Raw genomic sequence first — 144179 nt, forward strand, 5'->3', positions numbered from 1 at the left:
ATGTGTAACGAGCATGTGTAGTGAGCATGTGTAACGAGCATGTGTAACGAGCGTGTGTAGTGAGCGTGTGTAACGAGCGTGTGTAGTGAGCATGTGTAACGAGCATGTGTAGTGAGCATGTGTAACGAGCATGTGTAACGAGCATGTGTAGTGAGCATGTGTAACGAGCATGTGTAACGAGCATGTGTAATGAGCATGTGTAGTGAGCATGTGTAACGAGCATGTGTAATGAGCGTGTGTAGTGAGCGTGTATAACGAGCGTGTGTAGTGAGCGTGTGTAGTGAGCGTGTGTAGTGAGCATGTGTAACGAGCATGTGTAATGAGCATGTGTAGTGAGCGTGTGTAACGAGCATGTGTAGTGAGCATGTGTAACGAGCATGTGTAACGAGCATGTGTAATGAGCATGTATAACGAGTGTGTGTAGTGAGCGTGTGTAGTGAGCGTGTGTAGTGAGCATGTGTAGTGAGCATGTGTAGTGAGCATGTGTAACGAGCATGTGTAGTGAGCATGTGTAGTGAGTGTGTGTAATGAGCATGTGTAATGAGCGTGTGTAATGAGCATGTGTAACGAGCATGTGTAACGAGCATGTGTAACGAGCGTGTGTAGTGAGCATGTGTAACGAGCATGTGTAATGAGCATGTGTAGTGAGCGTGTATAACGAGCGTGTGTAGTGAGCGTGTGTAGTGAGCGTGTGTAGTGAGCATGTGTAACGAGCATGTGTAACGAGCATGTGTAGTGAGCGTGTGTAACGAGCATGTGTAGTGAGCATGTGTAACGAGCATGTGTAACGAGCATGTGTAATGAGCATGTATAACGAGCGTGTGTAGTGAGCGTGTGTAGTGAGCGTGTGTAGTGAGCATGTGTAGTGAGCATGTGTAGTGAGCATGTGTAACGAGCATGTGTAGTGAGCGTGTGTAGTGAGTGTGTGTAATGAGCATGTGTAATGAGCGTGTGTAATGAGCATGTGTAGTGAGCATGTGTAGTGAGCATGTGTAACGAGCATGTGTAATGAGCATGTGTAATGAGCGTGTGTAATGAGCGTGTGTAATCTGGGGTTCACTGTTTCGGACGTTCAAACTGTGGCGTATCACCATATCATATAGATCATATTTATAGACACACACATATGACACACAGCTCCTCAGCAGATGGTTGTATTTTCAGGAAGGTTTCTCAACCTAATGAGTCATCTCTGGTTGTGTGTGTGTGTGTGTGTGTGTGTGTGTGTGTGTTTTATATATCTTCCAAAGCAAATCTTCAGGAAATTAGACGTGGCATTAATTAGAGGTGGCATTAAATTTAAGAGTGAAGGAGAAAACCAAGATGTCCCGATTAGTGCATAACTCAGCAGGAAAAGTTCACTTCATTACATTTAAAAATAAAAAATAAAAAAATGAATAAAGGTACAGTGTATGGGGGGGGGTTGGGATATTAAACGGAGCCAAATTCCACTCGCTGTTTGTTTCGTCGTCCCTCATCAGTGACCCGAGCGCATCTCGTCTCATCCCATATACGGCGATTACGCAGTATAATAACAGTGCAGACCTGACAATGCAAAACTAAGTACTAATTTAGCTTCGTTTCTACTATCACATGTATATTTCACATGATAAATGTGGAATGAATAGCAAAATAATCAACGATGGTGTGGAAGGATATATGACAGTCATTTGCTAGCTGTTTTTCCTTCATTAAAGAATGAACCCTTTATAGTTTTATCCATTTATAGTTACATGTTAAGCTAGTTCATGTTATTGCTTATGCTAGAGCAGTGATAAAACATTTGTTCCGTCACCAGTCGATCTTTTTATTTTTCTCTCTTTTTAGGTTAATGCCAGCTTGCCATGTTACCTCAAAGTGTAAACTTTCCAGCGACAAAGCGCTCACACTGGAGACTCCTTCCATAAATGATCTATAAACATCTCCTCACAGAAAAGTTCACCATGATCAACGATGATATGTTTTTAATTCGTTAAATAACATGACTTTTTTTAAAATCCGTTCCCTGTATACGTCGCTTAGGGAATGTAGCGCGACCGTGTGCACTGTAAAAAACAAAACGGAGAGAACGAGGCAAAATGATCCGTCAGTAGGCTTGAATAAGTCGTATATATTTGTTATATAATAATCTCATAACGGGAAATATTACATAACATTTCCTTTATTCGAGATATGGTTCTTGCAGTTCTGGGAATGTTTTAATGATGAACGTTAATGCAACTGAAGTCGAAACCTCGTTCTCTGTGAGCCTCAATGTGCAAAGTCCTCATGTATGACATAAAAAGGTCAAAATTGAATCTTTCATGAGGTGGCGAACACTGTCGCCTTTCTTTAAAAGTTAAAAAACGACGTGCCGGGGTGTTGAAAAAAAAAAAAAACCCCATCTCAGAGTCAGGACTAGTCGCCATGGGAACGTGTGAAAATGTCCTCTGGGCTCAGAGACGACTGAGTGCAGGTGATCTGAAGATTAATACTCGCTGAGACTGACGCTTAACTACGCGCTCGGGGATTTATCACCTCGAACCTGCCAGGTGAATTGGACGCGAAGACATTAGTGCAGCGGCGTTTTAAATAATAGATTAAAGAATAAAACAAAGCCACCGGCTCTTTCGCGACGCGTGTGTCGGGTTAGACGTGAACGTCTGTGGACAAGCTTTTATTTCGAGCTCGATCAAAGCGGCTTTCGATCCGGCTGTTGATTCTCTTTGTATTCTCGCCAGCACCACAGCTCTGTCGAACTCGCGCTTCTGATTGGTCGAGTCGTTTTCTATAGCGCCGCTGCAAATCACAGGTTTATATTAACGCGCTCGGTCTAATACTCGGCGGACACGCCAGAACGAAGGACGAGCCACGCGAACAGATTAGAAAACGTGTATAATCGTCGACGTTTTCTGTTTATTTAACCTGTATGGAAGGAGTCTCCATTGTTAGTGCTGTGTAACAGTGAAGCTGTCACTGTACGCTTTCGCAACAGGTTCAAGACAGAGGAGTTTACCGGTAGTGCTACCACCACCATTCTTCAAATCAAAGGACCATTACAAAGTAAAGTATACAAACTGATACAAATGTAACAATGAACACTAGAATAATAACTTCAGGTTATTGTCTCCGCCCAGTTCTTCATGTTCTCCTCATAGCCTGTTCGGTTTTCTTACTTCCTGTTTACCATTAAGGCATGCTTGCTATATAAAGAGGCCTAAGATGAAGGCGGGTTGCGTTCTGAAACCCAGATTTACAAACTGCGTCAGCGTTCTCACAGCGCACGACGGCATGATGGTGAACATTATCGCTCTCCGTATCTGTCACTGAGAGCCAACTGCAATCCATCAGCATTTTCATTTCCCGCCATGTTTTCTTAAGCACGTACCACGGAATAAATCTCAGAGGTGCGCCGTTATAAACAGAACATTCATGTTGTTATTAAATTATAATTTATCACTCCGGCTATAGAGGGCTTCGAGGCCAATCAATCAATTCCGTGTCCCGCAGAACTGCTGTGGACTCGAATATTAATCACGCTCATGCTCCGGTGTAATTCAGCCGTCACTGATCCCTCTTATAAGCTTGTTTGTTTTCATTAAGATCTACCATGTGTCTGTCTGTCTCGCGCTCGCTCTCGCTCGCCCGCTGTTCTGCACAGGGTTAATGCGAGCTTTAACCAACTGGGACGGCACATTAATCTCACTTAGCCTAAAGCAGAAAATATTCCTTCACTGAATTCAGACAGTTGAAGAAAGTTTCCCCAAGGTCAACATTTCATCAGCTGGAGTTAATGGCTATCTGCGAGTCGCGTCATATCGGCCTCAGAAGTACACGCCGCGAGAATAAATAAAAGGATATATTTCTGACGGTTTAGCGTTCGAGCACATGCATGCTTTCGGGTTTGTTCGGTTTGAAGACAGTGTTCAAAACGCTATAAGAATGAATCATAGATTTAGACCTGCAAAGCAAACAGTAGATGTTTGGGTCTCTGAGCACATCCAGCGCTGTGCCACCCCGTCACACGTGCCGTATTATTATAATATCATGATGGCCAAAAAAAAAAAAGATTATAATACATGTTTATTACTGACACCTGCTTTCGGTCGGCACGTGTAATCATGCTCGAAAGGCTGCTTTCTGACATTTTATTTATTTTTTAATTTTTTTAAGAACCAATCCTGGCCAGAAAACCTTTTGTGCTGATATAAAAAGCAAAAAAGACACAAACAAAAAAATGTCTCACTCGACATGCAGACTAAAAACGTAACAGAGACGGAGAGTTATCTCTCTACGGTTCTTACCTGGTTTCCCACTGAAGCTAAGCAGGCTTTATGCTGGAAATGGTGTTAGTGAGGCCAGCAGGGGGCGCTCACCCTGTGGTCTGTGTGGGGTCTAATCCCCCAGCATAGTGATGGGGACACTATACTGTAACGTCACGGATGAGACGTTAAACCGAGGTCCTGACTCTCTGTGGTCGTTAAAAATCCCAGGACACTTCTCGTAAAAGAGTAGGGGTATAACCCCGGCGTCCTGACGAAATTCCCCCGTTGGCCCTTCTCTATCACGACCCCCTAATAATCTCTCATCTCTGAATTGGCTCCATCCCTCCGTCCTCTCTAATGTGTCCACTGATATCTGGTGTGTGGTGGGCGTTCTGGCGCACTATGGCTGCCGTCACATCATCCAGGTGGATGTGTATTATTAATGACATCTGTTCCTTTTGGTCTGATTATGTCAAGGCCTAGGTTCATCCACATTTGTCCACTTCAGATATCTTGTTAAACACAGCAAAGCTGAGCAAAGTGCTGAACAGAGTAAGAAAAAGTTCAATAGAAAACAAAATAAGAACCAAATCGAGACAGACAATAGACAATAGTGAAAATTCCATTAAAACCCCTGGGAGAAGAGATACGCTTTCAGCCTCTTTTTGAAAATGATGACAGAAGGCGAAAGGCGGATATCCAGTGGCGATTGATTCCATAAACGAGGGGCGGAGACTGAAAAAGATCTATCGCCCTTAGTTTTTAAACGGGACCGAGGGACATACAAAAGAAACCTATCAGAAGATGTTAAAAATCCGCTAGATGAATGTGGTGTAAGAAGATGTTTGAGGAGCTTGATCATTAAGAGTTTTAAAGATAAACAACAGAATCTTAAACTGGATCCTAAAATGACCCGGGAGCCGACGGAGCGATGCTAAACTTGGGGTGACATGATCATATATATATATATATATATACACAGTATCTCACAAAAGTGAGTACACCCCTCACGTGTTTGTAAATATTTGATTATATCTTTTCATGTGACAGCACTGAAGAAATGACACTTTGCTACAATGTGAAGTAGTGAGTGTACAGCTTGTGTAACAGTGTAAATTTGCCGTCTCCTCAAAATAACTCAACACACAGCCATTAATGTCTAAACCGCTGGCAACAAAAGTGAGTACACCCCTAAGTGAAAATGTCCAAATCGGGCATGGTTGAGCAAATTTACACTGTTATACAAGCTGTACACTCACTCCTTTACATTGTAGCAAAGTGTCATTTCTTCAGTGCCGTCACATGAAAAGATATCATCAAATATTTACAAACATGTGAGGGGTGTACTCACTTTTGTGAGATACTGTATATATACACATTTGATTAAGGTATGAAAATCCTCCATTTGCCTCTCATATGGGCATATGGCTTCATAAATAACAATAATATTAGATAATAGATAATACATCCACTATTCATTAGAATATGAATCGACTCATGGAAAAGGTATTAAAGTAAAATATCGGTGAAAACTGTGTGCACCTGCCATCTTATCTTACTTTGTGAGTATCTACCGCTTGTACTGTAGGAGCATGGAATCGAATGCTCGGTTTGTTTATTTATTTATTTGAATGTTTATCTAACCCGGTTCCAACACCGCTTTCTTATTTATAGTCCAGACGCCAGCCAACCGAAGCGTTTTAACTCCCACAAACTCAAGTGTAAGCATTCCGACGCACTGTGTGTACCTTCTGGAGCGTCCTCAAAGCATCAGGAATGTGCTGTTAGTAAAAACCAGCTAAGACATCGTTAAAAAATAAATAAATGAATGAATGAATAAATAAATAAATCAATCAATCAATCAATCAATGACGACAGCCACTCAGTATCTCAGTCAGAACTCGGAATGATAACTGATGACTGTTGCTCTATCTATTTCGTAAAGACATTCTTTAAATAAACCGTAACCAGATGTTTTCATTTTAAGTCATTCGTGCAGTTTTTAGTTAACATTTGCATACATTTACCTTTTGGGTTTTGAACGAACCCTAACCATAACCCTAACCCCTAACCTCTAACCCTAAACCCTAACCCCTAACCCCTTACCCTAACCCTATGTTTCCTCTCCATTAATGTTATAAGTACTACTTATAAAAGCAGCACTTGCTTCATGCCTGAATAATTGTTGTATTTTTTTCGACTTTGGTGGCACAAACACAGGAATATTACCGCACAAGTACACTCTGATTAGCGCACGCCTGCCAGATTAAACCATGATAATGTGTGCTTTGTTCTCCGTGGCTTATTCAATGACGTGACGTCTGCGAGTTTGAGTCGGGTGCGCCTGTTTCATAAACGCACATCTTCTTACGTCCTTTCACCTTCTTTTCTAACTCAGCACGTATGCAGCTAATGAACGGAACAACGCTAAGGAAGATAGACATGTGTTGCATTAGCTTCATTAAGCAGGTAGTTATAATACCTCCATGACTGCATGACTTTGGTTTTTATGAGGACGCAGCAAGTGAGTCGTGGCTGCCAAATTATAGGAACGTTTTTCACGAGTAATAAGCTCAAGACCTTTCTGTACATTATACTTGCTAGGGTGCATTTCTAACATATATAATGTGTATGAAATCCCAAACATTTTATATAACATGTATAGCGTAATCAGTTTTAAGATATGACTAATATCAAATATTCTAGTGTAAAAATAAAATAAAAAAATATGTATATAATGTATATCTTTTTTTTTTTTTTTTTAAATCTAACGGTTAAAAAATAGAAAGTGAAAAATATACCAAAATAACTTTACAAATCGAAATGATATAAAATATCTAGAATATTCTAGTGTAAATATAAAACATTCACGGTGGGGGAAATAAGTATTCGACGCGTCAACGTTTTTTTTTTTTCTCAGTAAATATATTTCCCATGAGGTTATCCATATGAAATTTTCACCAGACATCGGTACTGACTCAAGAAATCCAGAACTATGAAGAATTCACAACATTAAAGTCCGTAAATAAAGTTGTGTGTAATAAAGTGGAATGACACGGGAAAAAAGTACTGAACACGCTAAGAAAAATCAGTTCTCCAAGGCAAGGTAAGGCAAGGAACCAGCTGAAATCCGTAAGTAATTATGCCCTCTATCTGTGCAAATTAATATCAGCTGGGTTAGTACATTGATGGTTTATAAAAAAGGCTTTTCGTTACCAAGGTGTCACAAGAAACATCTCATGATGGGTAAAAGCAAAGAGCTCTCCCAAGACCTTCACAGCATTATTGTTGTGAAACATATTGATGTGATCGGATACAGACGTATTTCAAAACTTATGAATCTTCCAGTAAGCACCATTGGGGACATTATCAACAAGTGGAAGCAACATCACTCCGTCATCAACCGGCCACGCATAGGAGCTCCTCGCAAGATTTCTGACCAGGGAGTCAGAAGAATAGTCAGAAGAGTAGCCCAAGAGCCAAGGACCACTCGGAAAGAGCTCCAGAAACACTTGGAGGCAGCAGGTGCCATCGTCACAGAGAAAACAATAGGTAATGCACTCCACTGCTCACGCTCACACCATAAGACTCCATTACTAAAGAAAAGGCATGTCGAAGCTTGTTTAAAGTTTGCTACAACTCATTTGGACAAGTCTATGGTACTGTCCAAATGATGGAAATACTGGGAGAGTGTAGTCTGGACAGACGAGAGCAAAATACTACACACCATGTTTGGAGAAGAAATGGCACTGCACATCACCCTTAAAACACTACACCAACAGTGAAGTGTGGAGGTGAAGCATCATGGTGTGGGGCTGTTTTACATCACATGGTACTGGAAGACTTCATATAATTGAAGGAACGATGAATGGAGCCCTTCACCGGGAGATTCTTGAGAAGAATCCGCCGCCATCCACCAGGATGATGAAGATGAGACGTGGGTCGAACTTCCAGCAGGACAACGATCCAAAGCATACAGCAAAGGAAACTCTCCATTGGTTTCAGAGAAAAAATCAAGGAGTTAGAATGGCCCAGTCAATCGCCTGACTCGAATCCGATTGAACAAGATTTAAAGACAAAATGTTTAGAAGAACGGGCCAAAATCCCACCTGAATACCTCGGCCCATTCATTTCTTCATACAGGAAGTGTCTTGAAGCGGTCATTACAAACAAAGGTTTCTCCACTGAGTATTAAATACATTTCAGTTAACGTCTTCAATCCTTTTTTCCCCGTGTCGTTCCACTTTATTACACGTAACGTCATTTATAGATTTTAATGTTTGGATTTCTTTATATTTCCGGATTTCTTGAGTTAATACCTGGTGAAAAGTCTGGTGAAAATTTTATGTGAATAACCGCATTGGAAATGTATTCACTGAAAAAAATGTTGACGCGTCCAATACTTATTTCCCCTACTGTACAATAGATGTAAAAAGCCAAACAATATAACATATCTATAATATTCATCTATAAATATAATAATAAAAATCAAATTCTGGTATGTTTTAAAAAGATAAAAAGACATATAATAAATACATTTTAAATACAAATAACATAAAATATATCAAACAACGAATCTTTTTTTTTTTCCCCCCCACATTAAACTATGTTTGATAAAGTCTTTATTAATGATCCATTTTGGTCAATGGGGATCTTTAAGGCCAAACATCATCTCCATACCTAAAGAATTCTTTCAGTATTAGACTGCAACGTGGATTTGTTCTACGAGAAAGAGAAAAGACTGTGTAGTCAGAGGAAGTGCCAATAACTCTCTCCCTATTCATAAAGCTCCCTAGAGCGTAGTGCACTTCATTTAAGGGACTGTGAAAATGGCTAATAATGATGTGCATGAGCGAATCTTAATCCTTATTTCATTCCTCTGCGCAGTGGCACCACGCAGACCCGCAGATGAGTGTAATCGCAAATTAGATAGTGAGACTGATAGTCTCGTGTCGGCTCCGTCCTGAATGTTAGCCTGCGATAGAACAGTTATTAGAAATCATTCGAACATGACTGTTGAGGAAGCTTAAAAGAACGTCGGAGTCGACTGAAAAATAAAATGTTTTTTAGAATATTGTTTAACGTACGTTGACGTAGCGTATAAATAGCTTGAAAGCTAATCATATCACATCCACCGAAGACACTTCGCCTCCAAGCCTCCAGAGGGCACACTACCACGTATTTTTAAACAACTTTTTGTTCATCCCTTCCTGTTTTCAGTTTCTCCCTTGATTAATCCTTCTATATAAGTTCGGTGGTTTATCCACTTAGTTGTGGTTATTGTTATTCTTAATATACATAGTTTATGTACGCGATATATCCAAAAGTTTGTGGACCCCTGACCATTGCACCCGTATCTGCTTGTTGAACATCCCAGTCCAGATGTATTCCAGATGTATGCTGTTATAATAAGCTCCACTCTTCTGGGAAGGCTTTCCACTGGCTTTTGGGGATTTGTCCTCATTCAACTACAAGAGCATTAGCGAGGTTGAGGTCAGGCGTTGACGTTGGGCGAGGAGGCTCCAGTTCAAGTTCATCCCAAAGGTGTTCAGCAGGGTTGAGGTCAGGGTTCTGCGCAGGACACTCGAGTTCTTCCATTCCAACCTCAAGTCTTCATGGAGCTCGCTTTGTGTACAGGGGCGTCGTCATGCTGGAACAGGTTTGGGCCTCTTAGTTCCAGTGAAGGGAAATTGTAACGCTACAGCATACAAAGACATTCTACACAATTGTGAGCTTCTAACTGTGTGGTAGGGAAGAACCATACTGTATATAGGCGTGATGGCCAGGTGTCAACAAACCTTTGGCCATATAGTGTATAAATCTTGCCATGACTTTGTCTTAATTTGTCTTTAATTATGAAATGCCCGTATTTGCATCCACCCTCGAACTGTTACAAGTCGCCAAAATTAGCCTCACTTAATTGTCTTGCTAGCTAGCTAATATTACTCTCCTGTGTAGAGTTCCAGCGCTTGTAGCTTTGTTAACTTGCCTGCCTCAGACTTTGGGATCCACTGCACTCGTATGGCTCCGTTAATGGATGGAGGTCGGACACGGGGATCTGTACAGTAAATAAACCCGATGAAATGTTGACTGAGTGCTAATGAACAAACAACTGAGCCTCAAGGCAAACATCAACAACCGTTGCTGATAATACAGCAAACTTTATGAAGCGTTATATTTTTGCAATCTGCACGTTTAAGAAAGTAATAAAACACTTGTGTCATGCTGTTATACTGTACAACCTACAGGGGTGTGTGATGAAGTGGAGTTACTGTTACAGCAAGTGCTTCCATTCCTCTTATACCACGACAATTTGTCAGTAATTGAATTTTGTATTATTAAAGAAGGATGCGTTGTGCTTTTTATTCAAATTTTTATCCGAGATGTTAAGACAAAATGCACATCTTCTGTTACTGAGGAACCGTAACACAAAAAACCGGGAAGCTGTTACAAAGTGCTGACACTAGAGACTCCTTCCGTAAATGGTCTCCTCACAGAAATCTATACTGTATCAACGATTATACACCAGTCAGCCGTACCATTAAAACCGCTGAGAGGTGACGTGAATAACGTTGATCATCTCCTTACAATGGCACCTATGAAGGGGTGGGATATATTTATTAGGCAGCACGTGAACAGTCAGTTCTTGAAGCTGATGTGTTGGAAGCAGGAAAAATGGGCAAGGGTTAGGATCTGAGCTTTAACAAGGGCAATATTGTGATGGCTAGACGACCGGGTCGGAGCATCTCCAGAACGGCAGGTCTTGTGGGGTGTTCCCGGTATGCAGCGGATAGTACCTAACAAAAGTGGTCCAAGGAAGGACTACTGGTGAACGTGCAACAGGGTCATGGGCACCCAAGGCTTAATGACAAAGAGTTCAAGGTGTTGACCCGATCCAATCGATCTGTTGGATGTGCTGTACAAACAGGTCCGATCCACTAAGGCCCGATCTCACAACTCACAGGACTTAAAGGGATCTGCTGCTAACGTCTTGGTTCCGGATACCACAGCACACCTTCAGAGGTCTTGTGGAGTCCACGCCTCGACGGGGCCGAGCTGTATTGATGGCACAAGTGCGACCTACACGATATTAGGCAGGTGGTTTTAATGTTATGGCTGAACAGTCTACATTTCCTTTGTTAAATAACAACGCTTCTTAAACCTGTTTATTATTAGTGTTAGATAATGGAGATCGGCTGCATCGACGACAAGTTCCTGTCAGTTAGGTGTCACTATAGAAACCATACGCAGCGTATCAGAAGGATAATATAAACCTGCAATTTATCACTGGTGCTATCGACGGAGATTCTGTTACAGAAAATCAATCAACACCTTCTAAACAAACAGAATAATAAAAAAAATTTTCAAGAAAAAAAAATGAAGCAAAAATTTCAATTGAACTCGAGCTACTCTGGAAACTTGAATCACAGTATAAAAAAAAAAAAAACACCAACAACAACAACAACAACATTGTGCTTTTAAGAAAAATATATGTATTTTTTGTTCTGTTAAGAATGTCTGTTGACAAAGGCTTACTGTGTGGAGGTTTGGAATAATAATAATAATAATAAAAAAAAAAAAGTATAAAGACTATAAAAATATAAAAAATATTGATGTTGGGTTTTTATGACTGAACCGATGGAGTTCACTAGATTGTCTTGTTTTTGGCTCCGAAATTGACTCCAGTAATAGCATCTTCTCTTCCTCTGTCACTTTTAATCTGTAAACTTCTCCCATAAAATGTGATGAATGTTTTTTTTGTTGTTGTTGTTTTTTTTTTTGTTGTTTTTTTTTTGCATGACTGCCACCCTTACACAATATAACGTGTTTCCTGGCATCTGTTAAATGAATACAAAGCATCTATTTTGCTGTGTGAAGACCTTTCAGAGCTAATGTAAGCTCTCAGTATGACTAACTCTATAACACGCCAAAATAACAAGCAGTCTTGTAGGAACGCGTCGTGAGTAAGCACTCAAGCTTTGAGACGTTCATTAAAACGACTAGTGTCGAAAGTAAATAAATAAATAAATCAATACATGCATTACCTAGATACGAAGTCCAGCAGTTAGGAAAGTATGTGAGGCTTTGTGTTTGCAGTTTAAACCAAACTTCGGTATAAAATGTAGTACAGTAAGTAAAAGTCAAAAGTCTGGAGAGCTATATATATATAAAAATGGCTACCCAGTGTTTCTTTCAGGAAACAGAAAAGCTGCACTTGCTGTTAGCCAGCTCTTTTCTTCAAACCGCACAACGAGTTACAGTTCTGTCAATCTCTCTCACTCTTCACCTCCATCTTCCTCTCTCCTTCTGTCGAGGCACACATGAGTTTTATGGAGAAGGCAGTGACCCTGACCCTTTCTACTCTCCGGACCTGCCTGATCCATCCCGATGCCCTACCACTGGATGGCGCTCTCATCAACTGGAAGCTACAGCCTAGAGATCGCTGAGGACGGTACCGCTTGAAGTACCATGGAAATGGTTTTGGACGTCAATTCCACATGGACGTTCTCGCTGTGGTACTGGAACTACGGTTGCTGCGATGGCCTTGGGACTGCAATTACCACGTGCAGTTTTACACTCAAGTCTCCTTTAGTGATCAGTGGACTAGTTCAACAAAACAGACTTCATATTAAAACCATAATGAACTTCCCTTTACTCTCACACTATCCGTCGGGACCCAGATGAGTACGGGTTCCCTTCCCTTTCCTTACTATACTTATTATCATTAGTATGACTTATTAGTATTATTAATTTAGGATATATATTCTTCACTTGCGTATTGTTAAAACTAAATACAGTTTACAATTTGTACGATTTTCATTTAGACGTTCAAAGTACTGGCTATAAATCTCGTAGGTCTCCTCTTCAATCGTGTAGACAATGACTGCATGCTATACGTAAGGAATAATCGGCTCTCTAATAACGCACACCCCGAGGTGGAAAGGTCATCACATGTCAGGCGTGCATTATTTTCTAATAATTCAACAGTCTGTTATTCCGCTCATACCACGGTTCCCACGCCTCAAGACGATTCAGACGTTTTTATTTCTAGACATTCGCCAGGTTGCTGTCCTTAAAACGCTCGTGTGTGTGTGTGTGGAACTAATTTATTACGCATCCCCATCTCAAGCCTCCTGCTAATTCCAAAAAGTCATTATAGAGCAAGTAACGGAGGCCTGAAACACTGATATGCAGTTATTAGAGAGAGAGAGAGAGAGAGAGAGAGTTCACAGGGGCTTTTTTTTCCATTTCATGCTGATAATTTAAAAAACAACGAATAAATAAATAAATAAATATTGATACTTGTTCACCGGCTTATCATCCGCTCTCTCTCTCTCTCTCTCTCTTTCTCTCTCTCTCTCTTCAATAACTGCATATCAATGGCTCAAGCCTCCGCTTCGCCTCGTGGCCACATTACCACCTTGCATAATTTTTTCCCGCGTAATTCAACGGCCCGTCGTCAATCATTCCGTACATATTTTATGGAAAAATCGAAATTTTCTGTCATGTTGTTTGTTGTTAGATCAGTTCAGTTAACTCGGCAAACTGATATGCAACTGCAACGCATTCCAGACCTGACTGCAACTACTTTAGCTGTGCATTTACTGAGAAAATAATTGCACACCTCACTGTCAGCCAATCAGAATCGAGAATTCAACAGCGCTGTGGTATAAATATTTATATTATATAATATATTTATATTTATGGCATTTTATCAGACGCACTTATCCAGAGTGACTTACAGGGCATTTATCTCATTTACACAAGTGAGAAGTTGAGGGTTAAGGGCTTTGCTCAAGGGATTTGAACTCACAATCTTCTGATCAGTAGTCCAAGATGTTTGTATGGATGTCCAATCACTTCAGTTTAGCATCCAATCAACTTGATTTAAAAAAAAAAAAAAAAACCCTCAAGAATCCTGGCAATTCATCATCTGAGGCGACCTTGTCGTGCTACACAATGTAGTTAACACTATAGCTATCTGTGTGTGTGTGTGTGTGTGTGTGTGTGTGTGTGTGTGTGTGAGTGAAGATGCATGGATAATCCAGTTTACTGCAGTGTTGAACTTGAGGATGAGCGCCTCAGTAAAATGTTTCAATACGCTGGAGTGAGCAAAGACTCGTATAAAATCAGCCCTGATGAAAAGAAAAGAAAAAAAAAAAACAACAGAAACCGTCATAGAATTTGTAATGGTTTTAATGGTTATAATGGGAATTCAATTGCTTTTATTGGTGGCATGTTATGTCTAGTGGATACCATGAAGGACCTACATCCTTAATATGTCATCCATAATACTACATAATGGAAACCATTGGGTAATGATTTTAATGGTTAACAGCTGATGGTTTGTAATGGTATTTGTATTGGAAACCATTCGAATTTCTGTGCTGGTTTCTATTGTTTTGGGGTCATTTTTCCAGTAGGGAGGCATGAACTCAATGTCATTTGAATAAGCGTGTTGAGGTAAGTTTTGCTAAGCCTTTAACTACAGTTCCTTCACTAATGCCAGGTTAGACTAGCATTCATTTCAGTAGCTATAACAAATCGGTTCGGCTTCACATCGACGACAAAGTCTAGCTAATGGTTCATTTTGGTTATTTACATGACATAGCAGCTTAGTAAGATGTTAGCACGTATCTATACTTTCACTTAAGTATAATTTCTCAGTACTTTTTACACAACTGGCATTTACTTCTCGATAAGTCATTTTTGAAATAAAAAAAAAATGTTTACTACTTCCATTTTTGTATTTCATTTGCATTTCTCTCAGAAACCTCTAATGGCGTGTTACGGAGGTCTCAGCGAAGCATGCTGAAAGAAATTTGCCTAAATAGACACCAAAATTAAGGGGTGTGTCACTGTGTAATCACTTTACCCATCTGTATCTAATAGGCTGCGTGAATCTACAGTCAGGGCTAGAACGAAATCAGCCGCAGCCTTCGAATTCATGTGTAGAACCATTCATCCTGGTGGGTAGTAGTGTTCTTGGTTCTACAAAAGTTTTATGTTGTTTTTTTTTAAATTAGCTAACAAACATTGTCAAATAGGATTAAATGCATGCCACGAATGGAACCTTATTAACCTCTGGATGGAGCTCTCATCAACTGGAGGCTACAGCATGGAGATTGCTGAGGATTTTACCACTTGAAGTACCATGGAAATGGTTTTGGACGTCAATTCCACATGGACGTTCTCGCTGTGGTTGCTGCGATGGCCTTGGGACTGCAATTACCGCATACAGTTTTACACTCAAGTCTCCTTTAGTGATCAGTGGATTTGGTTCAGCAAAACAGACTTCATATTAAAACCATAATGAACTTTCCTTTACTCTCACACTATCCGTCGTGACCCAGATGAGGACGGGTTCCCTTCTGAGTCCGGTTCCTCTCAAGGTTTCTTCCTCGTATCATCTTAGGGAGTTTTTCCTCGCCACCGTCACCACCGTCTCGCTCAATAGGGATAAATCCACACGCTTAAAATCTCCATCCTGTGTTTATATGTTTCTGTAAAGCTGCTTTGAGACAACGTCCGTTGTTAAAAGCGCTGTACAAATAAAATCGAAATGAATTGAATTTTTTTATTTCTTTTCTTTTTTTTTTTCGCAAAGCAGTCACACGCATACACTTGCAGGGGCACCGATGAAGCAAAGCATAAATGAGTCGTAGGAGTGCTGCCGCTGAATAAATAAGTAAGAATTATACCATACGGATCGTTATTAAAGCCTGTAAGTGTGGCCTCACGTACAGATATCACGGTTAATCTTTTATCCAGCTCGATAATCTTAAAATTCATGTTCCGTCGGTGAACACGGGGGACGGAAATAGCAGGAGAACACGAGGGCCATTAAGTGTTAGAGCTGTTCACGTAGTGTGTGACAGACGCTGAAGCTGTTTGAAGTGTTAATGAAGCCAGGAAGAGAGCTGACTGCTAACAAAAGCCTGAACTGAACCTGGAGCTGGCTTTTAAACGGAGTCTTAAGTGCGTATAATCGTTGGCTTTATTTGCTCTGTAGTTGTTGACTCTTCTATGAATGCTGAGAAGTAATTTAGGGAGTTGATTGGTGTGTCTCGTTGGGTTCAGAAAGCACAAAGGGAAGGAGGGTTAAGCCTGGTGTGTAGCAGTTCGGTGTCGTAGTATTTTATCAGAAGATGATCATAAGATAAGATGTCACACAGGGAAAATTTTTCGTGGTCCTGGAGAAACGACATTTCACGCCCATGTATACAAGCTGTATAGAGGAATGACAATAAAAACCCACTTGACTTGAGATGTTTGACCAGAGCGAAACTGGTTTGGTAAATATAAATACGATCTGCGAAAACGTTGACGTAACTTGTAAGTGTATGAAAGATCCAGGCTGGCAGTTTTAGAAGAGCAGAACGTTTCTCTGGACATGTCAGAACAGGTTTTAGGTTCTCTAGATGTCCTGAGAACGTTCCGGCAACGATGGTGGTTTCATTTTAGTGCACGATTATCCGTGTACTGTTATTGTAACGTGTTACCCGTTATATTCTAACTTTCTTTTCAGACAATCAAATACATCTACGGATTGTCCGATCGCGTTTTCTGTTAGCGGATACAAAAAACAACGCACGATTTTATTTCAACTCACATCGTTACCGCTTCAAAGCTCACGCATTTTCAGCTTAGCTTCATTTCACTATGAAGAATTCTTTTAAGGATCCAGACTCAACCAGTAAGAACCCATCCTCCTCTGCTTGACCCTGGACAGTGTTGTCATTGACTAATATTTTCAGATTATTTCTACCCATCATACCGTATATACGGTACCGTGCAAAAGTCTTAGACACCCTTTTTTTTTTTTTTTTTTTTTTTAGTTCGAACTTTTAGACTTCCACATTATCGAATCAGTACAAAAAAAAAACAACATTTTAGATTTCCAAACATTAGCACAAAATGAAATGTTACAGAAAAATGTTTATATGCCGGTTAAGAAAGCTGAGTATTAAGTAGTATGAGACACTTTCCAGACAAAGATCATAACGAAGGCTGCTGGATTTCGCTGCAGAAATAAGAAGCGAGTGCGACGGTCAAAGTCTCCAGAAGAACCGTGTCTGGTTCGGCAAGATGCTCAATAACACTCACAGCTCATTTCTTAAAAAACTGCACTAATTCTACCTGAGACTACTATTTTTTTTTTTTTACAGCAAATGATCGTCACACCAAATATTGCCTCTCTTTCATTCATTACTGTTTACTCCTCTTTATAGTATTTTTTTAAACGGAGAAACATTTAATTTCATTCTTTTTGAAGGTATCTTTGCTCTACAGCATTTCTTTGCATGTGCCTAAGATTTTAAGACTCTAAGTCCTGATTCTCAAAGTGGATTTTAAATTTGGTTAGAGTGGTGTCAATATATATATAATATATATATAATATATTTACTACTTCTTACAGTTATTAGCATTTAGGACTGGTCATCCAAACCTCAGTAATTCAATAACCAGTCGTCTATAAATAATGTTATATAACAGCTAATCTAGTGTTCAGGCTATATAATAACTCCTGTTGTGTAATCATTTTCATATAATACATTCTTTAGATGGAATTCAGGAATAAAAGCCGCACGTTGCCAATGACTAGACAAAATGCTAGCGTAATAAGCCTAATATGTGAACAGTTGAATTATCTGTGATGCGAATGATCGTTATTAATAGCTCATAAGTCATTATATTAATTCGTTAAAAGTATCAGTAAACAAGATGCTAATACATAACGATTAGCATTGCTAATTGCTATTCATATAGGATGTATCTGCTTCATTATTTCCTGATGTGCTAAGGATTAGAACGGGCGTTAATTTATCATTATGAAAGCATTAGTTGAATTAAGTATGCATATAAAGTAATAAAACAAGCATAAATGTTTAACATTCATCTACACTGAGGGAGTCAGTGTTGTTGTTGTTGTTGTTGTTGTTGTTGTTGTTGTTTGGGTCGTTGTTGTTTTTTTTAAAGAGTTAAAGAGACACATTGAGATAACTCAAGCAGGAAATCCAGCGGTTCTGATCAACATTTCGTCACGCTTCACAATTTTGACATTTTACTTCCGCAGAATTTCGTTTCTTTCGTCGAGTGACTCACTTGATTTTTCTCCCTGGGCTCGTGTGCGTCTGCAGTGATGGATTTAAGGACGGCGACAAGGAAGTCGCACTATTTAAGAGAAAAGTCCTAATCCACAGTAAATTGTTTCTTGAGGCAAGGACACAGAACAAAATTAATTACACAGTGGCTGAACAGAGGGAAGTGGAATGCACTGGAGAGACACGCTTTCCAAAACCTTCCACATGTTCGTTTAAAGAGCGCCAGGAATGCCAATCACGTCTAATCACTCTGAAGAGAAATCAATAGACAATGTGCACGGCTAAGTGTCTCGGAGGGGAACCGGACTGTCGTGTCAGGTTGGCTCGCTGCTTTGCTGTTGAGCGTTCGGGAGAAACTGTCTTCGTTGCAGAGAGCCACGGATGGAACAGTGTGCGGGCCAAATGACTACTTAACCCTCGCTGGCTGGACTGGGACTGCGGCCAGAGCTCTTCAGAGGGGCAGTGTTCATCTGTGTGCAGAGGAGAGCCAGGTGACCTCTCATAGCCCTCATACACAGCTGCCTTCTCAATGAAGAAGCCTTTTGTCCCCATTCTCACTCATAAGTGTTCCTCCTGCTGTTGCCAGTAATAAGAACCACTTTTTGTGCTTCCATTTTCTTCTGCCTGCAGGGTTGGAAGCTGATTCATGAGGCCTGGAAGCCCATCTGTCCATTGGTACCAATGTTCTACTAAACATACATCTGTGTCGATTAAATTCTTCATGCTATTAGAATACTGCTTAAAATGAGGGAAAAAAGGCATGTAGAAATCCTTAATATGAGGGAAAGAGGCATGTAGAAATGCTTAAAATGAGGAAAAGAGGCATGTACGCTTTCCGTTCCGATCCGGGTCAAGTGCGAATTTTATAACTCTCAGCTTATTTAAGAAACTGTTTGTTCATTTCCTTGCAATGTTGGGGTTTTTGCTTTGTTTTGTTTTGTTTTTTTACCGTTTGCAATTCTTGAGCATTATTTCCTGACATGTCTTCTCGCCTTTGATCACTTGCTTTCCCATGTTTTGAACTCTATATTGCTCCGTTTTCCCCATCATTTGACCTTTTTTCCTGTTTGACTAAGATACCGCCTATGGGTTTGGTTTGCTAGTAAAGATTTAACTCACACTTACATCCACCTGACCCTCCAGGGTTGGGGGTTTGAATCCCTCCTCTGCCGTGTGTGTGCGGAGTTGGCATGTACAACCCATGCTTCAGGGGTTTCCTCCGGGGGTACTCCAGATTCCTCCCTCCGTCCAAAGACTCTTCTGGAGCACTGTCACTAGAGACTCCTGTCAAAAAAGGTACAGTAAATGAACGTCTCCTTACAGAAAACTTTACCCTATCAGTGATTACACATATTACTGCAAGAGCTGCTGTTCTAAAAGTTTGTGTACCACTCATCAGTCATTGACCTCCATCTTCTTGCTGCCAATACAAATTCAAGATCGACTCTAATGAACGATAGCGTTGTTATGCCAGAGCTCGATGCTCCATCTCAGCTCGGTTGTTCTGCTCCACTGTTGTCTAGCACATTGTAATTCCGGGCGTCATACAGGGGAACCCCAAGAGCTGCCAAATCGGTGCTAAGGTCAGAAACCAGGCACCATCCGGACAGCAAAGGAAGCAAAAACAAGCAACTCCCTCCCAGCTAGTGAGAGAGAAACGGACACTAAAGAAGAGACAGCTTAAAAATCAAACCAAACAGACTAAAGATTTGAGCATTGGAAAAGCAAAAGACGTCTTTTTCTTTTTCACAGACTTTGTATGGAGAAAATAAAAGTATTTCACTCACGCATATGACGTCCGGACATCATCCACTCCAGGATTGTACTTTCCCTTCTTCTACTGTTCTCCACTTGCAACATATCTTACAATCAAATAGAAATCAAACTAGAAATGGTTCTCTGTACATCAAAGACGTATTTCCCCACCATCTGGCAGAAATTTATTACATTTAATTCCAATTATTTGATATAAAATAAGATCTTGGTGACTGTAGAGTATTATTTTTAACCTAGCTCAATCTGGCAACCTCGTCTTTAACTGTCCTGTCCTCTCTCTTCTTCCTCCACTGAAAATGTTCCGTTTGATTGATTGTTTAAACAGTAAATAGCTCTGAACATCTACTCTTGGTTTTAACCTTCACCTGGTCCACCTGTGAAGTCTGCATTTGTTGTTAAAATGGTTAAACCAACAGGAAGATCAGAGAGCTGTCTATGGGAGAAATGCAAGCCATTGTGTAGCTGAGACATATTGCACAAACATTATAACATGATTTGTTATCAAACAAGATCTTGGTGACTGTAGAATATATATATATATATGTTTTTCTAAGCCTATATTTTCAATCTAGCAACCTGGTCTTGAACTGTCCTATCCTTCACTTCCTCCACTAAGAATGTTCATAGTGTGAGCATGAGGCAGAGAACATTCCTACCCATACGGTTTTTTATTAGAGCTTGCTGAAGTTCACAATTTTGACCACTAGGTGCAATAATAACAGTAATAACAGATGTGCAGCATCTAGAAAGGCCTATATCGGTCATTGGCTTATATCTGTCAAATAACAACATTTTATTTTTTCAATTGTTGGTCACTGAAAAGAGGCAATTAGTATTTTAGCAGGATGGACTTTGTGAACTTTATTATTTGATGAACAGCTGATATAAATGCTAAGGCTTCACAACACCTTCCCCTACGGGCGAGTTGCCACTGTTCACGGCAGAAAAGATGAGCCCCCACGGTGTATCGTGTATTCTAGCTACTGGATTACACCTCCCACTATCACCACCACCCACAATCTCTCTCTCTCGCTCTCTCTCTCTCTCTCTCTCTCTCTCTCTCTATCTCTATCTTTCTCTCTGCCTTTTCTTCCTCCTGTATGTACATAAAACTCAACTTGCCATGTTTGTCCAAGTGTTTGCGTTCACACTACGCCTCAGTACGTTACCGCACCACTACATATAATAAGTTTTCACACTCAGGATGACGCATTAAGTTTGTACTGCTGAGCTTCTCTTTCATGAATTCTTGTACTTCTATCACAGTGAGAAGAAAAGCACACCAAAAATGGACATTAGACACCTTAGGGCTGGGATTCGCAGCTTTTACACCAGAAAACTTTGAGACTTTGGAATTACGTTGAAGATTCTATGTCACTTTTTTTTTTTTTTTTTTGATACATGACACTGGATTTATATGAATATTTACACCACAAATTATCTGAAAAAATACTTTTTGAGGATCAAAACCATTTAACAATCGCACAATTGTCATGCTGTACTGGCTTTAATAAAATAGTGAAAATATTTCATTGTCATGTTACCAAAAAACAAACACAAAGGGCAAAAATCTCTATCCTGAAGACTTGAATAAAACATAATAACATGCTTTTAATCAGTTTATTATAAGCCTTTGATTATATGGAGCTGCTATATAGTGTAAGCCCCTGTGAATGGGCTGGTACTATAGAAACAATAAAAAAAAGCATAGATTCATTTGACCAAAAAATAAATAAATAAATAAATAAAAATCAGAAATGAAGCATATTATTTATATGAGTGCAATAATATTCTGGCTATATATGTATATTGGAGGCGGAGTTTGTTTACTCAAAAATTTTCCACTCACAGGACCCATTTTTACTAAAATTGCCTTTTATATTTATAGTATAATGTTATAATAATATACTATAATATTATACTATATTATATATTATAATATTATAAATTCTTAATATCTTTGATAATGGGGAGGTTGTGGTTTCCACCCCCATAACATTTTTTAGAAAACCACGCACCCCCTGGTTATGCATCACAGACCCCTGGGTGGTACCTCTTTGTGATATTGATGTTGTTTTATTTCAGCATGTGTGGACTGAAATGCTTATTAAAATGAAAGTGTAACTACCGTGTGTGATGCACCTCTCATGCGTGCTCAAGAAAAAATGCTTAGGAAGCGCGTGGGAAGTGGTAGGTCAGTGGTTAAGATGTTGGACTTGATGTTGGTCGGATTCGGGACCGGAAGGTTGGGAGTTCAAATCCCAGCACTGCCGAGCTGCCACTGCTTGGCTCTTGAGCAAGACCCGTAACCTTCAATTGCTCGGTTGTATAAAAAAATGAGATAATTGTAAGTCGCTCTGGATAAGGATGCCGTAAATGCATCCGATGGGGCTCCTGAGTGGTGCAACAGAATTCGCCATATCAGCCAGAGGTCGTGTATTTGAATAACGGTGATGCCACAGCTATCGGAGCCCAGGGGAGGACAGGGTGGTATACTCGCTCTCCTCTATCAATATTAATGTTCATCTGTGAGTGGAAGTGGGCGGATAGCATTTTCCTCTGAGTGTGTTAAGTCGCCCCCTGATGTTGTTTAAAAAAAATGCAGTTGGAGGAAGTACGTGATAGCTGTGGTAGCTGTGTGATAGGGTGGTAAGGAAGAGCTGCCTGATAGGTGGGAATTGACTACATTAGGGAGAAAATTGGAGAAGATCCAAAAAAAAAAAAGAAGAAGAAGAAAGAAATGTATCTGGTGTGAACTTTAGGAAGCACTTCATCCTGGTCGTGGTCACCATTAACTCCAAGACAGAAGACAGAAGTGCACCACACACACACTCTTTACACCAAGAGGTGACTCAAGACTACCTAGTCCACCTACTGGTGGAGGAAACCCACATGGACCCCAAAAATCATGACCAACACAATACCAAAACACTATTCATGCCACTCATTTATTCTCCTTTTCACTCCACCAGCCCTGAACTGTTTGTAGTCTATAGCTAAGTGTTAAAATGTTGTCGTGATTGTGTATTATTACAAAAATGATTAAACGTGCCAATACTTCCTACCAGCCACTCGCTCTAATCTCAGGCAGAAGCCTAATAGAAGTGACGACTGCACGGCTGGACCGAATCTTCCCCTTAATCCACCTGAGCCGGCGTCCTGCCGTGTGACATTTCAAAAATAACAAAGAATCATCAGAACATGTCTCGGGCCCAGCGATATACACCGTGCGGCGATTTATTAACTCCGGAGTGCTCTCCAAAGCTGCAAATTTTGCAGTGTGGTCGCGGTGAAAGCACGCGGTCCGGGGTACGATCCTGATGCGTGCAACGTTACAAGAGAGCGTGAAAGCTAGTTAAAAAGAGCTCTCCATCTTCTTAGCGACACGTATCGACCTGCTCTATCCCACCCACGGACGCCATCAAAGAGCCGTGCTTCAAACGGAGATGAGAGGGATTTAAATAAATAAAAAAAAAGGGGGACACACCACTTATTATAACTCTCACAAGCCTGTTATCAAGCCTCAGTGCCTCGGCCACATGAACGACGGGCTCAGAGTTATTTTACATAGTGTTAGACTCAGCAGTGGAACAGAAGCAGGATTACTGTCAGATTAAATTAAAATATCATTAAAACACTCATTATGCAACCACTGAGACTGATTTTCTCCAAATGTTCCATCCTAAAAATGATCAGCAGAGCGCTCGCTTTGTGGTTAATGTATATGCCCAGGCACCTGAGGAAGTTCGGCGCACCGTCTCGCATTTCATTTCCACGAATCTGTTTCACACGGTCAGGAACGACACGCTCGGTGTTCAACGTTCAATAAAACGTCGTGCAAAATAACGTGATTGTCCCAACCGTGACCGTTCACGACAGTTAACTTCAACATACCGTGTTCTCGATGTTACAGGCTACAACATAACCTACGCCTACATTATAAGATAAGAAATAAAGCACTAATAAGCTGATAATGTTGACAAAACAAAATGCTCTGTTCACTACTTACTGTATACGCACACTTAACACTTATTAGTGATGAATTATCATAGCGCAAATCCTTGATCCTGATTGGTCCGACGGTGTTAACGTCCTTTCGAGAACAGCTACACATACGAAGTGTAATCTAAGACTAATATTAAACATGTTGTTAGTTAACAAAGAAAAAAAAAAAAACGCGTGTGATCGTCGATGTGGGAACGTTTGATTCGTTTTTGTTTAAGGTTTATTTAACACTCATGGAAGGAGTCTCCGGTGTCAGTTTTCAAACATCTTCGGACAGAAGAGTTCACGCTTCATGGTTTCAAGCTGCATTTTCAGTCTTAATTCAGTAACATCAAGAAAAAGTGAAGGATCGCCTGTTTATCGCTGCTATAACGTAAGCGATAACAGGAACGATCTAGTTTCACAGATGTTCCACGACGTTTAATGTAACTATAAATGGAAAAAAGTTGAATGTGTCATTCTATTCGATTCGATTCAGTTCAGTTTCATTTGTGTAGCGCTTTTAACAACGGACATTGTCTCAAAGCAGCTTTACAGAAACATGTAAACACAGGATGGAGATTTTAAGTGTGTGAATTTATCTCTATTGAGCGAGACGGTGGTGACGGTGGCGAGGAAAAAACTCCCTGAGATGATACGAGGAGGAAACCTTGAGAGGAACCGGACTCAGAAGGGAACCCGTCCTCATCTGGGGAACGGCGGATAGTGTGAGAGTAAAAGAACGTTCATTATGGTTTTTATATGAAGTCTGTTTGTTGAACTAATCCAGAATTCGTTCTATAATAAGGTGATCAACGGAAAATTGATCAGTGATGTAACATTAGCTCCGATTCATCACACCACCCAGTGGTTGATTATTTCCCTATAACAGCATGACACGGAGTGTCGTATTCCTTACATGTATATATGTGATATACCGTGTATTGTTATTAATGAATATTGTGTTCCGGGGTAATCAAAAGTTTGTGAATTGAACAAATTACTATGGGGAAAAAAACCCAAAAAAAACAGCAGCACCGATCAACATATGAAAGTAGTTGTCATGCCGTGACGTGCGTTTATGTAAATTATTTAGCCAGGGACTAGCTGTTCTATGCACGTGAATTCAAGTTGGCATTTTGCACATTAACAGACAGATCTATCCCCGGGTGTCTGTGTGTTTTTGGAGTGTCTTTGGGGGGAGGGACGGACTCGAACAGATGAGCTCGTGACAGATCTGAAGCAGTCGTATCCTGCAGGGCTGAAGGCAGTCGGTGATTGAGTGAGCTCAGCGTCCTCCGTGAGTCTGATTTCTCCTGACAGATTACAGGAGATGGGCTGCATCTCTACACTCCTCCTGGCACGGCGAGGAGACTCTGTAGGGGAAACGGCGGCGCATTACTCGAGCTCAGCTGGAGCCGCTCCCCCAAGTCGCACCACAATTCTCGCCCAGTCACTTCTCGCCACAGGGATCGTCCTGCATGTGCGGTTATGTTCGCTGACATCTGTCAGCATGTGGAGCACAGCTTGGCGCTGTGCCACGTGGGCCACAGCTATCACTGTCAGTGAGACAGACGGCTGTTGGCAAAGAGGAGGGAGTGATGAGAAGGGCAAAACAACAGCACACACATACACAAACAGCGTGTACGTCACACTCTCTCACTCTCTGGGAATATAGTGAGTGACTTGTGCCTTTAGAAACATTGTTTATGGGAGCTAGGTGCACAGGAAGTGCATTTTACTGAGAATTTTTAACACTGTTTAGCAATGTTGAATTCTCTATTCTGATCGGTCAGAATATGGCATTTGACAGACGCCCTTATCCAGAGTGATTTACATTTTTATCTGAGCAGATGACGGTTAAGGGCCTTGCTCAAGGGCCCAACAGTGGCAGGTCGGTAGTGCTGATTAATTGAACTCACGACCTTCCAATCAGGAGTCCACTGTTTTAACCACTGAGCTACCACTGTCCAAAAGTCATCGTTCTTAGCAGAGGATGGTTTCGATCCATCGATCTCCGGGTTATGGGCCGAGCACACTTCCGCTGCACCACCCTGCTAACCACACACCCCACATGGGACTCGAACCCCTGGCTTAGGAGACCAGTGCCTTATCCATTAAGCCACTAATAACTTTACATTAATATATAATGATCTAGTGTTCTATAATTCAACTAGTGTTGAATTAACACCCAGCGTGTTCATTAGTGTCCAATGGACTTATATAAACTCTATAGGGTGTACATTCAATACCGGGGATTTTGCTGTGAACTGACACGGGGACTTGTATGTCGGGAACACCATCATGTAGACAGATGTTTTTTGTTTTTTTCTTTTTAAACGTGCAATGGTTGATATGCTGAAGATGATGTTTATTTAGCATTTTTGGAAGGAGTCTCCAGCGTCAGGACTGTAATGTTACGTTTTCCAATAGAGGAAAGTCTTCAGGACAGAGTAGTTGTTTATTTACCATCCAAAAACATGAATTTCAAAGGAGATATTGTTGTTAACATCACAGCATTAGTGGTGCTGGATTTAATACAGCCCCTCGCTCGAGCTTGAATTCAATTCAGAATTTTGCACAATCGGAGACAGAGACCATTCGGTTTTTATTAAAATGTGATCATTTCAGTCTTAAATCCTCGCTGTGTGCATAACTCGGCTCTGAATACGGCCCTATGTTATTAGAGAGTTGCTAACACGTTGTTTCTGGAAACGTATGTAAACTAACAATGTTGCAGCAATGTTGCCGGAGCGTTTAGAAACGTTCTCGGAACATCTCAGAAACCTGGCAGGTTGAAGGTTCTTAAAAGTTCTTCAAATCATATAAAATGTTCTCTTATCCTGATTGCTAACCTTTCGCCATTAATCATTTAGGCAATATCAGTATTGACGTATAAGCTACTTGCACGTGCGGGTTGTTTAATGATTTTTTTTTTTTTTTTTTTCCGAAATGTTGAAGAAATGAGAAAGGAAGTCCCAGGACAGAGCAGTGCCTAAACTATATCTCATCTGGAATCTGATTGCAGGTGGGGAAACTTCAGTCCAATCTAGATTAGTTCAGCATGAGTTGGCCAGAAGCTTGGCAGAAATATAATCGGCAGGAAACAGTGCGAGTCATGCTTTTCCTCAGGCGGACCGGGGAAGATTGAGAAACATTGAAGTGGGGATCGATGAGCTTCCGGGGACATTGATGTCGTTCCCTTCGGAGAAATCCATCAGCCTCTGACACTTCATCTCAGTGCAGTAGAGTGAAGACAAACTCAGTGGCTGTTTTAATTTCAGCCAGATTGGAGGGTGAAATTGATCCTGCATTGTTCAGAAGGCTAGCATGTCCGATTATACTTGGAGAGAAGTGCGCTAGTTTACTTTGGATACACTAGTACGCCTAGGTATACTTGGAGTAATGTATAGTTGTTTACATATAGCAGTGTATCTATGTATTTCTGGATGAAATATATGTAAATATACTTTATATATACTAGCATGCCTAAGTATAATGTTTAGAATAATGTTCTAGTTTAGACAGCAGTATGTCTAAGTATATTTAGAGTGAAGTTCACTACTTTAGATATACTAGCATAACAAAGTATACTTAAAATAAGCTGCATTAGTTTAGCTTATACTGATATGTCTAAGTATACATGGAGAACGGTTCACTAGTTTAGATACCCTAGCATGTCTAAATATATTACAGTAAAGTTCACTGGTTTAGATAAAGCAGTAAATCTAATTATATAATTGGAGTAAATTTCAGTAGGTTATGTATACTAGCATGCCTAAGTATACTTGAAGTAAAGTTTACTAGATTATATATAGCAGCATGACTATGTACACTTGAAGTAAAGATTACTTGTTTGACTATACTAGCAGGTTAAAGTATAATTGTAAAATTTACTAGTGTATATATATATATCAGTATGTCTATGTACACTTAAAGTAAAGATCACTAGTTTGAATATACTAGCAGATTAAAGTATACTTGGAGTAAAATTAGCTAGTGTAGATATAGCAGCATGTCTATGTACACTTGGAGTAAAGTTTACTAGTTTGACTATATTAGCAGGTTAAAGTATAACTGTAAAATTTACTAGTGTATATATAGCAGTAGGTCTATGTACACTTAAAGTAAAGTTTACTAGATTATATATAGCAGTATGTCTGTGTACACTTGAAGTAAAGTTTACTAGTTTGACTATAAAAACAGGTTAAAATATACTTTGAGTAATGTTTACTAGTGTAGATATAGCAGTATGTCTATGTACACTTGGAGTAAAGTTTACTAGTTTGACTATGCTAGCAAGCTAAAGTATACTTGGAGTACAATTTGCTACATTAGCTATAGCAGTAGGTCTATGTACACTTGAAGTAAAGTTGACTAGTTTAGATAGAGCAGTAGGTCTATGTACACTTGAAGTAAAGATTACTAGTTTAGATAGAGCAGTAGGTCTATGTACACTTGAAGTAAAGTTGACTAGTTTAGATAGAGCAGTAGGTCTATGTACACTTGAAGTAAAGTTGACTAGTTTAGATAGAGCAGTAGGTCTATGTACACTTGAAGTAAAGTTGACTAGTTTAGATAGAGCAGTAGGTCTATGTACACTTGAAGTAAAGTTGACTAGTTTAGATAGAGCAGTAGGTCTATGTACACTTGAAGTAAAGTTGACTAGTTTAGATAGAGCAGTAGGTCTATGTACACTTGAAGTAAAGTTGACTAGTTTAGATAGAGCAGTAGGTCTATGTACACTTGAAGTAAAGTTGACTAGTTTAGATAGAGCAGTAGGTCTATGTACACTTGAAGTAAAGTTGACTAGTTTAGATAGAGCAGTAGGTCTATGTACACTTGAAGTAAAGATTACTAGTTTGACTATACTAGCAGGTTAAAGTATAATTGTAAAATTTACTAGTTTGATTATGCTAGCAAGTGAAAGTATACTTGAAGTAAAATTAGCTAGTTTAGATATAGCAGTACGTCTATATACACTTGCAGTAAAGTTCACCAGTTCAGATAAAGGAGAATGTTCAAATATATGTAGATAGAGTAAAGTTCACTAATTTAGCTATACTAGCATGCCTAAGTATACTTGGAGTAAAATTCTTTAGCTTACATTTGATTTACATTTCTAAGTATGCTATGTACCAAGTACACTGTTTTTTTTTTTTTATGTGTACAAATTTAATCCAGTATTATACAATGTGCACAAAATGGGGGTTTACCAGCATTTAAAATAATGATTGCTTGGTTTCATTTCTGCCACACCGTATGAGGAAATCGATCCCACATTATTTTGACAGTTAACAAATAAGCAATTCTTTATTTGCGAGGTACGTCCATTGTAAACGTTGTGAGTACTTCACAGTGAGAAGTAGGCGTGTGCTGGGACATGAAGAGGCATTGTGGGATTTTGAGAGAAGAGTGATGTTGCACTACATGAAGATCAATAACCTCGGCAGACTGTCAGCTATAAATCCCTCCAGATTACTCCTAGTGAGATGTGAAATATGGAGCAGTCCAGAGAGAGGTGTTAAGCTACGAGGTGTTAAGAACTGGAGGAGGTGCTAAGTGTCCTGGCCAGTGTGTCTCCCACATGAGCAAAACAAAACATTTTGGCAACAAAATCCAGCACTGTAATGGGATTTGAGTGCGATCTGCAGTATCTTAGTATCTCTGGTGTATATCTGTCTGGCTGCTCTCTATCTCTCTATTATTGTTGTAATCATCCAAGTATTAACAAGAATCACATTAACGGATTCTAACAATAAATTCGAAGCAATGGGATTATGTGTCAATTTTCTACCAGGCAATCTGTCCATTCTAAAGTCTACAGAAACAAGGCCTCACCATGAAATATTATATTATTATATTATATAATAATATATATAATAAAATATCCATCCATCCATCTTCTATACCGCTTACTCCTTTTCAGGGTCACGGGGGAAACTGGAGACTATCCCAGGGAGCATCGGGCACAAGGCGGGGTACACCCTGGACAGGGTGCCAATCCATCACAGGGCACAATCACACACACACTCACACTTCCATTCATACACTACGGACACTTTAGACACGCCAATCAGCCTACCATGCATGTCTTTGGACTGGGGGAGGAAACCGGAGTACCCGGAGGAAACCCCCGCAGCACGGGGAGAACATGCAAACTCCATAATAAAATATATAACATTAATATAAATATTATATTATATAAACATTCCGCAGCAGAGCTTTGTTTCTATCGAGTTCATTTAAGCCTGTTGCTCTTTATAACACTGACCTGCTTCTGTTTTTAACACTGTTGCAGCCGTATGGAAATGTACATTACAAGTTTCTCCAAATGTACTACAGATATACTAATGTATACGTTTGACAGCCAATCTCATTTCTCATTTTATTTGGATACACTAAAATACCTAACTATCTTAGACTAAAGCTCACTAGTTTACATGCTATATTATCATCTCTAAGTACACTTGCAGTTCATTTGTCCTTAAAAAAAAATACTTGTAGGTCTAAGTGCTAGAGAAGTATGCTAGTTTATTTTGATATATTACTTGATACATTAGCATTCTTAACTCTACACGGAAAGACCTACACTAGTTTGCTGTTAAGTTGCTAGCAGGTCTAAGTATATTTGTAGCAAGGTTCACTAGTTTAGCTATACAAGCATGGGTTAATATACTTTACTAAACTTTTCTAGTTTACATATACTAGCATGTCTAAGCACACTTGGAGAGAAGTATGTTTGTTTACTTTTGAAGTACAGTACTGGTATGTCTCAGTATACTGACCAGTGTATACTAGCATGTCTAAGTATAGAGGTGCATCTCCAAAAATTTGATTGTGTGTACTGAACCAGACGGAGAGATTAAAGGCTCAGGAAACCTTTGCAGGTGTTTGGAGTTAATTCGCTGATTAGAGCTCTTCTCAGGTCGACATTTCTGTATTATAAATTCTTTATTCGAATATTTTGAGATACTGGATGTTTCATTTCCGTGAGGGGTAAGCCGTAATCATCGAGATTAAAAAAAAAAAAAAGGCTTGAAATATTTCACTTTATGTGTAATGAATCTAGGATATATGAAAGTTCCACTTTTTGAAGTAAATTATGGGAAAAAAAAATTAACTCCCACAATATTCAAATTACCCTGAAGGAAGGATAAGCGGTATAGAAGATGGATGGAATATTCAAATTTTTTGAGATGCAACGTCACGATTCAAAGGTAGATACGGAAGCAAGCGCAGATCTTCAAACAGTTTAATAAACAAACAACAAAATAAAGACACTAAGACAACTAGGCAAAATACTGCGACTAAGGCTAAACATAAACTATGAAACAAAACACGGTACAGGGACACAGATCAAAGCAGACAATACGTAAGACGAGGAAGCGGTACAAACAGTGGCTATATATAGGAGTGCTCGTTAAACAGAAACGTGATACAGGTGCAGGTGGTCAAGCGACAATGATGTAGTATGGTGCAGTGGCTGCTGGGAAATGAAGTCCAGAGCTACGTCCTTGATATATGACATGCACCTGTACTTGGAGTGTGGCATGTTTACGTATACATGTGGAGAAGTACACTAATATACTTTTGATATATTACGTTTGCATGCGTACTTGTAGTTCACTACTTTCTATATATACATACTTATACATCATACTACAATATTATACACATATATATATATATATATATATACATATATATACTTGATATACTAACAGCTACGTAATTCCACGCCATTTAAAATGCAGTAACCCATACATTAGGGATTTGAGCAGCCTGGTTCTCAGTCATATTACACTAAAAACTTGAGATTAAACTGTTTCTGTTTTACCAGCACACTAAGCACTCTTAAAATAAACCCACTAAGCAGGACTCTTTTTTGGAATTTGTCCATATATGGAGCTGTTCTGTTATGAGGCCAACGCATCTGAATGTAGGAGCCCGTACATGGACTTTACTCGGAACAAAACCTAACTAAATCTCCTGCTCAAACGATTGCATCAGCATTAAGAATTGAAGCACTAAAGCTAGAGCTCACATAAGAAAGGTTCACTAGTTTAGATAGCCTAGCATGTCTAAATATATTAGAGTAAAGTTAACGGGTTTAGATAAAGCAGTAAGAATAATGATGTAATTGGAGCTAATTTCAGTAGGTTATGTATACTAGCATGCCTAAGTATACTTCAAGTAAAGTTGACTGGTTGAGATATAGCAGCATGACTATGTACACTTGAATAACGACCGCCTTAAGTACATGCTGGTACATGTTTGTTAGTTAATTGATTCATTACCACATAGGGGTTAATATTATTATAATACTACTATATTTATTTTTAAGTGTCATATTGATTATGGATAATGAAAGTGTAATATCGATATGTATAAATAAAAATCCCAATTGAAATACGTTTCTCAATTTCTAAAACGAACCACTTTAAACTTTAAAGCAGCGTAGCACTCGACGGTAGTCCTTTTCTATGTTCTCTGGTGATTCCCAAACCCCCCCACCCATTTTTCTTCATATATAATTATCCTGATTATTCTGTGTATTGCATCCCAGTACGTCGCGTGAGTAGGTGAGGGAAGTCGTCGGTTGCTTTGTTACAAAAGATAATTGCAACTATTAAGCGAGGCTGAAAAACAACGGCGCTGTGCTTTTTCACTTCATATTATTTCACAATGAATGGATTTGTTTGACACATTAATTCGGCTGCGTTCTATCGTGGTGTCGACAAATACTCCGTAAACGCCATGAGAATCCAATTCACAGCGTTTAGCTGAGCTTTTTGGTTTCCTGACTTGTTTTGTTCTTGTGCTTCTGAAAGGTCCTGATCTAGTGAATTGTGCATTTCTTTGCCGTCCCCATTGAGCGCTTTGGACGAATGACTCCATTACTTCATTCTTCTGGTCTGAAAAGGTGTGAAATAGAACAAATCTGTGAGCTTGTCCTTGGGTAAACCCTGAAAATTAGAAAGCCTTATCAGAATGAAGGTTAATATTCCACGGAGGGAGCCGAGCTGATTAGTCGGTATGAGCACGAGCCATATCAAATAATGATGAGTGATTCGCAAATGACTCAATCTTTTAAGTGAACTGGATGAACCAATCTGTGATTACAAAAGAGTCGACATTTTTGATTTACACACTAAGTCAACTGATGAAGTTTAAATCTGTTTGTTTGGGGGTTTTGTTTTAAATGAAATAATCAAATAATGTGAGTCGTATATTATGTCCGATACTAATTTCGGCACTCTTAAAAGTAGGTTTGACTATTACTAAAATAAAATGCTGAATATTTGAAGAGGGGTTTTTTTTCTTCTTCTTCTTCTTCTTCTTCTTCATTCATTCATAGTTAAGAGTCTGATTCCTCAGACATTTTCCTCAGCACTGTCGTCTATGTCTCGTTCATTATGCACCAAAAATCTACATACTGATTTCTGTCAATACAAATAAAACGGATTGATTTAAATATTTAAAGATGCCGTGTGTAATATTTAGTGTCCTCTGCTGCCTGAGAGGTGAATCATAATTGCGACGCAAGCAAGCCACTTTCCCAGTCGCTCAGCTCCTCATTAGGGGTGGAATTCATTTGTAAACAGAAGCCTGAAATTCAAAAGATCTATTAAATGATTTTTGTTTGTTTGTTTGTTTGTTTGTTTGTTTAAGCACTACAAATTAGAGCTCTAAACATAAATCAAGTAGGACGGAGTCTAAGTATTAAACAAGAATATATTATATAAGCCAGTATTTTGTTAACAGAGCATGCACTAACGTTTATTTTTTTTACACAAGATATTTTATCCTTATCAACTTTTTAGCATTTTCAGTTATTATACTGAAAACTTCACAACAAAGTTTGCCCAGTTTCAAAGTTCATGTAGTTACTGTGTAAGTTGCTTAATGTTCGAGCAAAATGCAGGAAATCGTATAATGCCTAGGTCACGGTTTCTAAAAACCAATTCTACTTAGCTTATCTAGCTAATCTAACATGCTAATTTGCAATACCTACTTATCCACGAATTTTACAAGGTACATTACAAAACCTAACTATCTAGCTCCTCTTGAACCCTAAGAAAGAATAACCTTTGTGGGTTGTTGTTGTTGTTGTTGTTGTTGTAATAAGTCAGCAGTGTGAAACAGAATGGTGCCAAATTTGAAAAAAAAGAATGCTAGGCAACAGGGAACTTTCTGGGAACCTTCATGAACAGAATCTTCACTATCGCCTAGAGTGTTATTGTCAGATTTATTACTGAGACACCTGAGCTTGCGTCTTGCTGCAAACAATCCCAATGCGGGACTCAGTGTTAGTAAGTCTGAGGACCGTGCATACGGAACACTGTCAGTTCACCTCATGACAAAGACATGAGTCGCTCTCTGACCGAGTGTACGAGTTGTACTGACAGCTACAGACAAGGAAAACTACGCTCTGCCCCTGTACCTGCACCTGAGAATGATCATTTTATTTTTCTGTTGCCATGACACCCGTCCGGAGAGCTTTCCGCACCCCACTCCCCCTCATTGAGGAACACTAGCTAATTTAATGAGTTATTTTTCGAAACTTAAGGAACTGTTTGCTTCCATCTTAATTGAACTCAACATACTTCTGTAGAGTTTATGGCGAATTTTAAAGGCAGATATTTCATTTTCATGTGTGAGGCACGATCTCTTATCCTGTCTGAATGGGTAACTCAAGCGAAAGTAACATTTAGTAACTAAGAATAATTGGGGGGGTCGGGTTAAAATAACATTCGGGTTTCGATTTTGTATTTTAGGATTAAAATACTTCCAAAACAGTACTAACATACAGTAACAAAGTAGAGTTAATCAAGTATTTTCCAGCCCTTTACATGTATATATACTGTATATACATGACTGACACACCTTCGTTGCGAAGTCTTGCCAACCAGCTAGTAGTTTCTGTACATGCTAAGCCTTGATATTTCTCATATTGCTGTTCTGTGCTGTTGGATTATTGTGTTTTGGATTATTCTTTGGATTGGTTTGTTCAGTGAAAATTTGTGTTTTGGCCTCTGAACTTTGGATTCCTGTACAAAACTGTCACTGCTCTATTTTAATTTAATTCTCTCTCTCTCTCTTTTTTTTTGAATGGAATGAGAGGAGCTGAAGCAAACCAAACCAAACAACACCTTTTGTCCATCCATCCATCCATCCATCTCGTATACCGCTTATCCTTCCTTCAGGGTCATGGGGAACCTGGAGCCTATCCCAGGGAGCGTCGGGCACAAGGCAGGGTACACCCTGGACAGGGTGCCAATCCATCGCAGGGCACAATCACACACCCATTCATACACTACGGACACTTTGGACATGCTAATCAGCCTACCATGCATGTCTTTGGACTGGGGGAGGAAACCGGAGTACCCGGAGGAAACCCCCGCAGCACGGGGAGAACACGCAAACTCCGCACACACAGGGCCACGGTGGGAATCGATCCCCCAACACTGGAGGTGTGAGGCGAACGTGCTAACCACTAAGCCACCGTGCGCCCCAACACCTTTTGTAAATGTTTTTATTATAACTGGAACACTTTGGACAGTCAACATAAAACTTTCTGCGTTCTGAGTACAACGGACTGCAACGCTGTTGCCCCATTACTACCTCACAAAGACAGCGAAAATACACAGGGCTGTGATCTTGTGCTTTATTTCTTGCACCAAAATATGAGACTAAATGATTCTCCATCACATTTTTCTCCCCACAAGGTTAAACTGATGAAAGTCGTACCTCCATGTCTACCTTTGGAGACGGCGGGTGTTACAATCCACAGTTTGGGTAAATGTTTATTCCATGCTTCAGTGCGTATCAGCTCAATATCTTTAATTGAACTAATCAAGCATTCCACACAAAACCAACAAACCCAGAGGAAATCAGCACTGATGAATAAAGATGAGGGGAAACGTCAGGTGGGCTGTGAAGCCAGAGTGCGGGGATTGTATTGACGATGTGCCATTTGACATTGAGATCTAAGATTTGACAGGCAGTGTGCTTTATTTACTCCCTTTTTAATCCTCCGAATCAAAGTGCAATCTGCAATGTGTTAAATAAGCAGTCGCATTTCAGCACACAGAAATCTGCTATCCATCAGCGTTAAACCTGTTTAACCAAGCGGAATATAGGTTCTATGATCTTAGGGGGGGGAAATCCATAGCTATCCAAAAAACCCTTAAAGAGCATTAAAGAGTGTTGGTTTTCCAATAACAACCCAATGATGTGACCAAGCAGAGTTAATTTTCCCACCCTTAAGTTGATTAGTTTCCAATAACAAAGCATTCGGAAATGTATTATAAGCAATTTTTTTACATGACCCGTTGTATTTTTTATCCATTTATAGTTTAATGTTTAAAGCGCACCTACGATGGTTTTAAAACGTCTCTAATTTTGTTTTAAAGGTCTCATACGATAGATTTACGTGCATTCGAGGTCAAAAAACACTTTAACGTGCTCATAATTTAAATTGCAGCGTTACCTTTTTTCCCCCCAGTGTCACAAACGACTCGTTAAATGATCCGTTCTAAAGGATTCGTTCTAAACTCCTTTCAGAGAGCATACTCTGCTCTGATTGGTCAGATGTCCCAATCTGTTGTGATTGGTCTACCCCTGTCAGCGAGCAGCCGATGAAGACCAGAGGCGGGGCTTTTTATTACAAACCTACGTAGGTTAGTACAGGAAGTAAAGTCTGGAATCACTAACGAATCGTTTCAGCTGTTCCGAATCGATTCCTTCTTTTAGGAGTCGATAACTCTGTTGGTCGTGCGCTTTGATTTGTGAAACTTTGCGAGACTTTTTACATTCACAAACAGCTCTAACACACTTTAATGTTGTCTGCAAAACAAGTTAGTTCATGTTATCATTGACATTATAGTAGCCATAGACAGGCATTTCCCTCATTAAACTCTCTTAAGGTTAAGTAAAGTTAAGATTCGAGGAAAAAAAAAGGGGGGGGGGCTAGGGGGGCATTTTGTCATGTTACCAAGAAACCTGAAAGCATAAACTCCTCTGTCCTGGAGACTTTCCCATGGTGGAAAACTTCTCAGACTCCTTCCAGAAATGTTAAATAAACATCTCCTTATAGTAAACTTCCCCAGATCAACAAGTGCATGTTTTTCTTGCATTCTTATTATTAGCTTTAGATTACTGTGAAATCCTGAAGTCGTACCATATTAGAATGAGTGCATTTACAGCCGGGAACTACTGTCAGAGCTGCTTTTATAGAAGATTGATCAACGCATTCTGACCAATCAGGTTTGAGAATTCAACCGCACTGCGGACTAGATTTGTGTGGAAAAAGGCTGTGACAGTTGAGGTCGCCTAACGCACAAGCGCAACTGTATTCGAAAAGATTTTCTTGTCAGATGCTCGGCGTAAAAATGCATTTGATTTAAATTCCAGAACGTTCAGCTCGACATCTAAGAAACACATGGATTCTTTCATCTTGATGGCCTTCGTGCTCACTTTCGTAGGTTGCTCGTCACGGAGTACATTTCCGTCCCATCCCAAGTTCCACTTTCCCTCGGTCATATTTTCCGACGACGTTCTTTGTGAATATGACGGCGGGTCACTTTGTCAGCTTGATACCCGGTCATTGCTGTGGAGATGGAAAGCTCCAGGAGCCTGTTGCTTTTTCTGTCCGTCACTTGTCTGATTCAGTTCTGCGCTGTCGCGTTCAACTTCACTCCTCGTTCTCTCCCGAGCCCGGGCACGTCTCAGTGCACAAAAACATGCTGCAGCAGACACTCACAGGAGATTTGTTTATTCCTACTTGCTGCTCTTCGCCTCTCTTTTTCTCCCTCTATTGCCTTTTCCAGCACACTCGGTCGGCTCTGTCGGTCTCAGACGGATTGCCGGATTTGAAAGGGCTTTATAAACTGTTGCGCATCCGTCTGCAAGTCTGCGTTCAAGTGTTCAATTTAAATCTGTGTAGAAAGTGAATGAAGAGAAGACAAGCGTGCCACATAATGAATAAAACTCGTACATGCTGTTATAGAAAAAGAATCAACAATGGGGTGGTGTGACATGGCTAGACATGTTTTATTCCTTTTATACTACAGCAATTTGTTTATTAAAGAATGTCGCATTATACTTTTTTTTTTTTTATCCATTTATACCCTACATGGCCAAAAGTTGTTGGACGCCTGACCAACATACCCATATGTGCTTGTTGAACATCCCATTCCAGATTAATTCAATTCACTTCAATTCTATTTTATTTGTATGGCGTTTTCAACAATGTCTCAGAGAAGCTTTATAGAAACATATAAACACAGGATAGAGATTTTAAGCGTGTGGATTTATCTCTGTTGAGCGAGCCGGTGGTGACGGTGGCGAGGAAAAACTCCCTAAGATGATACGAGGAAGAAACATTGAGAGGGACCGGACTCAGAAGGGAACCCGTCCTCATCTGGGTCACAACGGGTAGTGCGAAAGTAAAGGAAAGTTCATTATGGTTTTAATATGAAGTCTGTTTTCTCGAACTAGTCCACTGATCACTAAAGGAGACTTGAGTGCAAAATCGTATGTGGTAATCGCAGTCCTAAGGCCATCGCAGCAACCGTAGCTCCAGTACCACAGCGCAATTTTTCATGAGAAATTGAGGTCCAAAACCATTTCCATGGTACTTCAAGCGGTACCGTCCTCGGCAATCCTCAGGCTGCACTGCTTGGGGTCGTCCTCAGTAGCAGAATGTAACCTCCATTTGATGAGAGCTCCAACCAGAGATAGGGCATCAGGATGGATCAGGCAGGTCCGGAGAGCAGAAAGGGTCAGGGTCACTGGCATCTCCATATCAGTCCTTCTTTACTATTATAGTAACCTCCACTCTTCTGGAAAGACTTTCCATGAGATTTTGAGGCATGGCTGTGTCCATTCAGCCACAACAGCATTAGTGAGTTCATGGAAAGTTCAAGTTCATTCCAAAGATGTTCAATGGGGTTGACGTCAGGGCTCTGTTCAGGACGCTCGAGTTCTTCCACTCCGACCTCGCCAAACCATGTCTTCATGGAGCTCACACTGTGCACAGGAACATTGTCATAACAGGGTTGGGTTTCTTAGTTCCAGCGAAGGGAAATTGTAAAGCTACATCATACAAAGGCATTCTATACAATTGTGCTTCCAACTTTGGTTGTATAGTTTGCCACTGTTCATTTAATTATGGGTTGCGTTATGATTTGGACGTTATTTGAACAAAATCTGCCCCGTCCTTCTTTTCTTTTCTACTTGGAATTTGAAGTTGATCAGTATTTCAGAGCTCACCTCAATACTGCACAGATGTCTTCAGAACATAAAAAGGCAATGTAATCTCAGCATGCTAGGGACGTCCTTGTGATCAATAGCGCTCAAGTAATTGGTTTTTGCAGATGGAGTCCACTTCTGGACAGAGCCTTTGGAATGACTTCTACATGGACTTTATTGTAGCAGTGAATTGATTCACTTATTTCAGAGTTGCTGTTAAGAAAAGTTTAAGGGATAGTATATTGTTTGTTTGTTTGTTTGGAAACACTAAAACAGGTCACTTCATTGGCTAAAAATCTCCAGGAAGGTTCTGGTTTGTTATCGAGGACAATAGACTTATGGTACTTTTTAGGGAACTGTATTGACTATTGAATAAATACGAACTTTTTTTTTTTTCTCAGAGCTTTTGTAGCAAAAACAAATTTTCGCTCTAATGAATACGAGTAGAATTGGACAAATCTCTAGAACAATCTATAGATAAGTACAACATTGCATTGAGGTTAGTCTGGTAGTAATATAAACAGCCTGCTAGGCATTATTTCATGATAAACTGGTACTCAGGAAAACTTTCATTTTGAATTTTGTTAAATTATCAACTCTGATTGGTTCATTTTGTTAAACAGCAGCTCTGACAGTCTGTTGACACTAACTCATAGGTCGTGTTGTGGATGCTATATACAGTATAAACAAAAATAAAATGTGTGCAAATGTTGATCATGTAAAGTTCCTACATGGTGATGTTTATTTAACGTTTATGAAAGTGTCACTGGTGTGTAAAGCTGTTCGTTTTTCAACGGTTGAAAGTTTTCAGGACAGACGACTTTGTGGTTTCTTGGTAACATTTTTTTTGGCCCAAACCTGTTCCAACATGACACAAAGCGAGCTCTATGAAGACATGGTTTGCCAAGGTTGGAGCAGAAGATCTCCAGTGTCCAGCACAGAGCCCCTGACGTCAACCCCACCGAACACCTTCGGGATGAACCGGAACCCCGACTGCACCACAGACCTCCTCAACGTCCCAACATCAGCGCCTGACCTCAACCTCACTAACGCTCTAGTGGCTGAATGAACACAAATCCCCACAGCCACGCTCCGAAATCTAGTGGAAAGCCTTCCCAGAAGAGTGGAGCTTATTATAACAGCAAAGAGGGAATAAATCTGGAGTGGGACGTTCAACACGTTATGCTTTCAAATGTTTTCAGTTCAGTAATCTTTCGTGTTCAATGATTGTCTAACGTTTGCGATGCGTAAACATTACCAAACCAAGTGCTGTTTATTTTCTATAAGTAAGATCTTCGAGTTTTCATTTTCTTCATGTTCCTAGGTTTCTTCTTCTGGCTTGGCTTCAGACGGTAAAATTCGTTCTTATCAAATCACAGCAGCCTTTGACACCACTGTTCCTGTATCCCATCTCTCGATCTGTTCAAGAGTTAAAAATATGATTTTCTTCATGGTTATAGTTATTCATCTACACTGCCTGTCAAATGTTTTTACACACGTGGAGTTTCTTGTGTTTTATTACCGCTTCATTATTAGTATTGCGACAGATCAAACGAAATGATCCATCCATCCATCCATCTTCTATACCGCTTTATCCTTTTCAGGGTCACGGGGAACCTGGAGCCTATCCCAGGGAGCATCGGGCACAAGGTGGGGTACACCCTGGACAGGGTGCCAATCCATCGCAGGGAACAATCACATAGACACTCACACACCCATTCATACACTACGGACACTTTGGACACGCCAATCAACCTACCATGCATGTCTTTGGACTGGGGGAGGAAACCGGAGTACCCGGAGGAAACCCCCGCAGCACGGGGAGAACATGCAAACTCTGCACACACAGGGCCACGGTGGGAATCGATCCCCCGACCCTGGAGGTGTGAGGCGAACGTGCTAAAGATAAAGAATAGCAATTAATATAGAAACCGAAATCTTTTTGGAACTTATTAACATCTAAATGTGTGCTTTATCAAATCCAGCACACTTGGACGGTAAAGCCGTTAAGCCAATAGATAAAAGATGGTTCCAATTAAAAGTCATGTCTAACATTTCTCACTTCACTAAATATTTAATAATAAGCATTTCTGCATTCACTTAGTAGTAGTAGTAGTAGTAGCGGTATAAGAAGTAGTAATAGTTGATGCAGTACAGTAGGAGTAGTAGTACAGTAATGGATATAGATGTAGAAATACCTTTAAAAATGCTTGTTTTTGTTTGTTTGTTTTTTTAAATCTTTATTTACATGTAGCTGCAATTTGTGGTTAAATTCATATGTGTGAAGTATTCTATGTATTTGTACTATTTTACATATTCTCTTTATTGTTTAACCTTTTGACCTTTCGTTTAAAAAAAAAATCACAAAAATACTCTGCTCTCATGGATATCAAACAATTGCAAACAAAACACAGGTTTATCAAAAAATATATATATATATATATATATATATATATATATATATATATATCTTTGTTAAATATAGGTGTGCAACAATTATTGGCACCCCTATGAATTCGTATGAGAAAAATATATTTGAAGTATATTCCCATTGATTATTTAAAATAAATATTTAGTACACCTGGGTGACTAGGAACAGGAAAATGTTCAATCAGTAAACATAGTTTTTCCTACAAAAGATGTAATGTTACAGAAAAACCTACCCGCTGATTTCCTTATAAAGCTGCATATAGTGTCACACTAAATATCAAATGCTGACGTTGTTTAGTTTATTACTGTTAACTGCACTTTATGGTATTTTTATGTGGAAACATGTCATTTTATTACTATTAAAGACATCGTTGCTTTATAGCATTACTTTGTATGTGACTTTTGCACATTATATATATATATATATATAATCACTGTATTTTAATCCCCATTAATAAAATACTGATTGTATTGGAGATGCACCAGCACCCAGTTCTCATTTTAATTTGTTAAACTAACCTACCTGTCATGGAGAGGATGAACTTCATGCACCTGCTCTCATTAGCACCCACTCTGTGTGACACACTCACACACACACACACACACACACACACACACACACACACACACACACATGCCATCAGGTTCTTGAGTAGGTGCTGCTGCAGCTGCACAATCAGTACTATTCACAAGTTCATCGCTTTGGCAGATCTGAAAACAGCCCGTGGAAGCTTGACAATTTCGTAAAAAAAAATACGTGCAAATTCAGTTTTTTGGAAAATATTCTTTGCGACCTGTCTAATATAAATCATATAAATCATCCGTGCAGCATGGTCTGGTATATAAATCCATGCCGAGGCATCGAGTGCCTGTGGGAAAGTCTCTGGGGGGAAAATGAAATGTGATGCGGGCCACAGATTGCGGTTGTTTTCCACCAGCACAGGTAGCTTTATTTGTATTTACAGCAGCAGAAGAGTGTGTAGGGACCCATTAGGTTGGAGTGCATGACCATGGCTCTCTGTCTCCAGGCGTGCCGAGTCTGCCATCAGTCCCGCCGCTGAGGAAAAGCAGCCTGGGCTTTATTTATATGCTTAATGTGTTTACATACAGACCGGTGACAAATTATTCAGATGTCAGGCCACAACGAGCCACTAGAACATCCTTGGTGTCTATTCTACAACTCTCTAGAACTGTACTGGAGAGAGAAACACTGAAAACACGGAAAGATATTCCCTCGCTTGGGGTTTTGACCACGTGCTAAACTGTTTTATGAGCGCTCAGTCCAAAATCTGCTGAGATGTTGCGAGTGTGAAGGACATAGTAGCATGGATCATGATTTACATCATTTTCATCCTCATCAAAGTGTTCAGTGATAGCTGTGGATAAGGGCGGAGTCATCCTGGAAGAGACCACGCCCATCAGGAAAGAAATGTTCCATTATAGGATGAAGATGATCAGTCAGAAGAGCTATGGATTGATTCGTGGTGATAAAGAATGCATGTGAATGATTAACTGTGTGCGTGTTCTGGTTAATATGCATATAAACAAATCCATAGTTCAAATAATAATATAAAAAAATAGCATACTACTACTACTACTAATAATAATAATAATAATTACATTTTGATATATATATATGTATACCATGTAATATAAAATGAATCTATTCCGGAAAGGTCACACAGCACCTATCACGCTGATGATCAGTTTAACAGCTCCTGACAGAACCTCGGCAGCAGTCGTCTTGTAAACGCTGTAATAGCTTGTTGCACGTGACAGACAGCGATCTCTCCATCGTCTCCTTCTTCAGCAGCTCTGATGAAGCGGAACCCAGAGGAACACTATTGTGAGAACAGAGTCTTTAACTACCCTGCCTGATTCTCCTGTCTCCTGCTGACCTACAGCTTCATGAAGCAGCGCTCGTCCTTCTGAGGAATTACTACAGCCGACACGTTAATGCAGCGGTGGGCTTTGAGCTGAGAACTGCACTCATTTGTTTTAAATTGAACTGAAGCAATGTAATAAAGTTCCACGAAAAAAAAAAAGAAAAAAAAATTCCACAGAGCAGGTAATAACAGTGTGAGAGTAAAATAATTGGCATAACAATATAATGTTACACACACACACACACACACACACACACACACACCATAGGAATGCACTGGTGTTTTATTGTGTGTGTCCACAAGATTAGGAAAATCTAACAGTTTTGACACTATTGGGGACATCTGGCCGGTCCCCAGTAGGAAAACTGTTCTCTCTCTCTCTCTCTCTCTCTCTCTCTCTCTCTCTCTCTCTCTCTCTCTCTGCTTTCATTTTAAAAACTAAAACTTCTTTTTGTTTACTGAGGATAGATTTAGGGTTGGTGTGTGTTCATACACTCTGGGTTAGAAACAAATCACAAATCCCTCCCCATGTATACGAGTCACAGAAGGTTCCTGATCTTTGAAGATTTTTGCATTATGTAAAGACATCGGCGTTTAAAGGGTTCAAATCCTGAAAATGAATGAATGTTTGGTCATTATGATCAGAACTGATACTGGTAATAAATAAATAAATAAATAAATAAATAAATAAAAAAATCGGTGAAAGTGGGAAAAAAAATATTGACATCTAATATTTTTATGACAGATTTTGTCCTCTGTGGACCTGTGTGGAACTTTTTTAATTGACGTACGAGGGTTAAGACGAAAACGTCACATTTTGATCAAAGGAGACATTTAATACATCCAAAAAAAAAAAAAAAAAAAGCTGTGAGCATTACAAACAACTAATCCAAAGCTAACGAAGATAGCGGTGCATTTAATGTCATGTAAACCGGACTGTTATCGCATATTTTTGCTTTTTCTGCTGTACAGTAATGGTTTTATGGATAAACGTATTGATACGAATGTAACGGTCTGTCCGTGTAAAAACCGCTACGTCCACCTGAGGCGAATTCAAACAGTCCACACTGAGTTAATTTGACCCAAGGAGCCGGGCTGAGGCGTCGGGGTGGGGGAAGGGTGCATTGATTCAACTGACAGTCAAAATGTCCCAGTCACATGGGTTACACAAAACTACTCAAAAACTACCCAAGACTGAGAAAATAACCCAATTAAATGACCCAAAAGGCTCAACCCAGCGTTTGGGTAGAACAAATAACCCAGCATTTATGTGTATGTTGATAGAAATTACCATCCCACACACATTCATTTGTCTCAGACTGTAATCTAATTCATCCGTAATTAAAGTTAGCTAGAGCGGCTAATAAATCAAAAACATGAGCCGAAAATCACGGTTCAATTAAGTCCTTGTTAGGATTTGAAACTAGAGAATCTCCAGGTTACGGAGAGAGAATACAGGAGAAAGACGGCGCCCTCGCCTCGCTACACACTTCCTGCGCCAAGCTTGAACGAGTTTACCGAATGACACACAGACACGCAAAAAGTTCAAATAAGAAGATCTCTGAATTATTCAAAGAAAGGCAGAGGCTCAGGTGGTAGAGCGGGTTGTGAACTAATCGTAGGGTTGACGTTTCGATTCCCGGCCCACGTGACTCCACATACCGAAGTGTCCTTGGGCAAGACACTGAACCCCGAGTTGCTCCTGATGGCAAGTTAACGCCTTGCATGGCAGCTCTACAACTATTGGTGTGTAAGTGTGTGTGTGTGTGTGTGTGAATGGGTGAATAGTGTAAAGTGCTCTGGAACCACTAAGGTTAAAAAAAGCGGTATATAAGTGCAGACCATTTACCATTTAACATTTACCATCAGGCCTGACACACAACGGAGACAATGGGTTAACTATCGATTGGTTAGGTGGAAGGGCGTATTTGCATGAAACAGGAAGGTATGCAAATGAGCAAATGGTGAGAGGACAAAGGACTGCACAAACGGTGAGGGGCTTTATCCATCCACACCTGAGTCAACAGAGAGACAAACAGAAAAAGACGTCAACACAGGAACCAGGAAACGGGGAGGGGGGGGCGGGCTCACAGAGAGGGGAGAGTGTTCACAGTAAACTTACCAGTCCTGGAATTCGATTCATAATCAGTTTTAATTTAAAAATGCTGGTTCCATCCAATAGTATTCCATCACTATTAGTTGTTTTTTTTTGTTTTGTTTTTTTTTTTTAAATAGTGCCGTTTTAAAGGACAAATTAACGTCCTTTTAATGATTAATTATTTAATTATTTAATAAATCGCCTCCTTACAAAGTCTCATGAGTCTAAATGATTTCCTCACTAAAGTAATGATTCTCTAACCCCCCCACCCCCCCACCCCCCCACCCCACGCCCCCTTCCCCACCCCCCACCCCCGCCCTGTTTTCACACATAAACATAAAAGTGAATAAATATAAGAAATGTATAAATCCTACAGCTGTATTTAGGACGCATTAAGATTTGAAGATTTACTGTATTAAAGAAAAAAAACGCCCAAGTTCAGCCCGCCTCAGACCCCTTACTGTGAACGTTTAAGCTAATTAGCATCACTAGTACGTTTGCTTTAATTCTTTGAAATATGTTTGGTTTTAAATCGGCCTATCTGTTGAATTTTTCATTTGGAACTGGAATTTCCATCAGCTGGGGGGGGAATAGACATCCAACACTGCGGTGTGTAAATCAGCCAATGTACTGTATATCAACCCGAATGTAGATTATTAACAGATTTAATCCCAGACTACAAATGACCTACAGAAACCGCTGCATAAATTATCTCCCCTCTTGAACCTTATCCTATTTTGTAGTGTTTCAACACAGAACTGAACAGGAATTCATTGGGATTAGACAGTATAGTATGTCATGAATGTTCACAATATAGCCCTAATATTGAAGAGGGGGAAATATGAAAAAGGTTAAGGACATAAAAGTTGTGATTCTATAAATATTCACTCCTATTAATGTGGAAAAACCTTAAATTAGCCCTGGTGCAACTAGGTTCCACTGGAAATGACATAATTAGTTGAATGGAGTCAACCTGTGTTCACATGATCTGAAGTGTCACATGATCTCAATGTAAATCTCCATAGTCTGGGACACATTTCCATTCTTGAAAAGTCCAAATCATGGTTTAGTTATTAAAAAAATACAAAATATCCCGAATTTTGACCATCCTGTGGAGCATCATTAAATCCAAGAAATTAAAATGAAATGCCTAGAGGAGGCTGCCCAACAAAATCAGAGAAGCAACCAAGAGGCCAAGGGTAACTCTGAAGGAGCTGGACAGAACCAAATGTCAAATAGAGCAGCTATTCACACGAAAAACCTATAACTGAGGACGAGTGTTGAGAAGAAAGCCATTACTGGAGAGGGAAAAAAAAAATCTGTTCTGGTGACACCAAGAGGAAAGACGCAGAAAAGGATCGCTGGTCTGGTGACACCGAAATGAAACGTTTCAGCCTTTTTGGGTTTGGTGGAAACTCAACGCTGCACATCACCCTGAGAACACCACTCACTACAGTGAAGCATGCTGGGGGTAGCATCGTGTTTGGTGGATGCTTTCTATCAGTAGGGACTGGGAAACTGGTTAAGATTGACGGCAACCTGGAGGGAGATAAGTAGAGTGCGATCCTAGAAGAAAACCTGGTCCAGCCTGTAAGACTGGAGCAAAGGACTTCACCTTCACCAAATGGTAGTGAAACTACTGGCAAAGCTACACTGGAGTGGTTCAAAACAAAGAACTCGGAAAGTGTTCGAATGGCCCAGTCTAAACCCAGACCTCAATTTGATCTGTGGCGAGACGTGAAAAAAAAAGAGTCTGGGTCTAATCTGACAGAGCGTGAGCAATTTTGCCAAGAAGAATGAGCACAAATATCAGGATCTATCACAAATATCACAAACACCAAGCTGTAAGCTCCATACGCCAGCTCCATATGCCAGCTGTAAATGCCATCAAAGGTGGTTGTACCAAGTATTGACCCAGGTAAAAATGTTAAAAATCCCAAATTCAGTTCCTGATTGTAACATCATAAAACGTGGAAAACATTCAAAGGGGATGAATGTGAGGCACGTCACAACCTGACCTATTTTATGGGATCTGAATCACTCCAAAATGGTCAAAAACAAAACTTTATTTTAGATCTAATCGTTTCTTTGCCTGAGTCCCCCCCCCCCCAACATACACACCTGAGTTAATTAATTTAATGCTGCTATTGTTTTTCAGACTCCTTATTTTTTATTATTATTATTATTATTATTATTATTATTATTATTATTATTATTATTGCTTTGTTGTTGTTGTTGTTATTTTTATTATTATTATTGTTGTTGTTGTTATTGTTATTATTATTGTTGTTTTGTTGTTGTTGTTATTTTTATTATTACGATTATTATTATTATTATTATTATTATTATTATTATTATTATTATTGTTGTTGTTTTGTTGTTGTTGTTGTTGTTGTTATTTTTATTATTATTATTGTTGTTGTTGTTGTTGTTGTTGTTATTATTATTATTATTATTGTTGTTATTGTTATTATTATTGTTGTTTTGTTGTTGTTGTTATTTTTATTATTATTATTATTATTGTTGTTGTTGTTGTTATTGTTGTTATTTTTATTGTTATTATTATTATTATTATTGTTTTTTTAATTATTATTATTATTATTAATATTATTATTACTTGTGTGTGTGTGTGTGTGTGTGTGTGTGTGTGTGTGTGTGTGTGTGCGCGCGCGCTAATTACGCAGGAAGATCATGACAAATCTTAATACCGCAGGATGTAATTAGCAGAGGGATAATAAGCCTGGCTTGTGACAGCAGAGTACACACTCACAATGAGACCCACATACACACAAACACACACATACATTCCTGCTAAGCTTTTAAAAATAATAATAAATAAATACAACACGTCCAGATCTCCAAGGATTTTAAGCGTACATCCGTGAAGCATGAATGAATAACATGCACCGCGGTTTTCATTACAGCTCCAGCAAACTGAGATCTGATGGAGCCTCCACGGTCTCGGAGAAACAGGAACGCACTGTACGCATAGGAGGAGAAGTTCCTTTGAAGCCTGCAGACAGGTGGATGAGGTGTGAAGACTGCTCGGGTTTGATAGCCAGAGCATGGAGCAGAGCATCTCGGGTCAGAAGGTCCACGAAAAATGAAACCCAGACACACCGTGGCTCACGCTGACAGTTCCCTGTTTTTATCTGGACATTTGACTTTTCTTTTCTTTTCCTTTCTTTTCTTTTCTAGCTCTTGACATCTCTCACTGTTACTCTCAGGCACACGTGTGAATGTTTCTCAAATTCTTCCTCATATCTCATATCTACCTATCTATCTCCTGTAGTTCGTTCTAAACTCATGCTCATCGGGATCGGTTGTAATAGTCATTCGTCTCTGGCTTGAATCCAAATCGCAGGTTTATAATAATAATTTGAATACGTTATCGTTTCCATAGTAACAACTTACCCAGGGACCCGTACGGCGGACGCGTCGCACGATCGATTCTACCTGTAAATGCATTCAAACACGTAATCGTCGATTATGGAGACGTTTTCTGTGAGGGATTGTTTATTTAGCATTCGTGAAAGGAGTCTCCAGCGCCAAGAGAAGTAAAGCTCGAATATTTTTCAACTCGGGAACGTCTTCGGGAACGAAGTAGGACATGTTTTGCAGAGTCGTGCTGACGTTTTCTTCTCAACTCTTTCAGGTTGCAATAACGTAAGCGATAACCGGAACTATCTCGGTTCCGCAAGATTAAATGCGACTCTAAACAGATTAAGAAAAAGTGGGATTTGATGTGTCATTCTTTGATTAACAGGAAAATGTAATAGTTGGGAAACTGCTGTGGTGTAAGAGGAATAAAACATCTGGTGATTTTAACTCTGCATCATCACGCCTGTCACGGATATCCGGCATTCGGTGCACGTGAACTGCCTGAAGCACAACAGCGTGCGCTTCCGGGTTGTCTAGGACTTTGTTTACATTAAAACGTGCGTTCTGTCTCCGCCCTTGTCATGTTATTGGTTGTTTCACTTACGTGTCATCATTGTTATCAGCTGTTTCTGGTTCCCCCTTTGATTAGTTTGCATGTTTAAACCCCTGTGTGTCTTTGTCCTGGGTCAAGTATTGTGTTTTAGTGTTTTGCCGCCTGACCCTTAACAAATCGTTTTGTTTTAACTGTGATTGTATCCGTCTTCACGCTGCTTACGTGACAACGCCACCACGTCGTGGATTATTGTCCTATGACATCACACCCTGTTGTGTATTATTGTGTATCCAATTTCAAGTTTTTTGCACTTTGCTGCTAGCTCAGTGATGTCTGTGCCGTCATAACTGTATGTCTTTCACATTCACGTTTAGCCAAATAGTTCTGTTCAATGCCACAACTTTGTCTTCTCAGGCTGTGTATGTAACTCGGTACCTAGTTGTAGCTTGCTGGCTTATTCAGTCTGCTGGTCCGGTTTTGGTACAAAAGTGAACCCATTTTATTTTTAAACAGATTAGTTTTCCTGCTGGAATACAACAATAGAAACATATTCATAGACATGCTAATGGTTTTCACTACAAATACCATTACAAATCATCAGTTAACCATTAAAACAATTACCATTACCATTACTGGTCCTTAATATTAATATATCCTTAAAGTATCCACTAGACATAACATGCCATCAATAGAAGGCAACAAATTACCAGTAGAGACCCACAGGAACTATTACAGTTTCCATTAAAACCAATACAATTCCCATTAAAACCATTACAAATTCTATGAGGGTATCTATTGTTTTGTTTTGTTTTTTCCAGCAGGGTTGTGCGTGTGTCCTTAATGGTATCCACTAGACTTAACATGCCATCAATAGAAGGCAACAAATTACCAGTAGAGACCCACAGGAACTATTACAGTTTCCATTAAAACCATTAAAACCATTACAAATTCTATGAGGGTATCTATTGTTTTGGTTTTTTTTCCAGCAGGGTTGTGCATGTGTCCTTAATGGTATCCACTAGACTTAACATGCCACCAATAGAAGGCAACAAATTACCAGTAGAGACCCACAGAAACCATTACAGTTTCCATTAAAACCAATACAATTCCCATTATAACCATTAAAACCATTACAAATTCTATGAGGGTATCTATTGTTTTGGGTTTTTTTCCAGCAGGGTTGTGCGTGTGTCCTTAATGGTATCCACTAGACTTAACATGTCACCAATAGAAGGCAACAAATTACCAGTAGAGACCCACAGAAACCATTACAGTTTCCATTAAAACCAATACAATTCCCATTATAACCATTACAAATTCTATGAGGGTATCTATTGTTTTGGGGTTTTTTTCCCTGCAGGGTTGTGTGTGTGTCCTTAATGGTATCCACTAGACATAACATGCCACCAATAGAAGGCAACAAATTACCAGTAGAGACCCACAGGGACCATTACTGTTTCCATAAAAAAAAAAAACAGTACAATTCCCATTGTAACCATTAAAACCATTACATATTCTATGAGAGTATTTATTGGGTTTTTTTCCAGCAGGGTGGTGTGTGTGTCCTTAATGGTATCCACTAGACATAACATGCCACCACTTAGTGGTTAGCACATTCTCCTCACACCGCCAGGGTCGGGGTTCGATTCCCACGGCTCTGTGTGTGCGGAGTTTGCGTGTTCTCCCCGTGCTGCGGGGGTTTCCTCCGGGTACTCCGGTTTCCTCCCCCAGTCCAAAGACATACATGGTAGGCTGATTGGCGTGTCTAAAGTGTCCGTAGTGTATGAATGGGTGTGTGAGTGTGTATGTGATTGTGCCCTGCGATGGACTGGCACCCTGTCCAGGGTGTACCCCGCCTTGTGCCCCATGCTCCCTGGAATAGGCTCCAGGTTTCCCCGTGACCCTGAAAAGGATTAAGCGGTTGAAGATGGATGGATGGATGGATGGATGGATAACATGCCACCAACAGAAGGTAACACATTACCAGTAGAGACCCACAGGAACCATTAAAGTTTCCATTAAAACCAATACAATTCCCATTGTAACCATTAAAACCATCACAAATGCTATGAGGGTATCTATTGTTTTTTTTTCCAGCAGGGTTGTGTGTGTGTGTCCTTAATGGTATCCACTAGACATAACATACCAGCAATAGAAGGCAACAAATTACCAGTAGAGACCCACAGGAACCATTACCGTTTCCATTCAAACCAATACAATTCCCATTATAACCATTAAAACCATTACAAATTCTATGCAGGTATCGATTGGGGGATATTTCAGCAGGGTTGTGTGTGTGTGTGTGTGTGTGTGTGTGTGTGTGTGTGTGTGTGTGTTGGGGGTTCTGTGCTAAGAATCTGATAAGCAATTTTTGAATAACAAAATGATGAAGTCTGGTGAAGTGAATCCCAAACTAGATGCTGCTACGGGTCTTTTCTGTTACATGTGAAATAAAAGACTGGGATAGCATTGTAAACCAACCAAAATGTTAGAAAGTTGACATGGTTAGAAGATGTCATAGAAACACACAACCTGGAGAAATCCCTCTTTCAATTGCTGTGTAAAACTAATTATTCTCTTTTTTCCAAGAACCATAAAGTACAAGGAATTTCTATACACATCACTACACTGCCACCATGTGGATATATGCTCTTAATGACGCCTCTTTTTTCAGCTTGTCTTCAGTATAGTGATTATCTACTCTCAGAAATCTTAGAACCCTTAATGTTTCTAGGCAGAACCCTACAAGTGTAGGGACACGATGAAGGAATGATTACATGCTTTCCACAAAATGAGCCAGAAGTTCAGTCGAGGTGTGGGTAGGAGAAGAAATGAGAGCTTAAAATATATTTGCACAAGCGTTATCCTGACTATAACCGTAACTGAGTGGAGAACAGGTTTTTACAGGCATGAGAGGGTTTCCACAGCAAATAGGCTAACTAGTTTGGCCAATGGATCCCAAATCAGTTGAGGCAAATTTGGTTCATCTTCAGTAAATGGGTTATCCTGGTCAGGGTTGCGGTGGATATAGAGCCTACTGTAGGTTCAATGGCGGAGAAGTCATCTTGTTAGGACGCCAGTCCATCGCAGGTAGGGTGACAAGACGTCCTGCTTTGTGTTGTAATGCACGGTATTTTAGTCTTGTGTTCCGCATCCTGTAACTTGAGATGATGTCGTGCATTCTGATTGGAAATAGAGAGTTTGGACAGAATTCTCATGTTTCTATGATAATATTTCAGGAAGCAACTCGGGGTTCAGTGTCTCACCCAAGGACACTTCGGTATGTGGAGTCACGTGGGCCGGGAATCGAACCGTCAACCCTACGATTAGTGGACGACCCGCTCTACCACCTGAACCCCAGCCAATCATATAAATATAAATAAATACGAATGGGCCGAATGAACATGTTTATTATTCATTTAGATAGACATCAAAATGCTAGACCTCTCAGTGTCAGAAATATTGTCGCACATTGTCCCACACAAACTTACCACTTGTCCCACGTTGGGTCTGTTTGCATCTGGTCACCCTAATCGCAGGTCATCATGCACACACACTTTCACACCCTTTAATTTAACGTAGCCAATCAACCTAACTGCATGTTTATGGACAATGGGAGGAAACCAGAGGAACCTTGTGGAAACGCCCATGAATATGGGTAGACCGTGCAAAAAAAACTCTGAACAGGCAGTAACCCAAGCTCAGTACTGCACCCAGGACTTTTATAATGTTAAAAAATACCCTCAATCATCCAATGAAGCCTTGAAGATCCCTTAAAGGATCATTTCTCCAAGATTTTGTCCAGTTTACTTACATTTTAAATGGGTATGAAGAAGAAGAAGCTTTGATGCGAGACAGCTAGTGGAGGCTTCTGGAAGATCCGAATGGTACGGTACGTCTTCCTCTCAGCCAGGAAAGCTTTGTTGGTGGGTTGATTGCAATATCGTGTTTATGTGAGGACACAAAATAGAGAGGGGACTATTTCGGCTTGTACGTAGGTTTTTTTTTTAATACGTCAAACCAAAATGGACCCCTTGAGGAAAACCTAGCAGGATGTCCTTGCAGTTGTCCTCTTTGCGGCTGTAATGCTGAGAGCACCGCGTTTCGTTTACCTTATTTACATCGACCTCATCTAGCCTGAGACTTTTATGCAAATAGACTTTCAGTTGAAACAGGATACAGCTGAGCAGCTGAGAGTTACGGGTCTCGTTTAAAGACCGACGGACGCAGCTTGGTGTTGGTGGTTGGTAGATGCTTAGATTTGAACTCAACCCATTTGCTGTTTGCTGGGGTTCTGATCCAGAGCGTCCATTGGGTCCGTGGTCCTGTTCTGGAGAACTGTATAGCACTGTCTTCCCAGGATGATGAATGGTGTAAGCAAGCAATATTGACCGGTTCTTTGACAGACGACGAATTCCTTATCCAAAAGGAGACCATTATAGAGGAAATGATCTGCGTTCATCAGAATAAGTCGGGTAACGGGTACCAGTGTGTTACAATGTGTAGATTCAAAAGACAGGTACGACTCCATGTGACCAAAGTGAGGGCAACCTAAGGCAGGGAGGCACCACTATGCTGGGTGCGATTTTATGCAATGCTTTATGAGCAAAAAATCAGCAAAGGGGGGAACAATTTCTGCCAAGAAAAGTGGGTTTTGACCTGGTGTGTTCTGAATCACAAGACCTCCTCTTTCCTATGCCATAAGGCTGAGTACAGCAAATTTCCCAATCATCCCAGTGACCAAATATCTCCTTTACACTTAGGCCAGGAGGTTATGCAAATTAGAGCACGGCAGGAGAATTAAAAAAGTGGGTTAACCTTTGCTTCGACAAAGATAACACCCAGCGTCTTACCCTGAGACCAAATAAACAGTGAATAAACACAGTATTAGTTGAAAATCCTGTCATCATTTATTCCCCTATTATAACTATTCCCAATCCTAGTCCTGGAATCTGTTGTGAGGAAAGATTTGTTTAGGTCACATCCACAAATCTTCTCCTTTTTTCACCCCTCACACTATTTCTCTTCATTTTCATTATGAAACAAAAATCTGAATACCCGTTGAGTGTAGTTCTCAGTATCAACACCAGATGGCGAGCAAATCTAGTTTATTATAAGCACCAGGATGAATTTAGATCAAATGTTACAGTGAATTGAATATGTATACATTAAGACCGCTTTCAGTTATCGATTCAGTCAATCATGTGGCAGCAACTGACAGGACATCGTCTGGTCTTTTTCCGATCTTCAACTCGCTTCAAAGTTTCGGCGCCCGCTGTAGCCTCAGATTCCTGCTCTTGGCTGACAGGAGTGGAACCCAATGTGGTCTTCTGCTCTTGTAGCCCATCCACCTCAAGCTTGGGTGTGCTATGCATTTTGAGATGCTTTTCTGTTCAACACGGTTGTAAAGAGTGGTTATGTGAGTTCGCATAATGTTCCTGTTAGCTTGAACCAGTCTGGCCGTTCCTGTCTTACCTCGACCCGGCCCGTCATTTGAGAATTCATTTGAGAATTCGGTTCACCCTGTACTATATTGAAAACACATTATTAACACATTATTTGATGTTTTACGTTGTGAATTTAATTTAGTTTTGAAAATATACACTCATTTGAAATCTGATGACTGCAACACACTCCAAAAAAGTTGGGACAGTCGACTGTTTACCGCTGTGTAACATCACCTTTTCTTTTAATAACACTTATTAAGCATTTGGGCGCTGAGTGAAGACACCAGTTTGTTAAGTTTAGCAAACTGAATTGTCCCCATTCGTCCATTATGCATCTCTTCAGTTGCGCAATGGTACGGGGCCTTTGGTGCATTATTTTGCGTTTCATAATGCGCCACACGTTCTCAATGGGAGACAGGTCAGGACTGCAGCAGGCCATGCTCGCACCCACACTCTCTGCTTACGCAGCCATGCGCTTGTAATCCCGGCAGAATGTGGTTTGGCGTTGTCCTGCTCTGGATGGCAGCATGTGTTGCTCCAAAATGTCTGCATCTCTTTCTGCATTAATGTTGCCCTCACAGATGTGCAAGTCATCCATGCCATGGGCACTGACACGCCCACATGCCATGACAGACGCTGGCCACGACGGCTGTTTTGCTCAAAAACTATTTGAAACGTCGACTCGTCGGACCACAAAACACGATTCCACTGTGCTACTGTCCATCTCAGATGAGACCGAGCCCAGAGAAGTCTGCGGTGCTTCTGGACAGTGTTGATGTATGGCTTCTGCTTTGTATAGTAAAGCCTTAACTTGCATCTGTGGATGCAGCGGCGAATGGTGTCGACTGACAAAGGTTTACCAAAGTATTCCCGAGCCCATGTCAGGATATCCATTACAGACTCGTGACGGTTTTTAAGACAGTGACGTCTGAGGGATCGGAGATCACGCGCATTCAGAAGTGGTTTTCGGCCTCGCCCTTTACGCGCCGAGATTTGACCGGATTCCTCGAATCTTTTAATTATATTGTTCACTGTATCAGGTGAAATGTCCAAAATCCTACCGATTTGTCTTTGGGGAATGTCGTTCTCAAAGTGTTAGATTATTCGCTGATGCATCTGTTGGCAGATTGCCGAACCTCGACCCGTCCTTGCTCCTGAAGGACTGGGCCTTTTTTGGAGGCTCCTTATATACTATGATTAGACGATTGCCTCACCTGTTTCACATCACCTTCTTATTTCAACTTCACATCGCTATTGGACCTAAATTGCCCCTGTCCCAACTTTTTTGGAACGTGTATCATGCAGCAGTTTCAAAATAAACTTTATCTTCAAAAAACGATGCAGTTGGTCTAGTAAAACATCAAATACCTCGTCTTTATACGTTTTTCGTTTAGTCAAAGTACATTTACAAATCACTCTTCTTTGTTTTTATTGGCGTTTTCCATACTGTCCCAACTTTTTTCATAATTGGAGTTGTAACAAAAATAATGAGTAAGTACATGTTGGGAATAAATGACTGAGTCTGTGTGGCTCAGAGTGTACTCATTAATTATTAATTTAATTGATAATGACTTAATGCTGTCTGAATTTACAAGGACTGCTAGGAAAGTGGGTGGTACAGTGGCTCCAGGGTCCCAGATACAAGCTCTGGTTGCTGTCTGTGCAGCGTTTCGCATGTTCTCCCTGTGTCCATGTGGGCTTCCTCGGGATTCTCCAGTTTCCTCCCACCTCCCAAAACATCCCAGTAGGTTGACTGGCAATGCTGAATTGCCTCTCTGTGTAATTAAGTGCGCTTGGTGTGTGCATGATCTAAGGATATGCTATGTGTATTACAGCATAAAAATGCCCTCGTGCACAAAGCGAGTGTCCTGCACAGAGCCCCTGACCTCAATCCCACTGAACACCTTTGGGATGAAATGGAACACCGACTGCACCCCAGACCTCCTCACCTGACATCAGTACCTGACCTCACTAAAGCTCTTGCGGTTGAATGAACACAAATCCCCACAGCCAAGCCCCAAAATCTATCCGAAAGCCTTCCCAGAAGAGTGGAGCTTTTTATAACAGCAAAGGGAGGACCAACTCCATATTAACACCCATGATTTTGGAATGAGATGTCCGATGGTCGATTGTCCACATACTTTTGGCCACATAGTCTAGACTCTCAGAAATAAAGGTACCAAACTAGGTCAGAAATAAATGATGCCATCAAGGATGCATACAAGAACTTTCAGTGTTTGTATGTGATTAGCTTTTAGAGTATCGGTCCTTAAGGTGTAATTATGCACTTTAAATTATTTTAGAAGGTTTCAAGATGGAAGGGGGGGCATGGTGGCTTAGTGATTAGAATGTTTGCCTCGTACCTCCGGGGTTGGGGGCTCAAATCCCGGCTCCGTCCTGTGTGTCCGGAGCTTGGGTGTTCCCCTCCTGGTACTCCGGTCTCCTTGGTTTTAATGGAAACTGTAAGGGTTCCTGTGGTTCTCTACGGGTAAGTTGTTGCCTTCTATTTGGTGGCATGTTATGTCAAGTGGATACCATTAAGGACCAGTAATGGTAATGGTTTTAATGGTGAGCCAATGGTTTGTAATGGTGTTTGTAGTGGAAACCATTAGAATTTCTATGATGGTTTCTGTTGGAGTTTTTTTTTTCAGTAGTGTTGAACCTGTTCTTCTACTTCTTCTTATTATTATTATAAGTTGTTGGGGGGTTTTTTTTTCAACAAAATAATTGGACAGTTTCCTTAGGCTATTTATTTATTTATTTATTTATTTATTTATCGATGTGTTGCTTGTTTGTTTGTTTGACCCTGGTTTGCCTTGTTTTTGTTTGTTTGGTTGGTTTTGAACGCCTCATTAGACTCTTATTTTGAAATGCACACATGCAGGCCGCCATTTTTAAAACACAGACGCATATATTAAGCCTCGGCTTGCCGGTGTATTTATATTCCCAGCGCGTCCATTGTGTGCTTTTGTCTCATTCAAACGCGGAGTCTGGATCTTTTTCTCCTTCTGTTGTTGTTGTTTTTTTTGTTGTTTTCTTCCAGAGGATCATTCGGACACGAAGCTGAGCCGCAGATGTGCGCGAGCGCGGTGCGGGTTTGCTCGGTGCGGGGATGCTGAGCGGGGCTCGAGACCTGCTTATCTTCTTCATTTTCATCATCATCACCCGTGCTGTGGATTTGAGAGGGATTTATCTCGCTCGGGGCGCAGGGACAGGGACAGGGGCAGAGCAGTGCGCTTGAGCTGGGGAAGGAAAAACAACAACCAGGTTGAATTGACAGGTAAAAAAATAATAATTAAAAAAAAAAAAAATCAGTGTGGCTATTGTGTGTGTGTGTGTGTGTGTGTGTGTGTGTGTGTGTGTCCTAGTGTGTATGTGGGGGCCTGTTCACGCATAGACAAGACACCTTACTTCGTGTTTTAGATCTTTTTTTTAATAATCATGTAAGATTTTTTATTTATTTATTTATTTATTTATTTTAATTATGGGCCTGATGAATAAAAAAAAAAAAATAAATAATAATAATAAAAAATTCAATCCATCCGCGTCTGAAAGATTCATAGATCGGTTTGTGCTGATTTTTGCGACCTGGTGGAAATTTTTGAGAGCATTATATTTCTTGATATTTATTTATTTATTTATTTATTAATTAATTTATCCCCCCCCAATATGTAATCCTGTATGTAAAGGATTCCTAGAAGGACTTTGCTTCACCTTTACGCAGAAAACTGTAACGCAACGCAGGGATCATCCATTCAAAAGTGCTGTACTAAATAATGTGGCACAATAGTACGCCATTGTAATAAGGTGTGTGTGTGTGTGTGTGTGTGTGTGTGTTGCTGATCACCCTGACGCACACTGTGCCAAATTGCGCACTCAAAGGAAAACGCGGACTTCGTTACCCTGGCGCGTCATGAAGGAAAATAATATCCACACACACACACACACACACACACACACACACACACACTGATGACGGAGAGAATATCATAGAAACAAAATTATTATTATTATTATTATTTTCATTTCCGATTTGGATTTCTGATTAGAAGTGTAATGCAGTACTTGTACGTGTATCCAAATATCTGTATTCGGATTGAAGCCCGAAGTGGGCGTGGCCTCATTTGTCACTCTGTTCCTCAAATCTTTTGGGGAAACCCTCCAGAGAAAATCTGGAAAAATCTCCCAGAGGTATGCTGCTTTAAAGGTGAAGTAATTCATTGGGAAATCATCGAGAACACGTCAACGACTCCTTTTTTTTTTAAAAAAAAAAACAAACAATAGAAACTATCACAGAAATTCTAATGGTTTCCACTACAAACACCATGACAAACCATTAGCTAATCATTAGAACTGTTACTGTTTATTGGTCCGCACTTGTATCCGCTAGACATAACATGCACTAATAGAAGGCAACGAATTACCAGTAGAGACCCACAGGGATTGTTACTGTTTCCATTAAAACCAATACAAAGTCTATGAGGGGTTTTTTTTTTTCCCCCCCTGATGGGAGTTTATGGAGTGATGTCAAATCGACATGGCTGCTCATACTATAAACACTCTAAAGTTCCCCTTCTCTACTTTTAAATGTTTGAGCAGTATTTGCTTTTTCACAGACTTGGTTAAATCTAGAACACTGACCATACTAAGCTGTGTGCACAGGTTGAGAGTAATCCTCAGAGTTCTTGCTAATGTTCGCCGGATAGCTTGTTTCTAATGCAACTGGGTATTGTCTGCTAGCTAGCTTGTTGCTAAGCGACTCGATATTGTTCGCAGATGTTGCTGTGCTGCAGTTTCGTTCCAAAACGTTGCATGAGCGTTTGACGTCCACTATAGGACAACAGACGCCATATAGCCACTTCGGCCTGTAACCGTAAAAGTGCAGGTGAAGTAGCTTTTTATGAGCTTTACGTGCTTTCAGGTTTCCGCTTTCAACCTCCGCTACATCAAGAGACGCGTACATAAACAAGCTACCAGTCTTAAGTTTATCTACACAGCCCTGACCAGGCAGTTACTAAGGATGAACGTTCTGGTCTTTATTTCAGCCTCTTGTCTGAGCTCTTGCTTAAAAGTTGAAAAACCTCCAGCGCACGTGACGTTTTTGTGTCGCGTGCCACGAGATCCCAGTCCTGATGCGCACCTCTAATCGTGTAAAATAAATAAATAAATAAAATTAAAAAAAAAGGGAATAATGCGCGTCTTGTTTTATCTCCTTTTTGGTATTTGTTTAGAGTACACTTTCTGTTCATTTCGAATAATGCGTCACAAATCCAGATGCTTTTCTTACAGGAATCAGGATTAGCGCAAGCATCACATTCTCTGACATTTCTCCCAATTTGGGATGAATTTTTACAATTTTCTAGACTTTTTCTTTCCCCCCATTTCTCACACCTTGGTAGCCAAACTGGGCGAAATATGATCGATAAAGGGATAAAACGTATGCCGCTCAGTTAGATATATTAACATCATTTATTGTCGTTTTCCCATGGCTCACACTCCGTATTACATCATCACGCCGTGTAACTTTCGTACCACGTCGTAGTCAGGAGCTAGTGTGAAAGTTAAACGGCGTGATTACGTAATATGGAGCGTGATGTAATTGGTTTTTTTTTTTTATGCCTTTGATTTTTGGCTAGACTTTTTTGATTTTCTTCACAAAGAAATCTAATAGTAATATGAACTTAAATTGATGTAGTTGTAATGACAATAATCTGCTACTTCTCATATAAAGATCACAGTATATCAAGTACGTTATGAATATTTATGATTTCGATGATCTGGTCATGATATTCCGTCTGAGAGCTGAAAAAAGCTCTCAATTTTATCTATCAATAGTTGGAGAATGAAGCCATGAACAGGGATGAGCAATGCCTTCTGAATCATTCCTGATGATGTTTTATGGATGTGTCTAAAAAAAAAAATATCAGTCCAAATGGAAATCAAATCTAAGTGGTGTTTCAGCCGACCTGTTAAATTCGTCCACGATTTCCAGGCAACGCTAAAGTCAAAATCCCCTTAAATACCTGCCGGGAGTTTCCGATTCCTCACAAACAGGAAACAGGACCCAGGTCCATATTGGCATGTCTCTGTTCCCCAGATTAGTCTCAATAAGCTCAGAATTAATCTTTTATGATAAAATGTCTATATTCCAGGAGCAGGAATAAATCTACACTCGTGCATGTTTCATGCTCGGACTGTATAGATCGGACTGTGTACGTGTTTCATGCACGCGTTAAAAGTTTCCTCCACGTTAATCTCCATCAGGCGTCGACGAGTCTAAAGCTCAAAGATCCCCTGATGCTCATTTGGGGCTTGAGCTTGAAAGTGCATTGATTATTACCGTGGCTTCCAAACCACAAGAATCAGTAGAGGTTAGCTTAGGTTTATTTATTTATTTGTTTATTTGTCTGTTTATTTATATTACCGTATATCAGTATTTTAATGTTGCTGGCTAGGGGAAGTGGTGGCTCAGTGGTTAATGGATCTGGGATAATGATAAGAAGGTCAGGAGTTCACGCCCCAGCACTGCCAATCTACCAGGCCCTTGAGCAAGGCCCTTAACCCTCAACTGCTCAGGTGTATAAACGAGATAAATATAAGTCGCTCTGGATAAAAGCGCGTCTGCTACATGCCGTAAATGTAAATGAATGCGTGTTTGTGGTTCTCTACGATGTTCAGTGTGTGATGAGGGTTTTCTGTGTCAGACTTCTTGGCATTGATACTTGGACTTGTCTCAGTCTTGGGCATTGGTCTCACTAAATATGGTCTTGATCTCGACTAAGAATTTGTTAATAATAATAATAATAATAATATTGGCGTGTGGTATTTTTACGTATACAAGAAGTAATTGCTTCTAGAAAACAGAATAATCATTGGTGCAGTGCTTGGTGCAAGTAAAAGGCTTGGATACGGAAAGGATTTGATGGCTTATGGTTTTCGGACCTGATCTTGACCCGGTCTCATTTGGACTTCGCCCTCTGTAAGATCTGTCTTGACTAGTCCTGCTTTTGGACTTCAGCGGTGGTCTTACCCAGTAATGGCTGGTTGTGATGATGCATGTGAGGCTAAAATCGAATCGATAGTTCGACAGTGAAATGATCAGTTTTGAGCATTGTTATATCATGAGGTATTTTAAAAACTCACTAAAGCTTTAGCTGAACAGTGATTGGCCATTGGAAATCATTCTGACCGGTGATTGGTCGTTATGTCCTCTTGTGTGATTCATACTTTGATTGGATAAAATGTGCTTGGTGTATCTACCTTTTTAGTGTCTCCTCTAAAGGAATGACCGGAGTAAATAATCCACCTTTATGAATGGAAAAATAGAAATGGTAGTCGCTGCCAAATGACTGTTCGAACAATAAGAAAAACCCTTCAGGTCATGCTGTTGGAAAATAATCGACTTTGGGATGGGAAGAGTAACTCAGCTCTGCGTTTGTGGCATCGCACCACCCCATGCCTCCACGTCTTGATATTCTTGATTGAATAAGCAATAGTTGCATGTTTTGCTAGTTGTAAGAATACTAAGCTGTTGCAGTTGCCATGTTATTCATTTTAAATCTGTATTTAACACAAGTAAGTTTCCTAAATGTCGATATGACCTTCAATAAAATATCCGTATGTGGAAATTGGAAACATTTCTAACTGAAATGTTGACATTTGGCAAAAAAAAAAAAAAAAAAAAAAAAAAGAGGCCAGGTTTATGTCTATAGGAAGTAAAGTTTGAGGGAGAATAATGGAGAGGGTAATAATGCGTGACGAAATGGCCATGTTTCTTTATGCTCTGCTGATCTTTTTGTTACGTTGCCGTGTGTGTGTGTGTGTGTGTGTGTGTGTGTGTGTGTGTGTGTGCGTAGGTGGAACTATTGCCACTCCTTCAAGGGACATGTTTATGTTTTTGAATAGCTATTATAATTGTTATTAAAGAAAGAAGACTTCAAAAGGACAACTCATACCGGACATACTTACCCCAAGAATGTATGTGTGTGTGTTAGTGTGTGTGTGTGTGTGTGTGTGTGTTAGTGTGTGTGTTAGTGTGGAAAGGCAGGTCTAAAAACAGATGGCATTTTTGATCGTGCTTTCACAAATCACTTGTCTAAGACAGAACTAGGAGTGTGTGTGTGTGTGTGTGTGTGTGTGTGTGTGTGTGTGTGTGTATGGGGTTTTACAGTAACCAGAAGCGGGGGAGGAAAGTTATTATATACAATAATTTGTATAAGAACATGAAAGTGTGCATGTAAACTTTTCCAGTGTCTATATATTAACTGAAACAGCAGAACGTCAGCTTTTTCCTCCACACGACTGGTGATTACTGTAAAACCCCATATATACGTGCAATCCAGTTTCTACTTGCAGCATTTAGCAGATGCCCATACAGCAGCTTTTTATATATATATATAAAAATAAAAGCTTCTGTATTGTGTCTTCTTTTGTAAATCTTTTGTACTGCCATTGTGTCTCTTTTCAGCCATTTTAAAAAAAAAAAAAAAAAAAAAAAAAAACTTGCAGCATTTCTAATAAACATAGTTACCTGATGTTATCTATCAGGTAACGATTCGATATTTGACAGTACCACTGAATCTGCTACGATATGATTCGATCGGATTTGGTATCCTCCGATCGACATGTGTCCAACGTTATTCCGAATCCGGGCTAATCCCACTGTTAATTTAGTATCAGAGTTATGGCCGAGTCACCTCGCTAGCCTTTTTACATATCAGTTTAAAAATACAATGTATTTATTTATTTTAAAAGCAGTTGTCCGTCTTATTTTGATTCTTTTCAGTCGTTGAGTTTTAAATCGATCCAAATCGTCCGATTCCGACACCCGATTGCGTACAGCGATGAATTAAAAGCAGGTATGTAACCTTTTCTGGCGTCCAGCTAAGACAGAGGAGCGCTAACACCCGGTGATTAGCGTAAAAATCCTGTGTGTACATGCGCTCCAGGTTCAACTGCAGCAAATGTGCTATTTAAACATGCCTGTGCTTGGCACGATGACATTTTAGGCCTGTTCTCTCTGTTGTCCCAGAAATGTGGTATTTTTCGCTATTTTCGGAAACATTCCTAAAAATTTTGTTAACTGATCTATTCACTGTAAACTCCTCGAATGTTCGCCAAGTCAAACATACACTTTTTTTTTTTTTTTTTGGTTTTATTTCACGTTAATGAACGTAAAACTTTTTTTTTCCATTAACCGTGACAGAAAGTGAGAAAATTGAATCGACACAAGAGCGCCGACCATACGATTAGTAATGCCTGATGAGGCGAATGGGGCGGGGCTTCCAGAGGGTCAGTGACGCGGAGTTCTAGTCCTATTAGAAAAATCGTGAGCGCACTTGAACGGCACCGCGATTTACAGTCCATTTATTTATTTATTTTTCTGACCCAATCCACTTGGAGACACGTTACCTCGTCATCACCACCTCCAGACTGTACACGTGACGTTCCAGGATGATTTCAGATCAGCGTTAATATCGGAGCCTTCAAAACACGTACACGACCATCGATCGTTCCAGATTAATATGTTGATTAGTGTTTTGGTTTTTTTTTTTAGGGGGGAGGGTGGGATTTGGGGTGGATAAGACTTGTGCGTGATCTCATGTAGGCTGCAGTTAAAATGCGTAGTTCCTGCGCCAAATGCGTAAAGGTCGTCAGGTCCACTGTGCGTCTGATGTGGCGCAGTTCTCCTCGATTTGGCGTGGCTTGTTGCTGAACGTCTGTTCGATTGAGATAACTGATCAGAGTAAACGTTACACTTTCGGACCGATCCCGTGTCGGCTGTTCTCGAAGTCCTCTTGAAGCTTTTTTTTTTTTTTGGACAGGAAACTGGTTTCAGATCAGCGTGGAAATGCATGAGCTGCAGTTTCCTCCTGGTCTGAGATAAGCAGCTCGTCTCCTTCGTTGGAGTAAACGGCATGGTTGTATGTGATAGCTGCTTGGGCTCTGAGAAATGATCGTTTGTCATTTTTATCGCCTTCTCGGATAACGAACCGTAGGGTTTCAGTCATCCGAGGCATTTTAATGGCTAGTAGCAGCACGTCGGTGTGACACGAAGGGTTAATAATCCTGAGGAAGTTTTAGCACCAAATCACCGAGCTTCATTGTGAATTTATAGACCACAGGACAATTCCCTTTCTTTCTTTTTGTCTTTCTTTTCTTTTACTTAGTTAGTCGGTCTATTACATATTTCATTTTTCTGTCCTTCGGAATGATTCTCTTCATCTTACTTGCTTTCTTTTTTCCTTTCTGTCGTTATGTTCCTTTTCTTATTTTATCTGGTTTACATGCGGTGGTATTTTGTCCTTCGTAATCATTCTGTCTTTCTTACTTTCCTTTTTTTCCCCATTTTTCTTTTCCTTCCCTATTTTTCTTATTTCCCCCCGTTTTCTCACCCTTTTGTTTCTTTATTCCTTTTCTTTTCTTTTTTTCTTGCCTTCCATAGTTCTTTTCTTCTGCAAGTTTATCCATTTCTACATCCTTGAACACTCTGTCCTTCCTAATAATTTTCATTTATTTATTTATTTATTTATTTGCTTTCTTTCATGCTTTTTTCCCCCTTTCTTTCTCTTTTGTTTACCATGATTTTATCCATTCGTTTTCCTTTCTTTTTGTTGCTTTCTTTCGCACATTTATCCATTACGGTGTCACTATTCTGTACATAATTTTTTTTGGTTTCTTTCTTGGCTATTTCTTCCCTCCTTCTTCCTTTCTTGGATTCCTGTTGTTTGTTTTCCTTTTTGTATTTTTCTTGTTCCTTGCTGTCTTATCTCTTCTCTTTTTTTTTTTTCTTTATTGCTTTTAACTTTCTTTACCACTTTCACTTTTTCACTGTTTTTGTTATTCTTCTATTTTTTCTGTTCATCATTTTTATTTTATAATTCTTCTCTCTTTCGCCATCTCGGGGACACACGGTTCACGTTCTTTCTCTGTTTTTCATGACGTGTTCTCTCCGTTCTTCCCTTTGCTCGGTTGTTTTTAAATCTACCTTTCTCAGTGTGTCCCTTAATTGACCGTCTTTAATAGGATCCAGAGCGCTCCGTGGTATTTATGATGCCCTGTCAGGCTGCTGCATTTGCCGAGTGGATGATGATGATGATGATGATGATGATGATCCTAAAAGAGAGAAGTAATGTGATGTGTCCTCACTGCACCATGCTGATGGACGACTGTCCTCAAACAGCATCGGGAAAACCTCGTGATGTCTGAAGTATTCAAGGGGAAAACCTCTGACCGGTTCTGGCAGGAGGTTCTGGAACGTTCTGCTGTAGCCAGTTGATATTAATGATATTGTGTAGACAAAGTGAGTGACGGTGCACTTTTTCAGCGTGAATCGATTAGAGGTTGTAGTTTCAAAAGAGAGAGCATTTGATGGGATGGAAATATTTCACTTGCTAGGATAGTTTTTGCCTGCTAGGTTAGCTTTTAATCAGTTTTTACTCACTAGGTAAACCTTTTTGTTTGGTCAGCTTTGCTTTCACTCCCTAGATTAGCATTCGCTTGCTAGGTTAACTTTCACTCCCTAGATTAGCATTCGCTTGCTAGGTTAACTTTCACTCCCTAGATTAGCATTCGCTTGCTAGGTTAACTTTCACTCCCTAGATTAGCATTCGCTTGCTAGGTTAACTTTCACTCCCTAGATTAGCATTCGCTTGCTAGGTTAACTTTCACTCCCTAGATTATTATTCGCTTGCCAGGTTAACTTTCACTCCCTAGATTAGCATTCGCTTGCTAGGTTAGCTTTCACTCCCTAGATTAGCATTCGCTTGCTAGGTTAACTTTCACTCCCTAGATTATTATTCGCTTGCCAGGTTAACTTTCACTCCCTAGATTAGCATTCGCTTGCTAGGTTAGCTTTCACTCCCTAGATTAGCATTCGCTTGCTAGGTTAACTTTCACTCCCTAGATTATTATTCGCTTGCTAGGTTAGCTTTCACTCCCTAGATTATTATTCGCTTGCTAGGTTAGCTTTCACTCCCTAGATTATTATTCGCTTGCTAGGTTAACTTTCACTCCCTAGATTATTATTCGCTTGCCAGGTTAACTTTCACTCCCTAGATTAGCATTCGCTTGCTAGGTTAGCTTTCACTCCCTAGATTAGCATTCGCTTGCTAGGTTAACTTTCACTCCCTAGATTATTATTCGCTTGCTAGGTTAGCTTTCACTCCCTAGATTATTATTCGCTTGCTAGGTTAACTTTCACTCCCTAGATTAGCATTTCCTTGCTAAGTTAGTTTTGTTTTACTGTGGATTAATTAAAGTGTTTAATTTAAAAGAGAAAAAAGTGTGTTTGAGGGATGAAAATCTTTCACTTGGTAGATCAGCTTTCAGTCACTGGGTTAGTTATCACTTGCTCGGTTAAATTTCACTGATTTAGTTTCTGCCCGCTATGTTCGTTTTCCCTCAGTAGGTTAGTTTTTGCTCGCTCGGTTAGCTTTCACTCAGTTTTCACTCACTAGGTTCATCTTTGCTTGATTGCTTTGTTTTCAGTCACTAGAGCTTTCAGGCTCTAGGTTAGCTTTCGCTTGCTACGTTAGCTTTCACTCATTAGTTGGTTTTGCTCGCTTGCTAGGTTAGATATCACTGATAATTTTATTTTTTTTGCCAGCTAGGTTTGCTTTCACTCACTATTGGACTTTCTGGAAATATCGCACCCATTATGAAAGCACTTGTAGAAATAACTCCAGGTAATATATATCCTGTCTGAATTGGCATTTTGGAGAAAAAATGATCTCTCCTATCCTGTGTGCAGAGAGGTTTTGCCTCATTCCATCAGTATAGAAACACTTCAGGGAGCGCTTTCTATCATCTCTCGCAGCACAAGTCTCACAAGTCGGTTGAGTTTAAAACGCAGAACAATAAAAATATAGACGACTTTTTTTAAAAAGATGTATAGTCGTGGTATAATATAATGATCTGTTGGCTGGCTGCCTGACTCTTCACATTACCCAGCTCACTAACTTGCTTTCGTATTATACGGGAGAAATGCCAGGCGATCATGCGTGCGGCATGCAGACAAACGAGAGTGCATGTAAATACTAGCTGCGAACGCAAGGCCGAGAGCTCATTAGTTTTTTTTCCAGATGATTTTCATGTTAATGCTTAAGGAATGGAGATTATCTACGGAGCATCAAGAGCTGTTCTAAACCGTTTGATACCGCTAAACGAGCACAAATCCGTGCAGTGAGCTGAAATGCGCATCTTGTAAACCCCACGTTTGAACATTTAGCTGACAATTGATCAAAGAACCGATCCATTAAAGTAGGACTAGATTGGCATTTCTGTGCGCTCTTGAAGACTGAAGCTATTATGGCTTTTAATGTATTTATTATAAACGCAGCTATCTTATTATGGTTATGAGTCAGGAGTCATTTTGATTTATTCATACCACAGATTCTTTACTAAATAAATCTTATGGGCTTAGCTTCACCAAGATGTCCTCAGTCACTTGTCTATGGAAGTATTTTGCGGACAATTTTCAAAAGCAATTGCAAGCTGTCTTTGCAGTTGCGTTTCCTAATTGGGGACGCATAAATTGTGACATCATTCAAATGAAAACGCAAATAAAGTATTACCGTTTTCATTTACATAAACGTAAGGTGTCTGCCAAATTTCAAATGGAAACGCGAAGTCCATTGGGGCAGTGGTGGCTTGGCGGTGAAGGCTCTGGGTTAATGATCGGAAGGTTCAGGCCCCAGCACTGCCAAGCTGGCACTGTTGGGCCCTTGAGCAAGGCCCTTAACCCTCTCTGCTCCAGGGGGCGCTGTATCATGGCTGACCCTGCGCTCTGACCCTAACTTCCTGACATGCTGGGGTATGCGAAGAAAAGAATTTCACTGTGCATATGTATATGTGATCAATAAAGACTCATTATTATTATTATTATTATTATTATTATTATTATTATTATTAGCATTTGCAATTGCATTTCCCGTGTCTTACGAGTTATGATCCTGTCCTATCAAAATAGCAATAGCAATTACCCCGTTTGCTATTTCACTTCCTCGGGGTCGTGTACGGCGTCTGCTAAAATTCAAACGTGATATCAAATCCCTTTGCGTTTGCATTTCCAAAGCCTTGCACAGAAACCTGCCAGTCAGTGTTGGGGGTTGGAGTGTACTATGGGGCGTGTCTTGTATTTGGAAGTGACGTCAGTCACAGTCGACCACATTTTAGAGCGCCTCTGACCTTACGTTTAAAAAAATATTTTATTAATCTAGAAAATTCCAAAGAATTTTATATTTGTAAGTGACCTGAGAAGTTCTTAAAATTGAAACATTAACTAAACATCGGTTAATTGGAAAATCGGTTAGTATTAGTACTCGATAAAGGCCTAGAATACTTTTATTGTAAATCAAGCAACCCCTAGTTTTGGAACCCCTGATATAATGGTATGAAATATGCTAGCTGGATATAGAAATGTTCAATAAGACTATGAGCTGTAAAGGAAGTGTGTGTGTGTGTGTGGCAGGATGGCCAGTAATTAGATTTAGCCTCATAAGACGAACCATTTTTATCATGCGAGTTATGCTGCTGTCCACAGTTATCTCTCGTTAGCCTTAATCTCACGAAGTTAATAGCCCCAGGCCGAACGAGGTGACGCAGCTAAATCGATTCCAATCCATTACTATCCTCGCTTTGTTCCAACTAAACTGGTTTTATAATTTGTCCAAGGCTTGACTTTTTTATTTATTTATTTATTTATTTTGTCGTCGTCGTAACCCCCGCCTTCTCAGTGTTGGCCGGTCTATAATCATTCAGTCCAGCTCATAAGTAATTGAACCATGGCGGGATTTGTGTTCGGGTTTTGGCTCTGTGCTGCAGCGATTTGAAATGGTGGAACGTTAAAGTGAGGCGCTCAGCTTTTATTTTGAGCTTCTTCCTCTCGGTTTCGCTCAATATGGCGGAGTAATTTCGCCTCGAATTAAAGCTGACAGCTTGCATTTTAATTACCAAGTTGCCTTTTCACTTCCTGTCCAATGTGTTCTGGTACAAAGCCAGAGAAACGTATACACCGTACCACTGTCCAATAATACACACGTTACTGCATTAACGTTTATAAGCAAATTTTTTGTGTGCGTGTGTAACTAGCCCAGTTTTATTGACTAGAGCAGTTAATAATAGTACAAAGGAATTAAAATAAGCAATACTTATTCTTTTGTTACGCTGTCGCTGAGCAAAGCTTGACATCAGTTATTCATATCCATTTTATTTCTTACTGTATTAATTTAACCAGATATTTGAATCTTTTGTACCTTGATAACCTTTTCGTTAGTTGAAAGCTACATGATTCATAGCCGTTTCTCGGCACAAAACTATTTAGAGTGTTTTATCTGGTGCAGTCATTAAACCAGATGATTTGTGGTTGGCCATGGTGTGACATTTTTCTGGCGGTGATGGGGGAATTTTCAGTGAGTCATTTCATGTGATTCAGTTCACCAGTAAAAATCTACTCGTCCGGCTATCGGGTAACCCGTTGTCGAAGGTTGTGGTATTATGAACCGTAATAAAGAAAAGACGTAGGGAATAAACACAAGACTCGTTATGCAAGTCGGCTGTCAACGTTAACCTAGGACGGTTGACTCAAAGAGCCGACTCGGGGCGGAATCGTTCACGAATGGTAGTAGAGTTTCGGTCACCAGCTAACCGAGAAGAAGGCTTTAGCCTACTTAACGCAGTGACCATGTCCGTGAGGGTTGGATGGAAATGAAACCACCTTCGTGAGCTAACAATTTGTACAGTTTCGTATTGGCCGTCACGTACGTGTGATGCGCCACCTGCGGTACCGGTATTAAAATTTCATGCTTGATTTAAAGGAAGAATCTTGCTCTACGTCATATTGTTTGTTTGTAGAAGCCAGCTAAATGTCCTCTCTGCATGAAGTATGCTGTGGTCTCTAGTAGAGCTGCAACAAAAAGGCCTCCAAGGCAGGGAAGCATTTTAAGAAGACTGTAACCTGCAAACTTTACAAAGTGGAGCTTGTGTAGCACGTAAGCACGACAGTGATGCACGAGCACAAACTTATGTTTATACCCAAAAGGAACGCGAGTGAGATCTCTAATGTCAGATTAAAACAGTGCAATTAAAGTAAACATAACTAAAACGATACGCCTAAAGGCAGCGAGTAACAGAAACCGTAAGGTGTGGTGAAAGAGAGATTTTATTATTAATTTCGAACTGTAGTTTAATTTTTTGCACTAATTTTCCACAAAGCGCACAAGTTTTTGTCCCGTTTTTATAATGTCAAGTTTTAGTATGGAGTTTGTGTAACAGTTTATGGATTTATTTATTTATTTATTTATTTATTTATTTATTTATTAAGCTGATTAATCGTTTATGAAGATAATCGTTAGTTGCAGCACTAGTCTCTAGCTAGCATGCTAGTCTGTTGTTGTAGTCCTCCAACTTCACGCACTCGTCCATGCTCCGTAGTCAGTATTCTTTGAGATGAACTGAACCTCTCCTGGGAATGAATCACTTTTCACACACCGTGTCGCCTCCATTGTGACCGCCGCTCAGGGGTCCGTCTCTTATTTCTTTCATTTTCATTTCTGTCTCTATTCGAGTCGTCGTTTCCCAGCCTCTGCCCTGCACGTTGATGTTGTGCCCAGTCTGATACGATTTGAAGTCTTCATTGCCCAGAAATCATCGTCAGTATCATTGAATGAATCGGTGTCTTTTTTAAAATTTTTTTAATATATAAAGCAGGGTGATGAATCATGGAGTTTCAACTAAATATTCAGTTTGATGGAATGGAGTGAAATTGCTCGTTTTTTGGTGTCATTTCCTTCGAGACTCTTCCACTAAGCTTGTGTCTTGCTGCATTTTTAAACGCATCTTTTTGAAAAAAAAAAAAAAAATAGGTTCTTGTCATTCATTTTATTTCTCCAGTTCTCACTATTAACTTGTCCTTTTTGCTTAACATGCTCTCCTTTCCGTCTCTACATCCCACTTTACTTTTTCCTGTTTCTCTCCTACTTTTTTTTCTTTTTTTTGTCTTTTCTCTCACCTCGTTTCCTCTTTCAGTCTCTCACTTCTCCTCCGTTCTTCCTCCTTTCCATCATCCCCTATCTCAAACCCTTTCTGTCTCGCTCCCTTTATGTTTTTTTTTTTTTCTTTCTTTTCTTCCCTTCACTTCCGCCCTTTCTTTGGGCCCTGTTTTTGACGTGCCGCTTGAGCACGATGGAAATGTTTCATCGTTTTCAGTAAAACTGGGGCAGTGGGGTGTCTGAGCAGTAGAGGTTGGAAAAATCCCATCACGCCCCTGTGGGAATGGCATGTAGCGGTATGTGTTAGCTCGCCTTGATCATCGCCTTGTGAGATCCACAGCTCTCACAGAAGAGCTCAACATGAGGAATTAGTCACGGAGCTGGTGTGTAGATCGACACTGCTTTACCAACGTAGCAGAACGTTCACAAACCCCTAATGGAAATAAATATAAAGTAAATATTTTCAGTATTTTGTAAACGCATGGATATTGGATATTAAAGATGTAATCGGCTTTCTTGTGCAACCTTTCAGATTTAGGAATTGAAATGTGATGCATAGTGAATGTTTCATATTGGACGTGTTTATGACCAACCTCTCACCAAGGCCAGGATTTTTAATAATTCTATCTCGCTCTCATCCAGCGTCTCGTTCAGATTAGCTAACGCATGCTGGAAAACTCATCATAGACTAATTTGCATATTCATTAATCATCATGGTTATTTGCATATTACTATGTGTTGTATGAAGAAGAGAGATTTTCTGAAGACACTTGGAATAGAGAATATCGATTTATCAGAAGAGAAAAATCGTTCATTTTGACTTGTGTCTTATAGAAATTGAGTCAATTTAAGGTTCCATGACCAAAGAGGACTTTTTTTTGTATTTTCAAACTTGTCATTTCTCTCAAAAGCTCAGACAAAAAGACGCAGTGAGGAGTTGTGAAATGGACACGAAGGAAATGGGTGATATAACACTCTTATTACTGGAAATATCTCCAAGAAGAGAGTTTACAATAAAGAACAAAGATGTGTGCGACGTGGGATAAACGGTAGGGATCAGTCATCGGCGGCCGGGCTTTGGGGACGCCGGTCATCGGCGGCCGGGCTTTTGGGGACGCCGGTCATCGGCGGCCGGGCTTTTGGGGACGCCGGTCATCGGCGGCCGGGCTTTTGGGGACGCCGGTCATCGGCGGCCGGGCTTTTGGGGACGCCGGTCATCGGCGGCCGGGCTTTTGGGAACAATGACCGTGTTTTCCCTAGGTTTTCAGAGGGCTTGGGTGCAGCCTGGGTCCAGGGGCATGCTAGTGGTTGGTGGGTTTGAAATAATTTGAAGGAAATGAAGTTATTTTGTTGTTTTTTTTTTTGTTTTTTTACCATAATCCTTAACATGTTTGTGAGGAAAAGCTGTCAACACTTGTAGTCAAAAGTCTATTAATTTCCCCAAATAATGTTTTGAGATTTAATGAAAATATGTGGACCCATTAAAATGTATCACCTTTTAAGCGATTCAACCTTTTCTGAAGCAGTCAGACCCTGTTTTACATAATAATCCTAGCCTTTATATATATATATATATATATATATATATATATATATATATATATATATATATATATATATATATATATATATATATATATATATATATATATATATATAGTATATAAAATAACTTAATTCAGTACATGAATACCTAATGTCAGTTAGCTAGGTCAGCGATCTCTTTAGTTGTATTGTAACATTAGTTATATCTTTTGCTATGCTATCTCTATCGCATCCACAAGAATGACTCCCTAACAAATAAAAGTTTATACTTAATTTATTCCCTGTTGAGGTTTACCTTATCGATGCTTTGCAGCTCGCTTGTCCGAGTCGATGGTTGTAACTACCATCCCGAGGCGACTGTACAGAGAACTTTCCCATCAGCCGTTCGACTAGCTTGACGATGAGTATTCAACAAACACCGATCACGCACACGTGTCCAAACACACACTGATCGCTCATTCCTGTTGCCAGGTTACCGTTCTGTTTGAGATCAAGCCACCTCTCCGTTTTATTTTTTGTTGTTGTTTTGTTTTTTTTTAATCTGTGCATTGAACTCTCGCCGTTGTTCTTACATTCATTCTGACACGAATGCCTTTTTTTTTTTAACTTAAATTCAGCTTGAGGCGCTCCACAAAAAACACTTGGGCACTGCGCTTAAGCCTTTCTGTGGAAGGGAAAACCCTGCAATGGTCATCAGTGATCGATCACTAGGAGCTCATTCAGGGTTTACACACTGGTGATGACCTATTCTCTCAACTCTATTAAACCTTGTTGGACATTCCAGGAAGAGACCAAGTGGACACTTCACAAGGTTCCCATAATTCTCGCATTCCCAAATGTTTGCGTGTGCGTGTTTTTGTACGTGGTGAGTTTGTTGGTCGTTCTCCGACATCTTCCTGAGCATGGCTGGATACACTTTTCAGTACAGCACACTTATCCTGAAACAAATACTCCTTTTAAAACTGGTACATTTCATAGGTACGCTATTTTGCAGGCATCGTTTATCGTTTCTAGCGTCTACCTTTTTACCGTTTTAGTACATCATGCTATAAAATCTGCCAATATCCATTATAGAGTCCACTCTTCTGGCAGTACCAGCCAGAGTCCATCCAGATGCTGATGCTGCAGACCCGTCTATGTTTTATACTTTTGGGGGAGCCGAGCTGCGCTCGAGGTTGTTTCGGGTTTATGATGGAATATAATTCTTGTTGGATAAACATAATTGTTGGAGGAAGTGGCTTTTTGAGATTCTTATCAGGACATAAACTTGGGATCCGTTTCCGTCAACACGATGATGCAATCACAAGCGCGTTGTATAACACGATGGCTGAAAGGAACCTAAGGAACTTTTTAATACACCTGTTTTTATATATTTCGTTTAAAAAAATAAGGATTTATTCGCTATGGCTTCATCGACTCGATCATTTACAGTCTTCCTTTATGATGACTGAGAAAGGAATGTTGTGTAAGTGAGGCATAAAACTCTTGGGGGGGGGGGGGGGGGGTGTTTATAGATAATCAACAAGGGGGGGTGCCTATATTTTCCTATAACAGGAAGTGTTTTATTCCTACGTGTAATCCATATCAGTTAAATTGTACAGTTTGAACTGTAAATGCCTTCCTATTCACTAGATCTGCTCGCTACGTAGGGCGTAACATAATAGTCACGTACGTAGAATATACGTAGTGCACTACATGTCACGCAATTCATAACGCGTTGTTTTTTAAAGACGTCTCAGCTTAAAGTATTGGCACCCTCGTTCCCAAATACACCACATAGCCAGATTACAAGTCACCAAAGCAAATTTGCCAGCAATCACAGTTCTTCTTCATTAACCAATGACACCGCTTCCTCTTTAACCATTTATCGTTTAAAAATAGTAGCGATGCAGTTCTTGCAGTCTCATGTGTAAGTCATTCATGTGCTCTTCTTCTATTGTTTGGCACAAGATCAAGCTTTGCAGCAGTCTGCATCTTGGTCTAACCAGCTTCTCGTGATTTATTTATTTATTTTTCCCGTGGAGGCAAAGGTGTGGTTAAAGGTGTGTCAAGCAAACTGCTTTTTCTATTCTGGTCTAAAAGACAGTTGAAGTGCTTCGTCGAGCCTGTAGAAGCAGTTAATCTATGCAGAATTGTACGATTGATTGCGTTCGTTTTAATCAGCGTGCTGAGTCAAGGGACAATAACATTTTTGCGTCTCCCGTCCCACAAACCCCGGTTGACCCCACCCCCCCTCCCCGTCATAACTCGTGCGACGGTTAATCATTCTTTCATTTTGTTGAACGGGTTTTCCCTGTAATAAGAACTAGACAGTCAAGTCCTCAGAGTCTTTTATAAATATGATTCATTGCTCCGGAGAGTGATTCAGCTGCATCCTTCTCTTCCCGTTTCCCTGGTAACAGCTCGCGCCCCCCCCCCCCCCCAAAATACCCCAACCCCCGCCCAGCGTCCTCATCATGAGACTTTGCCATGGCAAGACAAGCGCCAAGCACCGAATCAGTCCCCGGATCTCGGTCGTGTCTTTGTGGGATTATTTTGGGGATCAGCGGTTGCGTTGTCGGTGCTTTGAGCCTATCGGAGGGAGGAGGGAATGGAAACAGAGGCTGGCGGAGCTGTCATTGGGACTGTGGGAGTGTGGAGGCTGGTCTAGCAGAGCCATCTGCTGCAGTGCTACTGCAGCCAACCCTCCTCCACCCTTCTCTCTCTCTCTCTCTCATATATTCTCGTACCCTCTTTTACTCCGTCTCTTTTTTTTTTTTCCTGTCCTTGTCCTTCTCAGCCTTTTCAGCAGTCTGAGCAATCATTATTTAACATTTGCCATTATGTCTGGCGTTCTTTCACTTTTCCCGAACTCTCCTTTGGATTCCGTTAAGGCTTGCGTTTCTGTTTACTGAAGTGCTTTTAAGCACAAGTCCAGATGGTGTGGTCAGACTGTATGATGTCCAAAAGCCAAGCACAAGAAATACAGGTTTATTATTTCCTAATATCTCCATTAAGGTTATATCGACGCATAACCTGTATCCGGATTTAAACCAGAAGTGAGGGTTTTTAAACCTGAAATATAAATAACAGCCTAAATCAAAGCGTCAGAACACCTGACCAGGCAGTTACTAAGGTTTCTCTAAAAGCATCACGTGGTCATGTTGAACGTGAGTCATATCTGGGCTTCACATCCGATCGCTTATTCTCTGCCCCGTCACCTCCAGAAAAGTCCTCCTACTTTTCACAGGAGTGCTGCGAGATGGGAAGCGGATCCGTTCGCTCAACCAGAGAATCGATCGTCTCGGATTAGTTCACGAATATTGTCCGGGGTACGCGCTATTGCCACTTAAAAAAAAACCAAAAAAAAAAACCCACGACACCACTCGAAAACCTTCGAGTGAGTTTTTCAGGTCTCTATAGGGCCACGTTGTTCCATTGCGTCAGGTGGAAACGTCATCCTCAGATAATTGCTCCTTTAGGGAGGCTGCACTTCAGCTGCGACACGTTCGCCGATGTGACTTTCATCGCCGCTAATTGGTCTGTGGTAACTGAAGCGACAGACCTAGGATGTGTATACAGATGTTCGAAATAACCTATGAGGTGGTTGGTGGGCCTCCTGATTATTGCTAACTTTTTTTTTTTTTAGATCAACCTCCTGGAGCGACTGCGGTGCCAGGAATCAGGAGAATAGTACCGAGTACCAAAGCATTTTTTCAGTGATTGAATGCTTTTAAGGACTTTTATTTCAACCAGGTTGGATTCGCCGTGTTGTTTACTTCTTGACGTTGTTGAAACCCACTTGTTTTTTTTTTTTTATCTTTCCGTCTGTTTGCAGGTTCAGTAGCAGGATGCGGCAGTGAACCCTCTCGTCTGCTCGTGATGGTGAGGATATTTGGGGGCCCGCCCTGTGTGGGCCAGACCAGCTGCTACAACAACAACTCCAAAGATTACTGCTACTCGGCTCGGATCCGCAGCACTGTGCTGCAGGGCCTGCCTTTCGGAGGAGTGCCCACCGTGCTCGCTCTCGACTTCATGTGCTTCCTGGTGAGCATATCGGGGGAAAATAATCAATGATAATGGGTGGCGAGGTGGCCCGACATGAAGCAGAGTTACTGTTAATTATTTTACAATAACAACACATCGAAAGTTTTATTTATTTATTTTTATAACCACTCTTGTGTGACAGCAGTGTACCAATGATTATTTATTATTTTATTTATTTATTTATTTTAAAAATCCATTTACAGTTGCATTTCATGTTGTGGAATGTCTGTGAAACTGTTTAGTTCCTGTTGTCGCTAGATATTGTACTATAACGCAAGTGATTCACTGATGTGTTTACTTATTATATAAACACTTGTTTTAATTATTTAATTCAACTTTAATTAAAATTAGAAAAGGGTTTTTTTTTAGGAATCTGTGTGTTCAACAAATTCAGTAGCGCTTTAACGAATTTAACGTTTTCAACCAGTTCAACTGCGCTTTATTAGATGCCTTTCTGGGTAATTTTTTGCGTGAATGGTTCTTGACTACATGGACGAGTTCTGCTTTTGTGGGATTTCCTTTCTTTCTTTTTCTCACTTCTTAAAGGTGGATAAAGGAGTTTGGTGTTCAGTGAGATTTCCATTTGAATAATCCATGATGGTTCACCCTAGTAGTTCCTGCTCCTCAAAGGAGCACCAGATCTGGAGCAGTACCCTATAAGCTTCCTGGAAATACAGAAAAGATCTTAGAAAAAATGCTTCTGCAAAGACTTTGAAGTCGTTCTAATAAAGAAAAAAAAACCCCAGAATATTTTAAGCGTTCCCAGAAAGGAACAAGTGGGGGAAAAAACCATTGATTTTCTATATGGCATAGAATATAAATAAAAGCAATAAATAGATTAAAATCAGTCCGGAGCCGTAGTCCCTGTAGCAGAAACCCCCAGTATCAGATACTCAGATTCTCAGATATCCAGTGTTATTTGAGCATGTCTAACAAGATAAAAAAAACAAAACAAAACAATGCTGCTAAATGCAAGAGCAATGCATTAACCCAAATGTGGCCTTGCTCACCCAATCAGCCTTTTAAAGAGGTCCAAAAGGTTGTTCTCACTATAATGAAAGGAGAGCTGTGTAACCTAATAACGTTCTCAGGTGTGAGCTGCTCCGTAACGTTGACCTATATTCCTGCTGACGAGCACGACTTGGACTCGGACCCGGGTGTCGGTGTAGATTTCCAGCCGAGGACCAAAAGTGACCTAGTCAGCATAGTTACACTGCTGTGTGTGATGATACTATAGCGCCGTGTGACTCGTTTAATGTTTATCATTATCTCCCTGATTGATCGTTTCCTTTTCTACTTATTTATTTATTTATTTTTCTGTCTTTATCGGCCCGGTGCTTTATTTTCAAGGCCCTGACGATTATTTTGTCTCCACTCGTGTTTCAGGTACTTCTCTTTGTCTTCTCCATCTTGCGGAAGCTGGCGTGGGATTATGGCAGGCTGGCCCTCGTGACCGACGCTGACAGGTACGGATGTGTCCCCTTCCTTTTCCTGTAGGAAGACGGAAGATGATGTTGGGTTGCTAACCAAAACCTCCTTTTCTGCCCTTTGTGAAGGGTTTTTGCAGCTTCTGTCACATCGTGCCTTATTGCTTCATTATCATCTCCATCGCCTTTTACTTTGTAGGTTGGTATAAAATGGCAAGAACTTTTTTTTTTTTTTTTTTTAATTTTATTTATTTATACTCTTGAATTTGAACCTATGCGTTCACTTGATTTGCATGCGCTCACGTAAACGAAACTAAGCAGAGCTTATATTCTTCATTTACACACACGAGGAACCAGTAACATTTTGTTTAAATTGATCATCCCAGACAGATTAATCCTAATCACTATCACTAAGCGTTTAGTTATGTTTATTTATACCACGGCGCTGTAGAATTCTCGATTCTGATTGGTCGGGAGATTTGAATTTTCTATAACGGCAACTCGGACAGTGGTCCTGGCTACACATCGAAGGATTACGTTAACGCGCTTGTTTCGAATGTAATGGCAGACTGGATCGTGAAATTTTCTGTATTGAACTTTTACAGGAAGAGTCGCCATTGTCTTCATGCGATAAAAAAAAAACAGAGAGAGGCTGGTAAGGGAAAGATTTGTTTATAGCTGCTAGAACGTGAATAACTCGTTTCATGGACGTTCTGAAACATTTAAATGTAATCGTAAATGGATAAAAAGTATGCCGTGTACTCCATTGTAATTAGAACGTTGTAATCGAGGTCACGTCGCTGCAGTATATGAGCACATCCTGAAGTGCTTGATTTCTGTTATTTGAAAATAACGCGGGGTCACTTTGGGGTGGAAACGGTACTGCTGTACTGATTCTTTTCCTAAAACAGCATGCCCCCAGCTGGTCTGTTCTGAATTGGTGTCATGGTTCCCTCAAACACGTCTGAGGAAGGAAATCTCACGTCTCCGTCCGTGTCAAGTTTTCCAATTTGTTGTTCTTTACAGCGCGGTGTTGCAGCCGTCCGTATCCTTAGCACTGAAGCTCAGGAGACCGGTAAAACAGGTCGTGTGTGTGTGGGTGTGTGTGTGTGTGTGTGTAACAAACATTGTCTTGTGACAGTGAATTCGCGTGCATGGAATGAGGAAGGCGAGAACATTAATACCTTTTTTATTACTCTTGAAAAGCGCTCAGCTTTCAGAGAGACTCAATTGTAAGGCATTAAAGATGGAAGGGGTTTTGGCTGTTCCTGTTTGCACCAGACGGTCGCTATAGTAACATTTGTGTCCATGCACGTCATCTTAGCCAAGCTGGATTAACATCACTCCAGAATTTGCATGAATGACCTGAACGGTTCTAGCTAAATTATGCAGGTAAAAAAATCTCGATAGCGATCGTCCATCTGAAGGGTAGTGGTGGATTTGGCGTCTTCGTCAATCCAGCTGTCCTAGCAGCATGCTTTCGGGAGGTCGGAGGAAACCGGAGAACCCCGAGGAAACCCGTGTGGACGTGTGTAGAACGAACAAAATTCCACACGGACGATAATCCGAACTCCAGATCGAACCAAGGATTGGAACCCTACGTGCTACACCACCGTGCTGCCCATATCTGGCGGAATAACTCCTTTTAATATAATTGGTCTAATTGGTAAACCGAAGACCGGTACTACAGGCGCTTAGGCGCTCCGTATCTGTTAAAGGAAGCTAATCCACGGCGAAGAAACGTCCACGCGCCGCGAACCACTATAGAAATCGTCCTTCTGCGTCCTTTCTGTTTATTTAATTATTTCTTTTCCGACGTGGGTTTAGCTTTTATTTCGAAAAACCCTACAAGAATGAACTTTTATTCACCGCCTTTTCTTTCATGTTCGCTACAAAGGCGCCGAACGTTTTCCTCTGCGTGAAACGTAACACTCGAGCCTCGAGCTTGAATATGGAAGCGCTCCTCACAGGGGTCTCGTAATCGGCATGAAGCTATTACACGTACACACAGGAACACGCTCGTTGAAAGGCAGATAGGCAACGTTGTTTCGGGAATTAGGTCGAGTGTTTCAAGTCTGTAAATCATGCGGTGTCTTTCTGAATAAAGCACGTTCAACAGAAGAGCTGCGCTTGCTGTTCGGCAAACTTTTTTTTTTTCATTTTGGCCTAGTCTGTCCGTTTTGGGGTGGGGGAGGGGGAAGGGGGAGGGTACCTTGTTCCAGTATTTTATTTCAACTATGGTAGAGATGTAACTGAATACATGTACGTTATTCAGATGGAACAGATCACGTATTCTATCAGAAACGAATACAGAGATCGATATGATAACCTTTCTGACTACTTTTTTTTGTAAGTATGCGGACGCCTGACCACGACCGCGATACGTAGACCTTCCGCAAACTGTTGCCACGAAGAATCGTCTAGGATGTCAGCAAAGTTAAGGCACTAAATCTGGAAAGGAGTGCACATACTGTATGGCGGTGACCGTCAAGTGTCCACAAACTTTCGGCCATGTCGTGTACGAGCTGCTATTTCTGAAGCGTGTTCGTAGAGTCCGTTGCGTTTGAAGGCCAAGCTCTGTTCGGGTTTAAATCTGAATACGGGTGTCGTGGATGTGTCTGTGAAGCGGGATTAAACAAATCACGTAAAACTACAATGCACGTGAAATCTAGGGAGCGTTTCATCTGACGAGGCTGCATGGATCTACAGTCCGGGCTGGAAAGAATTCGGCCCCGGCTTTACTTCTCACTTCAGACCGTTCTTTTTATTAACAGCAAATAAGATGACCGCGATGGCAAAAAATTTTACTCATTAAAAAAAAATATATATTTCATATATATATTAATTTTATGTATTTTTAATTTTACGTATTAGCCCTGCTAACACGTTTTGTACCAGCCGGTTGTTCGTTAGCCTGGGAGAGAACTGGTTTGGGCGTCGAAAATAACCTCGCAGACATGTTGTGCCTCCTTCTCCTGACTCATTTCTTTGTGCCTTTTCACCGCCAAGCCTTGAGATTTCATTTTTCCTTCCCCTTTACACAGTCATCTCGATCCTGTGGGCAGGGATAACGGAGCTACGGAAGCTCCAGTGCACGGCTTTCTTGACACCGGTTTGGCAGGAGGAGGGAAGAGAATTAAGCCGCCATTACAAATGCCATCTGTTCTATGAAGCAATCTGCTCCAGCGAGCGGTGCGCATATTTTTTGCACTCCCAGGATTTCTGTTACTGCGCAGGGTGACTGATTCGATAACCCACGCATTCTCTTTCTCTCTCTCTGTGTGTTTGTTTGTTTCAGTTGGTTCTCTGTATATCATTAGGGCAGTGGTAGACGAGTGGTCTACTGATCAGCGCTGCCGTGCTGCCACTGTCGGGCCCTTGAGCAAGGCCCTTAACCCTCAACTGCTCATTTGTATAACTCTAAGGCGCTCTGGATAAGGGCGTCTGCCAAGTGCTGTAAATGTTTTGCACGTTGGCAAATGCTTTGGTCTTATTGTTTATCGATACACCCAAAAATAAGCCGAGCCAAACATACACCCAGTTACGTAACGTAGCACATACCTGTAATCCGATCTTCCTCCTTTTTTTTTTTTTTTTTTTTTTTTTCCTCTTTTCTTTTCTTTTTTTGTATAGGCTATTATCGGCTTGGAAGACTTGACCTTGTTTAACCTTTAAGTGTTTATTGATTTGGGTTCTTGTATTTCTGTGTTTTGAAAACAGTGCTATGTTTCACTTGAGATTTAATCATTCTCGTGTGGGCTGTTTTTCTCGTAAGGCTATTTTTGTATCTTTTTATCTGATTTTTGTTAGATTTTATTGTATCCGTGTTTGCGTTTTGAATTTATTTTAGTTAAAAAATGCCAGATTTCTCAGTACCCACAATGTGAAGAATGAACTTTAGGAGGAGAATGTTCTCGGACACTAAAGCGTGCTAAATGGTACTAGGGGAGTTTATTTTATTTTTAAAAAGAAGGAGTAAAAGTCAATATGTGGGTTGTTTTTTTTTTTTTTTTTTTAAATTAAAAAGGGAAAAAAATATCAAACTTTTACTCCTTTTTTTAAAAAATTAAAATAATCTTGTTTTGTACTAACTTTTTCCTGACTTGGCTCTGAGGGTGTACAAATTTTTACACATTACTCTTTACATTCACTGATCATATCGACTTGGCTAGCTAGCTAGCTAGCTAAAGTTACTACAGCAGTTCATTGCTAGCTAGCCGACTAGCTAGCCCCGCCCCCTGAACAAATTGGTAGCCTTTTAAAGCTACACGGCCCAAATATTTACCGCGTTTCTTGTTGAATTTTCACTTTTAGATTTTCTTTTTAGCGTACTAATATAAATAAAAGGACGGATTATGAGTCCATCATTATCACATTGAATTATGGGTCTTTTTAGTTCATTCATTATCTGAAGTTCAGCAACTGTTGTCTACAGTATCCAAGTCCCTTTTTTATTTTTTTATTTTTTTTCTTCTTGTTTTTCCAACATTCCCTAGTACATCTGGCCCATGTGATGTCCCCTTGATATTTGTGTCATACTTTAATATCTTCCTGAAAAGGAAATGAGGGAAAGACTTGTGCTATACTTTTCACCACAGTGTGCATTTCCCTTCCTTTTTTTGGGGGGTAATGCACGCTCCATCCCTCCCATTTCCCGGTGCTCTGGTTTGTGCAGTGCAGGACCTTGAATGCCCCAAACTGGGCCATTTGGATATCGACTATCTGTGCTGTTGAGTGATGCTGCTGGAAATGAGTTTGTCCTGAACCGCAGGGCTTCAGGCTTTGGCTATTTTGAACTGGGATACAGGAACATTCTGTTTTCTCATAGCAGGTCCACGGCTTGGCCCGAAGCCTGGGGGTTTTATTGTGTTGCAATTGACAACACAATAAAGCTTGCTGCTTTATCTAGCCTGTGTTGGGGCACTAATTTATGTAAACTGATACGTTTCTTCTTGTGTCCAATGCAAAGTTATTATTCATTCGGGGTGGGCGAGTCAGAAGTCATAGGTCAGTTAGTTAGAAGTCAGAGTTGGAGTCGCCAGACAGGTGTCGGTCTTAATCGAGTCTAACGCGTTGTCGTTGGAGTCGAGTCATAATGAGTCAAAGCCTTTTGCAAAGCTTGCGACTCGATTGGAGCTACGAAGGTTATGAATCACGGCTCTACTCTAACCGCAAAGCAGTTCGAATCAAGTCGTAAGCTTTGCTGAGAGAGCTGATTTTATAACCTCTCGTAGTCCGAATGGATTCGCAAGTCTGAAGCTTTGCAGTTGTATCCGAGTCACAATTCATAACCTTTCGCAGTCCGATTTGATTTGGGAGTCGTTCACGTTTTGCGGAGAGCGTTGTATCGTGAATCGTAAGCTTCGCTATCAGAGTCGAGGTGCTTATCGCAAGCTTTGCGGAGAGAGTTGAATCATAAGTTTTGAAGTCAAGTCGCCGGTAGCTTAGCTTAGCTTAGCTTTGAAATAAGTTTTGAAGTCAAGTCGCCGGTAGCTTAGCTTAGCTTAGCTTTGAAATAAGTTTTGAAGTCAAGTCGCCGGTAGCTTAGCTTAGCTTTGAAATAAGTTTTGAAGTAAAGTCGCCGGTAGCATAGTTTAGCTTAGCTTTGAAATAAGTTTTGAAGTAAAGTCGCCGGTAGCGTAGCTTAGCTTAGCTTATCTTTGAAATAAGTTTTGAAGTAAAGTCGCCGGTAGCGTAGCTTAGCTTAGCTTAGCTTTGAGAAGTTTTGAAGTAAAGTCGCCGGTAGCGTAGCTTAGCTTAGCTTTGAAATAAGTTTTGAAGTCAAGTCGCCGGTAGCTTAGCTTAGCTTTGAAATAAGTTTTGAAGTAAAGTCGCCGGTAGAGTAGCTTAGCTTAGCTTAGCTTTGAAATAAGTTTTGAAGTAAAGTCGCCGGTAGCGTAGCTTAGCTTAGCTTTGAAATAAGTTTTGAAGTAAAGTCGCCGGTAGCGTAGCTTAGCTTAGCTTTGAAATAAGTTTTGAAGTCAAGTCGCGGGTAGCGTAGCTTAGCTTAGCTTAGCTTTGAAATAAGTTTTGAAGTCAAGTCGCCAGTAGGTTTGCGTTCAGACTTACGTCAGCAATATCCTACTCATGGTTTTAGTCGTGTCTGTAATAGACTCACAACGTGAAATATTGGGGGGGGTGGAGTATTTTCCTGAATTTCAGTGACCCCAAATATTTTTGGCGGTTAAAGCTAAAAATGAGTATGGTAATTAATACTACATTTCAGAACAGCACTTTAAGCTATAATACCATGGTGTATAACTCGCACGAATGCATCACTTTAAAAGTTTTCGTTCTCCCTCCTTTACCAGAGCCCTTTTCCTTTGGTGTGTGTCTGTTGCAGTCCATGTCGAACACACACTGTAATCTCTCCTCAGCTACTACGAACTGAACTGTTTAACACGCCCTAAGGTTCGCTAAACCGTGACGTGAAGGTCATTCTGTGTGAAATTTTAGCATGGACCTTTTGTGATCTCAGAACCGTGCTGTGCTGTGGACTATAGTATGGAACTTTTTTAATTGCGTTCTCATGATCTCTGGTTGCTATAATGAAACAGTCAAACCTGAATCATCCTAGACTGTAGTCGTGTATGCGTTCGACTCCAGAACTATCGGCACCCCGTAAGAATATGTCCAAATGGATTTGATTTTTGATTTCAAGTTTTCCACTCGGACACGTCCGTAATGGTATTTTTGCTGAAGAACATCAACAAAACTCCAAATGCAAACAGTGTTTGTTTCTCTGAGGTTTTAAATAGAAACCTTCCACACAAAACCTCTTCAGAGGTAAATCCGAGACCTGGCTCTGCATTTGCACGCCGAAGGAAAAACAGCAGGAGGTTAAGACTGAACTTTTTTTTTTTTTTGTAAGAGAATAATGACCTCAAATATCTAGATCAACACCGAAATAATTGGCTCCGGCTCTGGTCTGTAGTCTGAATTGGATAAGAATATATACAGTACCGTATACCATACTGTAGAAACATCTACCTTGTGCTTGGAAATGTGTTAACGCGATGCTTCCTCCTCAGATGCAGCTCGTTCTCAGAGAATTAAATAGAAACTGTGTGTGTGTGAATGTTTAGTTTTTTGGGGTTTTTTTTTTCTTCTTTTTCCTAATTACCTCTTTATGTATTTATTTATTTATTTTCTCTTCCCAAGACAGAAGAACAGATTCAACGGAACAGAAGAGCGGGAATAGTATGTCATTTTCATGTTCACACTCATGAGGGTTCTTTTTTTTATATATAAATAAATAAATGTGTTTTTCCTGGGCTGCTCCTCATCTGCTAACTGGTGCACTAACAACGCTTTTCTTCCTCCTGTAGGGTGTGTTGTGTGTTTGGGAGGGTTGCATTGATGTCTGCTGCACTTTCTGAGAGTTTTTGACCTTATGACCTTTCCTAACATGCTACTGATGCTTCGTTATTTAAGACTGTGTGTGTGTGTCTGGTTTTTATATATAAAAAAAATCTCTTGGGTTGGGGGAGGGGGAACCAGTTGTCCCCATAAAGATAGGAATATACAGTTGTTTTGACCTTGTGGGGACCAAAAAAAAAAAAGTACAAGAGCAACTTTACGTCTGTGTGTGTGCGTGCGTGTGTGTCCTAACATGCATCTCTCGTCCTACCTGTCTGACCTAAATGACTGCAGTACGAGAAAGGAAAAGTGTGACTATGAACCCGTTCGAAGGTAAAACCGTTACCTAAAGTTTTGGCACCCCCGTCGTGTTACTTGTATTCCCAACAGATTTATTTCCTGTCCCACTACGTTCATTGTTCTCCGTTTGTGGTTCCTCTCTCCCTGTGAATGCTTAGTGAAATTGGTAGGTGAGTAGACTAAAATTGGTAGATCTGACCTCTGGAAGACGAAACCTCGCCCACCCCAACAGAGACCTGTACATTGCCTTCCACTAATATTGGCACCCCCGGTAAATATGAGCAAAGAAGGCTGTGAAAAATTTGTCTTTATTGTTTTAACCTTTTGATCTTTTTGTTTAAAAAAAAAAAAATAAAAATTCACAAACATACTCTGATCTCATGGATATCAAACAATTTGCAAACACAACACGGGTTTATCAAAAAATAAATCTTTGTTAAATATAGTTGTGCAACAGTTATTGGCACCCTTTTAGTCAATACTTTGTGCTACCTGCTTTTGCCAAGATAACAGCTCTGAGTCTTCTCCTATAACGCCTGATGAGGTTGGAGAATACATGGCGAGGGATCTGAGACCGTTCCTCCATACAGAATCTCTCCAGATCCGACAAATTTCGAGGTCCACGCTGGTGGACTCTCCTCTTCAGTTCTATGGGGTTCAGGTCAGGGGACTGGGATGGCCATGGCAGGACCTTGATTTCGTGGTCAGTAAACCATTTTTGTGTTGATTTTGATGTATGTTTTGGATCATTGTCCTGCTGGAAGATCCAACCACGGCCCATTTGAAGCTTTCTGTCAGAGGCAGTCAGGTTTTCATTTCATATGTTGATATTTGATAGTCCATGATGCCATGTATCCTAACAAAATGTCCAGGTCCTCTGGCAGAAAAACAGCCCCAAAACATTAAAGATCCACCTCCATATTTAACCGTGGGCATGAGGTACTTTTCCATGTGGCTACCTCTCTGTGTACCAAAACCACCTCTGGTGTTTATTACCAAAAAGCTCTATTTTGGTTTCATCATAGAACCCGATCCCATTTGAAGTTCCAGTAGTGTCTGGCAAACTGAAGACGCTCGAGTTTGTTTTTGGATGAGAGTAGAGGCTTTTTTCTTGAAACCCTTCCAAACAACTTGTGGTGATGTAGGTGATTTCGGATTGTAGCTTTGGAGAATTTCTGACCCCAAGATGCCCCTAACTTCTGCATTTCTCCAGCTGTGATCCTTGGAGACTTTTTTTTTTATCCACTCGAACCGTCCTCTTCACAGTGCGTTGAGATGATATAGGCACACGTCCAATTCCAGGTCGATTCATAACATTTCCAGTCGACTGGAACTTCTTAATTATTGCCCTGATGGTGGAAATGGGCATTTTCAATGCTTGTGCTATTTTCTTATAGACACTTCCCATATTGTGAAGCTCAACAACCTTTTGCCGCACGTCACAGCTACATTCCTTGGTCTTACCCATTGTTATGAATGACTAAGGGAATTTGGCCTATGTGTTACCTCACATTTATACCCCTGTGAAACAGGAAGTCATGGTTGAACAATTTCCTGTTCCTAGTCACCCAGGTGTACTAAAACTTTTTAAATATCAATCACCTTCAAATATAATTTCTTCATATGAATTCATAGGGGTGCCAATAATTGTTGCACATCTATATTTAACTTTTTTTTTTTTTTTTTTTTTTGGATAAACCTGTTTGCAATTGTTTGATATCCATGAGTGCACAGTACCTTTGTGAATTTATTATTTTTTTTTCTAAATAAATAAAAGACCAACTTTTCACAGCCTTCTTTGCAAATATTTACCAAGAGTGCCAATATTAGTGAAGGACACTGTATAAGACCATCTATTGTCCTCTCTAGGATCAGCCAAATCAAATTAGGGCTTTAGGAGACATTCTTCATGAAGTGTGCCATCCTCGTGGCTCATTTAAGCATTCTGCTGGCCTGGACAAAAATTCCGGGTGACTGACTCATCCTCCTTCGGCAGCGGACGTCGGGTTTTAAATCAACACTATCGCTTCCTAAGATAATTAACTACACTCTCTGAAAGGGTTCTTGGGTTGTTCCTCTGGAGCAGGGGTGTCCAATCTTATCCGGAAAGGTACGGTGTGTGTGTGTGTGTGTGTGTGTGTGTGTGTGTGTGTGTGTGTGTGTGTGTAGGTTTTCATTCCAACCAAGCAGAAGCCATACCCGAGTCTGTTGAAAGCCAAGATCAACTGATTAAACCGGTGGAATCAGGTTTTACTTGGTTGGAATGAAAACCTGCACCCACACCGGCCCTTTAAGATTGGATAAGATTGGACACCCCTGCTCTGGAGGAACAGGATCTGTGTACAACATGTTTTCCTATCAGAAAGGGTTAACCTTATTAGTAGAATGCCTGTATTATCCAGTGAACCCTTAAAAAGCGAAATCTGTTCTAAAAATGTACCATTTTTAAATGTGCGGCTCTAGGCGTTAAGACAATAACGACCAATAATTTAGAGTTTGTACCATACGCTGATCCTGTGAATACAATACACTCTTGGCATTAAAAGCTTTCTTCAAGGGTTCTTTGTATAATTAAGAGATATTAATTAATTAATTGGCTTCCCAAAAAAAGGTTATACTTGGAATGCTGTCTCATAGAAGAACATGTTCTTGTTAAGGTTCTATATAAACTCTTTTAAGGGTTCACCTTACGCCCGAAGGACAAGCAAACAACTCTTAAGGTGTCTAAACTGTAAAAGACTGTACAACGAGTATAAACTTGCGTAGGGAGGTGTGTTTTTTTTTTATTTTTTTTTTTTTTTTATTAAATTTATTTATTTATTTATTTATTTATTTATTTTTACATATCTAAATCTAACCTGCCAGAATCTCTGATGGTCAGTGGAGTTCATCCACATTTGTTCACTAGCTAGCTTTAAAAAAATATATAAATTATATATAATATAATATATATAAATTTACAAAACCCTCCAACAAATCAGTATGCTTAGAAAGAAACTTCCAAATCCAGGCCTGGGTGACACCCTTGTGGGCGTGGCTACAATAAGGCTAGGAGGAATATAAACCCAAACGAGGATTCCATCGCTGACCCACCGACCGGTGTACGATACAACTGCTGCCACAAAATCGAGTATTTTTGGCTGCGACAATGTAAAAAACAAAGCAAAAAAAAACGAAATTCTGCATTTCCTGGTAATAAAATAAATATATTGACCACCTTGAAATTTGAATAAAGGGTTGTGTTTGTTTGTTTTGTTTGTTTGTTTGTTTTTAAGGTCAGGGAGCGGGCTTTTTGAATTGTTAAACGAATACATTTGTACTTCAGAGAGCCTAATGAGGCCGTCAGCCGGGCCTCCACAAACAGGGATGAAGTTTATAATACAAGCTGACCTGTGTGTGTGTGTGTGTGTGTGTGTGTGTGTGTACTAAACTTGCTGTAAACTGCATGAAATGGTGACTGGGGAGTCTGGTATGATATCCATATGGAGGATAGTTTGATGCTTCATTTAAAAAAAAAAATAATAATAATAATAATGTGGAGGGGGGGGGATCCCTTAACAGATCACACAGGCTTGCTTTAAGTCAATGTTGCTTAAAATGTAGACGTGTATCAGTTTGAGTCGCTTAGAAATACTTTCAACACATCTCCTATGAAGCGACTTGTTTATTGTGATTGCAACATGGATGACTTGGAGGGTCGGGGGCGGGGATAACAAAATAAATTAAAAAAATTTTAAAAGTTAAAAATTCCTGTTTTTATGGTGGTCTGGGAAAACCTAGAAGTTGCTGCAGCTGAATTAATCCATGAAGAGACACTATGCAAAATAGTTTTTCTTTCCTGCCTATAACCAAATGAACACCTAATATAACGCTTTAACGTTGACGCACTAAATGTTTCACTGGAGTGAGATTTTTGATGACAGAACAGGTTGTGTAAGGAGCCAGATAAACGGACGCCGTGGTAAAAAAAAAAAAAACGATGTCCAAACCCATGCTAGCTAAGTGTGCTTTCCTCACCCAGTGAACCTCAGGCTTTGACGAAATCCCGAACTTGAACGTTCTCCGGACTAATATATAGTAGAAACTGTTCGAGATTTCTCAGGCTGCCGCAAGTCGTTACACACTCCGGGTCTGAGGGAAAACCCGGCATACGTGCTTCTATTCCTCGAGAGCGTCAATAATTCGAATCCTTTCTTAATTCTTTCCTCACGTATAGAAGTTTGACCGACATTTGCGTGAGGTGGAGATTCAATCCAGCCTCCTCAGTCCCATGTCAGAGCTCCAGAATGACTTAATGACCAGACTGACCTGTGTATTTTCTTTAAAGCAAAAAAAAACGTGTATCTGCTTTGACCATCTCCTTTCCTTTACTCCTCTCTCTCTCTCTCTCTCTCTCTCTCTCTCTCTCTCTCTCTCTCCTCAGCGTGGCTTCGGCGTTGCATTCAGAAACTCCGGATCGTTACGAGCGCCTCACTTCCGTCTCCAGTTCCGTGGATTTCGAACAGCGAGACAACGTAAGGCGCCCGTCACTCATGTTCCCCACCTGTTCTTCCTGTTGCCCCGCCCACTAACTGTCTGTCTCTACTGCTGGTTTGCGAGGGCGAGGCAAGACCGTGGGATTTGGCTTTAGGTCTCTTCTCAATACTGTTAAATAATGCATGGTTGGAAAGAGGAGGCTTGGCTTCAGACTCTGCGCGCGTGATGTTCGATAAAAAGCGAAGTAAAAGCCTAATAAGAAACGATTCCTGGTTCTCTTGAGAAAATCACAATAGACCCATTTGAATTAACGCCAGCGAGTTTGAACTTGGAAGGTTAAATCTCTCCAAGATGGCCGTGCAGCGAGACCTGACGGGTTATTTTAGAAGCCGTACGAACGTTATGTAAAATAAATTCTCGATATCGGGAGCACGGTCGCCTCACACCTCCCGGGTTAGGGGTTCGAATCCCGTCTCCGCCCTGTGTGCGTGGAGGTCGCATGTTCTCCACGTGCTTCGGGGGTTTCCTCCAGGTACTCTGGTGGCGTCTTTTCAGTCTTAAGGGGGGGAAAAAACTGGACAGTTGAAGATCGATAAAAAGACAAAGTGGCGTTCAAGTCTTCAGCTGTCCAGTATCAGCGTCCGCCGTAGCCTCAGATTCCTGGTCTTGGCGGACAGGAGCGTAACCCGATGTGGTCTTCTGCTGTTGTAACTCATAAGCCTCAAGGTTCATCGTGTTGAGATGCTCTTTTGTTTGTTTGTTTGTTTGTTTGTTTCCCCCCACCCCTTACTGTGATTTTGTAAAGAGTGCTTATTTGAGATACTGTAGTCTTTCTGGCCGTTCTCTCCTGACGTCTGTCGTCAAGAAGGAGCACAACTGCTTTTCACCGGATGTCTTTCACACCAATCCGTGTAAAGTCCGTACAGGATTTCGTTTATGCTTTTTTATTTTTATTTATTTATTTTTTTACGCTACTTGAATTGGCAAAATCGCGATTGCATGAAAATAGTTTTGCGCGGTCGTTCGCAGCGATGTTTGTTTGTTTGTTTGTTTGTTTGTTTGTTTGGTAAATGAGACAGCTATGAGACATAGCTGTACTCGTGTTCGACGCACGTCAATGGAAGAGGACTTTGACTGAACGCGCGTTGCGATGAAGTCACATGACGCGTCTCGGCCCGGACCTGCAGGAAAATCTGTGGGGATTTTTTTTTTTTTTTTTTAAATTGCGAGCTCCTCAGAATATTGCGGAGTTTGCTTGATTTTGCGTTCGCTTCTGCGCAGATTCTGTTCATTCTCACATGTTTCGAGTGTATCTGAAACTCCAGGCCTGTATTTGCGTCATTTTATGCATTGCGCTGCTGCGACGTGATTGGTTGATTTTTTTGGAGGAGTGCAGGACTGTTCAAGAGTACAGGTGTTCCTATTCTTCTTAAAATTGCAAACAGAAAATTGTCTTGTGATTTTTTTTATTTATTTATTCTTAAAATAAATTCTTTCTTTCTTTCTTTCTTTCTTTTTGCGTTTGTTGCATTTCTCGTCCTGGACGCTGACGCTGTTCCATCTCTCTCTCTCTCTCTCCCTCACTCACCCCCCCCTCCCCTCCATCTTGCTCCCCCTCACTCTCTCCCCCTCACTCTCTCCCCCTCACGCCCACCTTCTCTCCCCCCTCTCCATCTTGCTCCCCCTCACTCTCTCCCCCTCACTCTCTCCCCCGCACTCCCACCCTCTCTCCCCCCCTCTTCATCTTGCTCCCCCTCACTCTCTCCCCCTCACACCCACCTTCTCTCCCCCCTCTCCATCTTGCTCCCCCTCACTCTCTCCCCCTCACTCTCTCCCCCGCACTCCCACCCTCTCTCCCCCCCTCTCCATCTTGCTCCCCCTCACTCTCTCCCCCTCACTCCCACCATCCCCCCCCCTATCCATCTTGCTCCCCCTCACTCTCGTTCCCCCCTCCCCCTCCCTCTCTCTCCCTCTCTGTCAGTCTCTCTCCCCCCCTCTCTCCCTTCCCCCCCCCCTCTCCCCCCCCCCCTCTCTCTCCGCTATCTATTAATTCCTTCACAGACGAGTGATCACGCTCAGAACACACTTTATATAAAGTTTATATGACCTAGCATTTATCTAGGACCCGACGTCCTTCCTTCTCCTTCAGCTCTGTGCATAAACCATGTTGCTGATGATCCTGCACTTTCCACATTTGCTGATGAGCAAAAAGAAAAACGCGTCGTGGCTGAAAGCAGAAGAGAATTCCTCAACGGGGAAAAATAAGAATGAAGAAGCACTTTCAGTTCCTTACCCGGCAGCTGAAAGTGCTGAGTAATTGTGGCACAGATTGTGGATGTGGAGGTTCTGCGGAGAGCACAGTGACGTTTCTCTCCAGCGTGACTGGCTCTCTTCCACTAATCCTGTTCCTGCAGCCGATCTTTACGCGGTCAGTGCGGGCCACGACCACGACTCCTCACTGGTTAATTACCGTATGCCTCGTTCTCGCCCTCGTTGGCGAATGAATAATAGCAGCTCGGTGCTTTCTGAGGCTTTGATTGTTTTGGTGCTAACGATCATGCAATGTTTCTTGTCTTCTGTGTGAATTGTTAATGCTCAGTTTGTTTGCACACATGCACGTTTCTTTCCCCTCACGGTCGTAGTTCACGTTTGTATCCGCTCTTCCCGCAGGGCTTCTGCTCTTGGTTGACGGCCATCTTTCGAATAAAGTAAGTGGCCCCTTTTTTTTGTGTTTGTTTGTTTTAATGATGTCGAGCATGCTGTTAGTGACCGAGCCAGCAGCGTGGCTGCTCGTCTCTTCATTTTGCGGCCTGTCTGTTATTATTCAGAGTTTTAATGCACAGCGCGTTGGTAATGCGTTTGGGTTTAATTGACATTCTGCAGTTTTTAGTGGAAAGATTTTGTTCAGAAAACCATTATTACTGTAATTATTAAAAAAAATACAATTTACCAGATGAAAATCGTTAATCGCTTCGGCCATCAACATTTTAATAATGTTCTTCTGTCTTTTCCTCCTTCTTCTCCTCCTCCTTCTGTCTTTTCCTTCGTCGCCCTCTTTTTCCTTCTTCTTCCTCTTTTTCCTTCTTCTTCTTATTTTCCTTCTCCTCCTTCTTTTCCTTCCCCTCCTTTGTCTTCTTCTAATTCTTATTTCCTTCTTCTTCTTCTTCTTCTTCTTTTCCTCCTCCTCCTCCTCCTTCTTCTTCTTCTCCTCTTCTTCTTCTTCTTCTTCTTCTTCTTCTCCTCCTCCTCCTCTTCTTCTTCTTTTTCCTTCTCCTTTCTCTTTTCTAATTCTTCTTTTCCTTCTCCTCCTCCTTCTTCTTTTTCTTCTTCTTTTCCTTCTTCTTCTCCTCCTTCTTCTCCTTCTTATTTTCCTTCACCACCTCCTTATTTTCCTTCCCCTCCTTCTTTTCCCTCCCCTCCTTTTGTCTTCTTCTAATTCTTCTTTTCCTTCTTCTTCTTCTTCTTCTTCTTCTTTTCCTCCTCCTCCTTCTTCTTCTTCTCCTCTTCTTCTTCTTCTTCTTCTTCTTCTTCTTCTTCTTCTTCTTCTTTTCCTCCTCCTCCTTCTTCTTCTTCTCCTCTTCTTCTTCTTCTTCTTCTTCTTCTTCTTCTTCTTTTACTCCTCCTTCTTCTTCTTCTTCTTCTTCTTCTTCTTCTTCTCCTCTTCTTCTTCTTCTTCTTCTTCTTCTTCTTCTTCTTCTTCTTCTTTTCCTCCTCCTCCTTCTTCTTCTTCTCCTCTTCTTCTTCTTCTTCTTCTTCTTCTTCTTCTTCTTTTACTCCTCCTTCTTCTTCTTCTTCTTCTTCTTCTTCTTCTTCTCCTCTTCTTCTTCTTCTTCTTCTTCTTCTTCTTCCTTCACCTCCTTTCTCTTCTTCTAATTCTTCTTTTCCTCCTCCTCCTTCTTTTCCTCCTTCTCCGTCTTTTCCTTCTTCTCCTTCAAGCCATTGTAAGACGTGCTGAGAAAGAAGTTCAAAAGTTTGTATTCCCCAAAGGAAAGGATTAGAAAAGGGAAATACATTAGTTATCCAGTTTCAAGCGTGAGGATCCACAGGCTAATCCGAGGAAATGTGATTTCACTTGATCATGATCATGACAGTAATTTATTTGAAGATATTCTTTCTGAGATATCTTCTTTAAAAAATTATAATAATAATCATTACAAACTGACCGGAAGCCGCTGATTTGAATGTTTTTAAAGTTTGTACGTAATCGCTTACGTTGTAAAATGTTTTTTACAGATTTAAAAACAATAATAAAAAAATTTACCCCGTTTCAGTGTTGAATATTTTGGTTTGTTTATTTATTTATTTATTTATTTAAAATAAAAAACAATTGATGCAAAAAATAAAAATCCAAAAATCTTTTTCTAGACATTTAAATAAAGTCTCATCAAATTTGCTATCTCTTAAATAAATGTATGTATTTATTTCCATTTTCTTTTGTAACGGTGATGTTTTGCTGGCCGTTAGTTCGCAACCCCGTGCATCATGTCGCGTGTTGTGTATGACGGAAATGTCCATGAGAAAGAGACAAACCACGTGACGTTTCGCTCGATAGTATGAACGTGGAGTTATAAAGGCAGGATGAGCAAATCATTTAGTTCTAAGGACGTGCAAAGTTTTGCGCTTCACCGTGCTTCAACTTACTGCAATAAGTTGATTAGCAGAATTAGGTTCAGCGTGACGTAATTTGATAAGCTAATCGAGTTATGCCGCAGTCAGAGTGTGCTGGTTATTACCAGAGAGGAATTGAACTGTGTGTGTGTGTGTGTGTGTGTGTGTAGGGACGAGGAGATCCGTGAGAAGTGTGGCGAGGATGCCGTGCACTACCTCTCCTTCCAGCGGCACATCATCGGGCTGCTGGTGGTGGTGGGCGTGCTGTCTGTGGGCATCGTCCTGCCTGTTAACTTCTCCGGAGACCTGCTGGGTGAGTAGAGCGCCGCTGAGAGGACACCGGCTCCCTAAAGGCACGACATTTCAGACGTGAACACAAGCAGATCTTCTATATTGATTACCCTGCTTTCACACTAGGTGGGGCATAGTGGAGCACTTCCCAAAAGATCCGAAAGCGATCAAATCCAACGTGGACGTACTCGGTGGGTGAATCCGAGCGTAACGATGTGTGTAATCGGAGATGTTTGACTGTCGCGAGAGAGAACCGTTTTCAGGCGTTTACTGGTATCCGATTTCTCCCGGGTTAACTCGGGCTGCGTACGGTGATGTCGATCTAAACGCCGTCTAATCACACGGCGCTCCTCTTCATTTCCCAAGCCAAAGCTCAGACTCTTCTTTGCCATATTTAGACTAAATGTTGAAAAATGAACAACTGGTGAGTTAGCCTGCGCTAGCTAGGACGAGCTTTCTGAAGGAAATCTGACTAATCCCGCCCACTAATCCTGTGGTTGTTTTTACTTGTTCGTTATGTTTCCTTCAAAATTTTAAAGGAAATAATACTTGAACCTGAAAATAATAACATATTTTTGACTAAAGATAAATGAATAAGCATAATAAACAAGCTTCATGTCTAATTTCCTTCTCATGTGACTTTTTTTGTTTTGTTTTTTTTGCGTCTCACGAGAGCCAATCCCAGTGCAGACCTCTACTCTGTGGTACCGTTGCTATGGTTACGTTTTGTATGCCACTTTTATTTCATAATGCTTTTTTTTTTTTTCTTTTCATAGGCTGTTCATTTGTCCTGTTGCTGCTTGCTGTAACCCTTTACAGAACCGTACGAGCTTCTATCGTTTTCCCGAATCTTCTAGAGAATTCCGGGTGTTTCCGAGGCGGTCGAATTTGCTTACTAGGACCCCTCTTTCATTTCGGTCTAATAACCCGCGACCGTCTCCGGACTGAATGAGTTTAGGCGGTGGAGCGAATGTGTGCCTCAGCTGCAAGCCGCTAACCGCTAATGAGCTGGCGTTAGAACTCGTGCTCACCCTGTTGACGTCCTCGTTTAATTCTCTGTTCTCTGTGCCCTGTCCTGTAGTGCAGCTAGCTGTAGATTATCATGTGCTAGGGCTTAACCTCTGCAGTAATGGGATTGTACTTGTCGGTGAGTGGGATAATTGGGAGACGGTTGAAGGTATGTCGAGAGAGAGAGCGAGATTTCACAGAGGTGGGATGGAAATGGAGTGAAGAGAGCCGAAGAGACTATTTTAGAAGAAACTATTTTAGTCGGTTCTGTATTATTCATAAGTGTTTGAAACATCAAACATCTTTTTGATCATTTTTTTTTCCCCCTCTGAAAATCAGGCCTGTATATATTTACTGGGGTGTTTTTTTTTTTTTTGTTTTGTTTTGTTTTTTAATCCTTCTCCATCTCACAGCTTGTTTTTTGCAGAAACCACTCGCTCGTCATTAATATTCATAAAGCAGACGCTCGATGTTAATGGCGAAAACCTCATTAATAAAACGATGTATCAAAGAACACTATGCTTTGCATGTGCACTGCTTCTAGATCTTCAGGCTTCTGTTTCCAGTTATTCTTCCGACCCGGTGAAAACCTGATCGTTTTTCGGCTTCATGCCGGAGTCCTGCGTGTTTTGTAGCTGAAAGGGTTACCAGTGGGAGTCTTGTACACATGCGTGGTGTATATTTATACACCACATACTACACTAGAACAAATGTGTTTATCCTCTAATATTGCTGCGTGTCTATTCCATGCTGCGCTCGTCAGGCCGCGTTCGGTATTCAGTTCAAAAGCTACGTTAGCGTTTACATGTGCACGGTACTCGAGCTGATTTTCCTGAGCTCCCTATTCGAATTATGCAAATGACCTAAGAATGTACTTCACACCTTTTGAGGTTGCTCTATATATATATATATATATATATATATATATATAATATATAATATATATATATATATTGTGTATGTGTGTGATATATACATACATTGTGTGTATATATATATATATAATATATATATATGTATGTGTGTGTCTACATTATTATATATTTATATATCTCTACAGACTCATTTTCTGTCTCTGTATCTTAATATTTTTTTCTTTCGTTCTTGCTATTTCCTTTCTCGATCTTTATTTGACAGCTTTTGGTCCCTCATGCCATGTCCCGTCTTTCCCTCTACAGAACTGTCTCTATTTCTATCTCATCTCCTGTTATCTCTTGTCTCTCATGCTCAGTCATGATCCCACCGTGTTGGTGTTGGTGGTGGGGGTTTTTTTTTTTTTTGTTTCCTCTGCAGCTCGTTTATTACTAATTTAACGTTCTTTTATTGTTTTTTTTTTTAAATTATTTTTATTGTTGTACATCTGAATCCAGATTGTTTGTGCTGTACCTCTGTGATCTAAACACGACTTTTCTCCTTTCTGTCGTGTTTCATCAGAAAACAATGCATACAGCTTCGGCCGCACCACAATCGCGAACCTGAATTCGGGGTGAGAGCGTGCACTTTTTTTTTTTTTTTTTTTTTTTTTAAATACGAGTGACAAATCATTTTAGAATACTGGGATAGAGTATGTTTAGATATGACTTTACATGTGGAACGAGATTGATTTCTTGACATGAAGCCTGATGTGTTTCGGCTCTTGTCGTCCCGCAGGAACAACTTGCTGTGGTTGCACACATCTTTTGCGTTCCTGTACCTCCTCCTGACCGTCTACAGCATGAGACGCCACACCTCGAAGATGCACTACAAGGAGGACGACCTGGTACGTTTTTCATTCATTTTATTAACAACAGGAATACAGCTTCTCTATGAAACCACCTACTGTTAATGCTCAGTGTAGGACAGGAGCTGTGGTAGATGACTTCCAGATCAATCTCGGTTTGTTTAAACAGTAGGTCTCCAAAAAAAAAAAAAAAAAAGGAAGAAAACAAAAGCAATGGATGCATTAAGAGCCGGGGGGTGTAAACTTTTGAGCAGGATGATTGTCTTCTGAGAAACATGTAAATATTTTATGTCGTTCTAAAGGGCAGTGAGGTGGAAGGTGGAGGGGGAGGGGATACGATCTTCAAACAAGATAATTTACTCCAGTCATCCTGTTCAAAAGTTTACACCCCCCCCCCTTTCCCCCGGCTTTAAATGTACCGTATTGCTTTCTTGAGCGTCAGTGATCGTTTGCACCTTTTGTAATAGTTGTGTACGAGTCCCTCAGTCGTCCTCGGTGTGAAAAGATGGATCTCAAAACTATATAGGGCTCGAATATGCAGGAGACGCCGGAGAAGTAAAGAATGTGTAGGACCCGGAGGATTTTTCTGAAGAACAGTGGGCAGGTTATCTGCTCAGGACAAACAAAAGGGACTCATGAACAACCATCACAAAACATAAAAGCAGTCGTTGATCATCCAGGTAACGACACACGGGATTAAGAATCGAGCGTGTGTAAACTTTTGAACTGGTTCATTTGTGTAAATTCAGTTATTATTGTGTCTTGTGGACTTTAAGTAAACGTCAGGGCAGCACTAAGTAAACACAATGCAGTTTCTATGATCCTTATTATTATTATTACTATTATTATTTAAAATGAATAACAGATTCGACAAGGCTTATGTAAACTTATGACCTCAACTGTATATAAATATAATATTATGTAGATGTATTACGGCAGTAGTGTGTATATTGGAGCAGTTGACTCGGATGTTCGGGCTGTATGAAAACCTGCTGTGGCTTACAACCGAGTGCATTCTCTCAAGAATCTGTCCTTAATGAAATCTTCACCCGAGACTGCTGCGTATAGAGAATGTCTCTTGAAATATGGATGAAGTCTGTCTATAGCACTGACCTACATTCTGCCGTCAGCGTCTCGCAGTAGAAAGATGCTCTGTAGAGAAGCAAAGATGCTGAAACTGCTGACTCTTATCTCTCTCTCTCTCTCTCTCTCTCTGGTTACAGGTGAAACGCACGTTATTTATAAACGGCATCTCGAAATACGCAGAGGAGGTCCAGATCAAACAGCACTTTGAGTAGGATTTCACTCTCTCTGTCTCTCATCACGTCTATAGAATGAACCGATGCATCATGGTGTCGATTCGGCTCTCTCGCAGCTCTTCTAACCGCTCGGACGTGACGTGCCTGCGATCGGGAAAACTACATCCGCGTTTGAAATCGTGCGACCGGCGTGCAAAGCTGGCAGGAATAATCGCACCTATTATTTATTTATTTATTTATTTATTTATTTATTTATTTATTTTAAATGACCCCAAGGTGCGGTCTAGCGTTTAAGGTTTAGCGCTTCTGTCAAACGCGGTTAGTTTCCCGAGTCGTTCGGGCCGATTAGTCGAGCTGGCGTTTGAGTCGAACGCGCGTGTTCGGAGCGCTGCGATCGCACACGCTCGTCTGATTCTGTGACGTCTCGGTTTTGCAGGCAAGCCTACGAGAACTGCGTCGTGCTGGAAGCGCGCATCTGCTACAACGTGGCCAAACTCATGGCTCTCAACGCCGAGAGGTACACACTGCTTTTAATTCTACAGAGTCAGCAATCAATGGTAGCGTCTCAGACAGGGGTTCCTCATCTGATCCCATCTTGGGTCACATGATTGACCCCCTTACTTCTTTTTGGGTTTTTTTGTGGCAGGATGATGGGTAGCTACTGAATTGCTTGTGGATGCATTCACACATATTTCTTTATCATAAAGTGTCTTCATTCTATAGAGTTGAGTAGCAGTTTAAAAAAAGATAAGGTGACGAGGATGAAGCTGGCTTCTTCTTCACCGGCTTTTTCTTCTTTATTCTTTTTGTTTTGTTTTGTTTTGTTTCCAATTTCTCCCTGATTCCGATTCCGTTACCTCTTCATTATGAAAAGGTCTCACAAATCTGACAACTCTGCATAAAACTAAATATAATATACTTTCAACATGCTTATTGTGAAAAAAATATTGTGAATGTTTGAGACCATTGCGTATGAAAATAAGTAACGTATTATAATATTAAGATCATAAAAATGAAATCACTGTAAATTAGATGATAAATGAGAGAATTAAAAAAAATACTCTACGGTTAAATTTCTCATACTGAGTATTCCTACAATACATTGCAATTATCTTCATATGAAATTGTCAGATTTTTGGGACGTTTTGAGAATGAGGAGATGATGGTTTAGGAAATTGTATGTGATTTTTTAAAAATTTTTTTAAAAATTTTATTTAAGTGCGCTTCATGGCACCATGTACACACACGCGAGAGCAGCTGTTTAAGCTGCTGCTCGACCGGATGGAATGAAGACACTTGTACGATAAAGAAATGCCTGTGAATGCATCTCCAAACAATTCAGTAGCTTCAGTAGCTCCGCTATTAATTGGGGTGGGCGTGGTTAACTTTTAGAGTACCTCCCACTCCGGTATCAGCTGATGAATAGATATTTAAGATGACTGTCTGTCTCAGAAGAAGACCCCCTTAAAAGTGTAGTACAAGTCAGAAGCAGAGAAGGGGGGGGGATACTGCGTCAGAAGAATCCACAGATTAATTACATCTAAAATGAATTTTGATCATTTAATATTTTTCTTGTGGATTTTATTCAATTTATTTGAAACGTGTGGCATAAAATGAAATCCATATTTGTTGAACTCATTTAAAATGAGATTTTGGTTATGTATCTTGTGTGTGTGTGTGTGTGTGTGTGTGTGTGTGTGTGTGTGTGTGGGTTGGTTTTTTTTATTTATTTATTTATTTATTTATTTATTCTGTGTAGTTTCTATATCCAGATACAAAGCTAGAGTCCTAGCTAGCGAGAGTCAAAACAAGTTGCAACATCTGTATGCAAAAATAAGTACACAAGGTTAAGTAGATACAGCAAGATATAAATACATTTTTAAAATCTGGGAATGACTGATTTACAGAAGAAAAAAAAATATATTTACATGTATATAATCTTTTGCTAGGATTAGTTTTAATGTTTTTATGTTCTATTTATTTATTTATTTATTTATTTATTTATTTCGTTCCATGACTTGCTCCTGGATTATAATATTGTTCTTTTGGGAAAAGAAAAGCAAGAGTGTCTTGTATTTATCTGATTTACGAGACAGAAGGAACTGATGAACACACAGCCCAAGTGCTAAGCCAGGAGAAGCGATGTCTTGCCAAGGGCTTATTGATTTGTGTGTGTGTGTGTGTGTGCGTGTGTGTGTGTGTGTGTTCTAAATGAGCTGGGCCTACTGATGCACTAATTCTGACTGACTAATCCATGAGAACAGCAACAGAGCTCTCTGGTGGCCTTTATGTATTGTGTGTGTGTGTGTGTGTGTGTGTGTGCAGGAAGAAGACTGAGCGTAGTAAGAAGTTCTTCACAGATTTGCAGGCAAAGGAACACATGCCCACCATGATCAACCCCAAACCCTGCGGCCACTTGTGCTGTTGTGCCATTACAGGCTGTGAAGAGGTGAAGACCGCGCGCTCTCTCTCTCTCTCTCTCTCTCTCTCTCCCTCTCTCTCTCTCACACTCACATTTTTACATCCTGACATGTTCACCGAGAATCTACACAAGTCAAAGAAAGGGAGGGAAAAAAGATTGGTTTATTGTAACACACTGCATACTTATTAATCCTCTTACGCACTACATAAACACTGATCGCGTTGTAACACACCGCATACACGCTAATAACACTAACGCACTACGTAAACACCAATAACAATGTACACACACACGAATAGCGTTGTAAGACAATGTATACATACTACTATTAGCTTTGTAATGCACTACACACACTGACGGCATTGTAACACACTGACGACGTAATGACGCGGCGCTCTGCGTGCGCGCTAACGACGACGCGGCGCTCTGCGTGCGCGCTAACGACACGTGCTGTGTAGTATTGTAAAGACTATTGACACGTCTCTTACAGGAGGAAGCGGTGAGCTACTACACGAAGCTGGAAGCGAAACTTAAGGAGGAGTACCGGAAGGAGAAGGAGAAGGTCAACACCAAACCTCTGGGCATGGCTTTCGTCACCTTCCAAAATGAGGCCATGACTGCAATGTGAGTGACCGTAGCATGCGTCAGTGTTGTTTTTCCCAGCCGTCCTTCAGACGCCCGGGTCTAATGAATTTATTGACGTCCAAGATTGAAATGTTGATCAGCGGTGTGAACTTTCTCTCCGTAGAATCCTGAAAGACTTTAACGCGTGTCAGTGTCAGGGCTGTGTGTGTCACCAGGAGCCACGTTCTTCTCAGTTCAGCGAGAGTCTTCACATCTATAACTGGAGCGTGACCTACGCTCCCGACCCCCAGAATGTGCGCTGGTGAGCCCTGTAGCCACTTCACACACTCTTCATACACGCGTCCAAAACACTGGGGTGATTTTCCGAGGCGGTGCAAGGAAGTGCCTGGAGCACCAAGACCGCTCTTATCGTCCTACAAGATTGATGATGAAATAAAACATTCGTTTTCCTATTGAATATGATATGATATGATATTTACTTTTAATCACTCACCGTACGTTTTACTTGCATACAGTTGCGGTCATAAGAATTTACACCCATCGTCCTGTTCAAAAGTTTACACCCCCCCCCGGCTCTCAATGTACCGTATTGCCGTCGTCTTGAGCGTCGTTGAACGGGTGCGCCTTTTGTAATACTCGTGTACGAGTCCCTCGGTGTGAAAAGATGGATCTCGGCATCATATAGCCGCCGTTGGAAAGGGCTCGAATGTGCAGAAGACGCCGGAGGAGTAAAGAATGTGCAGGACCTGGAGGATTCTTCTGAAGAACAGTGGGCAGGTTATCTACTCAGGACAAACAAGGGCCTCGTGAAGAACTCTCGCAAAACATAATGTCGTTGATCATCCAGGTAACGACACACGGGAATAAGAATCGAGCGTATGTAAACTTTTGAACTGGTTCGTTTGTGTAAATTCACTTATTATTGTGTCTTGTGGACTATATGTGAACATCTGTTATTTACAATTAGCTTATTCAGGGCAGGACTAAATAAACAGTGCAGTTTATATGATTATGATGATTTATTATTTTTGCATATGGGTAGGTTTTTAGCATCGCAGCGTTAACAGTCTTCGCTGGAATCATTGCTGTTCTGGCGGAGAACCAGTCCTACCTCTGCTGTGTTGTTTTACAGTGTTTTCTGAGCATTCTTTCGGTTTCTGCAGGGAGCATTTGTCTCTGGGAGGCGTTTCGTGGTGGATCCGCTGCTTAATCATTAACTGCATCCTCTTCCTATTGCTCTTCTTCCTCACAACCCCGGCCATCATCATTTCCACCATGGACAAGTTTAACGTTACCAAGCCAGTGGAGTATCTCAATGTAAGCCTCTACCTACCCTTCATTTTATTGAACATATATATATTATATTATAAAACCTGTCAAGTTTTTGCATCAGTTGTTGATTTTGCTCAGTGACAAAATAGCAACATACAGTATATAAACTGTGTATAAGGTGTCAAGTCCCTTTCCTCAAAATTCACATTTTTGGCTTCACTGCAAAAATAAAAAAAATAAAAATATTATATAAATTCGCCCATATTCAAGGTTACGTTCACTTGCTATGAGGTTATTACAAATTAAATTTCAAATTAGTCAGCCTGTTTTTAGCAGCTTTTACTCATTTCACGCTTAAAATTTTCTTATTCCATTCTTTCTGGGGGGGGGGGGGGGATGATGTCGGCCCATAGAAATAATACTTTTTTTTTTTTTTAAGCTTGAAATTAGTACAAACGTCTAGGCTTAATAATTATATATTTGTTCTGTGATCTTATAATGGTTATAATAATAATTATAATAATAATAATAATAATAATAATAATAATAATAATTAAAGCTATAATATCCAGTGACTTCGGTCACTTAGGTTTTAGTGACCGGAGACATGGCGCCCAATGCGTGGTCCTATTTCTGAATAGTTAGAGTGCTTAACGTGCCGACGTTTGGCCGAACACCAGCTGTGATGTGAATTGTGCACTCATCAACCGCTCGTAAATGGCTGAACTCTTCTTAACTGTGATTTTTAATTTTTTTATTTATTTTTTTCCTCCTATTCATAATTCTTTCGATTTTTAAAGAAACTGTAGTGGATGACCAGCATGAAGTCCAAATGATTGTTCTTTAATTTGTGTTTTGATGAAACTGAATGGTAATTAAAAGCATGACTCTGCATCGCATGACTCTCCATCTATCTATCTATCCATCTATCTATCTATTTGTAGCTCACCTTACATAACACAGTGGTTGGCAGGAAATCGGTGTAATGCGAGAGATGGAGGCGAACGCCTCAGAATTAAAACAGTGACTCATCTTGAGCAAGGGTTTATCTGTTAACTACCACTCCGCTGTCTTTCTTTTCCTTTCAGAATCCCATCATCACCCAGTTTTTCCCCACTCTCCTGCTGTGGGCTTTCTCTGCTCTCCTCCCCACCATCGTCTACTACTCAGCATTTTTCGAGGCCCACTGGACCCGGTATGCACACTTCCACACTCCACTAATGCAAAGAGAGGTGTTGGATGTCCGTAATAAATAAATAAATAGATAGATAAATAAATAAAATCTGCAGTGATGTGAATTCTGATATGCTAGTCACCATGGACGCTAAGCTTGTTGTCATGGTATTATATGCGCATGTCATGGTTTTCAAAGATCATCTCGATTGGGAATGACTCCGGCATGCAGAGGCTGTTTGTAGGTGTTTCGTTGGAGTCTTCTTGCCACAGAGGATGGAGTTTAGAGACCAGCGGGCTACGATGGATTTGATTAATTTGTTGTGACATTATACAATATTCCCTACTGTAAAAGGGGCAAACTAGAGAGTTTGAGTTTATGAAGGAAAACTAGACCTGTTTTGGTGAAAATATGGCATAAAACTTGTAGTAATGACAAAATGTAACAGTAACCCATAGCAGTCCATCTCGATTTTGTTATAGCAGTGACTGCCGTTACTGGACTTTGCCCTCAAAATAATCTGTAATTGTCATTATGTACTTATTTAGGTGATGGCTTGAAATGACCAACGTTACCAATATTACCAATATCTCGGTGTGTAATAATCAAATGAACATCTATTTCAGATTATTTTAATTAGCTACGTTGGCCTTCTTTTAGGGCAAAATACAAGATTGCATTCACGAATATGCAAAAATATCTTGCGATCATACTTCTCACTGGTTTATATCATTATAAAACAATTATTAGGATATTAAGCGTATGTATAGACTGGCTTTAAAAGATCAATTTGCTTCTGGAAATAAAGTACGTGCTTGGAATATCCTAATCGAGCAAGAAAGTTTCCCGCTTTCAATTGAAAACGTGAATAGATATTTATTTATTTTTTTTAAATTAAGCTATTTATTATTTTTGTTATATTGTAATCTTTATAATGAGAACTATTAGATAATTTCACATATTATATATATATATATATATATATATATATATATATATATATATATATATATATATATATATATATATATATATAAAAATTTTTTTTATACTTACTATGCTAGCATTATTGGCAGTGCAATGCAATTCGCATAGACTTGAGATTTTTCACCCAAGACACGTCAAGACTGTATTTTTAGTTTAAGTTCATGCTTAAAATTGTCTCGTTCTATGGTGAGAATTTTGCTTATTTCAAACACTAAAAATAAGCAATAATTATTTGCCAATAGAAGAAACTTATTTCAAGCTTGAAATTGGTCAAATGTTAGAAATATTAGTAATATATTAAATATTCTAATATTTCTTTTTTTTGTAACCATTTAACGAGAACTATTAGGGCGAGGGGGAAAAAAATCATCTGTAATTAGTGAAGATGTCAATTTTTGCAATGTACTGAAGTACAGTTGTATTCAGACTCTGTATGACCAATATATACACACAGTGACGAGATTTCGACACAACGTTGCACGAGTTCACAATGTCTTTCGGCAATAAGTGTCACAAGGTTACACGAGACTCCACGGCCGCACGTCCGGATTTCAGCAAAGGTTTTTTACAGTCGGATGACTAAGACTTGGCTGATGTGCAGAATGTTCAGTTCGCAGGAATCAATGAGATTGTACCAATCTGCAGTTACTTAGTCGCAAATTCTAGATCGTTTTGAAGTACGACATTTACATTGATCGTGTAGTAAAACATGCAACTTCTTTAAAATAAAAATAAAAAAATGGAATTAATTTGAAGTAATGGATTACAATTACTTTAGAATTACCTTGAGGTAACGAAGCACAGTTACAAACGTGGTTCCATTACGTTGAAGCAACAAACTAGTACGATTACTTTTGAATTCGAAACGGATATTTACTTTGAAATAATAAGGGGGGCAATTAGTTTTTCCACATAGGGCGATGGGTGTTGTATTTCGTTGGAAGCTCGAAAACTTTTTAGTATGCGAGATGCACAGAAACACAAGAAATCCACAGCACTGCAAAAATGACTTGCCGAGTACGATTACTTTTCTTTTAACGTTAAAGTAACAGTTATGTTGCTTTCGCACGGAAACGAAATCGGGGCGTCTCTACTTTAACTTGAGTGAAAATTTTGAAGCCGTACTTCGACTTTTTTTTAATATTTAAATGCACTTTTATTGAGTAAACAATTTAGCACGCTTCGACGGGGATTAAATGAGGACGTTTAGTGCAGGAGACACTTTTTAAAAATGAATAAATAAATAAATAAAAAACGTGCTCCTTTTGTACGCGTGTGTTTTAGGTCGGGAGAAAACCGGACCACCATGCATAAATGCTACACGTTTCTCATCTTCATGGTCCTTTTGCTGCCATCTCTGGGCCTCAGCAGGTAAAGCTGGCTTTCTTTTTCTTTCTTTCTCTCTCTCTCCCTCAGAAAGCAGACATTTTGAAGATTAAACGCTAATCACTGGGATCTGCGAATCCACTCGTGTATATGCAAACGCCGAGAAGGTTGTATTGCTCGAGTAACCTCGTCGGTTGTTTATGGAAACGCCTTGAGCGGTGGGGTTTGTAACTAAATAGACAGGTTTTTATTAAAGGGCGTTTTAAAATGGTTCTCAAATATAATTTCAGTTAATGTAGTCGTTCGTTAAATCCCATCCGGTCAGTGAGGCAATTATTTCCTTACTTTCTAGTTCCTTCAGTAAATCAGTCCGAGCTAAAATTAGCGAGCGTTAGGCTCCTTAAAGAGCTCGACCTCAGAAAGGCTCACCAAATGACTTCTGACACTAAATGACACTAAATCAAGCCTTAACTTTAACTTTCAGGTTATGATTTTTATTTATTTATTTATTTTTACTTGGATTTGATTTTACATTGATTTAACATGTAGTTGCGGTGATGTAATACAGCCGGTACATTTATTCTGGATTTTTTAATTTACTTATTTATTTTGAAAGGATCATGTGGTTTCCATCAATGTGGAACATTCCAGAAAATAAATTTTGGCTTTACTGTCCACAGTCTGGATGTGTTTTTCCGCTGGCTGTTCGACACGCAGTTCCTAGCCTTTGCCGCGGTCCGATTTGAGTAAGTAAAATGATTTGTAGCATTTCCGTATACACACAACGCTCATTTGAATGTCAGTTTTGTGTTGTTTTTTACACTTGTTGGAAACAACTTTTGGTTTAAATCTTTTCGATACTTTTGTTTTTAATTTATTTATTCATTTACATGTGATTCATTTACATGTGATTCATTTACGTATGATTCATTTACTAATCTGCTTCTCTTTAAATCCAGTTTTAGACTGTGATATTACAAAGGTCTTTCCAGATTATTACTTGCGACACTTTTTTTTTTTTTGATACTTTTATATAAAGACGTATTTGTTATACGTACATCGCAGGGCAAATGTTTGTAACCGCCTTGTTTTTTGGGTCGGTTTTTTAATGGACTAAAGGGAAATTCCATACTCCTAGAATATTAAATGTATTTTTTTTTTTATTTTAAGTATGTTTCATCATCGTTTAATAAACCTTTAAATAGTGTAATTGTCGGCAAACTGCTGTGGTAAAAGAGGGAAAAATCAATTTAAAAAAAAAAAAAAAAAAATTTATTAAGTTTCCTGTACCACAGCACCCCCAAGTGTTATCTTTTTGCATTTAGTCCTAAGGGTATGCAAATTTTGTACACTACACCGTGTATACCTTTCTTGTATTCGTTCTTGAGGCGTTCAGGATAATAATAAAATAGTAAAAGATTATAATTCAGGTGTGCAGCAAAACATTCATATTTCCCTGTCCTGTGCTGCAGGTGCGTCTTCCTCCCTGATAACGGAGCGTTTTTTGTGAACTACGTGATCGCGTCTGCGTTCATCGGGAACGCGATGGATCTGCTTCGCATTCCGGGTCTTCTTATGTACATGATCCGTCTGTGCCTGGCTCGATCTGCTGCTGAGAGACGCAATGTCAAACGGGTATCTCACACACACACGCACACACACACACACACACACCACGAAACATTTTTTTTGCAGAGTGACTAACTACATCTTCCTCCCTCTCTCTCTCAATCTCTCTCGCTCTCTCTCTCTCAAGTCTCTCACATTTTCCAATTCGATAACAATGGGGTTATAAACTTTTGCCCACAACCATGTATACACATTTAAATATGTCCGAACACAAAGAATGAAGCAATACAGAGACTAAAAGATTATAAAAATGAAGTGTGTGTGTGTGTGTGTGTGTGTGTGTGTGTGTGTGTGTGTGTGTGTGTGTGTACGACCTTGCAGCACCAGGCCTATGAGTTTCAGTTCGGTGCAGCCTACGCCTGGATGATGTGCGTCTTCACTGTCGTCATGACGTACAGCATCACCTGCCCAATCATCGTGCCGTTTGGTGAGTCTGCCCCGCCCCCAAACACTGCAGTCCATTCACAAAAAAAACAGAGGGAATAAGAGTAGGGAATTAAAGTGGTCCATTTAAAATGGAAAGAATGGAAGAGAGATAAAGGAAAGAACTAGAGTGTTCTCTCTCTCTCTGTGTGGGAGAAGGACAAAAAGGTGGAAGAAAAGGTAATGAATGAATATTGTTGCACGTTTGGAGGACGCCACCTGCTGGTGAGATGCTGTATGTGTGAATATAAGCACCTGGGATCGAATCATTCACGCACGTGTCTGTGTGTCTGTCTGTAAATGTAGTCTGTCTATGGTGAATATTCATTCACAGAAACCAGGAGATGGTGACAGAAAGGAATAGCTTTATCCCTCCACCTCCCTGTTGACAGCATGATGCCTTCTCACCACACACACACACACACACACACACACACACACACACACACACACACACCCCTCTCCTGTTAGCAGTATGACTCATCAGGTTGTTGCGGATTTAGCTCTGCATTAAAACAGGACGCAGCAGGTTGTGCGTTGAAACGGTGATGACGACAGCGTTGAGCAGACCTCACGCCACCACATGACACCACCGTTGGGCTGCTAATCACAAGTTTCACTGCACTGTAGAGTGCGATAGTTTGCACGCCTTTTGAAACAGGAAATTTGATTTCGTTTTGAATTAATTTGATCGTGTAGATGTTCCTGTATTATTATCACAAGCGACAAAATGGTCAAATAGGTTTAGATATGTTAAGATCTTAATAATGGGGCGGAGTAGGGGAACGAGCAGCTTTCGGTTCCTCTCGGTTCCAGGAATGCCGTCTTGCTGGAAAGCCCAGACACTGGAGACTCCTTCAATAAGTGTCTCCTGACTTCATCGTATCGACAAAGCCAGGCAGCCAGCCATCCATTTTCCATACCGCTTATCCTACACAGGGTCGCGGGGAGCCTGGAGCCTATCACAGGGACTTGGGGGGGGGGGGCACACCCTGGTCGGGGTGCCAACCCATCACAGGGCACAATCACACACACATTCATACACTACGGGAAATTTGGAAATCCCGATCAGCCTACAGTGCATGTCTTTGGACTGGGGGAGGAAACCGGAGCACCCGGAGGAAACCCCCGAAGCACGGGGAGAACATGCAAACTCCGTGCACACAGGGCGGAGGTGGGATTCGAACCTGACCCCTGACCCCGGAAGTGTGACGCAAACGTGTTCTCCACAAAGCCACCGTACCCCCAGTGATAAATTGATTGTTACTATAGAAACAATAACGTATTAGAATGAACGCATATTAACCCGTGCTTACGTCTAGACATATCTGATGGTCAGTAATTCTGTGTGTGTGTGTGTGTGTGTGTGTGTGTGTGTGTGTGTGTGTGTGTGTGTGTTTGTTTGACCGCAGGCCTGATGTACATGCTGCTAAAGCATCTAGTGGATCGCTATAACATGTACTACGCCTACCTGCCCTCCAAACTCGACAAGAAGATCCACTCCGGAGCCGTCAATCAGGTGGTGGCCGCGCCCATCCTCTGTCTCTTCTGGCTACTGTTCTTCTCCACTGTACGCACAGGTGAGGAGCTGTGTGTGTGTGTGTGGTTGTAGCACGAGTGTCTGTACGTGTATGGTTTTTATGGTCAGTACAAACAATTTCCCTCTGGACAGGTTTCGTGACGCCGACGTCCATGTTCACGTTTGTGGTGCTCATCATCACCATCGTGGTTTGTCTGTCGCACGTCTGCTTCGGCCACTTCAAGTATCTCAGTGCTCACAACTACAAGGTACTAGTTACGCCACTAAAGGTACGCCCTCGCTGGCCCTAGAGTAGAGCGGCTAGCGCTGATGGAGTGCACGTACTCATCCCCAGTGTGTGTGTGTGTGTGTCTATCTATCTCTCTCTCTCTCTCTCTCTCTCTCTCTCTCTCTCTCTCTCCTTTATTTTCTTCTTTTTTTTCCTCCCCCCCCCACCTCGCTCTCAGATTGACACTAAGGACACCGAGGTGGACGGCATGGAGAACGGACGTCCGGCGCGCTCCTCACCCTCCAACAAGTCTCCGGCAAGTCCCCCGTCCTCCCTGCTCATTTCTTTAACCCTTACGATCCGTTGGTGTCATAATGACCCTTTTTGGTTTTTTTTTTTTTTTTTTTTTTTTTTTTTTTAACAATTCTTACTAAAAGTAGAGTTTCTCTAATAATCAAGACAAAAAGCTATAGATTTTAAAATGTATGTAAACGGCTGTAATATCACAAGTAACGACATGGTTCAATGGGACGTCCGCTTGCTGGCCACTTTATTAGGAACAGCTGTAGAGCCAATCATGCAGCTGCAGCGCAGTGCATAAAATCATGCAGGTACAGGTCAAGAGCTTCAGCTAATGTTCCCTGTGACAAACTTTCAAGGCGGGCAAGGGGGCGGCGGGAACCGGCTGAAAATAAACACAAGTTTAATAATGGACAGAATGTAAACATAAAACACAAACATAACACACGGTGCACAAGCATGCGTCCATCTCTCTCTCTCGCACTCTCTCACAGCCACTCCTTTATGTCTCTCTCTCTCTCTCTCAGCCACTCCTTTATTTCTCTCTCTCGCTCTCTCTCAGCCACTCCTTTATTTCTCTCTCTCTCTCGCTCTCTCTCAGCCACTCCTTTATTTCTCTCTCTCTCTCTCTCAGCCACTCCTTTATTTCTCTCTCTCTCAGCCATTCCTTTATTTCTCTCTCTCTCTCAGCCACTCCTTTATTTCTCTCTCTCTCTCTCTCTCTCTCAGCCATTCCTTTATTTCTCTCTCTCTCTCAGCCATTCCTTTATTTCTCTCTCTCTCTCAGCCACTCCTTTATTTCTCTCTCTCTCTCTCTCTCAGCCACTCCTTTATTTCTCTCTCTCTCTCAGCCACTCCTTTATTTCTCTCTCTCGCTCTCTCTCAGCCACTCCTTTATTTCTCTCTCTCTCTCGCTCTCTCTCAGCCACTCCTTTATTTCTCTCTCTCTCTCTCTCAGCCACTCCTTTATTTCTCTCTCTCTCAGCCATTCCTTTATTTCTCTCTCTCTCTCAGCCACTCCTTTATTTCTCTCTCTCTCTCTCTCTCTCTCAGCCATTCCTTTATTTCTCTCTCTCTCTCAGCCACTCCTTTATTTCTCTCTCTCTCTCTCTCTCAGCCACTCCTTTATTTCTCTCTCTCTCTCAGCCACTCCTTTATTTCTCTCTCTCGCTCTCTCTCAGCCACTCCTTTATTTCTCTCTCTCTCTCGCTCTCTCTCAGCCACTCCTTTATTTCTCTCTCTCTCTCTCTCAGCCACTCCTTTATTTCTCTCTCTCTCAGCCATTCCTTTATTTCTCTCTCTCTCTCAGCCACTCCTTTATTTCTCTCTCTCTCTCTCTCTCTCAGCCACTCCTTTATTTCTCTCTCTCTCTCAGCCACTCCTTTATTTCTCTCTCTCTCTCTCTCTCTCTCTCAGCCACTCCTTTATTTCTCTCTCTCTCTCAGCCACTCCTTTATTTCTCTCACCCACTGATTAGCCAAATCATTACCAGGTGTGTGTTGTCACAGCCTGGCCACTCCCTACTCCTCGTCATACTCACATCAAACATCAAAACAGTGGACAAAGTGTGATCTCTGTGACCTTAATTGTGGCATGGTCGTTGGTGCCAGATTGGCTGATTTTGAGTATTTCAGATACTGCTGATCTCCTGGGATTTCCACACACGACAGTCTCTAGAGTTTCCTCAGAACATTAACTGAAGCTCTCGACCTGTAACTGCCTGATTTTATGCATTGTGCTGCCGCCACGTGATTGGCTGATTTTAGATAGCTGTATAAATGTGCATGTGTACTGGTGTTCCTAATGAAGTGGACGGCGAGTGTATGTTAAGTAGTCCGTGGTGGAAAGTGCTTCTTTACTTTGTTAAAAAATAAATAAATAAATAAATAAAAAGGCAAACCCAATTACCACCCGTGACCCGTTGTCCATTAATCTCACTCTTCATACAAGTGGGGAAGAAATAATGAATCGCATGAAATATCTGTTTGAATACAAATGAATATGAATGATGTAATATGTTGAGGAGTTGAAAAACCCTAACCCCTCCCCTAACCTCAACATTCGTAACTTGGATATAAATCGAGTCGTGTAGATTGTTATAAATGTCTGACCAAACAAAGTCCTAAATTCAGTTAAAATTATTTACTTGAGTACAGTTAAATGTCGACTTATAATAATAATAATAATAATAATAATAATTTTTTATATATATATATATATATATATATATATATAAGACTCGACGCTGAAATTCCTGCTTCACTGCTTCAGCGACCAGTGTAAAAATTTTAGCAATGCAGAGATTACAAACTGCAGTTTTGTCGTCATTCCACACAAGAGACATCTTTACGTACAGGACAAAATCGGTGTTTTCCCGCCCTCTTTTGATTGACAGGATTGATTGACAGGCCCTGATCATCGGATGTTTCTAAACTATACCGATTATTGGCCGATACGTCAGCGCAGCTATTATTTTTATTTATTTATTTATTTATTTATTTATTTTTCTGAGAAGTAAGCAGTTGATATAAAAATAGAATTTATAGTCCAATATTTTGAGGGTAATGGTGAAGTTGCTCAGTAGTATAAAAGTACTGAAGTTTAAATATTGTTGCTCGTGGTTAATAACCCTCATGCGAACTGCTAAATAGTTGATTAGCCAGCTAATAAACAAGCTAGAGTAGCACTTCTTGATTGTGATACGGTAACGTGTCCAAAACCATTTTTTTTGTTTTTTAAATCTAATTCAAACTTTAACCCTATCTAAATGCTAGCATGTAGGATTCACCCAATAATTTTTTTTTTCCCCACTTCCTGTTCTGCAGCAGCAGATGTACATCGCACAGGTTCTGCAGGACCCGAACTGTGACGAGACGGGCGGAGGCAGCGGAGAGGACGACGGCCAGGGATCCTCGCAGGACGAGGAGATGATCAACGGAGGCAACAGCCTGAACGAGGCCGATTTCCAGTCTGGGGAGGACAGCCTCATCGCCAACGAGGTCCGCCACTAACGCCAGCACTGATGGAGAGAAAGAGGGAGAGAGAGAGAGAGAGAGAGTGTGTGAGAGAGAGAGAGAGAGAGTGGGGTGAGATGGATGGCGTGTAGTGTGGACTGAAGGTGTACCAGAGATCCATGCTTAAGCTTTCCACATGTTTGTGCAAGCTGTGTGTCATCTCCATCATGAGCAGAGCTAAGTGTGTAGGTTCTTGAGGAGTATGCCGCTTCAATGTTCACAACTCCTCTCGCCAAAACCACCGCAGTCGAATCAAGCACCAACATCAAGCACAAACTGCATGTATTGAGCATACATTCACACACAAGCGTTATTCCTGATGTCTGTTTTTGGACTACATCCAGGTAGACCGTTTACACACTTGGAATTTGTGTTGTAACAAACTGGTCGTGCAAAAAAAAAAAAAAAAGAAAAAAAAAATCAGTAAATTGTGTGTGATCATCTCTATCAAGGAACGTGTATTTATAATGATTTTTTTTTTGCTTTTTATTTATTGAATTCAAACTCTCCCTGAGGAGAAAGGAGAAGCCTGTCAATGCAGCTGAATGGAAATCCACAACTAGACACAGATCTACTACAGTAACTCATAAGTGGTCGAGCGTTCGTGAAGGGTTTCCAGACACATCCGCGACACTTGGACACGGATAATCCACCTCTGAAGAGGGGGGGGAGGGGGGGAACAAAATGAAAGAAAAGGAGGAAGAAAAAAAAAAAAAAAAAGAAAAGTCCACTCATCTCTAGAAGAGGAGCCAGGTCTGTGGATTTTGTACTACAGTAACTCATCTCTCTCTAGGACTTGATCTCCGTCATGACATTCCACACTTAAAAAAAATAAAAAAAATAAAAAAAAAAATAATAAAAAAAAAATTTAAAGTCATCTAACCGCTAGTTTATAGAAGTAGTTCCTCCTGAAGTGGGTTTGCTTGCTCCGTCTGTCTTTCTTTACCCAAGAGAACTGATTTAAGATCATTCCAAAGCACATGTGCAATAGAGAAGAGCTCGGAGACGAGATCGCAGTGCCAGCCTCCTCGTTCTAAGACTTTAAGTCAAGAAGTCGTCATCGATTGACATTTTTTAAATTATTATTATTATTATTATTATATAAGGTTCTATCTGGTGGATAATGCTATAAAAGTAAGTCAAGCTCTTAAGGGGTTGAAATGTTTGAATTTATAAAGCTATTATCTAATGGTTTCTAATAAACAATCTAATCATCTTGATGGATGGATAAATAAATAAATAAATAAATAAGGCAGAAAACACTTGGGGAGGACATGCTGTTCTGGGAAATGATTCAACACCAGGGTGGTTAGTTAGTCACCACCTCAAAGTTGATTGTTTTCCTGTAACGGCATGTCTCCTAAGTGCGTTCGTCTTATACCACGGCGATTTTGTTTGTGGCAGGAGAGCTACAGTAGGTTGGGGGGGGGGGGGAATGCAATTAAAAATCCATACAGTATAGTCAGTCCATACGTAACAAACTCTCATGCTAGGTGTTCTTCAGTCACCAGTTATGCTGGCTAGTTCTGTTTATTAATCACATTGCATGTAATGTCTTTAATGTACTGTTTATTTCAGAATGTTTTACTAAAATGTTCCTTCTCCTCAACATCTTCGAAACTGATCTCTTCTCTTCTATTAGATATAGATTAATACAGGATGGATTTTGATTGGCCGTGACTGCCTGTTGTGCATTCATCCGGGATGATGATGATGATGATGATTGGCTGGCAGATAGATCCTTATAAAAGTTTATCTGCAAGGTTTTTTTTTTTTTTTTTTTTCCCCCAGGTTTTTATTTTATTTAATTTTTTCATATCACATGAAAAACTAATTCAAATAAAATAAAAAAAAATAACACCACAAGAGAACTCCTTTTCGAGTTCATATTTCACCAAAATCCCAGATAGAACTTTATAACGCTGAGCTCACAATATGATGACTACTTTTTTTTTTTTTTTTTTTTTTCGTTTGTTTGTTTGTTTGTTTGTTTTTGTTTTTTTCAATCTTGTACAAGATTGACATGTTTGTGATCTCACATCTTGGAGTTCAAAATATGTGAAGGTTCCTAGAGCAGAAGAATCCATTAGGCGCTACGTTGGCATCTTGATGATGCGTTTTTTTTTGTTTTGTTTGTTTGTTTGTTTGTTTGTTTGTTTGTGTTGTATTTTTTGTCTTGTTTTGATTTCACCTTAACTACCTTAATAGATGTGTTTTTATATGTTCTTAAACACACACACACACACACACACACACACACACACACACACTCCATCACGTTGAGCTGTTCGGGTTTAGTTACGGAGTTGAAGAGCCGCAGTTCCAAAATGAACCGGAAAAGTTCCAAACCTGTTCATTTTTGTTTGTTTATTTATTCATTTATTCATTTTTACTTCCCTCAAAACTAGAGTCCTCCTGATTTATTGCTGGTCATCGATCACGTGCTCGTGTGTCATGTCCGAAATGGTTGTGAAGTGCTAGCCAAGTGAAGAATCCCAACTTAATTGGCAATTGTGCCACACAACTGGATTTCACCCAAGAAACTGGGTCAGAACCACTGACTTGCATCTTCCGATTTGTTCAGAAATTTTCCAAAATTTCAGATGGTACACAGATTAAAATCTAAATGGCTGGATTATTGGCCAGCTTTTGACCTAGAGCTACTTTTATTAGTACAATGTGAAGGAAATTGAGGAAATCTGATGGTACGGCTCCGTAAATGTGGGTTCCTTCTGATGAAAGCCTTCATTTATTTCGCTTTGTGAATGGAGGGAAAAAAATGCATCGAAAAATAAACAAGACTTGTCTTTAGCACCAGTAGATGTATACGTAGGCTCAGTGAGGCGGGGCGGAGGGTTAACCTTCATTTTTGTAATGCAGTGCTTGGCGAAGTGCGTTATAAGAGTGTGCGTTCATAAACTTTTTACCAAACCTAGAAAAGCTTAGAAAAACAACAATAACCCTGAACTGCAACTTGTCAAAAGTTCTAGTGCTATGTCATTTATTTTGACTTTCTTTTATATTGACTTTTTTTTTTTTTTTTACTAATTTATTTCAAGGTAGTATTTATTTTACCGTAATATCTCGTTCTTTTGAATGAATTACCCAGAATAATGACTTATCTTATTATCGTGACATTATTTAGACTCCTAACTGTTAAATTGCCGGAATTCCCATGCTCATGGTGCTCATATCGATGTGTACGTATCGTATCGTGAAATGAATTCCACTAAAGCGATATCTGGCTTGCTTACTATACGAGAAACGGCATACGGAATAAGAACACTAACCTAATGCGTTGAATAAATAAGTCTTGGTGCTAGATTGTGGGGTGTTTTTGAATATTAAGTTGAAATGACGAGTTACTACTCCAAAACAATCGTTGAAATAATATTGTGCTTCGAGGGTTTACTCCGTGTACTCTGGTTTCCTCCACCAGTCCAAAGACATGCGTTGTAGGCTGACCGGCATTTCCAAACCCCGTCCAGGGTGTCCCCCATCTCGTCCCCCATCTCGTGCCACGACTCCCCGCGACCCTGTGTAGGATAAATGGTCAATAAAACTAGAGTTCTGTCAAAATAACATGATGATAAAGACATAATATCTTGACATAATGACATGATGACGAAGTTGTTTTCAACTTATTTCAATTTAAAATATTTTAAGTTCAAAAGTCAAAAATAATGGCGTATCTTAAAATAAAGAAGTGGAAATAATGGGTTAATTTCTCGAAATGAGTTGAGTGGAAATCCCAAGATAAGTTCAAATAATGGCATTAAAGTTGGAATAAGTTAATTCGATTGTTTGTTTGTTTGTTTTTAAGATGCTAACACACAAATGATGTAACAAATGATTTTATCACGTCAAAACAACTACATAGCACTTCAAGCCTTCTTTCACAGCTCCAGTACGAACTTGGCCGGATTTCCCCCTCCCCCCCCCCCCCCCCCCCATAAGAGCAGAGTCTGTACCATCTTCCAACGTTTAATTTTCTGATGTTGTCCTACTTTTATTTCAGGAACATGCAATATTGTAAGCAGAACTGGATACAGCAGATAACTGGTGGTACTATCTCAGTGCAGTGAGGTTGAGGAACTTTTTGAACAGTCTCAGGTGTTCTTTATTTACTACACAATGTTTACATCTGTCGTCGTTTATTTAAATTATTATTATTATTTTTTTTTTGGTTTGCTGCTTAATATTTTGCACGCCCCCGTCGTCGTCTTTTTTTTTTTTCTTCTTCTTTTTTCTCCCCCCAGGCTCCTCACTGGTAGACACAAAAGTAACCTATGAAAGCTGTAGCTACGCACATCACCCGAGCCTTAGCCGTGTGTAAATATTAATTAGATGTTTTTTTATTTCTTTTTTTTTTTTTACCGCTTTTTCTCCCCACGCCGTCCGGTTGCTGTAGCTACGTGCTGGAGATACTGAAGCAAATTTGTGTCCGTCTGTGAATACGTTTGGTAAACGGTGCAGCGTGTTTGTTTGTTTGTTTGTTTGTTTGTTTGTTTGTTTTTTTGTACAGGACTGTACTTTGTAACGCAATTCAAGTTGAACTCGTGTGAAGGTCCGTTTGAGTTCACCTCCTGTTTGAACTCTAGGGGTGAAGTCATGACGATGGGTTTCTAAAAATGGAAGCTAAAAAAAAAAAAAAAAAAAAAAAAAAAAAAAAGAAATAGAGGCCTGAGGGTATTTTTGTAAACACTTGAAGAGAATATCGAACACGGTTGAAGTATTTGATACCAGTTGTGTATTAAAGGGGATGTCGATAACTAACTAGCTGTGCTCTTGCTTTTTAATGTCACCACATGTTGGGGTTTTTTTTTTTTTTTTCTCGTTTTTTTAAAACAATATAACTAACTGTTTAAGTTACAAAGTAAATAATGTCTTTAATAATAATTTGGGCAGAAAAATATTGTCAGCTATCCTTTAGTTAATCAATACGAATGAATGGATGTGAACTCTGTGAGTGCCTGTGTGTGTGTGCGTACACTTCGGGTTATGGCACTGTCTTCGTGATGGTGTTCCAAAGCACATATGTACAGTTTGTACACGTCTTGATTTAAAATGGTGGGATCTAATAGGTTCTGTATAAAAGGGGGGAGTTTGCTTCATCGTTGCTAGTTTCTACCACTGATGTATTAATAAAATGAAGCCAGCCACTAGTTTCATTCGAAGCTGTAGGATTTGTTTGACTGGGTGATTTATTTATTTTTTACACTTTTTTTGGTCTGAATGTCGTCTCCCTGGTGAAGCGTTTGTCACATATTTAGTTTGTTGAACAATAAAACTTGCTATTCATTGTGAGAGTGTAGCCTCCCTCCTGTCCTATCTGTTTTTTTTTTATTATTAATATTTCATTTAATCAGCAGAGGGCAGCATAGCACCGTTTACCGCGATTCATCCGAATTCCTTTGGTCAGGAGTGAGATTTTTATTTTTTTTATTTTATTCAGCCTTTCTTTAGTGTATAAATCCTTGCTATAGCATAGCACTGGTGAACCTTTGAATGTATTTGGTCAGAATGTGCTAATTAAGTAAGGGTGTGGCACAAGGAAGTGAATTATTTTCCTCTAAAAGCACATTCCAAAGCGCTTCATTCCTATTGTACAACACTAATTTGCCAACAGTTACATTTTGTAAGGTATTATGAACCACACATTGGGCTTTTTATCCATTTATAGTCGTATTTAATGTTCTGGAACGTCCACAACACGAATTCTGATTTACATTATAACAGCTATAAACAATTGTTCCTTAATCACCCTTTCCCCTCTCTCTCTCTCTCTCTCTCTCTCTCTCTCTCTCTCTCTCTCTCTCTCTCTCAATATAAAACAAAAACACAGCTTGTCATGGTCCTAAGAAAGCATAAATGCCTCTGTCCAAGACTTTCCCCATGGTGGAACACTTACTGGCTATTACAAAGCACCCACACGCTCACTGGAGACTCCTTTTTATAAATGTTTAATAAACATCTACGTACCACATCTGCAATCATTTTCCTACTACGCTACACCCAATGTGGCTTATTCCCTAACTACAGTCCCCTCTGAAACTATTGGAAGGGCAAGGCCAATTCGTTATTTTTTATTTTTTTTTTTACTGAAAACATTTGGGCTTGAGATGAAAAGATGAATATCTTGGATGAGTTTCGAATTCCAGCGTTTATTTCCCGGTATTTATATGTACGGTAGACGAGTTAAATGCCATACTGTAGAACAGCACATTTGGTGTAAGGCTACCCAAATTGTAGGCAAACAAAAATATTGCAACATGTGACCGACAGGTTTTACTTGTTACCCAGGTGTGTCCTGTTTTAGATTGATTTTGTTTAAACAATACCTAGCTCGGAACATCTACTCTTGGGTTTGTGAAGTGAAGTCTGCATTTGTTGTTAAAAAGGACAAGCCAACATGTAGATCAGAGAGCTGTCTATGGGAGAAGAGCAGGCCATTTTGAAGCTGAGAAAAGATGGAAAATCAGTCTGAGGCATTGAACATATATTGGGCATAGCCAATACAACAATTTGGAGTGTCCTGAAAAAGAAAGAAACCACTGATGTGCTAAGCGACAGATACTGAATGGGTCGGCCAAGGAAAACGACAGCAGCTGATGAGACAAAATCCGAGCTGTGAAGGAAAATCCCCAAAACAACAGTCAGACATCACCGAAAACCTCCACATGGCAGGTGTGAAGGTGTCGCAATCCACCGTTTGAAGAAGACTTCGAGAGCAGAAATATAGAGGCCGTACCACAAACAAGAGCAAACCACTCCTCAGCATGTAAGAATTTGAAAGCCAGACTGGAATTCAAGATTAACCTCTACCAAAGTGATGGAAAGGCCAAAGTGTGGAGAAAGAAAAGATCTGCTCATGATTCGAAGCTCATCTGTGAAACATGGTGGAGGTAGTGTCGTGGAGGTAGTGTCATGGCTGCTCCTGGAACAGGCTCACTAATCTTTATTGATGATGGAACTCCTGATGGTATTAGCAGAATGATTTCAGAAGTTGTTCGGTACATTCTGTTTGCCAATTTACAGAGAAACTCATCCAAATGAATCGAGAGGAACTTTTATCATGCAGCCAGACAACGATCCAAAACACACTGCCGACTCAACAAAGGACTTCATCGGCGGGCGGGGGGGGGGGGGGGAGTGGAAGGTTTTAGACTGGCCAAGTCGATCACCAGACCTTAACCCAACTGAGCAGCATTTCAACTCCTGAAGAGAGAAACCCCTGAAAAGTACAACAACTGAACGAGGCTGCGGTAAAAACAACATAAAAGAGGAAACCAACAATTTGGTGCTTGATGCAGTTATTGCAAGCAAGGGCTATGCAACCAAATATTAAGTTATTTGCTTTCATTTACTTTATGACTCATCTGTTCCTATATTTTTGCTCACATCAAAATTGGGAGGTTCAATTCAATTTTATTTGTCTAGCGCTTTTTACAATAGACATTGTCTCAAAGCAGCTTTACAGAAACATATAAACACGGTATACCGATATTAAAAGTGCAAATTTATCCCAATTGAGCGTGACGGTGGTGAGGAAAAACTCCCTAAGATGTTAAGAGGAAGAAACCTTGAGAGGAACCAGACTCAGAAGGGAACCCGTCCTCATCTGGATAACAATAGATAGTGTGAAAAATTTCATTATGGTTTTATATGAAGTCTCAAGACTTTATATGAAGTCTGTTAGAAGCAACCGTAGTCCCAGCAGTCCCGAATTGGAGTAGATGAGAGCTCCATCCAGAGGTAGGACATCCGAACTGGTCAGCCAGGTCCGGAGAGCAGAAAGGATCTGGATCTCTAGTATCTCCATAAAATCGTGTGTGGCTCGACAGAAGAAAAGATTATTAGGACTGTGCTTAGCGTAACAGAAAGTCTAGTCATGGTAGGCTTGAGTAAACAAATATGTTTTCAGCCTGGACTTAAACACTGAGACCGTGTCTGAGTCCCGAACACTAACTGGAAGACTGTTCCATAACTGTGGGGCTCTATAAGCGAAAGCTCTTCCCCCTGCTGTAGCCTTCACTATTCGAGGTACCGTCAAATAGCCTGCATCTTTTGATCTAAGTAGGCGTGGCGGATCATAGAAAACCAAAAGGTCGCTTAGATACTGTGGCGCGAGACCGTTTAGTGCTTTATAGGTTAATAATAGTATTTTATAATCAATGCGAGATTTCACTGGGAGCCAATGCAGTATTGATAATATTGGTGTGATATGGTCGTATGTTCTGGTTCTAGTTAGGACTCTAGCGGCTGCATTCTGGACTAACTGGGGTTTGTTTATGCTGCTACTGGATCATCCAGACAGTAAAGCATTACAGTAATCTAATCTAGAGTTGAGGAAAGCATGGATTAATATTTCTGCATCATGTACTGACAATATATTTCTTATCTTAGAAATATTTCTGAGATGAAAGAAGGCCATCCTAGTAATATTATCTACATGAGCATCAAATGATAGACTGGAGTCAGTAATCACCCCAAGGGCTGTTACTGCTGTACATGATGAAACAAAGTCCATCCAGAGTTACTATGAGATCAGAAAGCTTACCTCTAGCTACACGTGGTCCTAAGACGAGTACTTCTGTCTTATCAGAATTAAGTTTGCTGTATATGCAATTTTATCGTTTCTGTGCCAAAGAACAGGCGGAGCTTCCCAAACTCGGACCCATCACTATGTTTGTTTTGAACAGGACCGTTACGCTGCTTCCCAACAGTAATGATACTGATCATTGGATTAAATTAAAAGAGTGTTTTTCTCGTGTTGTCAACACTCTGTCAACAAAACGAACCTCGCAGACTGAGGCTATATTTATTATTTAAAAAATAAAAATAAAAAAGCCAGACAGTCTCGTTCAAACACAGCACTCCCTGTGGCAGCACTTATTTGACTCCTGGCTTATTTTTCCTATAAAGTCATACAGGTGTGGCTCAAAACCCTGACTGGAAAACTTAACCATTACAGCATTTAATGAAAATGAGTCAAGATGAGAAATAGTGTTTTATTTTGGGGGAGGAAAAAAAGTTTGACTTTTTAATAGTAACACACAGTGTAAGTGGAAAGAAAAGACTATCATCATCTTGATGTGCAAATAAACAGAAATGGACAGAACAAGAATTTTTCAAAGGAAAAAAATAAATCAGCATGTTTTATAGATATTCGTAGATATTGACTACGTTTACATGGACAGCAGTAATCTAATTATTGACCTTACTCTGAGTAAGATAATAATGTGATTAAGGTGTTTACATGAGTCGCTTTTAGAATACTCCTGTCATGTTCCCGTTTTACATGTTTTAGAACATAATTAGATTAACAGCCCGCGTCATTACGTCACCGCGCCACGCCGTCCGACGTCCCTCCAGAATTTCACGTATCAACATACAGTTCGTCTTCGTTATGGTACCGTATACAGTTTTGGGTGTTTTTATTTATTTTTTTGACGAACGCTTTAAGTGCAGTTAATTATTTGTCATGCTGTACGTGCTAATAGACAACTGCTTGAAGCGGTGGGTGTGTCCCAAATCGCGTAGTTACCGTCTATATAGTAGCCGAGATACATGTATTTTTCCCCACTACAGGCCTATAGTAGGAAAGTATGCGATTTGGGACACAGCCGAACTCTCTTGTTCGCCGTAAAACGTAAAACTGCCGTGTGTGATCGTGTCCTGTCGTAAAATGCGGTGAAAACTCCCACACGACGCTCATAATGTGATTAAGGTGTGTACATGTCACTACTACACGTCCATAATGCGACTAAAACAGGAGTACTCCACCTGTCTTAATTAGATTATTGCTTACTTCGATTATGACCTTAATTAGATTAAGGTAAGTAAAAATTGCTGTTTACATGGTAGTTTCTTAATTAGAGTATGGTCTTAATCGGATTAAGAGTGGATTATTGTTGTCCATGTAAACGCAGCAGATAGATATATTTATATGTATATTTGTTTTGTCACATAAATTACAATACAGTGAATTGCTTTCTTAACATATCTATCCCAGTTTGTTAGGAAGTATGGGTCAAAGTGCAGAGCCGGGCATAATGCAGAACCCCTTGAGCAGAGAAGTTTGGCAATACTGGGGCTTGAACCCACAACATTCTGATCAGTAACCCAAAGCCAAAGATTTAATATTCAAGATTCGGCACTATTTCTTTCTCTATTTAAATGTAAACAAATTTGTGATCTTGACCATATTAACTGCTTTGTACAAAAGGTCAGATTTTCCTCATGCCTAATCTCCTCTAGTGAAGCACGTGTTCAGATGACACTCGGATGGATTCGATCTCAAATGGATCAGAAGGTTTTGCACGAACGTGTGCAAAGTTGAGTCCATGCCAGCTCGAGTGCAGACGGTCATTAAAGCAAAAAAGGGGACATGGCAAATGCTGAGAGAGTCTGAAATCCATGTAAATAGTTCAAAGATTCTACTTTTTCACTCAAGTTGTTGTCTAATGTCATTTCTAATGAAAATTGTTGTGGCTCACACATAACACTGGTAGAAAGACTGGCTCATTGACTGTATATGAATATGTAAACTGTTAATATGTTAATATACTGTATATCGTTGTTAAAAAAGAACAGGTAGTGTTCACTAAAAAAATGTACAAATAGTATTATTTTTTTTAAAAAACTTTCATCCCATCATGTGGGACGGTGTCATTGAGATTCGAGGTGTCCGACTGTCCAACTGTTCATCCGTTACGCGCTTCTGTGCCATCTCGCGTCTCAAATCACCCTTAAACCGATCAGAATATTATATAAAACATATCAGACACAGTAAAAATTATTCACAAACGGCTCCTGTTTAGGATGGACGTCTTTAAACATCCAACAAGGTGAAAAGCCGACCTCAAATGACCCCTCGGAACAGGAAGGAGAACGATGCACCCAAGGCGAGACCGAGAGACATGAAGAAGGCCATGACGGCTCCAGCCGTCTCCGCCTCGTGTGCGTTCACTAGGCTGAAAACAGAGCAGAGAAAGGGAATGTGATTATAACATTTCATCTTTCTCAAAACTGCATGTATGCTATAGATATGTGCTTGTTCAACATCTCATTCCGAAACCGTGGGCGTTAATATGGAGCAGCCTACGTCCTTCTGAGAAGGCTTTCTACTAGATTTCAGAACATTTGTGTCCATTCAGATACAAGAGCGTTAGTAAGCTTGGGCGAGGAGGCCCGGGGTGAAGTCAGGGTTCCAGTTCATCCCAAACGTGTTCACAGAACCCTGAACTCAACCCCACTGAAGTACACTTGAGTTCTATGGTGAACCATGTCTTCATGGAGCTCGCTTTGTGCACAGGAGCATTGTCCTACTGGAACAGGTTTGGACCTCTTAGTTCCGGTGATGGAATATTAGAGCACGCAAAGACATTCTGTACAATTTTGTGCTTCTGACAGTTTGTGGATGAACCACATATGGGTGTGATGGTCAGGTGTAAACAAACTTTTGCCTTTATAGTGTAGACGCAGTAAGATTTAGACTCACTTGGGGCAAAAACACATGCAAAGGCTGGCCAGGTAGCCGTTGGAGAAAGCGAAGAGGATAATGAAGACGGTGAACCAGGCGTCGTGTGAGAAGACGACCGGTATGCTGTTCGTGTAGCGTGGCTGGACGTTACACAGCATGAAGAGAGGCACGAAGATCACGCGCACTAACAGAAGCACTGGCAACAGTTTGCTGTCCTTCCCAGGCTGAAAGAAAAGTGAACAGATTTTTTTTATTATTTATTTTAAAAAACAATAACAATTGTTGGTAAATTACTGTGGTAAGACGTATAAAACCCTTCTTTTTTTAAAAATTTTTTAAAAATTTATTTATTTTAAATAATCCACATCATGGTAGTAACACGATGATGCGAGATGTACGTATTATATGCACCGAGTGATATTTTGAAGTGTTATGTCTCATAAAGGAGGTGGATTTACAATTAATGGCACCCTTGCAATTAATATTCCATGAAGCCTCTCCAGGAGAGAAGAACTCTAGTCATGTAACGTCTTTCAAGGACGCTTTTTGAGGATCTCGGACCCACCTCCATGCAGAATGTTTCTACACTTCAACAGCCATTTCTGTGATGGTTTTCTTTTCTTTTTTCCTTTCCTTTTTTTTTTTTTTTTGCATTCTGTGATGGTTTGCATTTGTTCCTCCAATATTCCTTAAAGTTGTCGTTTTTTCGGAACATATACTACTATTCTTGCAAAAATGAATTTTTTTTTTTGTTAGATGAAAGATACAGGTATTTCAACTTGAATCGTGTTTTTTTTTTTTTGTTTGGTTTTTTTGGTTTTTTTTATAGGTGCCAATAATTCTGGTGTTGTCTATATGAATATAAGAAGAATAATTGACAAATTTACACAAACAAAAAAATCTTTATAGGTTACTGTTCCCATATAGCATTAGCAAAAATTCTCACTGGAGTGTAATTTTACAACAATAATTGTGTGTTTGTGTTTGTGCGTCACTTACCCACAAACACACAGCAGTCAGGCTCCTTCCCAACCAGTCAAACAGGTTAAAGAGCAGGAAACCGGACACAGGAATGAAGTATTCCTCTGATCAGAGAATCATACATATCAAATGCAGTGTATTATAATATTAATAAGGTTTCCTAAGTTCTTATCTTACCTCCAGATTAAGATTGTTTCAGAAATTAAAACTAAATCTAAGATAAAACAAAGGTGACTCGAGTAAACACAAAATACAGTTTTTAAATGATAGTTATTTATTAAAGCAAAAAAAAAAAAAAGTTATCCAATACCAACTGGGCCTGTGTGAAAATGTATTTGTCCCTGTGTTCCCCAAATTTATGAAATTGCATTTATAATGGGGTTCAGCTGGTCTAGACGTAACCAGGCCTGATCATCAACACTTAAATATAACTTTTGCAACAGCATGAAAGTTGCTTAAAAGGTCTTACCCAGTAACACGCTGTGCCAAAGTTGAAAGAAATTCCAGAAATGATGAGGAAGAAGGTGATTGAAATACATCAGTCTGGGAAGAGTTACAAAGTCTGACCGACCTTCCAAATTCCTCCAAGAGCACAGCGCGTACTCATCCAGGAAGTCACAAAAGAGCCAAGGACAACATCAAAGGACCTACAGGCCTCTCTTGCATCAGTAAAGGTCACTGTTCATGACTCCACTATCAGAAAGACTCTGGGCAAAAATGGCATCCATGGAAGAGTGGTGAGGTGAAAACCACTAACCCAGAAGAACATTAAGGCTTGTCTGAATTTCGCCAAAACACACCTTGATAATACTCAAACATTTTGGGAGAATGTTCTGTGGACTGATGAGTCGAAAGTGGAACTGTTTGGAAGACAGGGTTCCTGTTATATCTGACGTAAAACAAACGCAGAATTCCACAAAAAGAACATCATACCTACGGTCAAGCGTGGTGGTGGAAGTGTGATGCTGTGGGGATGCTTTGTTGCTTCAGGGCCTGGGCAACTTGCAATAACTGAAGGAAACATGAATTCCTCTGAACATGAAATCCTACCAGAAAAACCTAGAGGAGAATGTCCGGTCTTCAGTCTGTAAGCGCAAATGGATTATGCAGCAAGACAATGACCCAAAGCATTGGAATAAGTCCACATCTGAATGGCTCAAAAAAAGCTAAATTCAAGTTTTGGAGTGGTCTAGTAAAAGTCCTGACTTGAACCAATTTAAATGCTTAGGCAGTTCATGCTCAAAAACCCTCCAGTGTGGCTGAACTAAAGCAGTTCTGCAAAGAAGAGTGGGTAAAAATTCCACCACAGCGCTGTGAAAGACTGATCTCCAGTTATCGGAAGCGTTTGGTTGCAGTTATTGCTGCTGAAGGTGGCACAAGCAGATTTGAAGTTTAAGGGGGCAATTCGTTTTTCACACGGGTGATAGAGTTTTATTTTTTTATTGAAGCAAAAAAAGTTATCCAACATCTATTGTGTGTTTACTCAGGTTGCCTTCGTTTTATGTTATATTTCGTTTGAAGGTGTAAAACTATTTAGTATGAGAGATACACAAAAACAGAAGAAATCAGTTGTGGAACATTAAATATGTTAAATGCGGCTGATCCTGTCACCGAGAAATGGCAAAAATGAAATCCGGTCTGTTCTGGAGACTTTCCTATATGGGAAAACATAAAAATACAGCTTCCCTGAGACTGTTCCAAAGCGCTGACACTGGAGACTCCTTCCATTACGTTACAGCATTTGGCAGACGCGCTTATCCAGAGTGACTTACAATTATCTCATTTATACAGCTGAGCAGTTGAGGGTTAAGGGCCTTGCTCAAGGGCCCAACAGTGGAAGCTTGGCAGTGCTGGGATCTGAACTCGCAACCTTCCGATCAGTACACCAATTACTCTTAGGGCTTAATTAATTAATCAACACCTGACCAAGCGGAAGGCCGTAAACATAAGATTGAGGAATATGGACGGCTGATGGAAGTGTCCAAGTTATTTTTCAGAAATTTCACACACACACACTTCAGCTTACCCCAAAGTCCTCCTTTAGCAATGGTGGATTTGACGTCAGCGGCGACGGCGGGGAAAATGCCGATGGTGATGGTGAAAGCAAAGCATACAGACAAAGCCATCACCCAGATCTACAGAGGAAGACCGCGAGAGAAATAATGAGGAGGAAAAAAAAACACACTCAAATGGACACCAATTTCACTGGAAGCACCTTTAACAGGAATGTACAAATCACTGTGAGCTAGCTAGTCATCTTGTCAATGTGCTATAACGTGAGCGTGACATCTTCGGGATCGCTTTCTGCTAGCGGAGCAAAAATGAACCAATTCTTTTGTGTCTGAAATGTCAACTACTCAATATTAATTTCTTATTTATAGAACTGTTGTATAAAAGCAATAATGCATGCACAATCTGCAATTATACTGAATAACTGCCACTTTTCGGTTAGCTACGGCACTCGCCCTGTGGTCCTACGGCAAATCACAGCTGCGTCGATATCCGGTATAACTCCACTCATACTCATGCAACATTGCTTAAATATAATACAATATCCAGTGAGAATACAAGTTTCTGATTGGCTAGTGGGTAAGGGTTAGTGTCATATCACAGCAAACCAGTGACTACATTTCCCATCCTGCACTGCAGCCTACAAACATGGCCGCCATGGACTGTAATTCCCAGAACACTTACCTTCAATCTAATCACGTACTCCTGCATCCAATTTACACTCACAATCACACCACACACATAAGAGACTGTTCAGACACTTAGGTTTTGCGAAGTGTTGCGCTCAGTTGCATTCTGTCTCTGTCGTTACCAAGCCTTGATACCGTGTTTGTTTATTCTGGTTTTGACCTTGTTCTCATTTACAACCTTGTCTCTTTGCCTTGCCTAGTTCGGAATGTTTGCCCGACCCACTGACCCTTGCCTGCCTATGTACCTTGATTTCTGCCTGATCCTTTGTACCTACTGGACTAAACTAATCGACCTGCACTTGCTTCCGTCTCAGCCTTCATTACATGACAGTTAAGACTGTTTCTAGCTTCTATAACGTAAGTGATAACTGGAACGTCCTTGTCTCTGGAATGTTTCATAACATTGTCCGTAACTATAATTGGATAATAAATAAATACGATGTAAATTGCTGTGGTGTAAGAGGAATAAAACACTTTTGGAAGTGCTGTTATAGGAAAATACTTAACTTCATGGTGACACCAGTATCTCCGCTTCATCACCCCATCGTCACCAGTCATTGATTATTTTCCTACAACAGCGTGTCCCCAAAGCGTTTAATTCCTTACGTGACCTAACGATGACCTCTGAATCTACCTTCGTGTTTACTTGGTGAGAAACAACCCAGGATCAGGTTTATTTTATTGACGGGTATGAAACCTAGAACTTGTTACACCTACTAACGTTTTAGTTCAGAGTGCTTTACCTTTTTAAAGATAATCCAAAGCGAGGGATTTTGCCGGGCCTCTTCACTCGTGCTCATCCTTCCGCTGTTGTCCCCTAAAGCAAGTTCAAAACATTCCGTATTCGATTCGAATCCACGAATCCCATGTTTCCAAATGAACCAAATTGACTCAAATGCAAAAAGATTCCTACCGTTTTTCATAAGTTTGAGTTTTTTCTCCTCTCGTAGTGCTGGATATTTCTGTTTTTTCTCCTGGTGGAATCGGTAAAATGCCTGTAGGAAGGAGGAAGATGCGTGACGTGATTTTTTATTTTTTTTTATTTTCCCCCCACCTGTACGTCATAAGATTGTCCCGATGGCAGGATACGGATTTACGCTCACCAGTTTGGGGAGGATTATGTAGGACAAAATGGCAAGGCTGATAACCACGCAGGCTGTGATGAAGAAGCCAAAAGCACAGTCCATTAAATCAGAACCACCTGTGGATGAAGAAGTCGCACATCGTGTGAGGGAAATGTGAGAAGAGCCTGTAGTGTTAGTATTTATTGAGTCTTACTTGCGATGGCACAGATCATAGCAAACGCGGCGAAGGTTCCAGCCAGACCCTGACCGCTCATGATGGGTGTCGTGTAGCCGTCAGGCAACACACTAGCCATGCCAAAGAGACTACCCTGTAGGATAGCTCCAAACGCTAGCAAAGGAACACACACACACACACAATGACTTTACACCTCAACTTTGGCTAATGTCTGGATATTTTTTTAGTGTGTTAGTGTTATCCCATGTATCAATAAGGTAAAAGAGAGAAAGGGAGCGTGTGTGTGTGAGAGAGAGATGTAGGACTCACCATTAATAATGGCTATCTTTATCAAAGTAATCACAAAGAAGGGCATAGGATTAATAGACAATTTAACCAAGAGGGCAGTCACACAAAACACCACCAAGATGGACACCAGACTACCCAGAATCCTTATCTTCTGAGGAATTCTGTTAAAATAGTAAAGCCAGAGGTTAAGGGACATGCTACAATAGACTGGTCACTTTATTAGGAACACCTATATACTTGCTCAGTCACGTACGGTAATTGTCCAGTTAGACAATCGATCACATGGCTTCAAAAGCACTTTGCTTACACTGGTGATGAAGGACTTTTGTCTGAAACCAATAGAGGTTCCAAAAAGGAACCTCTACTGGGCAATTTACGTACAAAATTTTGGGTGGTTCATGCAATCCATTTTTAATTGAGGTAAAATCAACCGGAAAATGTGTCTGATCTTAAAAAAAAAAAACGGGTTTATACAGTGTCCTGAACACTGTCCCTTTCCGAATTAAGAAGATGGACGTGAGATGGATTTAATTCATTCACCCCCATTGCTGTAAATCTGCGCTATCGGAAGTCACGTCATTAATTGAACGGGGTCGACCTGTGCGCAATTACAGTGTCACGTGATTTCGGTGTAAATGCATGTGCTCCGATAAGGCCCTATAGTTTGTTGTTGGAGATGGTACTTAAACAAACAGCGTCATAAAGAGACCAAGGAGCTATCAAAAACAACTCTAGGACAAATTTCCGGAAAAGTTTTGATTATAATCACTCAGGTTTGGTTAGAATTTTTATTTATTTTTTTTTAAATACCCCAAGCTTTGAACATTCCTCAGAGCAACATTAAATGTATCGCTGGAAAATGTCTTGAATGTGAGAAGGAGAAAATAATAATAAATAAATAATAATAAAAATAAAATAAATAATAATAATAATTTTAATAAATAAATTAAAGAATAATAATATTATTATTATTAATAATAATAATAAGAAGAAGAAGAAGAAGAAGAAGAATAATGGCACACCCACAAATACTTGTTTGAAGACGTTTTGAAGACTTTCCATAACATTATATGTATCTGTAAACTGAGAAGTATGACATGTCCTTTAATAAATCAATAAATTGTAATTGTTGGCAAATTGCTGTGGTATAAGAAGAATAAAACACTTCAGGACGTGCTGTTACAGGAATATAATCAAATTCTTGGTGGTATCAGTAACTCTGCTTCACATCAGGCCATGCCACATCACCCTGTCTTTGATTATTTTCCTATAACAGCATGCCTACAAGTGTTAAAATCCTTACTCGAAACACTGTCTCTTCAGCAAATACAAACAATGGGCATACAATTGTAAAATCACACATGAGGGAGACTTTTAAACTGATGTCATGTTTTGTTTTGTTTTTCATCATTAAAATCTTAACATACACGATTTGGTTGTTTTTGGTTGCTTGTGATAAGGCAGGAACATGAAACTGAACTCATTAAATAACGTTTAACTGTGAATATATATTTAAGAAAAAAAAAAAAACCTTTTAATTTTGCTCTACACAAATGGTACACAAATCCTGCGCTCGATTGTAGCTATGTCTCAAGGATTTATGTTATTTTGTCCTCGATGAGAATAAATCTCTCCGTCTCAGCGTTACCTCTGGTGTACGATGGAGTTGAGGCAGGTGAAGATCAACAGAGGGATCATGGCACACAACGTCATAGAGTTGTTGAACTTGGCTTGCAGGACATTTCGACTCTCTCCTACGGTCCCGTTGGCTGGAATGAGGTCGGTTAGACGGTAGCTGAAGTACTGTAGGTACAAACACAGAGAAGAGATTAATGCTAAAACTAATGTTCATTCCTACCATAGAAAAAAATATCTACATAAAATACTTCCACACAAATTAGAATAAATTGAACGACAGCATAGGAGTTAGTTTATATAGGTTCCTGTGGATTTCCTTTTACTAATATATATAATATTAATGCATTGATGTAGTATTCCTTTTTTTTTGCTTGGCTTACTGCGTTCATGATATTAATTAGTGTGTATAAGAAGCAAAAAAAAGCCTGTTGAAGCAGCTTTATTCCACTGTGCACTAATGTGGAGCACTTTAATGATCAGTATCACTCCGGCCCCGCCATTAATGGTTTTTAAGACCAGTTCAAAATATTTACTTTAACATTTTAAAAGTAATGGCTGATCTTTTTTTTTCTTTCGTTTTAATTTTCCTGTGTGCACAAATTTGTTCTTTTTCTTTTTTTTTTTTTTAATCCTCTTTATTTTTGTCCTCCTTGTGTTCTCATATTTATTTTATTTAAAAAAATTTTACTGTCCTGATGTGTTCCCTTTTTTTATTTTATTTTATTTTTTTAAAACAGTTGCATGGCATTTCAAACTTCACTATTTTGTAAGAAAGGTTATTATTCCTTTTTTTTATTTTTTATTTATTTATTTATTTATTTTTAAACAGTTTATTAATGGTGAGGTTTGTGGTTTTGGTTGTATGTTAACTAACTGTATGGAAAATGTCAGATAAATTACTGGTGAAATCAGGCTTATTTAGCATCTGCAGCATCTCTAATAGAAAAACTCTCCCAAACTATTTCCAAAATAAAATAAATCTTAAAAAAAAGTTTATTTCTTTATTAAAAGTACCATTGTGGCGGTCATAAAGAAATTCCATGGCAGTAAAGTCCCTAATCCCAGCATAAACAGAATCAACCACACGGCTTTGAATCTGAATGAAAAGAGGAAAAAAAATTATTCAATCGTAAATCGTAAACCAGCTGATGATTGAGCTGACAACAAAAGACAAAGTTACTAACTTGTCTTTGGGATCCTCTGTGTGCATTTTTTGTAGAGAAAACGCTTTTGTGTCCTTCTCAATGCGCACATACAGCTTTAAATTTGACCTGAACAGTAATATACTTTATGTTACATTTATGAATTAGTAATAAATGAATGTGTACACGTAAAACTTACCTAATGTCGTGAAATGCTGGAAATTGCTTTTGGTTTCAAGATTCGAACAAACTGCTTTTGTGTGTTCTGTTGATTTAATTCAGAAGTTTAACAGTCACAAAGGGAAGATCAGTGATAAACACAGACACGGGACATAAAATCAGAATTTTTTTTTTTTTTTTTAAATCCATATTTAAGCATTTAGAGTTAATCACTTACTTGATTTAAATTCTGTGCACCGTGTCCACACTTACTGTACGTACAGTCAATTTACAGATGTTTAGGGAAATATAAGCTGTAAATAACCTCCAAATCACTTCAGAACATTACTGTAGTTTAACATAAAGACTCCGCCCCCTAATGATCCTGATTTGTAATTTCTGTTGCTAGACTATTAATCATTCTCAATGCAGCATATCTTTTTTTTTTTTAAATAATTAAATTGCAAATTAAGTAAAATAAAAATGTGTGAACACTTGCTTTTTTTTAAAACCCACACGCGCACCCACACGCACACCCCCGTTCACCGATTGTCTTGAATAAATCCCCCATAACATTGAAACAGCCTCCTGTGTGTCTGTGCTCCGCCCACCGCTGGCTAAAATCCCTACAATAGTTGTACATCTAACATTTACATCACTATAAAAAAAAGTTAAAGATACTTTTTGTGATGACGTTTTAGGTGAACATAAGCCCTTTTTTTATCTCTATGCCAGTAAAACGTTAGTAAAACATCGCAACGTGTGATGCTGTTTACGTTGTTTTGGTTTTTTTTTTTGCTTTAACGATTTCAATGGCTGTGGTTTGTCACATAAGGCGTTATCCCGTCACTCGGAGGGTATGTTTCCCATTTCACTTCTTTACTAGACCAACAAAACTTAATTCCTCAGTGTATTCCTGGGTATTTTAAAGGACTGCTGCTTCCCACAGATCGATCTGACCATTTAAATAAAAGCGCTTTGAAAGGGATAAACATTGATTTCCTAATATAACACACTCTCTAATGACTAAACACAGAGAAGAAACCGCTTACACAGGACAAAAGGACCAAAGACAGAACTCCTGAAGATATCAACGGTGTTGCACCCCATAACTGTTCATCAGAACATGTCTAAGATACAGGCATGCATATCCAAGGTTATGGGTGTATGATACGGATAGGATATGTTCAAAAGTTCCCTCTCGATAGAGATGAGAGTTAGAATAAAAACGAAACTGTCAGCCATCTAACATCTGAATGCCTGGAAGCACCAATCATAACAACGGATTCAAATGCCCAAGATTCAAACTACATCTTGCAAAAGCTGATGGTTATCTTCCATTAGCCACTGCTATGACAGGAAAACAACAATGCAGGAAGCGTGTCCTGACACCACGTCTCACGTCTGTGGGAATGCCGTTATGGAAAAGACTTCATTTACTGTAAGACTGTAAATCGTAACGAAAGGTGAAAGAAGCAGTCAGGTATATGACAGAATGAAACTATTCTACAGTTTCAGGCTCTTGGTAAAGATTAATAACTGGTTTTGTGCATTATCATCTTGGATCTGTCGCCATTTGACTTGGATGTACTTAATCCAGCATATTTACTTTAACGTGCTTATTTAATATAATTACATAATTTCAAATGAACTTCATTGATGTATTCATATTTAGTCACCTTTTTATTCTGATCAGGATCGATTCAAAAACAGTAACTATTAAAGACTAAAACAGCAGTCTCCTTTAAGTTTAAGTCCTGTAAGTTGCGAGGTCGGGCCTCGGTGGATCGGACTTGTTTTTGTCCAGTGCATCCAATAGATGCTCGATCGGATTGAGGTGTGGGGAATTTGGAGGCCGAGTCAACACCATGAACTCTTTGTCCTGTTCCTCAAACCGTTCCTGAACAATTTTTTGCAGTGTCTCAGGGCGCATTATCCTGCTGAAAGAGGCCGCTGACATTAAGGAATACTGTTGTTATGAAGGTGTGTATTTGGTCTGCAGCAATGTTTAGGTAGGTGGTACGTGTCAAAGTAACATCCACATGAATGCCAGGACCCAAGGTTTCCCAGCAGAACATTACCCAGAGCATCACGCTGCCTCCGCCGACTTTCCTTCTTATCATAGTGCATCCTGGTGCCATCTCTTCCCCAGGTAAGCGACGTACACACACGCACCCGGCCGTCCACATGATGTAAAAGAAAACGTGATTCATCAGACCAGACCACCTTCTTCCATTGCTCCATGGTTCAGTTCTGATACTCACGTGCACATTATAGGTGTTTCGGTAGTGGACAGGAGTCAGCATGGGCGCTCTGAGCGGTCTGTGACTACGTAGCTCCATACGCAATAAGCTGTGATGCACTGTGTGTGCACCTTTCTATCAGAGCCAGCGTTAACCTTTTCAGCCATTTGCACTACATTAGATCTTCTGTGGGATCGGACCAGACAGTCTAGCCTTCGCTAGCCTCCCCACACGCATCAATGAGCCCTGGGCGCCCATGACCCTGTCGCCAGTTCACCGGTTGTCCTTCCATGGACCACTTTTGGTAGGTACTAACCACTGCCACTATTTATTCTTTTTCTCCGGTAACTGATGTGATGCTACTGTTTTGTACATTGGTAAACAATGACTTTTTGACTGTAGTGTAGATTGATACAAAGTGCTGATACTGGAGACTCCTTCCATAAATGTTCAATAAAGGTCTCCTTGCAGAAAAAGAAAATCCCCATATCGACAAACACCCACGTTTTTCTTTGTTAAATAACAACATGTTTTGTTTATTTGTTTACTTTTAGAGTTAGATTATGTGGAGCGTTCGCCATACGAGTCCCTGTGAAGGAGGTGTTACTATCGAAACGATAACGTACTAGAAAGAGTGCGTTAATATAAATCTGTGATTTTTCCTTGCAGCGTAAACTATTGTCCGATAATTTATCAACACCTGACCAATCAGAATACCAAATTAACTAGCACTATGGTATACACACTCATGATAGCGGTGAGGCAGTGGTGGCTTGGCGGTTAAGGATCTGGGTGACTGATCAGTAGGTTGGGTATTCAAGCCTCATCACTGCCAAGCTGTCACTGTTGGGCCCTTGAGCAAGGCCCTTAACCCTCTCTGCTCCAGGGGGCGCTGTATCATGGCTGACCCTGCGCTCTGACCCCAACTTCCTAACTTGCTGTGGTATGTGAAGAATATGTGATCAATAAAGACTCATTACATTACTCAATACTCATTAACTCATCGTTGTTGTTGTCGTAGTTGTTGCTGTTGTTATCGTTGTTGTTGTTTTCTAGTCCAGGCCCAGTAATGCTAGAATGGCACAACTAATCAAACACTGTGGCTAAAATTCATGCTTGGGTATGAATGTGGTGCTTATAAGCCAAAGAGACCAAAAGATTTCAAAAATATTACAGAACAAGATGTTAGCTTTAGAACTTATCTCACTAAGAGAGCTATGATGGTCGGAAACAGCTGTAGCAATCTAGGACAATGCAGCTTCAAGAAAGGATGTGTCACTCAACTCTAATCTCTAAACTCAATAATCCGTTCAACTGTGTGTGTGCTAAGGTTAGAAATGCTAAATTCTTGAGCCGACACCAGAGACGATAACCGTTAGCACTTTCATTCTGTCAGGGCATTTCTTGGTGGTCTCATAATCACTATTCAGACCGTTGACAGATAGTCAGTGGTGACTAGAAGTTATACCATAAAATCCACCAAAATGGAAAATAATTACAGCCCAAGTGATTAAATTTCACTGTTGTTTACTCTACACGGAGTCTGTCCCTACTTTTCTGTGAACGTCGTTACAGATTCACGGCACGAGTGCGCACAATTAGTTCAAGCAAGCATCAGTGTCTTACCTTTTACTCCGACGGAGCGTTTGATTTTGCTTCTGGTTGCAATTCTGGTTGTAGACAGTCCTTTTCTTTTCTTTTCCCCCACTGTCACATGTTTCTTGCATTATAACCTCAGAGGCTAACGATTTCTGCTTTCCTGGAGAAGTGATGGAAGCTTAATCTGCACTTTTTTGCAGAGTTGCGTAATGTCTTAGTGGTCTGTTTAGTCAGGCTGCTGTCACATTTTGCTTAGTTTCTGTGCATAAGCAGGTTTTACTGTAGGATTGCACGTTTATGTACGTGTGGAACAGCAGTACAGATCAATCGTACGCCGATTTACACTCTTTGAACATGTGACATTTGTTAGGTTTGTTACATTTTTTTGTTCGCGTTTACACCCTATTGGCAAATAAATATGGAAAGAAAAATGAACGTTTCCTGTCAAATCTCTAACCCTTTGTATTTAAGGATTTCGGACCTTTGTATTCGTCATTGGTCGGTCTCAGATAATAATGAGCGCTTTATTAAAGTCTACTTGTTTAATAAAGTAAAACTGTAATTTACTAGTACACGAATGCACCTGTCTTGTCCAGTTATTTTGTTATTTAATCTATTTTCCAATAAAAAATAGAAATCACAAACATTTCTCCGCTCACCTATACTTACTTCTCCAAAAATCTCGAGTATTTAACTTGAACCCATTTCTTAACGTTTTAGCCAAAGCAGTTAAAACAGGCCGTTCAAAAACTTCCACTTGCAGTGTACACTTGATATTTCTATCTCTATATGATTTACAGTAAATTCAACTTGAAGCAGGGCAACCCTAATGAAATTCATTCGACTTTTATTAGACAGTTTTTTTATTAACAGGATCGGTCAAACATTTAGCGTGTTTATCAGAGTAACTACTGTACGGATTAATGACCCGGAAACCCTAAAATGCTGGGTCATCAATTCACTCGTAAACTTTAACACTGTGTCATATTCCACCAGGAAAAATAACTTGTGCTACATCGCACTGACAGTAAAGCAAACAAAGATTTGGAAAGAAAATGGGACATAATACATACAATGTCACTGAAACATGAGTGTGTGTACTGTACGTGTGTGCACCAAGAAGGTCCTCACAATGATAAGACAGTGTCAAATATCCTCGCGATCACCCAGTCCTCACAAAAACGTGGTGTTTTACGGCTTTTATTCGAAAAACTAAGTAAGGTCTTGGCATGTCATGAATTTGCTACAGTAATAGAAGGTCCCCACAAAACAAACAAACAAACAAAACGTATGTAAGTAAGTACTCATGGGCATTATGCAAATGTCCCAACAAAGATTGGAATATCTGTCAGTTTTGACCTTGTGGGGACATTTGCCTGGTTCCCATAAGGAATTGGGGGGGTTTTTTTTCACAAAAACTGCAGTTTTTGTTTAATAAATATACCTTTTTAACACTAAGTTAGGGTTAGTTTTCAGGTGTTATACTAATCATCTACAATAATCATGATGTCAGTGGAAGGTCCTCACAAAGATGGAGGACCTGTATGTCTGTTTGTGTGTGTTATTGTGTGAATCAACAGCAAAGGTTCAAAATTGTAATGCTCATTGGGAAGGGTGATGGTCTGGTCTGCACTTATATAGTGCTTTTTTAACCTTAGCGGTTCTACAAACCACTTTACACTGGTTCTCATCTCATTCACCCATTCACACACACACACACACACACACACACTTACACACCAGTGGTGCCATGCAAGGCGCTAGCTTGCCATCAGGAGCAACTTGAGGTTCAGGACACTTCAGCATGTGGAGTCACGTGGGCCGATTAGTGGACAACCTGCTCTACCACCTGAGTGGGTTGTCCACTTATTTAAGGTTTATAAAGGGACCAATTATGTACCTTACATAATGTTTAAGGTAGCAGATTTGCAGGTAAAGATATAAAAAGTGGTAAATGATATAAAAAGATATTGATATAAAAAGATACATAGTAAAAGTTCCCTTGATGGTACCACCTCAACCACAGGGTGTACAAATAAAGCACTCTAGTATACTAACATGCCTTGCTGAAGACACGGTCAACTCTTGACTGAAAAGTTTGTTGTGTTTTGTTGTTGTTTATCTTCGTACACTCTTAAATTCCTCACACTTTCCTATTAGTTTCACTGTAGTTAGAAAATAATGTGCTTTAAGATAAACGTGTGGTGGCTTTATGGCTTTATGACGTTTTGTTGAGTCGGGATTTTAGCCCTTCAGTCTAATATCCCTTTAGTGACCCGAGAGAATCTTGCCAGGTTGTGCCTCCCTTCCTCTTCTTGTTATTGCTCTTGGTTGTTCCTGATATAGTGGTTTATTTATAGACATCATGGTTTTTTTTTTTTTCAGATTGCTGCCTCGCTTGTGTTAACTGGAGAGGGTGAATGGAGCAGTGTCATTCCTCCTTTTGTCCCCTAACCAACAGCTTCACATCTCCATCAAATCAACAAATCAAAGCATTTTCTGACATCACTGATCCATGGACGTGTTTTAATTAGTTAACTTTCAGTATGTTACATTCTCAGAAATAAAGGTACTAGATCGTACGTTGGCTCGTTGCTGGGGTGGTACCATCAAGGGTACTTTTATTATGTATCGTTTTATATCGTTTACCTGCAAATCTGCTACCTTAAAAATGATGTGAGGTACATAATTGGTCCGGTTATAAACTTTACACCATGTTACCACTTGAAAGGTACATAGCTACTAAAGGTACTAAAGACAAGGAAACATACAGTTTGGTACCTTTATTTGTAAGAGTGTAAAGCTCTACAGTAGTGGTCACCAACTTCTGTAGGTTTCATCCCCTATCACAATCTAACACACCTGTTTTAGTCGATTGAGAACTTCTTAAGGCAATGATTAGATGGTCAGGTGGGCACCATTATGGTTGGAGCTAAAGTCCAAAGGAAGGTAGATTTCCAAGAACAGGGATGATGACCGCTGCTCTACAGTATTGAGGGTGGGTTTCAGACATTTGCTTATAAAATGCGCCCTCTGCTGGCCACAGTCTGGTACAGCACTCAAGCCCAACTGGTGACCAAATAAGCTCTCGAAGAAATTTACAAATGTTCGGAATGATGCTTGAGCAATCACATTACACTAGCTTTTAAATATCTATCTAGTTCTTTTACAATTACTACTTCTTCTTCTTCTTCTTCTTCTTCTTCTTCTTCTTCTTCTTCTTCTTCTTATATAATTCAGGGGGCTACGGTGGCTTAGTAGTTAGCACGTTTGCCTCACACATTCAGGGTTGGGGGTCCCGGATTCTTAATCCGGATTAAGATTCTAGATTAAAAACTAGAAATAAACAGAAAGTTTTTAGAATTTTGACGTACCAAATCCTACGAAATTCATGTAAATATTTCTAAGATTCTGTTCTTTGTAAAGAGTTCTTCGTAGGCTTTATTATTATATCTATATCTGCCCCGAAAATATAATGATTGCTGATTGCTTATAACTTGAATATCCTTTTTCCTCACAGTGCTCTCAACTTCATACTCTCATAGTATCAATGTACCGGTGGTTTGTATCTGAGAGCTGCTGCTGTAATCATATAGTCTGCGCAGTTGCTCATCCTAGGACTCGTCTGCTCGTACTGAACACCCTGTCAACACATTCAGTAACTTAGTAATCTTTATTTTTCTACACCTGTGTGCTGTAATCAGTTATAAGCATACTATCCGGTATAGGGGTGTAAACTTCAGGATTTTACATGATACGATACGATGCGATTTCCATTCTTAAGTCAGTGATTCAATATGAGATGATAACACTGAATCTGCAGCGATACGATATGATAGGATTTCATTTATTAGCCTCGGATCAATATGTGACCAACTTTGATCAGAATCTGGGGTAAAACTAATGTTAATTCACGAATAATGATGAAAATGTAGAGTTGTGAGAAAATCATCTTGTTGTTGCTTTTTAAGTCGATGCATTGGGTTGTTACATCCCTATTATCTGGTGTCCGGTTTGAGTCTGGTTCCTCTCTAAGGTTCTTCCTTATGTTGTGTCAGGAAGCCGCCTCTTGTCATGTTGGGCGATTAAGTTTTTCTCCCTTTGTGGCTCAGATAGTGCGTCAGTTTATGCCACCAATAAGTGGTGGAGGCATTATGTTTTCAGGTTGTCCGTCCGTGTGTCCATCTGTGTGTCCGTCCGTGTGTCCGTCCGTGTGTCCATCCGCTTGTCTGTGGAAGATTCTCGTTAGCGCAGTATCTCAAGAACGTGTGGTTGAATGTTTGTAGGATTTCTATGGATTTATCATTATAACCAGCAGACGAACGGATTCGATTTTGGACTTGGTTCAATCAGGATCACCTTGATATCAGTTCATCTGCTGGTTATAATGATAAATCCCCAGCAAGGTCAAATGTCTGAAACAGTTTTTCTTCGAATGCTTCCTTCCTGTTTTGTCATACAGCAATGTTACTTACATGTTCATGTTCGGGAACTCAGTCGCTGCCATCGTGATGAGGTGATGAGGTGATTATATTGTTCTCCTGATAGAACCAGTGAGCTCTGTACCCCCTGTAGTGTTATAACTGGAACCTTGGACACTTCTCTGACGATCCCCTGTGCGCTCAGTTTAGAAGGACGGTCTGATATGCAGTCTCTGGGTTGTGCCGTATTTTTTCCACTTCACTATAATGGATTTCACAGTGCTCCTAGGACCGTTCAAAGCCTTGCTGATCTTTTTATGACCTTCTCCAGCAGTTTTTTTTTCTTCCCCCTCCCCGAACAGCTTCATCTCGATGCTATATGGGAAGTTCCAGCAGGAGTAATCTAATCTGGCATCTTTACTGTGCAATCTTTACTGTGCAAGCATACAACTGGACGCAGGTGGATTTGAAATGAGCACGGGTGTATGCTAAACATATCTAGTGCGAGTGCTCAAGAAAATGAAATTCTAGTCCTTATTTAGACTGGTACAAGTAAGAGGGGGAATTGAATACTGATCGGTTAAGCAGATTCAATTTTTATTTTTATTTTTTTTTCATTTTTAAATTATTCCAAGGACATTAAATGCTTGGTTAAATTTGATTTCTACAGAGAGCTACTTCAGAAATGGCAGAAATAGTCCTATTTTAAATATACTTACATACGACATTGCAATACAGCAAAAAAAAAAAAAAAAAAAAATAAGAAAAAAAAAGAAGTAATCACTTTGGGTTTAATACTTTCTAGAGTCTCTGTATCTCTATAATGTAAGATTCGTATAGACTTATCCTTGCTAACACTAGATGATTACATTTTGGCATTGATCCAAAACATGCTCATGGGATTTTTTAAAAAATCCTTTCATGCATAAATTATTTAAAAACATCCACATTCTTTCTTTTTATTTTATTTAAAATTGCATGTCGTTATTTATATTTATATATATATATATATATATATATATATATATATATATATATATATATATATATATTTCAAATTTAATCATTTTATTTGAACTAAAAAGTAAATGGAACACCTGATATACCTGAAATTAAAAACTGCCAAATAAAATTTGTGTCATATGTTTATAAACAAGTAATTGTTAGCATTCAATGACCAAAATTATTGAAAAATATAGAAAATATCCTTTGTGA

The 144179-nt window shown here is 40.1% G+C and overlaps 2 protein-coding genes across 5 annotated transcripts; one reads left to right on the top strand and one right to left on the bottom strand.

The window, feature by feature from the left end:
* Positions 1-57328: 57328 nt before the first annotated feature.
* LOC128613381 (CSC1-like protein 2) lies at positions 57329-118562 on the top strand. 2 transcript variants are annotated; one of them, XM_053634089.1, is made up of 24 exons: positions 57329-58442; positions 77513-77721; positions 79108-79187; positions 86310-86348; positions 91231-91321; positions 93954-93991; positions 96062-96204; positions 98625-98676; positions 98841-98949; positions 100134-100204; positions 100606-100686; positions 102495-102618; positions 103082-103215; positions 103340-103477; positions 104340-104493; positions 105537-105643; positions 107894-107980; positions 108616-108681; positions 109408-109570; positions 109886-109991; positions 111400-111567; positions 111660-111775; positions 111974-112051; positions 114861-118562. In XM_053634089.1, the coding sequence occupies exons 2-24, from the start codon at positions 77557-77559 to the stop codon at positions 115044-115046; spliced, it is 2496 nt and encodes an 831-aa protein (XP_053490064.1). In that variant the 5' UTR covers positions 57329-58442; positions 77513-77556; the 3' UTR covers positions 115047-118562. The 2 variants fall into 2 exon arrangements, with proteins under 2 accessions (XP_053490064.1, XP_053490063.1); XM_053634088.1 differs by lacking the exon at positions 57329-58442 and adding an exon at positions 63679-66464.
* A 6816-nt stretch (positions 118563-125378) lies between these two features.
* On the bottom strand, positions 125379-138987 carry LOC128613843 (equilibrative nucleoside transporter 1-like). Of its 3 annotated transcripts, none has more exons than XM_053634972.1 (14): positions 138571-138987; positions 134742-134807; positions 134585-134671; positions 134415-134496; positions 133411-133565; positions 131784-131923; positions 131493-131627; positions 131318-131370; positions 131128-131209; positions 130958-131031; positions 129542-129650; positions 127534-127619; positions 126553-126758; positions 125379-126025 (listed from the first exon to the last, which is right to left on the bottom strand). In XM_053634972.1, exons 3-14 carry the CDS (start codon positions 134608-134610, stop codon positions 125914-125916), a joined length of 1260 nt encoding a protein of 419 aa, XP_053490947.1. In that variant the 5' UTR covers positions 134611-134671; positions 134742-134807; positions 138571-138987; the 3' UTR covers positions 125379-125913. The 3 variants fall into 3 exon arrangements, with proteins under 3 accessions (XP_053490947.1, XP_053490945.1, XP_053490946.1); XM_053634970.1 differs by having other exon boundaries at positions 131318-131415; positions 138571-138986; XM_053634971.1 differs by lacking the exon at positions 138571-138987 and having other exon boundaries at positions 131318-131415; positions 134742-134818.
* Positions 138988-144179: the final 5192 nt, after the last annotated feature.

The sequence above is a fragment of the Ictalurus furcatus genome, chromosome 10, assembly GCF_023375685.1.
Source record: "Ictalurus furcatus strain D&B chromosome 10, Billie_1.0, whole genome shotgun sequence".
NCBI lineage: Eukaryota > Metazoa > Chordata > Actinopteri > Siluriformes > Ictaluridae > Ictalurus > Ictalurus furcatus.

What these genes read in the sequence shown, in the direction of transcription:
- LOC128613381 (XM_053634088.1), top strand. An exon ending in CCATCTCTGGGCCTCAGCAG is followed by an intron (nt 107,981 to 108,615) that starts GTAAAGCTGGCT and finishes TACTGTCCACAG; the next exon opens with TCTGGATGTGTTTTTCCGCT. An exon ending in CTTCTCCACTGTACGCACAG is followed by an intron (nt 111,568 to 111,659) that starts GTGAGGAGCTGT and finishes CCCTCTGGACAG; the next exon opens with GTTTCGTGACGCCGACGTCC.
- LOC128613843 (XM_053634970.1), bottom strand. Translation starts at nt 134,610, where the DNA reads ATGCACACAGAGGATCCCAAAGACAA. An exon ending in ACAGAGGATCCCAAAGACAA is followed by an intron (nt 134,497 to 134,584) that starts GTTAGTAACTTT and finishes CTTTTCATTCAG; the next exon opens with ATTCAAAGCCGTGTGGTTGA. An exon ending in TGCTAAAGGAGGACTTTGGG is followed by an intron (nt 127,620 to 129,541) that starts GTAAGCTGAAGT and finishes TTCTCTGATCAG; the next exon opens with AGGAATACTTCATTCCTGTG.